At 50.8% G+C, this 136,580-nt stretch overlaps 9 protein-coding genes across 27 annotated transcripts in view; 4 read left to right on the top strand and 5 right to left on the bottom strand.

Annotated features, from left to right (window-relative positions):
- Window positions 1–12,420, bottom strand: part of NYAP1 (neuronal tyrosine phosphorylated phosphoinositide-3-kinase adaptor 1) — a 13,293-nt gene extending 873 nt beyond the window's left edge. Inside the window, exons 1-7 of one of the 7 annotated variants that reach the window (XM_084761971.1) lie at window positions 12,105–12,175; window positions 9,845–9,996; window positions 7,793–8,148; window positions 4,424–5,944; window positions 3,307–3,516; window positions 2,501–2,610; window positions 1–185 (exon numbers count right to left, since the gene is read on the bottom strand). The exon at window positions 1–185 is cut by the window's left edge and continues 873 nt beyond it. In XM_084761971.1, the coding sequence (XP_084618097.1) occupies window positions 1–185; window positions 2,501–2,610; window positions 3,307–3,516; window positions 4,424–5,944; window positions 7,793–8,148; window positions 9,845–9,912 (2,450 nt within the window). In that variant the 5' untranslated portion in view covers window positions 9,913–9,996; window positions 12,105–12,175. The other 6 variants (XM_084761972.1, XM_084761969.1, XM_084761973.1 and 3 more) reach the window with 6 other exon arrangements.
- Window positions 12,421–16,383: 3,963 nt separating this feature from the next.
- On the top strand, window positions 16,384–30,503 carry LOC311586111 (TSC22 domain family protein 4). Of its 2 annotated transcripts, XM_084761987.1 has the most exons (6): window positions 16,384–17,045; window positions 17,374–17,432; window positions 17,508–18,531; window positions 22,253–22,413; window positions 29,394–29,442; window positions 29,797–30,503. In XM_084761987.1, the coding sequence occupies exons 3-6, from the start codon at window positions 17,788–17,790 to the stop codon at window positions 30,004–30,006; spliced, it is 1,164 nt and encodes a 387-aa protein (XP_084618113.1). In that variant the 5' UTR covers window positions 16,384–17,045; window positions 17,374–17,432; window positions 17,508–17,787; the 3' UTR covers window positions 30,007–30,503. The 2 variants fall into 2 exon arrangements, with proteins under 2 accessions (XP_084618113.1, XP_084618112.1); XM_084761986.1 differs by lacking the exon at window positions 17,374–17,432.
- A 76-nt stretch (window positions 30,504–30,579) lies between these two features.
- SPACDR (sperm acrosome developmental regulator) lies at window positions 30,580–38,744 on the top strand. 2 transcript variants are annotated; one of them, XM_084761992.1, is made up of 3 exons: window positions 30,580–30,706; window positions 33,967–34,302; window positions 38,285–38,744. In XM_084761992.1, the coding sequence occupies exons 1-3, from the start codon at window positions 30,659–30,661 to the stop codon at window positions 38,525–38,527; spliced, it is 627 nt and encodes a 208-aa protein (XP_084618118.1). In that variant the 5' UTR covers window positions 30,580–30,658; the 3' UTR covers window positions 38,528–38,744. The 2 variants fall into 2 exon arrangements, with proteins under 2 accessions (XP_084618118.1, XP_084618117.1); XM_084761991.1 differs by lacking the exon at window positions 30,580–30,706 and adding an exon at window positions 32,443–33,289.
- A 10,987-nt stretch (window positions 38,745–49,731) lies between these two features.
- PPP1R35 (protein phosphatase 1 regulatory subunit 35) lies at window positions 49,732–51,358 on the top strand. 3 transcript variants are annotated; one of them, XM_084761299.1, is made up of 4 exons: window positions 49,732–50,150; window positions 50,556–50,793; window positions 50,871–51,010; window positions 51,109–51,358. In XM_084761299.1, the coding sequence occupies exons 1-4, from the start codon at window positions 50,085–50,087 to the stop codon at window positions 51,280–51,282; spliced, it is 618 nt and encodes a 205-aa protein (XP_084617425.1). In that variant the 5' UTR covers window positions 49,732–50,084; the 3' UTR covers window positions 51,283–51,358. The 3 variants fall into 3 exon arrangements, with proteins under 3 accessions (XP_084617425.1, XP_084617424.1, XP_084617426.1); XM_084761298.1 differs by lacking the exon at window positions 49,732–50,150 and adding an exon at window positions 50,158–50,468; XM_084761300.1 differs by lacking the exons at window positions 49,732–50,150; window positions 50,871–51,010 and adding an exon at window positions 50,158–50,468.
- Window positions 51,359–53,755: 2,397 nt separating this feature from the next.
- MEPCE (methylphosphate capping enzyme) lies at window positions 53,756–58,149 on the bottom strand. Of its 2 annotated transcripts, XM_084761284.1 has the most exons (4): window positions 56,411–58,149; window positions 55,058–55,276; window positions 54,473–54,599; window positions 53,756–54,360 (listed from the first exon to the last, which is right to left on the bottom strand). In XM_084761284.1, the coding sequence occupies exons 1-4, from the start codon at window positions 58,004–58,006 to the stop codon at window positions 54,308–54,310; spliced, it is 1,995 nt and encodes a 664-aa protein (XP_084617410.1). In that variant the 5' UTR covers window positions 58,007–58,149; the 3' UTR covers window positions 53,756–54,307. The 2 variants fall into 2 exon arrangements, 1 of the variants encoding a protein (XP_084617410.1); XR_014775339.1 differs by lacking the exons at window positions 53,756–54,360; window positions 54,473–54,599 and adding an exon at window positions 55,373–55,477 and having other exon boundaries at window positions 55,057–55,276.
- A 672-nt stretch (window positions 58,150–58,821) lies between these two features.
- ZCWPW1 (zinc finger CW-type and PWWP domain containing 1) lies at window positions 58,822–85,146 on the top strand. Of its 2 annotated transcripts, none has more exons than XM_084761286.1 (17): window positions 58,822–59,969; window positions 63,257–63,311; window positions 64,472–64,710; window positions 65,968–66,046; window positions 67,580–67,670; window positions 68,055–68,209; window positions 68,976–69,095; window positions 76,500–76,616; window positions 77,156–77,276; window positions 77,912–77,987; window positions 78,369–78,473; window positions 79,982–80,065; window positions 80,519–80,585; window positions 80,883–80,977; window positions 81,921–81,981; window positions 82,399–82,533; window positions 84,755–85,146. In XM_084761286.1, exons 2-17 carry the CDS (start codon window positions 63,284–63,286, stop codon window positions 85,027–85,029), a joined length of 1,848 nt encoding a protein of 615 aa, XP_084617412.1. In that variant the 5' UTR covers window positions 58,822–59,969; window positions 63,257–63,283; the 3' UTR covers window positions 85,030–85,146. The 2 variants fall into 2 exon arrangements, with proteins under 2 accessions (XP_084617412.1, XP_084617411.1); XM_084761285.1 differs by having other exon boundaries at window positions 68,973–69,095.
- A 396-nt stretch (window positions 85,147–85,542) lies between these two features.
- LOC311585760 (paired immunoglobulin-like type 2 receptor alpha) lies at window positions 85,543–102,492 on the bottom strand. 2 transcript variants are annotated; one of them, XM_084761296.1, is made up of 8 exons: window positions 102,073–102,492; window positions 101,381–101,773; window positions 97,502–97,577; window positions 94,284–94,474; window positions 88,461–88,491; window positions 86,243–86,289; window positions 86,028–86,059; window positions 85,543–85,867 (listed from the first exon to the last, which is right to left on the bottom strand). In XM_084761296.1, exons 1-8 carry the CDS (start codon window positions 102,119–102,121, stop codon window positions 85,742–85,744), a joined length of 945 nt encoding a protein of 314 aa, XP_084617422.1. In that variant the 5' UTR covers window positions 102,122–102,492; the 3' UTR covers window positions 85,543–85,741. The 2 variants fall into 2 exon arrangements, with proteins under 2 accessions (XP_084617422.1, XP_084617423.1); XM_084761297.1 differs by lacking the exon at window positions 97,502–97,577 and having other exon boundaries at window positions 94,284–94,481; window positions 102,073–102,489.
- A 4,840-nt stretch (window positions 102,493–107,332) lies between these two features.
- LOC311585763 (paired immunoglobulin-like type 2 receptor beta-2) lies at window positions 107,333–111,682 on the bottom strand. 2 transcript variants are annotated; one of them, XM_084761306.1, is made up of 4 exons: window positions 111,465–111,682; window positions 110,779–111,165; window positions 108,178–108,367; window positions 107,333–107,809 (listed from the first exon to the last, which is right to left on the bottom strand). In XM_084761306.1, the coding sequence occupies exons 1-4, from the start codon at window positions 111,511–111,513 to the stop codon at window positions 107,797–107,799; spliced, it is 639 nt and encodes a 212-aa protein (XP_084617432.1). In that variant the 5' UTR covers window positions 111,514–111,682; the 3' UTR covers window positions 107,333–107,796. The 2 variants fall into 2 exon arrangements, with proteins under 2 accessions (XP_084617432.1, XP_084617433.1); XM_084761307.1 differs by having other exon boundaries at window positions 108,178–108,364; window positions 111,465–111,677.
- A 4,302-nt stretch (window positions 111,683–115,984) lies between these two features.
- On the bottom strand, window positions 115,985–121,165 carry LOC311585762 (paired immunoglobulin-like type 2 receptor beta-2). 5 transcript variants are annotated; one of them, XM_084761303.1, is made up of 5 exons: window positions 120,695–121,165; window positions 120,004–120,396; window positions 117,513–117,702; window positions 117,114–117,144; window positions 115,985–116,601 (listed from the first exon to the last, which is right to left on the bottom strand). In XM_084761303.1, exons 1-4 carry the CDS (start codon window positions 120,741–120,743, stop codon window positions 117,132–117,134), a joined length of 645 nt encoding a protein of 214 aa, XP_084617429.1. In that variant the 5' UTR covers window positions 120,744–121,165; the 3' UTR covers window positions 115,985–116,601; window positions 117,114–117,131. The 5 variants fall into 5 exon arrangements, with proteins under 5 accessions (XP_084617429.1, XP_084617427.1, XP_084617431.1 ...); XM_084761301.1 differs by having other exon boundaries at window positions 115,985–116,557; XM_084761302.1 differs by having other exon boundaries at window positions 116,564–116,655.
- Window positions 121,166–136,580: the final 15,415 nt, after the last annotated feature.

The raw sequence follows: 136,580 nt of genomic DNA, 5'->3' as shown, positions 1-136,580 counted from the left end.
TCAGGGCCCCGTCGCCAGCTTGGGAGGATAGGCATGCTCTCTTGCTTGCAGAGCCCCCGGTCTGGACGGTGGCGCGCCTTGATCTCCTTGCACACGCAGCGTTTGCGCTCGATCACCTCTAGCAGTTTGCCGTCGCGCTCCCGGGCCGGCTGGGGCGGCAGGGGTAGAGGCAGCACAGGGTGGGTCTGTGCCAGGAACCCCAGAAAGAGAAAAATATATATGGGATAAAGAAAGTCAAGGGCCTTGTGGCCAAACCAAAGACCTCCCGCGGAAGCAAACCTTCCCGCCGGGCCCTGCAGCTGGTCTTCTCCCGGGCTGTGGCTACCATGGGGACAGGTTTTCAGTTTGAGCACCCTTTCCCCCAGTGATGTGTTCTGGCCTTAGAATAGACTTGCCTGGCCCTGAGGAAAAAGCGCTTAAAAAAAAAAAAGTCGTCTTCAGGGCGTGATCCCAGCACTGGGGAGGCTGAGTCAGGGAGATTTCAGTGTGCTGGAGGCTAGCCTGTTCTACCTGAGTTCCAGGCCAGTAAGGGCTATATATATATATAATGAGACTGATTCAAGAAAAAGGGAAAAAACAAACAAAAAACAAAACAAAACAACAACCACCAGGGGGTGGTGGCACGTGGTTTTGATTCCAGAGGCAGAGTCAGGTGGATCTCTGAGATCTAGGGCAGCCAGCCTTGTCTACAGAGTCAGTTCCGGAACAGAGGCTGTCCTGAAACCCTCTTCCAAAACTCAAAAACAAAAACCAAAACCGACCACCCAATCAACAGAAAGAGAGAGAGAGGGAGGGGGGGAGAGAGAGAGAGAGGGAGGGGGGGAGAGAGAGAGAGAGCGAGAGAGCGAGAGAGCGAGAGAGAGAGAGAGAGAGAGAGAGAGAGAGAGAGAGAGAGAGAGAGAGAGCCTAAACTAAAAGCTAGTTTTTCCAGACCAGACATGTATTTTTCAAATTTGTCTTTGAAGGGGGTCTTTTATCTAAAGACTCGCTACCACCCAGGATCCTGCTTCTGTAACCATGGAACCAGGTAGCCATGGCAACTGTCTCTTACCCTCCTTGCCCTTAGCTCCTATTCCTCCCAGGCTGTGAGGGCCCCACTGGCTAGACCCCAGCCCGACTTTCTTTTTCTTTTCTTTTCTTTTTTCTTCTTTCTGTTCACCTTTCTATTTATTTACTAAAAAAATTTTTTTGTTGTTGTTGTTTTGTTTTTCAAGACAGGGTTTCTCTGCGTAGCCCTGGCTGTCCCGAACTCGCTTTATACACCAGGCTGTCCTCGAACTCATAGCAATCCACCTGCCTCTGCCTCCCAAGTGCTGGGATTACAGGCCCATGCCACTGTGCCCTGCCCACTTTCTTTGTAAGGTTTTTCATTTATTTGTGTATGTGTCTGCATGAGCATGTGCTGTATGTATAGACTTGGAGGCCAGAAGAGGACATCAAACCCCTTGGAGCTAGTTACAGGCGACTGTGAACTACAACACGTGGGTGCTGAGAACTGGACTGTGGTTCTCTGCAAGAGGACATGCTTTTAATGGTTCGGCCAGCTCTCTGTCTCCTTTCTTTTTTCTTTCTTTCCTTCTTTCTTTCTTTCTTTTTTTCCCCCCAAGACAGGGTTTCTCTGTGTACCCTTGGCTGTCCTGGACTCACTCTGTAGACCAGGCTGGCCTTGAACTCACAGTGATCCACCTGCCTCTGCCTCCTGAGTGCTGAGATTAAAGGCACGCGCCACCATGCCCGGCTTCCTTTCTTTCTTTTCTTTTTTGAGACAGGCTGGGCTGGAACTCAGTATTTAGTGCAGGGAGAATAGCTTTGAACTTTCAATCCTCCTGCCTCCACCTCCTCCCAAGGAGAGTTTACAGGTATGTGCCCTAACCCCTTTCTTACCCTATTTACTAATTCATTTATTTTGTTTTTTTAATTTTAGTTTTTTGCAGGACAAGGTTTCTCTGTGTATCCCTGGCTGTCCTGGAACTCACCTTGTAGACCAGGCTGGCCTCGAACTCACAGAGATCCTCCTGCCTCTACCTCCCGAGTGCTGGGATTAAAGGTGTGCGCCACCACTGCCTGGCTACTATTCTGGTTTTTAATTTCGTATTTTGGTTTTTGGTTGGTTGGTGGGATTTGGTTTTTAAGGACAGGGTTTCTCTGTGTAGCCTTGGCTGTTCTTAACTCACTTTGTAGACCAGGCTAGCCTCAAACTCAGAGATCCACCTGCCTCTGCCTCCTGAGTGCTGGGATTAAAGGCGTGCGTCACCACACCCGGCTAGTGCATGTGCCACTGTGCCCTGGCTAATTTAGTATTTTAGGACAGGTTTGTTTGTTTTTTTAAATGTAGACCAAGCTGGTCTCCAAATCTAGAAAATTCCTTTCACCTTCCCCCGGTCACTAAATTGCAGGAGTTGAGCCAGTATATCTGTCTTTCCTTGCCTTTCTTTCCATTCCCAAGCCTTCTTTTCTATTTGCTCCTTTAAAGATAAAAAAAAAAAAGACCAGATCTCACCTGGCTCAGGACATCTCTGGGCTGGCTGCAAGGGCGAGGGGTATGTAGCGCAGCCTGACGGACTCCAGAGGTGGAGGCAGAGCGGCCGAGGCGGTACCCTCCTGTGAAATCTATGTCCGAAAACCAAGGATGAGAAGCGAGACCCACAGATGTCCCTTCCCTCACCTCCCTGAAGAGGCCATAGGCCAAACTGTCCCCTGCCTCATCAAAAGTGAGGAGATGGAGATAGTGTCAAGATACAGAGTTCTAGCCGGGTGTGGTGGCGCACGCCTTTAATTCCAGCACTTGGGAGGCAGAGGTAGGTGGATCACTGTGAGTTCGAGGCCAGCCTGGTCTACAAAGTGACTCTAGGACAGTGAAGGCTACACAGAGAAATCCTGTTTCCAAAAAGACAAAACAAAAAACAAAAACAAAAAGATTCAGAGTTCTAGGCTAAGGATATAGCTCAGTAGTACAGCAATCACTTGCCTAGAATCCCTCAGTGAGGGGCTAGGGTGTGGCTCAGTGGTAGAGCACCTGCCTAGAATCCCCCAGTGAGGGGCTGGGGTGTGGCTCAGTGGTAGAGCCCCTGCCTAGAATCCCCCAGTGAGGGGCTGGGGGTGTAGCCCAGCAGTAGAGTACCTGCCTAGAATCCCCCAATGAGGGGTTGGGGGTGTAGCCCAGCAGTAGAGTACCTGCCTGGCATGTGGGAACTTCTGGGTCCCACTCAAAGTACAAGAGATATTTTTCAAAGGTAGACACGGAATTGATGGTAAGTTTCCAGACCCACCCATCTCTCTATATAGAATACAAGGGCAAGGTGTCACCTCCATTCCGGTGGCAGGCTGGGAAAGTCTGGCAAGGGACTGGCAGCGCTGTGCGGCTCCCTCCTCGTTCATGGTGGATCCTGGCCAGTAGACCCTCTGCCCCCTGGCTCCTCACAGGAATCCCTGATGCCACAGGACCCCTGTCTTCATGCTCTACTTTGCCTGAACCTTCCGTACTGCCATTCCAGGCCCGGGCACCATCCTCTTCTGCTAGGATAACAAAAGCAAAAACCAAAGAAAGCTGAGTGTCCACAGGCGGGAGGGGCCTTTCTACCCCACCCCCACCCCCACCCCCGAAACACAGTGCAGCATGGAAAAATCACAACAGGGACAGGAAAGGCTTTACCTCTCACTCCCCCAAGACACACACACACACACACACACACACAAGCACCCTAGACCCAGCCCTGCCACCTCACTTTCTACCCATTGTTACCATCTCTGGGGCTCAGAATCATATATATTATGTGTGTGTTATGTTCAGAAAATCCTTTTGGGGCTTTCTCGACCTAGCTTAAAAACATCTCCAAGTCTAGATAGGGTTAGAACGAACACTCTAGAAACCAGGGGTGCTGTCTCTCTGTAGGGAGAGAACACCAACTCCTGATCCCAGAAAGGGGGTAGGGGGGGGCTGTTGAGTGTATAGAGTTGGGGGAAGGGCAGCGTGTGAACTAAGCCCATCTCTGAGAGCAGGCCTGGCAGAGCATTGCGTTGCCTGGCAACGGTAGGGGCCTCCCTCTCCTCTCACTCCTGTCTGGATGGGTTGCCATGGAAATGGCTGGGAGGCAGCTGTGTTTAGCTCCTAGTGTGCACACACTCACAAACACACACACACACCCTTGCAGCCCGAGGAAGGGAGGGGCGGAGGGTGGAGCAGGGAAGAGGCTGGATCCTACCCCAGCCCCCCCCCCCCCCATCCCAGACCTTCCTACCTTTTCCTGAACACATTCATTCTGCTCCTCATCCCCATCTTTCTCAGTCTCCCAGAGAACTTCCCAGGTCAGGACAATAGGCCTGTAGAGTCTAAATACCTCCCCTTAAATATTTACTCCCTAACCCCCAAACCATTAGCAACACCCCCACACCCGGTCCCGTCCCCCCCCCCCCCCCCACTCACTGTCTGGTTCCTTTGCTTTCCTCCCTCCGTAAAGGACCTTCCTCTGCAGAGCCCAGCCTGACCCAAACGTGCCGCCCATCTCTTCTTCCTCTTCTGGTGTCCCTGCACTGGTGATAACATGGGCACAGGAGATGCTGGCAAAGGCACCTCCATCAGTGGCTTGTTCTTGCAGTTGGATCTTGACCATGGGGGATGGTGCCCCCATTCCACAGCCCTTACTCAGCACACTCCCAGCCTTGAGACTGTCATAGGCGGGGGGTCTCTTGAGCCCAGCTGCTGTGGCTGGGTAGGTCCAGAGAGGGGTCAGGGGACCTGCGGTTGGATCAGGAAGGCTGTGGGGGGAGGCCAGGCAGCTGCGGTGGTGGAGGACCCCAGCTGCTGAGCCCATAGCCCCGCTATGGGGGCCAGATTTCCCTGGTACAGGGGGCCTCGAACTGGCGCACAGCATTCCATGAAGAACTGAAATCTCCTCCGTCTTTGGCTCCCCAACACCCAGAGGTGGACCAGCTGGCAGGACTGAGTGTGTGGTCACTTTTACCGCAGAATACACCATAGTGTACGACACGGCCTTGTCCTTGGGGGGACCGGGGAGCAAGGCAGCTGAGGCAGGGTGTGCTGCCGGTACCCCTGCCGCCTTGGGGCAGATCATGCTGTGAGAGTTGGGGAGCTCCCGCTCCCCCCGGGTCTGGCCTGAGCCCTGGGGTGGCAAAGGTGTTGAGTGGCTCCGAGCTCGGCCTGATGGTCCCAGCAATAGCAGGTTGGCAGCAGGAGGCGGAGGCGGCAGGGGAGGCGTCTCGCGCTCTCGTGCAGGCACTTGGGGAGCTGGGGTGGAACCGGCTGGCTCCTTGGAGTGGCAGAGGACCGGAAGCCTTGAGCCCCCATCGCCAGGGGCCCGTGAAGCAGACTTGGCTTGAGGGAAGGCCAGGAGTGGAGGCCGGTGCTGAAGGAGGTTGGGAAAGGGCGGGGGGATTTCACACGGAGTGGTCTTGGTGGGTGTCCCATCCCTCCGGCTCGGGAGGGCTGAAGCTGGGCGCCGGTGGGGGTGAGGGTGGGGGTGGAGTTGGAGGCCATGAGGCTGTTGTGGAAGGGAGGGTGCCATCAATGGAGGAGGCCCATTACCCCTGCCATCTCCTGCCTCTTCAGGCAAAGGGTACTTCATCTCTTCATAAATAGCCTCGCTGTCCTCAGAGTCCGAATCCGCACCAGCTGGAGGGGTTGGGCCGCCACTTCCAACAGGAGGTCCTGTTAGGCCTCCTCCACTTCGTCCTCCTCCACGAAAGACATCCCCCACCATCTCAATGTATACGGGCTCTTCTTCCTGGGCACCTGTGTCCAGGTCTCCAGCTATCCGAGAAGCCCTACTGAGGCGTTGTAGGGGAAGCTTCCCCCCTCGAGGAGATGGGGCTGGTGCACAAGATTCATCGAACGACACAGACAACTGGGTGTTGGGGCTTCGCCTGGGCTTTTGTGGTGGAACCTTCCGGCTAGACTCCCGGCACTCTGGGGTGGGCTTCTGAGAACCTAAGTCAGGTAGGAAGAAGAAAAGAAACGCAGCTTATTGAATAGAGAGCATCTAACATCTCAGGTAAGTGCTCTACCACTGAGCCACACCTCAGCCCCTCCCTGGGGTATTCTAGGCAGGTGCTCTACCACTGAACCACACCCCAGCCCCTCACTGGGGGATTCTAGGCAGGTGCTCTACCACTGAGACACACCTCAGCCCCTCACTGGGGGATTCTAGGCAGGTGCTCTACCACTGAGCCACACCTCAGCCCCTCACTGGGAGTTTCTAGGCAAGTACTCTACCACTGAGACACACCCCAGCCCCTCACTGGGGGATTCTAGGCAGGTGCTCTACCACTGAGCCATACCCCAGCCCCTCACTGGGGGATTCTAGTCAGGTGCTCTACCACTGAGCCACACCCCAGCCCCTCACTGGGGGATTCTAGGCAGGTGCTCTACCACTGAGCCACACCCCAGCCCCTCACTGGGAGTTTCTAGGCAGGGGCTCTACCACTGAGCCACACCCCAGCCCCTCACTGGGGGATTCTAGGCAGGGGCTCTACCACTGAGCCACACCCCAGCCCCTCACTGGGGGATTCTAGGCAGGTGCTCTACCACTGAGCCACACCCCAGCCCCTCACTGGGGGATTCTAGGCAGGTGCCCTACCACTGAGCCACACCCCAGCCCCTCACTGGGGGATTCTAGGCAGGTGCCCTACCACTGAGCCACACCCCAGCCCCTCACTGGGGGATTCTAGGCAGGTGCTTTACCACAGAGCCACACCCCAGCCCCTCACTGGGGGATTCTAGGCAGGTGCTTTACCACAGAGCCATGTCCCAGCCCCTCACTGGGGGATTCTAGGCAGGTGCTCTACCTTTGGAACACATTCCCAGCTTTTATTTTTTTCTGATTGGTTTTTTTCTCTTTTAAGGTAGGGCCTCTAAGTTGCCCAGGCTGGCTTTGAATTCATTCTACAGTAAAGGGAGAGATTGACCTCTTGACCACCTTCAAGGACATATTTGTCTATTCACCTTTTCCACAACCTTCCACTCAGAACCCGGTAAAGTTCTTTTCTACAAGGCAGTCCCCAGTCTTTTACTTTTCTTTCTGTCTTTTTTTTGTCTTCCTTCCTTCCTTTCTTTCTCTTTTGTTTGTTTGAGACAGGGTCTCACTTTGTAGCCTTAGCTAGCCTGGAACTCCATATGTAGTCCAGGCTAGCCTTGAACTCACAGAGATCCTCCTGTCTCTACCCCCTTAGTGTTGGGATTAAAGGCATGCACCACCACGGCTGGGTTTTGTTGGTTTGCTTTTTGTCTTTTTTTGTTGTTCTGTTTGTTGGTTTTTCGAGACGGGGTTTCTGTGTGTAGCCCTGGTTGTCCTGGACTCGCTTTGTAGACCAGACTGGCCTCGAACTCACAGCAATCCACCTGCCTCTACCTCCCAAGTACTGGGATTAAAGGCGTGTGCCACCACGCCCAGCCTTTTGTTTTTTAATTCAGGGTGGGTTTTTTTTTTTGGGGGGGGGGTCTGTTTTTGTTCTTTTGAGATTGGATCTCACCTCATACCACAGCCCATAATCTTAAGATTCCTTCCTCAACTCCTACCAACGCCAGCATCTGCAGCCCCGCCCCACCTTTGTGTCCTTTCCTAAGAGCTGTTTTTTAGGGGGTGTCTCCTGCCCTTGAATGGTTCATCTGAGGTCCATCTAAAAGAACACCCCCCATTCCTTTGGAAAATGGAACCTTCCACTTCCATGGCTCTTGGCTGAATGAACCCTCCTAGAGGGGCTCCCCCTAGCCTGGAATGGATCCTGCCAGCTGCCAGCTTCCTCTGAAGAGAGATGGGTAACAGGATGATTATCTCACCTGCTTTCTTACTTGGCGGTGTCTCTGGCCCGGATCCTGCCATGCTGAGCTTGGTGCTAGGATGTCTCCGGGGCTTAGCTGGGGGTCTCCGGGTGCTACTGTCCTCGGTGAGACCTCCCCCACCTCCTGCAGGCCCACCCCCTACACTGTCCATGCTGCCCACCGAATGGCAGGAGAGAGAGCGTGGGGCCATGGCGCTACGGCAGGGGTGGGGGGTATGTTCCTGGGACGCAGGCATCGTCATGAAGCCCATCCTGAGGGACCGTCGGAGCGAGGCAATATCCCGCACTCGAACCCCAGGCCCTGGGACAGCCCCAGGCCCCACTGGGCCTGTCGGGGCTGCTTCCTTACTGGAGCTAGGGAAAGAAGACAGGTTGGAACAGAAGTTAAGACGTCAAGCCCCTAATTTGCCTTCCTCCATCTCAAGAGGACATGGCCTTTTCTTTCTTTCTTTTTTTCTTTCTTTTTTTTAGACAGGGTCTCTCTGTGTAGCCTTGACTATCCTGGACTTGCTTTGTAGACCAGGGTGGCCTCGAACTCACAGCGACCCTCCTGCCTCTGCCTCCCAAGTGCTGGGAATTAAAGGCGTCCACCACCACGCCAGGCCTGAGATGGCCTTTTGAAGAGTAGAACAAGTCTGTTTCCCAAGTCAGGAGGACAGGAACCTAGGGTAGGGATATCTGAAGGACTATGATCCAGGGCACGGATCTTTTCAGGCAGATTCTTAGGAAAAGCCAGGCAATGGCAGGGATAGCATACGGCGTCCGAAATGAAGTGTGTGTATATATAAGACAGTGTGTCCCTGGTGCTGACGGACCACCTAACTAGTACATGGCCTGTTATGTGGAGAGAGATGTGATCCAGGCAACAGCCACCTGACAGACAAGCAGACACACCTGCCATTGGGCTCTTTTTCACATGGTGGTCCACACCTGGCCTCCTCTTCATGCTAAGCTACTACGGCCTCTGTCACACCACAGGCCTCCTCTTCCAGAGGCAGGGTGTGATGCCTGAATCACCAGGACAGCCTCCCTGGGAGAGAGCGCTCTCTCTCTCTCTCTCTCTCTCTCTCTCTCTCTCTCTCTCTGCTGCCCTCTCTCTGTCAGCCTCCTCCTCAGCTCTATTCCCTTTCTCTGTCCCCTAGTTCTCTTCTGGGTGAGTGAGGGGAGGGGGGAGAGCTGCTGCGGGGTGGGCTCTCATTAAGGCCCTGTCTACTAACCCTTCATTAGGGGGAGATCGCTGTAACGATCGCTCTGATTAATCTAATTAGCAACAAGAATTAAACTCTACAGTTGCAAGTCGGGAGAAGGGAGCTGGGAGGCGGTCTGACTCAGGCTCCGAGAGGGGCTGGGTAGTCAAAGGGAAAGGAGGAGGAGGAGGAGGAGGAATCTGAGAGAGGACAGGCCTGAGTTCTGGGGAGGTCAGGAGAAAGGGTTGGTGGGAATGCAAGAGTGAGGGGTAGTCCCCCTGGCTCCACCTGGCTCTTCCGCAGTACTTAGACTGTGAATACACACACACACACACACACACACACACACACACACACACACACACACACACGTCATTTAGTCCCTCACTTCCTCCAAAAGAGACGACCGAGGAAGGGACTGCAGGAGCCCCTCTTTGAGGTCCCCCCCCCTACAAATGACCATCTCCCCAGACCCTGGGAGGAAGGTGGGGCCTGCCCTTTCCAAGGTCAGGTGACAGGGGAAAACCAACAGCCAGTCTCAAAACAACAGGAAAGAGAGCCGGCAAGGGATGACTTGGGCCCTCAGGTTTGGGGGACGAGCTAATAAGGGGTTCCAAAGCTGGAAGTCATCCCCTTGGCCATACCCTCCCTGCCCCCCCCCCATCCCCCAGGAAGCCAGGACCAAGGCTGGGACCAAGCATGTGCACTTGCAGCCATTCCACGCTAAGTAGAAAATCTTGAGGGGGAAAAAAAAACACCTCCCATTGTTGACTAGGCTGATGGGCCCCAGGTGGGGCTGTGGCTAAGCAGAAGAGGCAGGCCTAGGTGCAACAGGGTGGGACAGTCTAGGGCCCCAGCCTTACCTCCTTTTGGCCTCTCCTTCTTTGTGCTGTCTCCACTCCAGCTTGGTTTTTCGGTAGAGAAGGTTCATGTCGTGGGGCAAAAGGTGGGGGCTGAGGGGCCCTGCTTAATGCCACCAGGCCCGGGGGGCGGCCCTCCCTGGGTCCCGGATCCACTTGATAAGAAGGAATGGGGTGATGAGTAGAAAAAAGGAAGATATGGTTCGGGGAGGGATGAATGGAAGAGAAAAAAGGGGCAGAGACGTGATTTGGGTCTTCAGAAGAGGAAAACACAGGCACAGAATATCCAACACAGCCTATGGGACCCCCTCCCAGACAAACAGACAGACATAGAAGTGTGTGTGTGTGTGTGTATGTGTGTGTGTACAGTCACACACCCTGACAAAGGTGTCTGGAGCCCCCACAGACACTCGAGAGACCAGGTTGACACAGATCCCCATTCTTTATAAATATCCCCTGAACCATCACAGACAGACAGACCTCACAAACACACAGCAACTCCGGAGGCACACATCACATTTAGACACGCCACCAGGCCACAGACTTAACATCTACAAACAGGGACAGACATTAGAGGGGCACCAGGTAAACACAAACCCGGGAACGGCAAATACACAGACATAAACACCCACCGACACACCCACCGATACACACACACAGACCTCTAGCACACAAATCTGCTATGGAATTGGCCACACCTACAGACAAGTTGTGCACAGGGCCTACTTGCGTACATTACACCCAGCTAGGGAAAGAGGGGGGGGGGGTGTAGTTAGGCTTGCTATGCTCTCTTGGGTCCTGAGGCTGAGTGGGGGGTTCACCAAGACAGGGCGGGGACGCTAGAGGAAGGATGGTGATACTTAATTGGACAACTACAATCCCACCCTTCCGTCTACCTTCACTCCCTGAAGTCCTCGATTTTCCAGTCCTGGGCCTGGACCTCCGGTCCACCTCTATCCGAGCTCCCTGGTCCCTCAGCAATGGTTTGTGCCTCCCTGCTCTCGCTGACGGCCCAAATCAAATCTACCTTCTTTCTCCTCCAGGATTTGGGAGAACCCCCCGGCTTCCCCCTACTAGTCCCGCCCCTGAATCCCACCCTGGCGGGGGCGGGGGGTCTCCAGCCTGGCCCCATAGCAACCTTCTGGGCTGCGGCCTCCATACCTGCCGCTTTTGCGTCCCTTCCCCCAAACACACACACACACTCTCCCTTTCGCCTTCAGCCTCACGTCTCCTCCCTGGAGCCCCTCCTCACAGCCGTCCTCCTCCTTCCTCAGTTTGTTCCAAACCTGGCCTGCCTCGTCCGTTCCCCCCCCCCCCAACACCTCCCCTTTTCCATCCAAGGGCCCCAGGTTCCCGGGGCACCCCCCCCCTTCCCTTGTCCTGCTACCCTGGGTGTCTCCGCCTCTCGCCCCGCCAATCCTCCCTGCCCCTAGTCCCCCCATCACCACCTCCCCACATGAAGCCTCCCCAGTTTCTACATCACCGTACCTGGCCTGCCGGGCGCCGGCCCCCCCATGCCGGGCTCCGCCCGGAGCAGGAGGAGGGAGGAGGAGAGACAGAGAGAGACCGGGGGAGCCGAACTGGGCCCTGCCGCAGAGACAGCCCCGCCTCCGGGTCCGCCCCCAGACCCGCCCCCGGCCCCAAACCCACCCTTCCACACCCTCCAAGGACAGAGCGGGAACGGCGGTGCGGCGCTGCACCAGCAGGTTGGGGTGGAGGGTGCAGGGCCCGCGGAGCGTACAGGGGAGCTTGAGAGGAAGGTCTTAGGGTGCGGGAGTCCAGCTCCCCAGCTTTCGGGCGTCTGGTCCTCGCTGACCCGCGCCCCTTACTCAGCCGGGCGGTGCTGGGTTTGGGTCTCTCAAGCCTATAGCGGAGCGGAGCAGGGTGCTCAGCAGCGCCCCCCAGCGGGAATCTGGAGGTCGCACCCACCCGTGAACCCCGTGCGCCTTAGCGCTCCCGGGTGGGAGGCTGCGGCAGCGGCCCCTGGGTGCTGCCAAGCGGTGAGGCGGGCAGAAGGACCCCGAGTCGCCAGCCCGGAGGTCAGCGCATCTGCTCAGCAAGGGGCGTGCTCCTTTGGCCGAGTCCCCGCCGTGCCCCGACTCCGCTACCCCGCCCTAGGTGCGGGGAGGGCACGAGAATTGGCTGGCATGGTGCTGGGCCTCCTCCCCTTGCAGCCTCCCAGGCGCCCGGACCTTGTTCCACCGTGTGGGGCTCAAAGTCTTCCGCACGTCCGCCCCCGCGGTCCAAGTCATCCCCTACTAACCTTTGACTCCCTGGGCGCCGCCCGCCAGGATCTGGGCACACCAGGTCGACCTCTATGGGAGACCACCCTGGGCACCGCCGGGGAGTGGTTAGGGATGTGACCCCTCCCCTCCCTTGACCTTTTCTCATCAGCCCGTTGACAAATTCCTTGCTTGGATTAGCTTTGACACATAGCTCTGTGGTTGGGTAAATTAGCGTCCAGAAGTCCTTGGCTGCACCCTACCCGGACTGAAAAATAAGATCCCTGCAAAATATGCACATCCTAATCTCTGGTATTTGTGCATGCTTTCCAATGCGGCAAAATCTTTGCAGGTGTGCTGTGTGGCCTCCAGCAAATCTCAACTGCTTGTCCTGAGCCATGCCTCGTTTTCCATCCCTGCCTCTGTTAACCTTACTGGAGAGAGACCTGGCTCGCTGTGGCACACACGTGTGCTCCCAGCATTCCTCAGGTGGATGCTGGAAGATCTTCAGTTCAAGGTCAGCCTCAGCTGCACAAGCTCTACGTCAACGTGGCAATAAACAAAGACCTTATGAAGAAAGAGGAGTTGTAAGCACTTTATAAGCTTCATATAGGGATCCGGTCTGGAGTAGTGAGGGTATGAGGGAGCTTGTGTCCTGGGCTTCAGGACCTGGCTACTATGGCTAATGTAAGACAGACAAGGCAGGCAAGAGTGTACGGATAATTTCCTTTTCTTGTTTTTTTTTTTTTTTTTTTTCAAGACAGGGTCTCTGTATAGCTTTCTGGCTGTCCTGGACTCATTTTGTAGACCAGGCTGGCCTCGAACTCAAAGAGATCCACCTGCCTCCGCCTCTATAGAGTGTGTGTGCCACCAAGCCCTGTCGGAGTGTGGACGAATTTTTAACAAAAAGATAAAGAATAAATAGACTGGCTTGGGTAGGGGTAATTGCTCTTTTTTATTTCTTTCCCCCCAAGTCAGGTTTTTCTCTGTGTAGCCTTGGCTGTCCTGGACGTGCCTTGTAGACCAAGCTGACCTCAAACTCACAGAGATCCGCCTGCCTCTGCCTCCCTGAGTGCTGGGACTAAAGCACTCCCAGCTTGTTGTTTTGTTTTTACAAGACAGGGTTTTTCTTTTTAGCCTTGGCTGTTCTTGACTTTGTAGACCAGACTGTCCTCAAGCTCACAAAGATCCACCTGCCTCTGCTTCCTGAGTACTGGGATTAAAGGTGTGCGCCACCACACCTGCCTAGGATTGGAATTCTTGCACTAAGAGGTAGTGGCAGAAGAATCAGGAGTTCACTTGGCTATCAGCTTGGTAAAGATTTATCTTTAAAAAAAAAAAAGAATTTGCACATACAGATAGACACTCATATACATAAAATAAATAAACAATAGATAGCCTGGCACAGGGGCGTACACCTTTAATCCCAGCACTTGGGAGGCAGAGGCAGGTGGATCTCTGTGAGTTCGAGGCAAGCCTGGTCTACAAAGCAAGTTCAGGACAGCCAAGGCTAACACAGAGAAACCCTGTCTCGAAGAAAAAAAAAAGAAAGAAAGAAAGAAAGAAAAGAAAAGAAAAAGAAAAACCAAAACAACCAACAAAACAAAGAAATAAATAATATTTTATTTTTTTTAGGTGTGGGACACCATGCCCAGCTGAACTTTAAGCTGGGCATGGTGGCAAATGCCTTTAATCCCAGCACTTGGGAGGCAAAGACAGGTAGGCAGATTGCTGTGAGTTCGAGGCCAGCTTGGTCTACAAAGTGAGTCCAGGACACCCAAGGCTACACAGAGAAACCCTGTCTCTAAAAACCAAAATAAATAAATAAATAAATAAATAAAGTTACCTGAGCTAAAGCAAGAAGTCTAGATATTCCCATATAAGCCTAAAATCTGCCTTAGATTTAACTGAATGCTTCCGAGCCTCAGTTTCCTTCATTGAATCTATCTTCATTCCATCTTTCTTCCCTGTGACATAATGGAAAGCTTAAAAAAAATCTGGAGGCCAGGCATGGTAGCACACGCCTTTAATCCCAGCACTCGGGAGGCAGAGGCAGGCGGATCTCTGTGAGTTCAAGGCCAGCCTGGCCTACAAAGTAAGTCCAAGCCAACCAAGGCTACACAGAGAAAGCCTGTCTTAAAAAAGAAATGGGAACTGGGTGTGGTGGTGCATGCTTTTAATCCCAGCGCTTAAGAGACAGAGGCACGTGGATCCCTGTGAGTTCGAGGGCAGCCTGGTCTACAGAGCAAGTCCAGCCAGGGATACACATAGAGAAACCCTGTCCTGAAAAATCAAAACCAAACAAACAAACGAAACCAAAAAAAAAAAAACTTTATTAGCTGGGTGTGGTGGCACATGCCTTTAATCCCAGCACTCGGGAAGCAGAGGCTGGCGGATCGCTGTGAGTTCGAGGCCAGCCTCGTCTACAAAGTGAGTCCAGGACAGCCAAGGCTACACAGAGAGACCCTGTCTTGGAAAAAACAAAACAAAACAAAAATAGAAATGGGGGTGGAGGGGTGGGCAAGAGTCTTATGTAGCCCAGGCTAGCCTCTTATTCCCTCTGGACAAAGAATAAAGTGCTAGGATTTCAGGTGTGTAACACTACGTGTAGTTTAGACACTAGAAATGGAGTCCAAGGCTTCACTTATATGAGGCAAGCTACACTCCCAGCCCAGCCAATTGCTCTAATTTCCTTTTTCCCCCCTCCTGTCTGTCTTTCTGTTGCTTCTGAAAGGATCTCAGGTAGCTGAGGCTGGCTTTGAACTCCCCATCCTTGTGCTTCTGTGCTACCTCGAAAGGTCTGGGATTCTAAGCGTGCACATGGACTGCCACGCCCAGCTGGGACTTTTTTTTAAAATACACGGAAGAATTGTTTGAGGAAAATTAATTAGCCCTCTCTCCTTCCAAAGCCATGAGTGACAGCAGATGCTGCCTTTACATCCTTCTTCCTTGGCTCCAAGACTCCTGCTCAGCATGTCAGCTTTGGGTGCCAAGAAAGAAAAAAATGGCAGTTGGGAGTTCATTTTTTTTCTTGCCAGGCCCAGAGGAGACCCTTTATGTGTGTGAGCATTCTTCTTCACAATGATCAAGGCAGAGGTGGGAATTGGTTGGGAAGGGGGTTGACGCCTGTGGCCAGCTAGGATCGGTTGTCAGGGGCACCACCTATCCGGTGGTTGTGTGGACATACGTTTGTGTCCAAACACTGCAGAGAAAGAGGTGAGCAAGCTGACCTTCAGGTCCACCTGTGTGCTTACACGAGGGACTGATAAGGACGCAGATGATGAGTAGCAATACCTATTCTGGGCTGAGGAGATGGCTCAGCAGGTGTAAAAGCCCTTGCTACATAAACACAAGACCCGAGTTCAAATTTTCGGCACCCACATAGAAAGCGAGGTGCTGTGGAAGATAGAGAAAGGGGGATTACTGAAGCTATCCATTCAGTGGGAGACCCTGAGTCGGGTACCCAGTGTGGTCCTCTAGCTAACAAACGCACAGGAGTGTGCAGCTGCACACACACATGCGCATGCGCGCGCGCACACACACGTGTGTGCACGAGCGGGTCTGTCCTACCACCAACAGCCTTTTAGGATATTCTGCCTCTCCAGTTTCTCATCTAAAAAAAAAAGGGGGGGGGGGAAATACCATATTAGTGATTTGATTTCAAACACAGGAGCAGATGAGACACGGTGGCTTAGTGGGTAAAGGCCCTTGCTACCAAACCATCCTGGGGCCCACATCGTGAAAAGAGAGAATCGACTCCTCCAAGTTGACCTCCAGAAACACACACACACACACACACACACACACCACGGCGAGCGTGTGTAATAAAATTCAAATACTGAGCAAAATCCGAGAAAAGGCATCGGAAGGAAGAAACATGATTGGGTAGAGCTGATAATTGTAACAAGTCCATGATGGCGAGAGTGGGCGTTCATTATCCCGTTTCCTCTACTTTGGGGCATGTTTGAAAATTTTTCATAATCACTCGTTTTTGAAAAGGAACGGAGACGGGGGGGGGGCGGGGGGGGGAGGAGTTTCTCGTGAAGGTTACGGTGAAAACCTTAAACAGAGACGCTGTGACAAATCACAGCCACTGAGTAACATTTACTAGGTATTTACGAACAGCCAGGTACCCAGAACATGTCTGGCACGTTCCCTGCGACTCCTTTGGAGAGCCCGCAGCCCACAGGCAGCAAAAGCCTACAAGGGAATCCCTGGCCTTTCCGCAGGCTCCTCCTCTTTTTCTCCACCCTCCACGCCCCTCCCTCTGAGGAAGAGCCGGCTGGGACTTGGCAGGTGTAGGGTTAAAGCCGTCACTTTGGGCAGCAGCAGCAGCCGCGGCGGCAGCAGCAGAAGCGGCAGCAGCAACTGTAGGCTGCGGCTGCGGCTGTGGCAAGCTTGGCTCCCCGCCAGCTGGCAGGGAGCCTCAGGAGGGAGGAGGGAGGAGGGAGGAGGGAGGAGGAAGAGGGGAAGGAGGAGGAGAGGAGCAGTGAGCAGGCCCGAGAAGGCAGGACTTCCTGGTGTGGGGGTTGTCAACAGCCCAGAAAGAGAGAGACAGAGACCGAGACAGAGACGGAGCGGAGCTGAGGATCCCCGAGATACATCCAGTGGGGCCACGTGGGAGGAGCTTTGAGCAAGAAAGCCACTCTAGGGACCTGGAGCCAGCGGGGGGCTGAGACGCCCCCTCCCACAGCAACAGGGAAGACCGGTGGAGTATTGACTCAGGCCGCGCCTGGGTTCCACCGTGGAAGCCCCCCCTTTTTTCTCTCTCTCCTCTCAACTGCAAACTTTCCACCGAGATGCCTGGCAGAGTGAGATGCGGACGCCCGAGAGCACTGGGTAGCCCTTGATTGTCGCCCGCTGTGGCCTGCACTAACCAGGGCCCGGGAGGCCCTAAGATTAAAAAAAAAGAAGGACGTCTTTAGATCTTCAGTCCCTAGGTCCTCTCTCCTTCTCAGCTCCGTGGCCGAGGCCCGAGAGAGGTAGGTAGGACTCCCGGGTTGGGCGGGGCGCTTGGCTTGGCGGGCAGTGCATAACCAGCGATGGGGGAGCTGGGTGGGGGTGGGGTGGGCTTGAGGCCCAGCAGAGGCCGCTGGGTGGCCCTTTCAGGGCAGGAGCAGGTTCACCCCTTTGCCCCTGGCCCTGGAGAGCCGTGTTGGGGACGACTTTGGATCTCAAGCAAGAATGTCCAACTTTGGGTCCCAGCTACTTCTTCCTGTTCTGGGTGCTCTGAGTTCTGTCCTCTGCGCTCCGGGTCTGTCATCTCTACTTATCTCCGGGCCTCAAGTGGCTTTCTTTTTCTTCCCCAAGTTGGCTCCCCCGAGAGGAAGCCCCGGAGGTGGTTTGGCCCCTGCTTTTCTTTTGCTCACGTACACACACACACACACACACACACACACACACACACACACACACACACTCACTCTGTCTCTTTCTTTTTTCAGTTTGCAAGCTCAGCTCTGGGGTTTCGGCAGCGACAGCAGCAGGAAAAACCTGCCTCTGCCCCCCCCCTCCTCCCGCCACCTCCCCTCCCCTGCACTCCAGTCACTAACCAGGCACCCCCAGTTTCCCACAAGGCCCTCTTGCCATGTCGGACCCAGACATCCCCAGGGGCCCCGATGTCCCTGCCATGTGGCCCCCTTGTTCCAGAGGTGCCTGAGCCCTTTCTCCAGGAGCCCAGACCCTCCCCCCCCAACCTGAGCCCAGTCCGGAGCCCCAGAGACCATGAGTGGTGGTAAGAAAAAAAGTAGTTTTCAGATCACCAGCGTCACCACGGACTATGAGGGCCCAGGAAGCCCAGGGGCTTCGGATTCCCCTACCCCACCGGCTCTCTCTGGGCCCCCGCCCCGCCTCCCCAATGGGGAGCCCAACCCTGATCCAGGGGGCAGGGGCACCCCTCGGAATGGCTCCCCGCCACCTGGAGCCCCTGCCTCCCGTTTCCGGGTGGTGAAGCTGCCCCAAGGCTTGGGAGAGCCTTATCGTAGAGGTCGGTGGACGTGTGTGGATGTTTACGAGAGAGACCTGGAACCCCCAAGCTTCGGCCGGCTCCTGGAGGGAATTCGAGGGGCCTCAGGAGGCACCGGAGGCAGATCATTGGATTCTAGATTGGAGTTGGCTAGCTTGGGCATAAGCACCCCCATCCCACAGCCAGGCCTGTCTCAGGGCCCCACGTCTTGGCTCCGCCCGCCCCCCACTTCTCCTGGACCACAGGCCCGCTCCTTCACAGGGGGGCTGGGCCAGCTGGCAGGATCTGGCAAGGCCAACGTGGAGACACCCCCGCTGTCAGCCTCTCCTCCCCAGACGCGCCCCCCAGGGCCTGGGACTGGAGATAGTGTTCAGCCCCTGCCTGCTCTGAGGGTCGAAGTGGAGTCTGGGGGTTCAGCAGCCGGAACCCCTCCACTGTCACGGAGGAGAGATGGAGCGGTTCGGCTGAGGATGGAGTTGGTGGCTCCAGAGGACACAGGGAAGGTAAGAGATGGGCTCGCGGGTCAGGGAGACCGGGGGGGGGGGGGGGGGGGGGCGGGGGCGGGGGGGCGGGGCAAGAGCTACACTGACTTCCGTCCTGTCCTCCCACCTCTTCTGTCACCTCCCGTCTATTGGAAAGGGCATAAAGTCTCTTTTCCTTTTCAGCAATTGTACACTGAGATCCTTACTTTTTCTCTCCCAGCCTTTCTTTTATTCTGCATCCATCCTTTCCTTCCCTCCCTCCCTCCCTTCTGTGTTCTTTTTCTTTTCTTTCTCTGCGGCCTTTACGTTGTTGTCCTTGGCCTTGAGTGTTTCCATAAAGCCAGTGGCATATGTGGCCTGCCCACTTCAGCCTTTACCTCCTCTGGCTCCAGGTGATGAGGGTGGAGGCTCCAGCTGGGTGGCTGGCTAGGCCCTTGAGGGGAGGAGCTGGCAGGGTTTTGGGGCAGCCATAAAAGGTAGGCATTCATCTGTGTCTTTATTCTTCCCAATGGCTTACCAGCCCAGCCCCAATTTTCTACCCAATTGCAAACCCGTTTCTCTGAGGAATTGGGGTGAGGGGCCTCATCTCACCCTTAATTATCTTGGGAGTGTCAGGTGGGGTGACCTCACCATCTATGGAATGGGAGGTGGAGAAGCTGGAGGGAAGGAGTTAAATCCTCCGTGCTTTCTGCTTCCTGTCTCCAAAAGAGGAAGCTACCCACAAGTCTGGGCTGGGGGCAGGATGCCTGGGTCCCTGGTGTGTGTGTGTGTGTGTGTGTGTGTGTGTGTATGTGTGTGTGTGTGTATGTGTGTGTGTGTGTATGTGTGTGTGTGTGTGTGTGTGTGTGTATGTGTGTGTGTGTGTATGTGTGTGTGTGTGTATGTGTGTGTGTGTGTGTGTGTGTGTGTGTGTGTGTAGGAGGTTGGGGAGGTTGGGTGGGTACTTAGCGATGGGAGAGTTGGATGTTTCTGCTGTGGAGAAAATAACACCTTGGCTGCCAGGAGAAAGCTGGGAGTGTGAGGGATGAGCGCTCTGTCCCTCTCTGGCCATGGGCTCAAACCACAGTGTAAAAATATCTTGAGACCCAGCCCTGTTAGAACTGGTCAGGACCAACACCAGCTCTCTCCCACCCTTTCCTGGCCTTCAGCTCCCCATTTTGTGATTGACGTTTCCCACCTTTCTGAAGGTTTGTTTTGTTTTGTTTTGTTAAATTTATTTAGTCTCCTGGCCCCTTAATCCCTAGACTTCTCCCAGGGCAAGTTTGTTAGTGACTCTTTGCTCTACTTTGGGTTTTGTTTTGTTTTTTTTTTTTTAAACATTTATTTATGTGAGGATGTGTGCGTGGGCCTTGGTGTGCTTATGTGGAGCTCAGAGGACAATTTGGGAGTCAGTTCGGTCCTTCCGCCATGTGAGAGCAAACTCAGGTTGTCAAACGTGGCGGCAAGCCCCTCAGCCGCCTTGCTTGGCCCTCTTTACACTGAGCACAGCTTGAGCCTCTCTTAGGTTTGTAGCCCCTGTCTCTCTCTCCCCACGGTGTCCCCAGCCCAGCCCCCCTTCCTTCCTCCCAGTCTGCCCTGATCATTTCCTGTGTGCTTGTAACTGTCACTCTTCTCCACCCCCCACCCCACACACAAGAGTTTTGACTCTCTCATTCCGACCCATGGTCTCAAAAGGAGCTCAGGAGGTTGGAGGAGGAGGAGGAGGAAGACAAGGGGGTGGGTGATACCTGTGACCCTCTTTCCTGTGTTCTGTCCCTGTAACCACCGTCTGCTCTCTGTTGGCTTTCCTGAGGTGGGGCCTCTCAGGGGCCTTCCCAGAGGCTTCTAGTCCAGTTCCACTCACCTCCGCCCTTTTACCGCTGCCCCCAGCTGCTGCCTGTGGGGTTACGTAGGTCCCCACTACTACCCGGGTTCCACCTCTCCCCCCATAAAGCCCCCACCTCCTCCCACCAGAGACAGAGGAGGGAGGGAGGGAGGGAGGGAGAGAGAGAGAGAGAGAGAGAGAGAGAGAGAGAGAGAGAGAGAGAGAGAGAGAGAGAGAGCGCCTTTGAACTTTATCCCAGATCCTGAGAAGTTTTGAGAGCCACCATCAGGGTAGGGGTCGCTGGAGGACGCAGCCTCTGAGGATTCATTCAGTCTGCGGATAGGCACGAAACAAACTCACCTTTCAGCAGGGGAGACACCAAGAGTACTTTACTTTCTTTCTTTTTCTTTTCTTTTTTCTTTTCTTTTTTTTTTTTTTGATTTTTTTTTTTTTTTGAGACAAGGTCTCTCTGTGTAGCCCTGGCTTGTCCTGGACTCACTTTGTAGACCAGGCTGGCCTCGAACTCACAGCGATCCGCCTGCCTCTGCCTCCCGAGTGCTGGGGATTAAAGGCGTGCACCACCACGGCCCAGCCTTAATTTCAAATCATATTAGATGCTGTAAAAACGAAACTGCTCAGTGGATTCGTAATGGAAGGGAAATGTCCCTGTAAGGAAATGACATTTGAGTGCCTTTAAGAAGGTATACAAGTGGGGCGGGTATAGAGGCCAGGAGGACGGCAAGTTCAAGGCCAGCCTGGCCTACTTAGCAAGTTCTGGGTCAGCGTTACAAAGTGAGATCTTGTCTCGGAAAGGAAGGTTGGGGAGGGAGGGAGGGAGGGAGGGAGGGAGGGAGGGAGGGAGAGATGGACTCTAGGAATGTAGCTCGGTGACCACAGACCTTCCCTAAGCATGCACAGAGTGCTCTGGGTTTGATTCCTAGTTTCTCATCAAGTGAGAGTGGGTGTGTGTGCTGTAACTCCAGCCTTTGGGATATGGAGATGAGAAAACCACAAACTAAGTAGTTCAAGGTCATCCTCAGCTACATAGCCAGTTTTAGGTCAGCCTGCTTACCAGGAGACCTTACTCCAAAAAAGATACTCACTGCTGGGGCCTCTAATCCCAGCAGACAAAGGCAGAGGCAGGTGGCTCTCTGGGCCTTCAGGGCCAACCAGGTCTACAGATTGAGTTCTAGACAGTCAGGGCTGCACACAGAGAAACCCTGTCTTGATACAGAGTACAATATCCTTTAATTGGGAGTCCTGGCTGAGGGTAGGAATGGGTGTCATAGCCGGGCGGTGGTGGCGCACGCCTTTAATCCCAGCACTCTGGAGGCAGGGGCAAGGTGGATCGCTGTGAGTTCAAGGCCAGCCTGCTCTACAGAGTTGAGTTTCAGGACAACCAGGGCTACACACAGAAACCCTGTCCAAATAAATAAATAAATAAATAAATAAATAAATAAATAAAAGAATGGGTGTCCTTTGCTACCTCATGTCTTACCATAACATCCCTAGTGCCTGTTTATTGTTTCTAGCAAGTGTGGAAGAGGGGGAGCTGTAGAAGAGAGAGACAGCCTCCCCCCACCTTCTTTCTCTCATACTGGTGAGCTGCATTCCTAATGCCTCTCTCCCCCATTATCTGCCTTTCTGCTTTTGTTTTTTTTTTTTTTGAGCCAGGGTTTCTCTGTGTAGCCTTGGCTGTCCTGGACTCCCTTTGTAGACCAGGCTGGCCTTGAACTCACAGAGATCCGCCTGCCTCTGCCTCCCGAGTGCTGGGGATTAAAGGCGTGCGCCACCACCGCCCGGCTTGACAATTTATTTCTTACTGCAGTAGTGGGGATGGAACCTGTTTTCTGTGCTAAGCAAGCACTCTGCCCGCTGAGCTGTGTCCCCCAACCAACCCTCCCCCTAAATTGACGGTTCCCACTCTTCTGCCTCCAGGTGCCGCCGATCGACTCCCGTCCCAACTCCCCAGCCCTCTACTTCGACGCCAGCCTGGTGCACAAGTCTCCAGATCCCTTTGGAGCCGCAGCAGCCCAGAGCCTCAGCCTGGCACGTTCCATGCTGGCCATCAGTGGTCACCTGGACAGTGACGACGACAGGTAGGTGGGCTCTTTCCTCCGTGTAGTGGGAGACGGTTAGGGTGGCACCTAGTGCCATACCTGCCTGGTAGAGACCCTTCACCCTACATGAACTTGGAGCGGGACCCCAGAAACAGACTCAGCAGGGTGAAGCATTTGGGACCCACTCCCTTTTTGGGGGAGAGCTGGGTGGGACTCCCTAGCTCTGGACCGTTAGAAGGGAGTCATTGTTGTCAGATTCCTGAGCTCTTGCAGGCCTAGAGGTCATTTGCCAGCCTTAGGAAGGAAACCCATTGGCACGTGCACTGGAGACAAGAATAGAAGAAGATGGAGGGGGTGGGGGTGGGGCCGGGAACAGCTGGGGGTGTGGCTCAGTGGGTAGAGCACGTGCCTAGCGTGCCCAAGGCCTTGGGTTCAGTCTCCGGTGCTCTACCAACCCTCTCAGAAAAAAATAAAAATAGGATGAATAGGTCGTTGGTGCTTTCCCATCTACATTGCCCTTCTGCCCCTGTCACCAAGGGGAAAAGGATGCTCTAGGATTGTAACATGACATCCTTGGAATCCACACTAACTACTTTAAGGCCCAAGAATTTTTAGCCAAGATAGCATTGCCTGCCTGGTGTGGTTGGTGGCGTACACTCTATGTGGATCTGGAATCCCTGTGGTGGGAGAAGGAGGCTATGTCAAGTTCAAGGCCAACCTGGGCTGTCTAGGGAGATCTTGTCTCAGAAGAGGTGGAGGGGCTGGGTGTGACAGCTCAAGCCTGAGTTCCCAGCATTTGGAAGGCTGGGTTAAGAGGATGGCCTTGAGCTGGCATGGGTGGTGCACGCCTGTAATCCTAACAGTCCTGTAATCCTAATACAGTGGAGGAGGTGTTCTAGACCAGCCTCATCTACCAGGCAGATCTCTGTGAGTTCGAGGCCAGCCTGGTCTACAAAGTGAGTCCAGGACAGCCAAGGCTACACAGAGAAACCCTGTCTAGAAAAACTTAAAAAAAAAAAGATCACTATGGGTTTGACACCAGCCTGGAGCTGGGTGTGGTGGCGGACGCCTTTAATCCCAGCATTTGGAAGGCAGAGGGAAGCAGTTCTCTGAGTTTGAGGCCAGTTTGGTCTACAATGAGTTCCAGGGACACGAGGGCTGCTGTCTAAACAAAACAAAACAACAAAACAAAACAAAATAAACACATATACAAACCAGTTTGGGCTACATAGTGAATTCCGGAGCCACCTGAAAACAAAACAAAATAATAGTGTATGCTGTAGCCTAGGTGTGTAGCTTAGTTGGTAGAGACCTGTCCTAGCATTTGGGTTTTGTTGTTGTTGGTTTTTGTCTTGTTTTGTTGGTTCTTCGAGACAAGGTTTCTCTGTGTAGCCTAGTGTTCGTGAAGCCCTGGGTTCCCAGCACTTGCATGGACCGGGTTGGTAGTACGTGGTTCATAATCCCAACACTTGGAGGCAGGAGGATCAAAAGTTCAAGGCCATCCTCAACTATATAACAGCGCTAGCGGCTAGCCTAGGCTATATGAGACCACGTCTCTAAAAGGAAGGAGTTGATCTAAACTTAAAATTGATGTAAAGAAAGGATGTGACCAACAGACCTTGGAGGAAGCTGGACTCCAAAGACCTCCCGGCAGCAACTACCTGGCAGTAAAGGGGTGACACAGAAGGGCAGGTCTACTGGCTTGCGGGGAGTGTAATGAGACAGTGGGGGACCCATAAAGGAAAGGAGACGGGGTGGCCGGGAATATGTGAACTGGAGGACAAGGGGCTGGTACTGGGCAGGGCAGGGTAAGACAGGGTAGCTCATGAAAACTGCCTTCCAGCTGGCTGCCTGGGATGTGTGAGGTGTGAGGTCAGCCAGGGCCAGAGTCACCTGCCCCCATCTGATGCTATTCTCAGCCCCTCCACCCTTCCCATTTGGGAAGGTCCCTGGCAAAGAGGGCTTCATGTCCTTCCCTCTACCCCTTTCTCAGCCCAGGCTCAGGGTTGTGCGCTTATGCTCCCTCCCTCCCTCCCTCCCTCCCTCCCTCCCTCCCTCCCCCTCCCTCCCTCTCTCTCTCTCTCTCTCTCTCTCTAAGGGTCTGACCTGTTAAGCCTCCTTAGCACCGTTCTTTGGGCTGGTCCCCTCCTCCCCGTCTCTGTCCCACCCCCTCTGCACACCCTAGTCTGACCGGTTGCTCCCAGCCTCCACTTTAGTCTCCCCAGCCTTCAAGGCTGTGGGGCTCTGGCCCAACCCAGCCCCTTGCGCCTCACCCTGCTGGGCCAGCGGGTTTGGGTTGGGCCATCCATAAACCCCCTAGGAATGGGGTGGGTAGACCCCACCTCACCTATCTGATGCGTCTCCTGGAGCTAGAAGACCAAGGTTCCAAGTGACATGAAAGTTTTCCTTTTGAAAGGGAAAAATGGGTTGTGGTACTGGGGTACCAAATTTGAGCTGGGGGGGGGGTACCTTACCAGTCCTTGGATCAGGAATGGGAAAGTGGGGCCCCTGGTGAATTCAGACTATGTTGGAAGGTCTGTGATCCTGTACAGGGTGCGAGATATTTACTTAGGATGACTGAGAGGGTGGGCACCTAGCTAGTGGTTCAGGGTCTTATAGGAAATAAATCCCAAAGGCTTTAGGGAGAAAAGCTACATTATTTTAATGTTTTCCTCTGGGTTCGTGCTTGCTTTTGTTGTTGTTGTTGTTGTTGTTGCTGTCTACCACTGGGCTACATACCAAAGCCCCAGCCCTACCCTTTTTTCTTCCTGCTTTTGTTTTCAGCTTTTAGACAGGGTCTCACTTTAAGCTGCGCAGGCTAGTCTCGAACTAGGATCCTCTCACCCCAGCCTCCTGAGAAGCTGAGATGGCGGCAGGCGTGCCCACCAGGCTCTTGCCGCTGCTTTTGCATGCCTGCATTCGTGTGGTCCTTTTGTGTGAGTGTGCATGTGTGTGTGTGTGTGGGGGGGGGTGCACATAGGACAATTTTGGTTATTGTACCTTAGGAGCTATCTGCCCTGTGTGTGTGTGTGTGTTGTTTTTTTGAGACGGTCTCTCTGTGTTCGCCTTGGCTGTCCTGGTCTCGCTTTATAGACCAGGGTAGCCTCGAACTCACAGCGATCCACCTGCCTTTGCCTCCCCAGTGCTGGGACTAAAGGCGTGCACCACCATGCCCAGCTCTCCTGTTTTGTTTTGTTTTTTAATCTTTGGTTTTTGGGGATCAAACTTGGGTTCTTATGTTTGTAGCATAAGCCCTTTACCCACTGAGCTATCTCCCCAGGCTGTGCTAAGTTAAAACTTTTTCATTTATCTGGGAATGTGCGTGTATACATACACATTAGCATGTGTGCCGTGTTGTAGAGTAGAGGTCAAAGGTCAGAGGACAGTTTCTGTGTGGGAGTCTGTTTTCTCCCTTCTACCATGTAGGGCCTGGTGATCCAACTCAGCTTTGCGCTCAATGGGGAGTGCCTTTCTTTTACACACTGAGCCATATGGACGGCCTCTTCACACACTTCTCCTAGCGAAACTGTAAGAGCAATCCCATGATTCCTCACTTTCCAGATGAAAATAATGAAACTCAAAAGGAAAGGGTTTTAAGAAACCTGTCTGAGGTCACTCAGCCAGTCAGTGAACCTGGGTCTTAGTATAAAGCCTCTGCGCGCGCCTCTCTCTCTCTCTCTCTCTCTCTCTCTCTCTCCTGTTGGAATGTGTGCCTTCCAAGAGAAAAGGAGGTGGCAATGGTCCTTTTAGGAGGTCTTTTTTGCTAAGACAGAGGCAGGGACAACTCAATAACTGGGGAAAGGAGCCAGCCCCTCCTCCTCCCTGGCCCAGCCCACCCCCAAAGGCACCGCAGAATCAAGTCTGGGAGAGGGTATAGATGGGATTGCTGGATGCCACTTCCTTGGCCTCAGGCCCAGCCTCTGAGGGCTCCTAGAACATGCAGGGAGCTAAGCTGGCCGATAGCCCCAAATCTTCACCGATGTCTTGTGTGCTCTGATTTTCTTTTCTTTTTCTTCCTGCTCCCCACTCACCCCCACTCAGTGTTTCTCTGTACCCTTGACTGTCCTGGACTAGCTTTCACAGTGAGCGACCCACCTGCCTCTGCCTTCCAAGTGCTGGGATTACAGGCGTGTGCCACCGTGCCCGGCTCGTGTCCTCTGATTTGACCTTCCGAGGCAAAAACCAGTCTATTTTTGTTTGTTTGTACGTTTTGTTTTGTTTTTTCGAGACAGGGTTTCTCTGTGTAGCCTTGACTGTCCTAGACTTGCTTTTGTAGACCAGGCTGGCCTCGAACTCACAGCGATCTGCCTGCCTCTGCCTCCCAAGTGCTGGGATTAAAGGCGTGTACCACCACGCCCGGCACAAAGACCAGTCTTAAGAGGCGCCCTCACTCCTGGACAAGAGGAGTCTGTCCATGTCTTGACCCCAACCCCCCTTCCACCCCCCCTACTGAACAACCCCAAGGGATACCGTGTGCATTTGAAGCCTTGGCCAGGCCTATGTTGGAAGTTGTGGAATTTTCAGGACGATGGCAAAAGTGTCTTTGGGAAAAGGGGTATGCAATCTCGTTTATCCAAAGTTGCATTGGGGCTGGTGGCGCCTGCCATTCCTGTTCCGAGCCTTGCCCAAGAATTCCGGTGTAGCCCTTCCCGGGGCTAATCAAAGGGAAAAGGCTTGGCTTGCCAGAGACCTCATCCCTTCAAGTGTTAAGGCTCGAATGGCACAGGGGAAGTGCTTTCAAAATCTCCTGAGCTGGACAAACAGGAGATAACAATCAATCAGCCAACAAATGTTGGTGGTTGTATTATTCCTTTATTTCTGGCAAGAGTGGAGGATTTAACTTGGCATCTCTGCCCAAGTGTCCGCCAAGCGGGGCCAACACTTCTATTCTGGTACATCTGTCCATCTTTGGTGTCTCTGTGTCCTGGAAGGAGGGTGCTGTGTTTTCTGTACCCTACTCCCTCCCAGGTACTGTGTATTGAAGTATCTTGAAAAACAAACTTGACACTGGCTGGTTGCCTTACCCCCTCTGTCCCTCAGCCTCTCTCTCCTCTCTGTTGTGTGTCTCTGTCTGTCTGTCTGTCTGTCTCTCTGTGTTTGCATACTTATGTGTGTTCAAGTGCAATGTGGCAGGCTTGTGGAGGTCAGAGGACAGCTTGGGGAAGACTGCTCTTGGCTTCCACAATGTAGGCTCTGGGAACGGAACTCATGGCAAGAGCCACCGAGCCCACTAACCCTTCCGCCCCCCACCTCCATCCTTAAGGACCCAGCCTTCGGAGGCTCCGCGCGTCCAGCTCTTCCTAGCCTGGTCACCCCCTTGGTTGTTCTACCTGTCAGCAAACCTCCTGCACTTCGAGCTTGGCCAGGAAATGGAAAATTCCCAGCTCCCTTCCTGACGCCAGGGCCTCCAGCAAGGGTCACCTTGGACTGAGTATAGATGCCCCTGTAGGAAAGCAGGTTGGAGCTGACAGCCAGTGTGGGGACAGATTAGAAAAGAAAGAGCCAGCAATATATGAATGGAGCAAAGTTGGCACCCTGATTCTGGGAGGACACTGGGGGGGGTGGGGGCTGTCCCAGGGGAAGCCGAAGGAGGCTTAGGTAACTGAAAGGAGAGCCTGCCTCCCCAGCTCACATAGTCAAGGAGGAGACATTGGAGGCTGGAGCAGGGCAAGGAGACCCTTGAAAGTCCTGGGTTGACCAGAGGGGCTTGAGCAAGAACCAGACTCTATCTATCCTGGTGCCAATCAGGAGACAGAGCCCTGGGGCATTAGAGCCGGGCCTGAGTTGCCCTCTGGTGGCCACTGAACAAACTGCAGTCGGGCCTGCCCTTTGACTACGGACTGAAGGCTGTCGTCTCTGTATCTAGTGTTTCATGTCTAGTCTCAGCTTTTTTTGTTTTTGTTTTGCCTTTTCTTAAGTCCTGACTCTCACCACAAGATCTCCACGCCCAGGTCTCAGATCTCATACAGGCTGCCTTTGATTTACAGGGTTTTTAGCATAGGTGGGGAAGGGGGTGGGTGGCGGCGGTGGCGGTGACGTTTCCGTTGCTATGGTAACCATTCCTAATTCTCCCCTTCACTGAAAAAAAAAGTGGGGTCCCCTTGGTCCCAGGTTGCAAGAGCTGCCCAATATGTATACATTTCTTTCCACCCAGTTCCTCTTGTCTGTCCCCTTTCTTAAAGTTGAGGGAGGTTCACGTTTAATCCAGACAGGGCGGAAAGGAAGGCACAGGTGGGGGGCAGGCCTCCTAGGGTCTCACCTTCACGCCCCTCCTCATGCTAGCCCTCCTGCCCCATGCGCCCCTCCCCTGCCCCCTCCCACCAGCTGACTTCACCTCCCCTTCCCCTCCAATCTGGGAGTGGTGCCAGGGTGAGAAGGGGACACTGGGACAGACCATGTGTGTCTGGGAATTCCCGCCCACTGGGGAGCCAAGGGAGGGGGTCCCCCCGTGTCCCCAAGGAACCAATAGCAGCTGCGCCTTGCCTTGAGGGGGAGGGCAGGGTGTATATCTCTGAGGCCAGCACTTGGTAGGTCCTGTCTCCTCTGCCTGCCTGGCATCTGCAGAACTCTACTCTGCCAGGGGGGCTCTGAGCCCCCCCAGGCACTCCGTCTGACACGGTTCCTTTGGTTGGGCGTGGATACCGATGACCTTCACCTCAGGGATGTCCCAGCCGGGGGTCTCTGTGAAGTCCTTGGTATCGTCTTATGAGACTCGAGTGGTAGGGATGGCGCCAGGGGCACCCCGAAAAAGGGTCTGCGCGTCTTCCCCATGTTCCCCACGGGGGTCATCCCCCATCCGAGGGGCATCGGGACCGCCTTCCCACCAGGGCCTGGGGGGGCCTGGGCAGCGACCTTCATCCCGCCGGGGGATAGACAAAAGCCTTCTCCCTCTGATCCTCTACTGTCACAGGTACTTGGGGGTGGGGTGAGGTGCTTTTAAAGACAAGCAGCCCCTGGAAGGCAGCAGCGTAGCTGACTTGGGGGTTCCTCCTCAACTGTACCTCCCCATGTTTCTCCAGTGGTTCCGGAAGCTTGGTTGGCATTGACAACAAGATTGAACAAGCCATGGTAAGAGAAGATATTTTGGTCCCAGGAGGCCCCTTAAGCAGTCCCTCTGTGTCTGTCTCTCTGCTCCCATTACTTGGAAAGCCAAACTCTGGTTGCTTGTCACCTGCCATCTCTACCTGGTCCTTTGGCTTCCCTTAACCTCTGCCCCATCCCTGACTGTGAGCCCCGTCTCCCCTCTCTCATCTCCCTGCCTCTCTTCTCCTTTATCCTCAGCCCCCCTCCTTTGGGCAATGGGGCATGGAGCTCTCAAGGCACCTGGGTTAGGAGATAACAGTTGGGGGGTGGCCTGGCGGGGGAGGGGAGGGGGGAGGGAGGAGGAGGGGGGCTGATGGTTTGTTTGTTCCTGGGGTCCAGGACTTGGTGAAGTCCCACCTCATGTTTGCCGTGCGAGAAGAGGTAGAGGTGCTGAAGGAGCAGATCCGAGACCTGGCAGAACGGAACGCTGCCTTGGAGCAGGAAAATGGATTGCTGCGAGCCCTGGCCAGCCCGGAGCAGCTGGCCCAGCTGCCATCCTCGGGCCTCCCTCGGCTCGGGCCCTCTGCACCCAATGGGCCTTCCATCTGAGCCTCCTTTCCCTCACAATGTGCCTTTGGGGGGCTGCCACCGGCTGCTGGGCCTTGTGCCAGCGGTCTGCCCCTCTTCTTCCTATGTAGCTTTAATGCCCACACTCAACCACAAAACCCAGGGATGGGAGTTAAAGGCCCAGTATTGGCCTGTCCCTTCCCGCCTGGTCTCCCCAGAGTCCCCAGGCCTTGCCAGATGAGAAAGAACCTAAGAGGGGGTGCTTATCTAGAGCCCCTTATCCATGAAAGAGTCCAGCCCCACCTCCTTCCCTAGGTTACCAGTGTTCTGGGGAGCCCCCGCCCCCCAGCAGTAGATGGCCTAGAAAGGTTTGGAGGTTCCCTGGCAGGCCTCAGCCCTGGTCCACCTTCTTCTTCCAAGTGCCCCCTCTCCTCTGCCTAGGGGAGGGGGTGGATGGACAGTATCTTCAACTTCTGGGATTCAGGTTATTGTTAAAATAATAATTATAATTAAAAAAAAAAATTCTGAAGAAACTTGAATATAGAGGTTGGTGTGGTGTTGCTGTGTCGAGTTATATAGGTGCCCTGCCCCCAACACACACACACACACACACACACACACACACACACACACACACACACACACACACGCTTCCCTGAAGATCCCAGGTCCACAGTGGAGAAGGTGGCTGAAAATGGTCCTCGTCCCTGGAAAGGCCTGGCAGGCTGGCCTAAGGAAAGAGGTAGGGGGGCGGTGCCTACCCACGTGCTGGTGGTTGGCGGTGTGAGTTGGGGGGGGGCAGGGATAACAATGAAGTCTTTGGTGAGTACGAGGATCCACCCTCCTCAGCTTCCCAGTGTGTCCCCTCTTGTGGGTTGGATCCTGGTGTCTGCTTGGAGGAAGGGCAGGCAGCCCTGAATGGGCCCCTTGTCTTAGGCTGGGTGTGGGCCAGGCTCTTTGGGCACATGGTGCCCTCGCCAGGCCTGGCAGGCTGCCTTGGCTTCCACCCCACCCCCGGCTGGATGAGGACTAGGCCCAGAGGGTGAGCAAGCTCCTCCCTGACAGCCTGGGCTTCTCTCCCAGACCGACCGAGGCCACCAAGGAGAAGGTCCCCATCTAGTGGGAGGAAAGGTAGCAGCAGTTCGAGCCTTGAGAGAGAATATCTTGTCTCTGGGGATCAGAAACTCTAGAGCAGACTGGACTCTGCATCTTTTTTTGGGAGGCCAGGGTGTGGTGGTTAAAACAGGGTGTCATAAAACTCAGTCTGGCTTCAAACTTACTATATGGTTGTGAGTGACCTTGAACGCCTGACCCGTGTGCCGGGATTACAGGTGTTGCTCACCATGCTGAGCTTTGCCCCTTGTTCGTCGTTGTTGGTGTGTGTGTTCACTATGTGCCACAGCACACATATGGAGACCAGAGGATAAACTTGGGTGTCAGTCTTCACCTTTGACCTTGTTGAGACGGGGTTTATCTCATCGTTCATTGCTAGCTGTCCTGCCTCTATGCCTGCCACCCATTTGGAGCACTGGTATTGCACACACGTGTGCTGTGTTGTATCTGTAGGTTCTTGGGGGCCAGCCTCAGATCATTAGGCTTGTACAATCAGCCTGGCCCACTTAGTCCTCACATTCCGTCCTTTGGATAATAAGGTGTCATCTAGTCCATGATGGCCCTGAACTCACTATGTAGCCAAGGCTGGCTTTGATTTGTGTCTGTGCGGACATGCGTGTGAGTGTATGTGCACAATGCTTGTGGAGGCTAGAACTTATTGGATGTCTTCTTCCCTCACTTTCCACAGTTTTGGGGGGTTTTGTTTCGTTTTTTCGAGACAGGGTCTCTCTGTGTAGCCCTGGCAAGCTGGCCTCGAACTCACAGCGATCCACTTGCCTCTGCCTCTCGAGTGCTGGGATTAAAGGCGTGCACTTTTTTTTTTTTTTAAAGAGAGGGTTTCTCATTGTAGCCCTGGCTTGTCCAGGAACTCGCTCTGTAGACCAGGCTGGCCTTGAACTCAGAGATCTGCCTACCTCTGCCTCCTAAATGCCAGGATTAAAAGCATATGCCGGGATTAAAGGCATGGGCCACCATGCCCAGCCCACAGTATTTTTTGAGACAGGCTCTCTCATGGGCCTAGCGCTAACTGATTGACCTAGACGGGCTAGCCAGCAAGCCCCAGGGACCCCCACTAGTATTACAGACATGCTCCACCAGAGGGCGCTAGGGACCCAAACTCAGGCCCTCACCCTCGTATGGCAACTGCCACTGAAGGAGACATCTCCCTAACCCTCTGAGGCTAGCTTTTAACCTCTAATCCTCCTGCCTCATCTCCCAAGCAATGGGACTCTGGGACTACACCACTATGCCTGGTTCAAGTCCAGCTTATTACATTTTTACTTTATGCGTATGGGTGTTTTGCCTGCATGTATATCTGTGCCGTGTGGCCGCACTATACCTGAGAGCTGGGAAGAAGGCGCTGGATCCCCTGGAACAGGAGTTATAGATGATTGTAAGCTACCATGTGGGCGCTGGAGTTCGGAAGAGCAGCCAGCGCTCTCAACGTCTGAGCCATCTCTCCAGCCCCTTCAAATCCACTTTGTATGAATCTTGCATTCCCTCCCTGTAACACTTACCTTGAAGTACTGTTCTAACAATTTACCTAGCCGGGCGGTGGTGGCGCACGCCTTTAATCCCAGCAGTCGGGAGGCAGAGGCAGGAGGATCGCTGTGAGTTCGAGGCCAGCCTGGTCTACAAAGCAAGTCTGGGACAGCCAAGGCTACACAGAGAAACCCTGTCTCAAAACAACAACAACAAAACAGAAAACAACAAAACCAATTTACGGAGCGAAATCTGCAGAGAACGCCTGACGTATCTGGGCTTTTGATCAGTGGCTATTTCTTTCGTTATTCTGGGTCTTGGGCTGGAAGGGACTAGGCCATCAATGATTGGCTCTGAAGGCCCTGGAAGGGCCCTGGGGTGGGGGTTGGGGCCAGACGGCTCTCACAATGATCTAGAACACTCCCTCACTCTAAGTTCTCACCCACTTTGACTCCTCTCCCTGTCTCAGGGAGGGGAGGATGGGCCTGGCATGAGTCACTTGGGAGGGGGCCAGGCATACCCCTTTTGGATTTCTTACTTTGTCCTTAGATACTGTGCTTGAAGCTCCTTAGTACCCGGAAGTCCTCTCCAGTGGTGGCCACTGGCCCCATAGCCTTTTCCCTTCTGTGGCCTTGCACCATACATTGGACTTGTGTTGTCTAGAGAGATGACCATGGTCGGGAGGTTCTTGAAGTGGGTTAGTCGAATTTGGCAAAAGATGACCAGCTGGGTGAGTTTCACAGCCACAAGATGGCTGGGAATTCTGGCCGGGAGAGGGGGGAATTCTGGGTCGCGCTATCTGGGCTATAGCAACGCCAGCCTCCCCACCATGCCCTTCCTTCTTTGGTCTCTTGTGGCTAAATAAGACAGGGCAGGAAGTGAGGGTGTAAGATGGCGGGGGTGAGGGTGGGGGTTGGAAAGGATGGTGGGGAAAGTCACCCCTAGTTTCACTGTCTTTACTTCATGGTCTCCCCTCCATGTCTCCTTTTCTTTTTTCTTTTCTTTTCTTTTTTTTTTTTTTTTTTTGAGACAGGGTCTCTCTGTGTTAGCCTTGGCTGTCCTGGTTTTGCTTTGTAGACCAGGCTGGCCTCGAACTCACAGGTATCCGCCTGGCTCTGCCTCCCGAGTGCTGGGATTAAAGGCGTGCACCACCACCACCCAGCCTGTGTCTCGTTTCTATTATTATTATTATTATTATTATTATTATTATTATTATTATTACTGCTGCTGCTGCTGCTGCTGCTGCTGTTACTACTACTACTACATTTAGGGGAACATACATGTCAGCTTTGGGGAATTGGTTTTCTCCATCCATCACAGAAGCCAAGGCCTCAGGTTGTTGGGCCTACCTGCCAAGGGCTGTCACCCGCTAAGTTTATCTACCCTGCCCTGTGTCTTATTTCTTAGGTCCTGTTCTGGAAGTGTAAAGCCAAGCAAAGCGTGTTGGAGGCCAGGAAGCATCCGTTGAAGGGAGCAGAGAAGGCACCCTCGGACTTTGACACCATAAAGTTGGTCAAGACCCACAAAGAGCCCAAGGCCTCTGACGTGGATGTGTGCCCAGGGGTCCTCGAGCCCTACGGGTTGGCCACAGTCAAGGAAAGACCTGCTGTGCACAGTCGTGAGAGGAGTTGTGAGAGGCAGGAGAGTCGCTCCCTGACAGGGCTGTCCCAGACCATAGCCAACTCAGTTTCGAAGTTGATGTTGTCAGTGCTGCAGTCCGGCTGGCGATTATGTACGTGGAAGGTGGGTAGCATTCTTCTCCTATCCCGCAGCTCTCCTTCCTCCCTCCGTCCTTCCTCCATCACTTTTTTTTTTTTTTGAGACAGGCTCTTGTATCGCTCAGTCTTGCCTTGCCTTGAACTTGCTATGTGGAGAAGGATAACTGCGAATTCCTATTTAAATTAGTTCTAATTAAAAAAAAAAATGTGGGCTGGAGAGATGGCTCAGTGGTTAGAGGTCCTGAGCTCAATTCCCAGCAACCACATGGTGGCTCACAACCATCTGTAATGTGATTTGATGCTCTCTTCTGCAGATAAAGCACTCATACACAATAAATAAAATAAATAAATCTTTTTTTAAAAATGTTATTTATGAGCCTGGGGGTGGTGGTGGCGGCGGCGGCGGCGGCGGCGGCACACGGTAGGCGGGATGTCTGGATTGGAGGCCAGCCTGGTCTGCAGAGTGACCAGAGAAACCCTGTCTCGAAACATACTCCCCCTCCCTCCAAAAAAGTTATATGTATATGGGTACCCCCTGTTTGTCCCTATGTGCACTACATGCGTGTAGTTGTCCAGAAGAGGCCATAAAAGATTGCCAGAATCCCGGAACCTGGAGTGACAGGCACTGTGAGCTGCCTGACAGCTGTGGGTGCTGGGTCCTGCAAGAATAGCAAATGTTTTTAACTGCTAAGCCATCTTTCCAGCCCCAAGATTTGTATTCTGTTTATTTTATTTTATTTTTGGTTCTCTTTTTGAGACAGGTTTTCCAACATGTTTTCTGGCTGGCATGGGTCTCTATATAGATCAAGCTGGCCTTGAACTCACAGAGATCTTTTTTTTTTTTTGCTTTTTCGAGACAGGGTTTCTCTGTGTAGCCTTGGCCATGGCCATCCTGGACTCACTTTGTAGACCAGGCTGGCCTCGAACTCGCCGCGATCCGCCTGCCTCTGCCTCCTGAGTGCTGGGATTAAAGGCGTGCGCCACCACGCCCGGCTTTTTTTTTTTTTTAAGATTTATTTATTTATTATTTATACAGTATTTGGCCTACATGTGAACCAGAAGAGGGGCACCAGATCTCATTATAGATGGTTGTGAGCCACCCTGTGGTCCCTGGGAATCGAACTCAGGACCTCTGGAAGAACAGCCAGTGCCCTTAACCTCTGAGCCATCTCTTCAGCCCCACCACAGAGATCTTCTTACTTCTGCCTCCCAAGTGCTAGGATTAAAAGCATGTACCACTATACCCTAACCCTCAAATTCCTTTCCTTTCCTTTTAAAAACTCTCCCTCTCTGCTCATGTGTGTCTGAGTACAGTCATGCCTGTGCTGCAGCATGCTTGTGGGGTTCAGAGGACGGCCTTGGGTGTCAGTCTTTTCCAATTATTATTTTTATTTTGTTTTTGTTTTTCGAGACAGGGTCTCTCTATGTGTAGCCTTGGCTGTCCTGGACTCACTTTGTAGACCAGGCTGGCCTCGAACTCACAGCGATCCACCTGCCTCTGCCTCCCGAGTGCTGGAATTAAAAGCGTGCGCCACCACGCCCGGCACGGTATCCAGCTTTTTTTTTTTTTTTTTTTGTAGTGGTGGTGGTTTCCAGACAAGGTCTCTGAGTAGCCTTGGCTATCCTGGAGTTCACTCTGTAGACCAGACTAGCCTTAAACTCAGCGTTCTGCCTGCCCCTCCCTCCCAAGGGCTCAGCAGGTTTTGACAATCTAAACTTAGGTCTTCATGCTTGCACGGCAAACGCTTTACCAACTGAGCCGTCGTTCCTAGCCTCGGACCCCTCATCGGCCTGCCTCCATCCCCTCAGTGCTGGCATCACTGGCATTTGCAGTGCCTCTTCTATGGTGAGCAGGGTGTACCAGACCAGGGAGGCCAGAGTCAGGGCAACAGGCCGTGCTGGTCTTAGCTACCGAAGGGAGTGGTGTTGCAGGTAGAGAGGACTTGGGTACCCAGGGTGGGGGAATCCCATGAAGAACTGGGCATGGAGCAGGAAGTGGAAGAAGGGCAGGGGTGGGGTGTGGTGTGGTGGGGTGGGGTGGGGTGTGTGTGTTAGGTAAGAATGTAGGGAGAAGCTGGGTAGAGGGGGCAGGGGTGGGGGAGTTGTCTATGTTTTTGGGAGAGAATGCAGTGGGTCCTTCATATAGTACTCTGTCTGCATGTGCACCTGCTCACCAGAAGAGGGCACCAGATCTCACTGTAGATGGTTGTGCACCACCACGTGGTTGCTGGGAATTGAACTCAGGACCTCTGGAAGAGCAGACAGTGCTCCTAACCTCTGAGCCATCTCTCCAGCCCATGCAGTGGTTCTTGAACTGAGGACTTGTGCAAGCCAAGATGGATGGCTAGGTTGTAGAATTTGAATTTAACCCTAAGAACGACAAGAGACTTGAAGGCTTGGAGTTTTTTTGTTGTTGTTATTGTTTTGTTTTGTTTTGTTTTTGGAGACAAGGTTTCTCTGTGTGAGTCTGAGGCCAGCCTGTTCCAGGCCAGCCAAGACTACATAGACCCTGTCTCAAAAACAAAGCAAAAACCCTAGGAACATCTAAATAAAGTCAGTGGATCTATGCATATCAATATCATGATTTTTTATTTCTGAGCTGGGGTCTCATGTAACCTAGACTGGCCTTCAACTTACTATGAAGCAGAGGCTTGCCTTACCTTAAACTCTCTCTCTTTTAAAAAAATTATTATTATTATTTTTTCGAGACAGGGTTTCTCTGTTTAGCCTTGGCTATCTTGGACTGGCTTTGTAGATCAGGTAGGCTAGCCTCAATGTCACAAATAGCTACCTGCCCCTGACTCCCAAGTGCTGGGATTATGCCCATCTTGATCTTGAACTCTTGATTCCCCGTGGTCTACCTCCCAAATTCCAGGGTTATAGGCATGCACCATCAGTCCAGCTACAACAGGGTTTTTTGTTAAACCATTTATGGGGCTGGAGAGATGACTCAGGTAAGGGCACTGACTGCTAATCCAGAGGACCAGGGGTTCAAATCCTAGTACCCACGTGGCAGCTCACAACTGTCTGTAACCCCAAGATCTGACACTCTTACATAGAAGACATATGTGCAGGCAAAACACCAATGCACATAAAATAAAGGTCAGTAAACTTTAAAAACCACTTATTTAAGCTGGCACGTGAGTTTTCATAATTTTGACATTTTCATACACGTGTAGCATAGCAACTTGCTCAGATACGCTGCCACACTACTCTCACACTGGTGGTCTAGCTCTTGTTGCTGCTGTAGTTGTTGTTCTGTGTGTGTGTGTGTGTGTGTGTGCGCGCGCGCGCATGTATGTGCATGTAAGAATGTAGGATCATGTGTCCCCCTGTATGTGTGCAGTATAGTAAGGGCTCACAGCTGGAATCCCAGCATTTGGGGAATGGAGGCAGGAGGACTCTGCTTCACGTTTGGGGCCAGCCTGGGCTCCTATAGTGAATTCCAGGCCAGTGTGGATTAACAGGATGAGACTTTGTCTCAAAAAGCAAACAAAACAGAAAGGGGGAAAAAAAGGATGAAGGAAGAGAAGAGAAGGGAGGATGGAGAAGAGAGAGTAAGAAAAGAAAAGAAAGATGCTGAACTCTCAGCACTCAGACGGAGGCTGGAGTGTGAGTTCAAAGCCAGCTTGGGCTCCGTGAGACCCGGTTCCACCCCTAGCACCACCGTGGTGAAGGAGGTAGAGGCAGGAGGATCGGGAATTTAAGGTCACCCCTGACTACCTAGCAATCTCAAGTCTGGACTGGAGTACGTGAGCTCCTACTTCTAGATGAAAAGAAAAAAGGGAGGGAGGGAGGAGAAAGCAAACAAAAGAAAGACGGAACATTGGGGCAAACGCGAGGGCAGAAAGGACCATCACCAAATACAAGCTGAACGGACTTCCTGGAGGAGGCGGTGCCTGAGCTAATCTGAGAGAGGAGGTAAAAAGGGAGCTGAAGACTCTGCTGTTTATTTGCCCGGCCCCATCTATCCTCCCCTGACATCCCCGCGTCTCTTTCTCTTACAGTCTTCTATGAGTTCTGCCCCAGCTGCTTCCCGTACGAGGACCGGGTCGTCCCTGAAGACGCCAGAGGCCGAGATGCTGCGGGAACTGTACCTGGTGCTCTGGGTCATCCGCAAACAACTGAGAGAGCTGGCCCGCAGGCAGGAGCGCCGCAGAAGGCACCGCATACGCGCCCACGTGTCCCGCGTCTCCCGCCACACTCAGCCGGTGCTGGGCCTCAAACAGGATGCCCGAAGTCCCCTCTAGGCAGGGGGAGCCCCAGATCCTTAAGCAAGCCCCCACCTCACTTTTAAAGGAAGGTTCACAGGAAAAGGTGCAACGGCCATTAGGCCAGAGCTGCTGGTGAGATGTTTGGCCATACCAAGACGGGCCTGGGGTGGAACGTACTCCCCTTCGCTGTGTTTGTTCCATTTGTAAAGAAAAATTATCTAAAAATTGAGAAATAAATATCGGATGTTTCTGAGTAGATGTAGCCTGTCTCCATGAATGAGAAAGGCAGTTAGGGGAGTTGGCTGGTGTGTGTGTGTGTGTGTGTGTGTGTGTGTGTGTGTGTGTGTGTGTGTGTGTGGAGAGAGAGAGAGGGAGAGAGGGAAGAAAGACACATGGAGCGAAGGGGGGCGATTATGTATGAGAGTAACCCCTAGGTGGACAGGTCTTGTCCTTATATCTCCACACCCTCCTAGGAACCATCGAATAGCTTTTGACTGCTCTGGCTGGCCAGTAACCATAGCAACAGCATCCATTCATGGAGCACCAGCTATGCCCACTAGGGGCAGACCTGGCTTCTCTCCCTAGCAATTGGCTTACCCAAGGCCCCCCAGCTAAGGATATCTGTTCTGTGTATGTGTGTGTGTGTGTGTGTGCGCGTGCGTGCGTGTGCAGATGTGCGCACACCCATATGTGGGGGTGAGGCGCAGAAGCAGAAAAGGGTATTGGGTCCCCTCGAGCTGGAGTTACAGGTATGAGTGGGCCATCCATTGTGGGTGCTGGTAGTCCTCCAGTCCTCTGCCAGTACAGCAAGGGCTTTAACTGTTGAGTGATGAGTCCAGCCCTTTTGTCTTTTGAGACTGTCATTTAGTTCAGTCTGGCCTCCAACTCTTTATGTTAGGATGCTAGACAGAATTCTATCAACTGAGCTACGTCCGCAGCTGCCACTCTTTGTTTTTATTGCCTTTTTTTTTTTGAGACAGGGTTTCTCTGTGTAATAACCCTGGAACTCGCTCTGTAGACCAGGCTGATCTCAAACTCACAGAGATCCTTCTGCCTCTGCCTCCTGAGTGCTGGGATTAAAGGCGTGCGCCACCACCGCCCAGCTTCTATTACATTGTTAATGACTTATTTTGTTTGCATTGTATGTATGTGCGTTGAGAAGGAGTGTGTGCGCCACAGTGTGCACCTGACTGAATGGTAACTTGCAGAAGTCGGTTCTCTCTTTCCATCATGTAGGCCACGGGGACCGGATTCAGGTCATGGGGGTTCGTGGCAGGTACTATGACCTAGCATCACGTAGCCCAGGCTGCACTCAAACTCGACACGCAGCCTCTGTCTCTTACGGGCTGTGCTGACAAGAGTGTGAGATCATCCCGGGCTTGGAAGCTGAGCTTCTGAAGATGCCCATTTGGGGCTGCATGAGATAGAAATGGGGCCGCATGGGAAGAAAAGTCGGTCCCACTGCCTGGACCCTACTTGAGAGGATGGAGCTTTTTCCAGCATTTTCTGGAAGTCACATGGGCTCTGAGCAAGGCTGGGGAAGGAAATGGGTCAGAGTGGGCTGAGGAGGCCTCGTAGGAGCTGTGACTCGTTAGCTGAGATGGGGGGGCTGTCCTGTGGAGGGGGTGCATAGTGATCGGGAGGGAGGTTGTGTGACGCCACAAGAGAGGCCATCCTGGGAGTCCCGATTCTGGTCCTGCCCCCCACTGTTTGCCCTCTCAGATGAACAGGTAGCTCCCCAAGGAAATGCAGATTAGAAACATTTGGGGACTTGAGACTTCTCAGGGCTGGGGCGGGTGGCAGCCGTGCTTGAAGCTTACAGGGCAGCATGTCCCTTGGTTGGAAGAGAAGAGAGGAGAAGGGAAAAGAGGAGGAGACAGAAGGGCTGGCAGCTCTTCTGGATGGTGACCCCGGATGTCACAGGCTGGGGCTTCAGCTCAGTTGGTAGAGTCCTTACCTAGCATGCACAGAGCCCTGGGTTCAATCCCCAGGACTGCACAAACCAGGCAAGGGAGCACATTCCTGCAATCCCAGCACTTAGGGAGGTAGAGGTGGGAAAGTCAGCAGTTCAAGGTCATTCCCAGCTATCAAGAACAGGACTCAGAGTTTGAATGCCCAGCCTCAGCGTGCAATGCCAGGCACAGTGGTCAGTCAGTCTAGCAGAATGGAACACCAGGTTCATCAAGAGACCCTGTTTCGCACACACAAAAAAGGCCAGTGAGATGGCTCAGCAGGTAAAGGCATCTTCCATTGAGCCTGCCAACCTAAATAATTCCTGCATCCCACATGGTTGGAGGAAATGGCTCCCACAACACAAGCTGTCCTCTGACTTCCATATGTACAGCTAACACACACACACACACACACACACACACGAGTGTAAAAACTTTAATATGGAGAGCATTAACTGTGGGCAGGAACATGTCATCCCCCGGCCTTCAGACACAAGAACACACACCTGTACCCACACGGAGAAATTACTTAAGTTGCACTTTGTGCCCTGACAGCAAGGGAGCAGCAAAGAGCAGCAGGCGGGGATAGTTTGATAGAGTCAATTTACTAGAGAGCACAGGTTCGCCCAATGGTTCTCAACCTGTGGGTTGCGACCCCCGGGGGTTAAAACAACCCTTTCCTAGGGGGTCGCCTGAGACCATCAGAAAACCCAGATATTTATATTACGATTTCCTATCAGTACCAAAATTATGAAGAAGCAATAAAAATACTTTTGTGGTGGTGTCGGGGGTTCACCACAGCATATGAGGAACCGTATTAAAGGGTTTAATTGCGTTAGGAAGGCTGAGAACCGTCGCTCTCTACCACTATACATGGGAGCCACTGTGCCATACTCCCCTCCATGCCCCACGCCCGCCAACATGTGTACATGCATGTGTATGTTAAGGAACATGTGCCAGTAGTCAATCTCTGGAGTCATTCTCAGCCATTCTGCACGTTGGTTGTTTTTTTCTGGACAGGGTTTCTCTCCCACACCTGGGGCTGGCTAATTTTCGTAGGCCGTCTGTCTGTCAAGGGATCCACCTTCCTCTGCTTCCCCAGCACGAGGATTGCTAATGTCTGTCTGTCACCACACCCAGGTTGTCATGTGGGTACTGGGTGTTGAACTGGAAGACTAGTCTGTGCTTTTGACGACTGAGCCATCTCTCCAGCTCTGCATTTTCTTAAAGACAGAGTCTCACGGGCCGGACACAGTGGCGCACGCCTTTAATCCCAGCTCTTGGGAGGCAGAGGCTGGCAGATCGCTGTGAGTTCGAGGCCAGCCTGGTCTACAAAGTGAGTCTAGGACAGCCAGGGCTACACAGAGAGACCCTGTCTCGAAAAACTTTTTTTAAAAAGTCACTATGTAGCTCGGGCTAGCCTTGAACTCTCAATCCTTTTACCTCAGCCTCCTTAGTGGTGAGATTATGGAGATTATACACTTGGTGATCCATTTACATTTTATTATGAGACCGGATCTCATTAAGTTGCTCAGGTTGGCTTGGAACTTACTTAGTAGCCCAGGTTGGCCTCGAACTCACTATGTAAGCAAGGATGACCTTGAACACCATCCTGACCCTGTAACGAGTCCACACATTTGCTTAAAGTGGTGTTGGGGGAATCAAACCCAGGGCTTTGTGTGTGTTAGGACAAGCTGAAGATGGACAGACCCTGGCCCCTCCACTCTTGAGACTTGAGACCCCTCAGTGCAGAAGAGTCCTTTTCTAAGACATGGTGGGCTGATGCTGGATCTCACACAGAGTACTGGTCCAAACCCTAGGTCCCCCTCAAGCACCACAGCGAGCTGGGGTTTGGTTGGCAACACACCCCTGTCATTTCAGCTATTCCAGAGGCTGAGGCAAGGGGCTCAAAAACCAGAAAGAGGGGGCAAGGGAGAGAGCCAGAGTTTCAGTCTACAGAGAGGGTCCAACAGGGCCAATCAGGCAGGTCCAGGCAGCCACTGGTAAATAGCCTTGCAGGTAACTGCAAGAACTGGGCCTGGGCCAGAGGCCGTGGGCTAATGGAAAAGATACCAACCTCATTTGTCCTTCAGCATCAGGAGTGGGAGGCAGACGAAGGCAGGCGCATTCAGGTGGCACGCAGCCATGGGAGCCTTCTGCGCATCCTACCTGGCTCCTTCCGCTTGTCCTGTCTGAGCTTGGCGGGGCAGGGGCGGGCAGGCTTGTGAGAGGAGAAGGGGGTGGGGATAGACGGATCTGGGGTGGAGAACTTGCTTTGTCTCCGTCAACCCAGTTGGCCTCCATTCTGACCCATCCTGGAAGCTTCCAGTTAAAAGTCCTAGAGAAAGGGAGAGTGTGTTGGGTCTCCTGATGTAGAAAGAGACGGTACTCCCCTACCTTTCTCCCCACATTTTCTCCTCCCCGGCTGCTTTCCCCACCCCCCACCCCATCCCCTTGGTGCCTTGGCTGTCCTGGAACTCACTCTGTAGACAGATCTTGAACTTAGAGATCCATTTGCCCGTGCATCCCACACGCTGCGATTAAAGGCGTGCGCCATCACCACCCTCCTGGCACTTAAACTTTAATGAAAATTTTATGTGTGTTTTTGAGACCAGGTCTCTGGTAGTCCAGGCTGGTTTTGAACTCCCTATGTGGCTGAGGATGGTCTTGAACTCCCTATCCTGGCCTCCATTTCTGAAGTGCTGGGATTAAAGACACATGCCACCATGCCTGCCTTTTAAACGCTGTACTGGGAACTGGGTGGTGGCGGTGGTGCAGCTTTTAATCCCAGCACTCAGGAGGCAGAGGCAGGAGGAGCTCTGAGTTCGAGGCCAGCCTGGTCTACAAAGGACAACCAAGGCTACACAGAGAAACCTTGTCTTGGAAAAAAAAAAGAAAGAAAAAAAGAACCAACCAACCAACCAAAAGAGCCATGCTGGGGACCAAAGCCAAGACTTTATGCATACTACCCAAGTACTTTATCAACAGAGCTACCCTCAGCAGCTCCCCGATCCTGCTGCTCAGACATGATCCCCCTATGTATCCCAGGCTGGATGCAAGCTCAGCAGTCCTCTTCAGTGTTCCAACTTCTGGGACTCCAGGTGTGCATCACTACACTTAAACATTTCAAATCCGCCACCTCCATTTCTTCCTTAAGATTTCCCGTAGTTTTTATAAAACAGTGTCTTTTTCTCTTAACTCATTTCTTTTTCTTTCTTTGTGTGTGTGTGTATAACAGGTTTTTCGAGACAGGGTTTCTCTGTGTAGCCTTCACTGTCCTGGACTCACTTTGTAGACAAGCAGGCTAGCCTCGAACTCACAGCGATCCGCCTGCCTCTGCCTCCTAAATGCTGGGATTAAAGGTGTGCACCACCACCGCCCGGCTCTAAGCTTACTTCTTTTTTCTTTTCTTCTTCTTCTTTTTTTTACTGGTTTTTCAAGACAGGGTCTCTCTGTGTAGCCTTGACTGTCCTGGACTCGCTTTGTAGACCAGGCTGGCCTCGAACTCACACTGATCCACCTGCCTCTGCCTCCCGAGTGCTGGGATTAAAGGCGTGCACCACCACGCCCAGCTCTAAGCTTATTTCTTAACCCAGCTATCACACATTGTATGTGTTTAAAGATAAGCTTCATATCACAATCTCGAGCTGTTTTAGTCTGTTCCTGACCCCTCTATGTTATTTTGTCTTACTCCAAGCAAACATCCCGGCACGTCGTAGCTTTCCTCCGCTCCAGCTCCTCTCTTCCGACCTTCCTTGGCCCATGGCTGAATCCTCTGCTTCCTCTCCTAACTCCGCCTCCCCTGGCTGACAGGAAGTCCAGCCCTACTCTCTCCCCTGCTCTGTTGATTGGCTATAAGCTGCTTAATTGACATAACAGGGGGACAACTGGGGAGCAGAGTTTACACAATCTTTAGACAGGAAATCGGAATTTAAACTACACAATACCTTGTGTTTACATCCATTCACCACCTCTCTGCTTAACCAGGTATGTCTAACCTTTGGACACTGTGACATGTTGTCATCTACAAATGTGGCGAGCCACATTCACGGCTATCTTGGAATGCACCTGGCATGTGGACTGCTGGTTGGACATGTTTTCGAGCTTAAACCTTTCAGTGGCTTTCTGTCATTTGCCGGGAGGGGGCCCGGGGCGTGGGGCGGAAGCAAATTTTAAAAGTATCTTTGTCGGGGCTGGAGAGATGGCTCAGTGGTTAAGAGCACTGGCTGCTCTTCCAGAGGTCCTGACTGCAATTCCCAGCAACCACATGGTGGCTCACAACCATCTATAATGTGATCTGGCGCCCTCTTCTGGCCTGTGGGTGTACATGCAGCTAGAGCACTCATATATAACCATCTATAATGAAATCTGCTGCCCTCTTCTGGCCTGCTGGTTCACATGCAGTACAGAATACTGTATGTAAAAACAAATAAATAAAGAAATCTTTAAAAAGAATATCTTTGTCTTAGACATCCTGTCTAGCCAAGTATGGTGGCCAGTGCTTGCCATTTCTACATTTGAGAGGCTCGACTAGGAAGATTGTAAGTTCAAGGCCATGCTGGGCTATGTAGTTAAGTTTAACACCAGTCTGGGGTACACAGTAGGACCCTGAGCCGGGCGTGGTGGCGCACGCCTTTAATCCCAGCACTTGGGAGGCAAAGGCAGGAGGATCGCTGTGAGTTCGAGGCCAGCCTGGGCTACAAAGTGAGTCCAGGACAGCCAAGGCTAACACAGAGAGACCCTGTCTCGAAAAAAAAAAAACGAAAAACAAACAAACAAAAAAAAACCAAAAAAAAAACCAAAAAAAACACAGTAGGACCCTGTCTCATTTTTTTAAAAAAAAATTAAATTGCCAGATGGTAGTGGTGCATGTCTTTAATCCCAGCACTTGGGAGACAAAGGCAGGCGGATCGCTGTGAGTTCGAGGTCAGCCTGGTCTACAGAGTGAGTTCCAGGATAGCTAGAGCTAAAACAAACAAACTAACAAAACAAAACCCAGTTTTGAAAGACCAATGGCCGGGCGTGGTGGCACATGCCTGTAATCCCAGCACTCGGGAGGCAGAGGCAGGTGGATCACTGTGAGTTCGAGGCCAGCCTGGTCTACAAAGTGAGTCCAGGACCGCCAAGGCTACACAGAGAAACCCTGTCTCGAAAAAAAAAAAAAAAGACCAATGAGTAAATAAATAAATAAATAAATCCAATCAATCAATCAATCAATCAATCAATCTTGGGCTAGAGAGATGGGTCAACAGTGAAGAACATTGTCAGCTCTTGCAGAGGACCCAGGTTAGTTCCCAGAACTTGCATGGCTGCTCACAACCAGTTGTAACTCTGGCTCCAGGGGATCTGACACCATTTTTTTTTTTTTTTTTTTTTGTCTCAGATCACCAGGCACACACCTAGTGTACCTCTTGGCATGGCAGTCATAGAAACAAAATAAAAACAAATAAACTCTCTTAAAATATCAAAGCCTTCCTCTCAGACCTGGGTGCTCCTTCTTCTTCACGGACTCTCTCTCCCACCCCACCTGCCTGATCTAGTGATCACGAGAGACCCCACCTCAGAGCTTTAGTTTTTCATGGTACGTAACATATCTGAAATTAAATTTTCCAGACTCAAAATGGAGTTACTCATGTCAGCTCTAACCAAGGAAAAAGAAGACAGACACCAGTTCCATTCCTCCCTAGAATTCATGTTTCAAAACAAAAACCAGGGGCTGGAGAGATGGCTCAGTGGTTGAGAGCACTGATTGCTCTTCCAAAGGACCCGGGTTCAATTCCCAGCACCCATATGGCAGCTCACAACTGTCTGTAACTCCAAGATCTGACACCCTCACACATACATACATACATACATATAGGCAAAATACCAATGCACATAAAATAAATAAATAACACAAAACAGCAGCAGCAGCAACAACAACAAGCCAGGAGTGGGTAACATGTGACTGTAATACCACTGCAGGGATGACGGGGACAGCACCATCCTTGGGTCTTGCTATAGGCAGCCTAGCTCAGTTGGTGAGTTGCAGGACACTAAGAGACCCTGTCCAAACAAACAAACAAACAAACAAACAATGAATGGTACCTCCTGGAGAATGACCCCCAGGGCTGTCTCTGATACACACACACACACACACACACACACACACCAACCTGTGTGTCCCCTGATGATAGTTGTCACAAGAGACCTGTCAGAACTACAAGTTTGGGATGGCAGATAAAGGCGCTTGTCACCAAGGCTCACAAGTGGGGTTTGATCTACCTATACACACACACACACACACACTATATATATATATATATATATATATATATATATATATATATATATATATATATATATATCCTTTTTCTCTCTCACACAGAGATCTGCTTGCCTCTGCCTCTCCAAGTGCTGGGATTACAGGCGTGTCCCACTTCACTCAGCTAGTTCACTTGGGATGCAGAGGCAGGTGGATCTCTGAGTTTGAGGCCAGCCTGGTCTACAGAATGAGTTCCAGGACAGCCAAGGCTACACAGAGAAAGCCTATCTGGAAAAACCAAGACCAAAACCAACCAACAAATAAAAGACAAGGTCTCATGTATCCAGGTTGGCCTCAAACCTCCTATGTAGAAGTCGATGACTGTGAACTGATAATTCTGCTGCCTCTGCCTCTGGGGTGCTGAGATTACAGGGGTGCACTACACCACCTGGCTTTATGAGGTGCTGGGGGTGGAACCCAGAGCCTCATGCATACTAAGCACCCTGCGACAGAGCTCCCCACCTTTAAAGATTTATTATGTAATGTTTGCCTGCATGTGTGCCTGTCAGCCAGAAGAGGGCACCAGACCTCATTATAGATGGTTGTGAGTCACCATGTGGTTGCTGGGAATGGAACTCAGGACCTCTGGAAGAGCAGCCAGTGCTCTTAACCTCTGAGCCATCTCTCCAGCCCCCAGAGTCTCTCTTATAGCTCAGGCTAGCCTCCCTGACTGCGGTTACATGCATGATCACATCCTGCCTTCCCCCTGGGCCCATTCCATTCCAACACGTCCACAGACCGCAATAGCGTGGCATGCCTATGAGGTTATAACCTTGCTGGGGCCACAGTTCCTGTCCTATCTTTTTCCCCCATTGTACAAAGCTGGGGCTGGGGGTGGAGCCAGGGTCATCTTGGAAGGGATGTGTGCACTATCAGGTGGTAGGGTGGGGTGTCTGGGCAGACTGAGAACCCTCTCTTGGGAACACCCCTTCCTCCAAACCTATGAGGCCCCTTTGTCTGCCAGAATTCTTGGCGCCTCGCTCATCTGCTGCAGAAACAATAAACGGAGAACTGGCCAGGATGTTGCAAAGGGCATGCGTTCTGAGAGGGGAGGAGACGTCTGAGTGGTAAGGGACTGGGAGGGAAGGAAGACAAAGAGAGGACGCAACACAGACTCACCTCTGGGTGACAGATTTTTTTTTTCTATTGGGAAAGTGCTCTGTCCTGAGCTGCAACATGGCACCCTCCCCCTTACATTTTTTGACTCATTTATTTTGAGATGTGGGTGTGTGCTAGCTCATGCTATGACCTGCGTGTGTATGTCAGTCAGAGGACAACTTGCCTGAGCTGGTTTTCTCCTTCCACCGTGTGGTTCTCAGGGAACAAATTTAGGTTGCCAGGCTTGGCAGCAAGCGTCTTTGCCCACTGAGCTGTCCTGCCCGCCTCTCATTGAGTTTGCTTAAGAAAAAAAAGCAGAAACACACACCTGTCTATCTATGTATCACATCTGAGGTCTACAGCAGAGATGGCCTCTCTTTGCTGTAACCTCCCTACCTGATGTTTCCACCCCGGTATTTGAGAAATAACTTGATTTATGACATTCTTTGTTTGCTGTTAGTGTAAAAAACTTTATGCCACTGTTACCATATTGGCATGTGGTAGTCGGGGTGGGGTGGGGAACCTAACTCCGTTTCTTGTTTTGGTTTCAGAATAAAGTATCTTATTCCCTTTAAGATTAGAGCATTAGAGCTGTGTTTTGCCTTAATGGGAGAACCTTTTAGTCACAGACTTATTCAAATGTATACAACGTGTACCAGTCAGCCTGCCTTCACAATCATCAGCATTAGCTTCCTGTTTTCCTTTTAATGCATATGTGGTATATGCATGTGTGTGCACATGTGTGCAGGTACAGTTGCCGTGTGTGTGTGTGTGTGTGTGTGTGTGTGTGTGTGTGTGTAGAGGCCAGAAGTGAACATCAGGTGTCTTCCTCCACTACTGCCCACCGTATTTGTTAAGGCAGAGTCTCACTGTGAGCCTGGAACTCAATGTTTTGGCTAGGTTGGCTGGCCAGTGAGCCCCTGGGATGCACCAGTCTCCACCTTCAGCACTGGGGTTACTTGCTTTTAGATAGATGCCAGGAATCTAAACTCAGATTCCCCCCCCCCCGCCCCCTTTGAGACAGGGTTTCTCTGTGTAGCCCCGGCTGCCCTGGAACTTGCTCTGTAGACCAGGCTGGTCTTGAACTCCGAGCTCCCCGCCCCCCCCCCCGCCCCCCCCCCCCCCCGCCTCCCATGTGTTGGAATGGGAAGGTGCTCTCCACCGCTGCCTTGCTCCAAACTCAGATTCTAATGCTTGTGCTTGTAAGGACTTTACGGGCAAGCCGTCTCTAGCGTCGCTGTCCCCGCCCCCTCCAGTGTGGCAGGCTCTGGATTATGACATCCCTGTTTCTCTTGGGGCTACAGTGGGGCCTCTTACTGATGGTCCTCACGGAACCTCCTAGTTCCACACTTGCTTCTTCAGCCTCCCCAAGAGACTGAGCCTCCACAGAGCGCCCAGCTATGACCATCTGCATTCCCAGTGAAGACAAACAGCAGCTGGGAGGCTCTGCTATTTCTTGTGGAAGAACCACAGGACCTGGCAGCGTTGTAACTGGAGGCGCCTTTCTCCACCGCATAAGAGAATAAAATGTGACCACGTTTGTTTTTTGTTTTGAGACAGGGTCTCTCTGTGTAGCCTTGGCTGTCCTGGATTCGCTTTGTAGACCAGGCTGGCCTCAAATTCACAGAGATCTGCCTGCTTCTGCCTCCCAAGTGCTGGTGGGGGGTCGGGACCAGGATGTAGATTTTACTTAGTTTGTGTGTAAACGTGAATTAGAGAACAGCTTGTGAGAGTCAGGTCTCACTCTGGAACAGCTCCGATTGCCAGGCGTGGTGGCAATCGCCTTTAACCTCGGAGCCATCTTACCAGCCTCCAGGATGTGGACTTAAAGTTAAGGTAATATTCCGTAAAGTCCTACAGTATTTCCTACCCAAATACCAGAATGCAGGGATTTTGCAAAGGGGGTGCTTCCACGTACAAGGAAGTTTCTATCGGCGTTCAGACCTGACCAAAACCTTCAGGAACGCTGTGGGGGCACCTCGCAGGACGTCCACATGTGAAAGCAGTGACCTTTTTTTTTTTTTTCAGTGAAAGAGTCCTAACACTTAATCCCAGAACAAACGTAGAGAAGAGTCTGAAAGGCAAGGACGCCAAATTCGCGTTGGTGAGGGGGGGGGGGGTAGGGAAATAGTCTTGACGGGACTCCATAGAGCACCTAGGGTACCGTCGCTCTAAAGCCCCGCCTTCAGGGCGAAGTCAGCTAGTACGGGCGGAAGTGCGACGGAAGCTGGAGGGTGGAATGATAAGAATGACATCCAAGAGGACCAATGGAGTGGCGCGGCGGGATTGTTGTTGCTGTACACCGGTGGGTAAGGGCTAACGGTTTCCGGTAGCGGTAGCCCGGGAGGGTGGACCTAAAGAGACAACGCCGCGTCCCGAAATCCCGGACCCCTGCGGCAACTACGAGATGATGGGCTACGAGGCGTGCGAGTTGGAGTCCATGGAAGGCCAAGAGGCCGTGGAGGTCCCGGGGCCACCCCCGGAGCCGCGAGCCCCGGAGCCCCGAGCCCCAGAACCCGAACCGGGCTTAGACTTGAGCTTGAGCCCGAGCCCTCTGCCCGAGAGTCCGGAGCGGCGGGACGGCAGCCCGGGGCGGCGGGGCGGCCGCCGGAGGGGGCGGCAGGTGAGCGGCGTCAAGGCCCGGCCCCCCCTGCCCATCGAGCGCCCGGGAATCTAATCCGCCGCTCACCGTCCCGTCTTCTACATCCAGGTTCGTTTTCACCTGGCCCCGTCCTCTCCGTCCCGGTCCGAGCCGCTGGGCGACGATCCCGCGGCGTCGCATGAGCTGGAGACACCGGCCCTGCAGAGCAGCCTGGCTTTGAGTTTGGAGTTGCAGAACGCGCGCGCCGCTGTCGCCGGCGGCCAGTTTGACGCCTCCAAGGCGGTGGAGGAGCAGCTGAGAAAGTCGTTCCAGACCCGCTGTGTGCTGGAGGAGACCGTGGCGGAGGGTGAGGGGGGCAGGCGGCGCCGGCCCGGCGGTCCGGGGAAAGGGCGCCGCTCACACCCGCCTTCCCTGCGCTCGCAGGGTTGAACGTGCCGCGCTCTAAGCGGCTCTACCGAGACCTGGTGAGTCTGCAGGTGCCGGAGAAGCAGGTTCTGAACGCCGCGCTGAGGGAGAAGCTGGCGATGCTGCCGCCGCCGCAGCCCCGAGCCCCGCCCCCGAAGGTGAAGGAAGGGATCGGGGGACCTAAGTTTTACTTCTCCCCTGGGTTCTCTTCCTCCATCCCGAGTGTAACCTTGTCTTGGGCCTCACCTTCCCACAGGAGATGCTCGGGTCAGGGCCAGACATAACCATGCTGTGCAGTCCGGACTCCCTGTGTTACGAATCTCCGCACTTGACAGTGGAAGGACTGCCCCCGCTAAGGCTTCAAGCCCGGCCCCGCCCTTCAGAAGACACCTTCCTCATGCATCGGATGCTGAGGCGCTGGGAAGCCTAGCCCTCAAAACTCCTCTTACTGCTTTTTGTTAAAACTGTTCCCTCATAGAATAAAGTGGGTTGTTGTTTTTGCTAAATTACCGAATTCCTCTTCGGAGCTATGATGGTATTAAACTGCCCCTGGCTGGAAGCTGTAGGTAGAAATCTCCCCACCCACGCCCACCCACTATCCAAGTGCGGGGTCAGACCTTCCTCTCCACTTAAATCACCGCCTCTGTTTTGATCATAATTACAACTTGGGACTGATTCTTACACCAAGGCTCCATGCTTGTTTCAGCACTTGGGAGGCTGAGACAGAAGGTTCCTGTGTTAAAGGGCACTCTGGGCTACACAAATTACTTCTTTTAATGTATATACAAATCCCTGGCTTCAATCTCCAGGGTGTTCAAGCGTATACACAAATAGTCAGAGTGCTTTACATTCCACTTTGGGTGTGATAAGGAAGACTTGTGAACCTAAGTTAGGACATACTGTCTCAAAAACAACAAAAAAGCACTCCCCTCCCCCTGTATTTACAAGAACATTTTTGAATGTATCTGTCTTTCCACATCGCTCTGGTTGTCTCTGGACTCATGTAGACCTGGCTGGCCTTTAACTCAAGCGAGATTAAAGGCCTACACTTCGCCTAGCTATTTAAGTACTTCTGAAAAGTATCCAAATGTGGGCTTGTAAAACGTCTGTTCCAGTTTTTGTCTTGAATGAAGGCTTACTACCTGTGGACTAACCTAGGCCTACAGTGTTTTCAGCCTGTGACTTACTGCCTTTTTCCCTCCATTTGAGACAAGGTTTCTGTGTAGCCTTGGCCATCCTGGACTCGCTTTGTAGACCATGCTGGCCTCAAATTTAAGAGATCCACCTTCTTCTGCCTCCCTAGGGCTGGGATTAAAGCCTAAGGCTGGTGTAACACTGTTTAGTAAGCTCACCCTTTGTTTTTACTGAGCTCTGGACAGGCTGCTTCAATTCAGCTGTTCTGGTCCAAAAGCCTCCCTGTTGATTTATTATTCAACCTGGCTTTCTGCTTGGCCTTAACCTACTCCATCTACTAATCTCCTAGCTCCTTAGATCTAAGCCTCAACTCTCTCTCTCTGCAACCCATCTATTACCGTCCTGGTAAAACTGCCTCCTTCCCACTCTCAAGAGACACTTTCAAACATGGGGGCTTCCTTCTACAAACTTTACCTTCATTGCTTGGGATTAAAGCTGTGTACCTCCACACCTGGACCTAAGCTTTTCTTTACCTGATACTTGCTCTACAGCAGGCTGACCTTGAACTCAGATCTGTTTGCCTCTGTCTCCTGGTTTAACTAAAGGCAGCTGGATCACACAGACCTAGGTCTTTCAATGTCATCTCTTGCCAGGAACAGCCATGTTCTGAATGAAAATTCCTCTACATGGGCTTTAACCAGATGATTGCTTTAAAGCAGACATTCCTGGCTTCCTTTTATCTAACAGGAGAGTGCTCAGTGCTTAAGGTTCCAGACATCCTTGACAAACCAATCAAGACCTTCACTTTGTCAACTACCCAAACATCTTCCACCACGGGTCCTGGAGCAGGTTTGTGACTCTTGGCTATTAACCATGTCTAGTTTGGGCTGGAGAGATGGCTCAGCGGTTAAGAGCACTGACTGCTCTTCCAGAGGACCCGGGTTCAATTTCCAGCACCCACATGGCAGCTCACAACTGTAACTCCAAGATCTGACACCTTCACACATACAATACATGCAGGCAAAGCACCAATGCACTAAAAATAAATTATTTAAAAAACAAAACAAGTCTAGTTCATTTTACCTCCACTGCCAAGTCCTTTAAGTTAGGCAATTTGGACTCTAAGCTACCCACCAAAATTTGCATTAACCCCGCCCCCAGCAAGAAGGGTACTGTACAGTAAGGGTACAGTTCTATGTCGACCTTGATACATGCTAGTCATCAGAGAGGAAGGAACCTCAACTGAAAAAAATGCCTCTAAGATCAAGCTGGAGGTAAACCTGTAGGACATTTTTTTAATTAGTGGTTGATGGTGAGAGGCCCTGGCCTGGTGTGGGTGGGGCCATCCCTGAGCTAGTGGTCTGGGGCCTAGAAGAAAGGCTGAACATACACAAGCAATTCAGTAAGTCTTGTCCATGGCTTCTGCTTCCAGGTCCCTGCCTCCCTTGATGAGCTGAGATGTGAAAGCATAAGCTGAACAAACCTTTTCCCCGAGTTTCTTAGGTCATGGTGTTTCCTAACAATAGTAACTCTAAGACAGGTACTGGCTTCCAAAACACCGACCCCCAATCTCCACCCCTTGGAGACACTGAGTCACTTTGGAGCCCACCCAGGCCGGCCCCAAACCTTGAGACCTGTGTGTCTCTGCCTCCCAAGTGCTGGGATCAAAGGCCTCTGTGTCATCACACCGAGTAAAAACCACCCTTGAGACTCTAGGATGGGCTAAGGGACTACACAGTTCTACTTGGAAGTGCCACCAGGCTAGAAAGTTCCAGACAGGTGCCAGGGGCCACTGCCCTAGGTATCAAGTTTATTGTGCTGTTCTCACATCCCAAACCCAGCTCCCTCTCCCACAAGGGGACAGCAGGATTTTCACAGTAGCTGTGTCTCCTTACCAAACTTCCCCTCTAACACCCTTAGTCCATTCATGGTCCGTTTAAGTGCAGCTAGGAGCAGAGGCTGAGGAGAAGCGGGCATCTCCTTCTGAGCACAGGAGGAAGGGCCTGGAGACTCTGACATTCCCCTTCCCGCTGCGCGCGTGTGCGTGCCCCTAGGAGGACAGAGTCGGCAAACAGTCCATGCCATCCAGCCCAGCAGCTGGGGGAGGAAGCTGATGTAACTCCAGCGCAGCTGGGCTTGCTCAGGGCCAGAGGTGTCAGGAAGAGACACGGGGAAGCAACTTAGGAAAAGCTCTCTTTACAGATCCAAGAGAGGCAACTTTTTGGAGTTAGACAGGAAAGACCTTGGGATAATTCCCTCTTTCCCCAGGTCCTCAGGAGCAGCAAGGGCAGCCTCTTCACACCTTCTATTCAGAAGGCCACTTACTGGCTGGGGGATCGAGCCTTGTGGAACAAGTACACAGGACGCTGGAAGCCTGAAGGAAGAGCACACAGAGGCAGGTGGCTAGGACCTTGAGGTTCTCCACAGGGTCTCTACCCGCCCAGGCAGGACCACGCCTCCCAGCCTACAAAAGGAGCCATTCTTACCTCTGGAGGTGTTACTTGGTGTGGCCACAAGCTCATAGCTGGAGAAGCCCACTTCTGGGGATGTAAGGTAGGAACTGAACTGTTCTGGCTTCAGCTGGATTCGAAAGTAGTTCTTATAGATTGTTTCCTGGGGAAAAAAGGAGGGGTCATTTCTGCTTGCCACCTCTTCCCCTGGCCAATTATGACATCCTTTTCCCTCCTTGCTTAAGACAGTCCTCGCTGGGTACGCTGGTTCTTAGAAGGCTGAAGCAGGAGCATGTAGAGTTCAAGACCAGCCTATACCACAGGGCAGGTTCAGGCCAGGAGCGTAGGCAGTCTCAGAAAATAAAGGGCTGCCAGGTTGCTGCCAGCCCTCGGAAGGCAGAGGCGGGGGATCCCTGAGTGCTGGGCCAGCCTGGTCCAGAATTAGTTTCAGGACAGCTAAGGGTACATAGAGAAATGTTGTCTTAGACAACAAACAAAAGGGCTGGGGCTGGGGCTCACCGGTAGGGAGAATGCCTTCCTAGCCACGTGAGAGGTAGGGGGCTTCATCCTCATTAAAATCAAAAGATGGTTATTCCCTATCTCTACAGAAACCTGACTCACCGTGAGAGACTTTCTCCTGCAGTAGGAGGACCAGGGTTGGGGCTCCAGGACCAGAATGCCCCCAGGGCGCAGATGCCGGTAGATCCTGCGGAACATTCGCTTCAGCCCCTCATCCCCCCAGTTCAGGTGCACCCACTTGGTGAGGCTGAGGCAGAGCACCACATCATACTCAGGTCTCTGGGCATCCACCAGCTCATCTCGGTCCAGGACATAGTTACCCTGCGGGCCACAAGAGGGAAGGAGGTCAAAACGAGGGATGAGCAGCACCGCGGCCCCACAGCCACCTGCACACTGACACCAGGTCCTGCACACAACCTCACTTCAGCCCTTGGCGGCCTTCTTCTGAGGCTCCTCCGACAGCGCCTTCTTTCAGTGTCATGTTCTCTCGTCTCCCTTTCCTGCCTCTGCTTCCTCCTGGTGCTAAACCAAACAAACTTAAAAGGGAGCCCAGGCAGATTTAAGTTGAGCTAATTACCCACAGATAATGAGAAGACTGGAGGGTTCCCAGGACCCCGGCCTGTGGTTATCCTTACTCCCAACCAGGGACCTTACGTACAAGGGCAGAGACTCTCCATGCATGTCTCAGGTCTATTCTTTCCCCAAAGAAATGAGAAAACTTTAGGAAATTAAAAAGGTAAACTCATGATCACTCCTGGGAAGACATTTTTCCAGGCTAAGCCATGGGCAAACACTCCTTGGGACAACCTCCCAAATGCTTAGTGGAGGAAGCTGCTGCAGATGGGGACATAGCTGTCAGACCGGGCACTCTGTCCACTGCCCCTCCCTCCAGTCAGCATGGAAAAGACCAGCCTCGTTTATTGGGTTCCTGACTATAGTAACTTCCAACAGTCTGTGTTCTAGCTAAGGAAACCAAGGGCAGCTGATGCAAACAAGGGGCCCATCAAAGGCCCGGAGCCACACATATAGGAGTGTTGCTACCAGTTTCCCCTCCCTCAAAGAAAGCCAACCTCAGGAGATTTGAGGACAAGGTTCCATTGGACTGAGCAGCTGAGGTTACCCTCAAGGGAAGGCAGACTGTCTGGGTCCCAGGCCCTGCTGGAGGCAGGACAAGGCAACACCTATGATGGGGTATGAGATCCTTGTAGTCATGAGAAACGACCAGATGTTACACCTGAAGGTAGTGATCAGATCCCGCTTTCCAGGTTACAGGAGGAGAGACAACACCCAGTGGAGAGTCTCTGGCCAATCCAGACTGTTCTCCCCAGGAGCCGTTCTTGCATGGAGGAACAGATGCAGGGCTATCTCTAGGTCACGACCACCCCCCCAACACACATTCCTACTTAATCTCCTCTTCACACTTGGACCCTATTCCAAGTCTCTGGACTCTCTTACCGTGACGAAGACGACATTGTTGGGGAAGACAGATGTATCCGCTCCATCCAAGGGCACTTGGGGTGCAGCGATGGGACCCCGGCTGGCTGTCAGTGAGGCTGGGAAGCAGCTTCTTTTTCGGACAGTGGTAGTCCCTTCCTCCCCTTCTGTCCCTGGGTCACCCTCAGAAGTCTGAGCTTGGAGACGAAGCTCCTCGGACAGGTAGTGCCGGATGTTTTGGCGGGCAGAGTGGATGAGCCGTGGATCAATGTCCAGCCCCACCATCCGGGCTGGGCCCCACTTGCAGGCAATACTTAGGGTTAGGTGGCCAACATTGCAGCCCAGATCTAGGACGTCCCGGCCTTGAAACCACTCGGGTTTCAACACCCTAAGGCGCACGTCCTCGCAGGAAGGGTTGCGATAGCCGTAGTACTTGCAGTAATTCCCATACTGGAACTTTTGCTGCTGCTTTTTGAAGCCAGTTGCAGGTAGTGGGTGGTGGTGCCGGCCTCCCCCACTGCCTCTGCCCTTTTCCTTGGAACCCTGGCTTCCACCCCTAGCCCCTGCCTCCGACTTGCTGGAAGTCCTGCGACGTTTGCGATGTCGGGAGGAGGATGAGGGTGCAGAGGTAACTGAGGCGGCTGGAGGGGCAGAAAGGGAGCCTGAGGAACCCTGCAGGGCGGACGGTAGGGGAGACACAACTTCATCCCTGCAGTTGATGGCTGTGTTGAGTTCATAGGGCTGAGGGGCATCGAGGTTCTGGCCCCTGTGTTGTTGCTGCTGTGTAGCACCCTCCCCGTGGAGTGAGGGGGTGAGAGGGTCAGTGGGCAGCACGGCCTGACTGTCGTTCCCTCCAGACGCCTGCTGCTGCTGCTGCTGCTGCTGCTGGTGGTGCGGTCCCCGGTGTCTATGGCGCTTGCGACCAATCTTGAGTGGCGAGGCAAGCACTACATGGGCCTCATCAGTGCAAGTGTTGAGACTGAGCGGGTCAGTGATATCTTTGGGGATGAGGATCTCCACAGGGTCTCGCCCCTTGGCCGGAAGTGGGGATGACTTTGGGGTCTCCGCATTGAGCGCGCGACTCACTTCCTCATCCAGGAGGCTATTCAGGTTCAGTGGATCAAATATATTGCCCCCCAGAAGGAAATTGGAGGGTAACACAGAGTCGCAGTCCGAATTCACACGCCGGCGCCTCTTGAAGGCCGGATGTTTGAAGCCTCCACCGCTCCCTCCCCCCACGTTACAGCTATTTCTTCTTTTGCCCCCGCCACCCCCGGGGGGTCGGTGGGGCTGGTAGCCATTGCGAGGTCGTGGAGGGGCTGGGGGACCCAGGTCCGTTCCGCCCCCTCCCCGTCGCTCCTCCCCCACGTCCGCAGGAGCGGCGGCTCGCCCGTGGGGCTCCCCATGCGCCTGGGGGCCGCCCCCTCCGCTGGCTGTGGCCCCGGCCGAGTGTGCGCGTGGGCCCGGCCCGCGTTCCGTCCCGTCGCGCAGCTCCCCGGAGGCAGCCTCTCGGGGCGGTCGCACCTCGGGGCCGCCCCCTCCACCCGACTCATCTTTGAGCGGCGGCGGCGGGGCCGGCACCAGAAAGGGCTCCTTCTCCGCCGCCATCTCGATCATCTCCTCTCCCCGTTTAACTCCCCCTTCCCAAGCGAGGGTACTGAGAAGAGATCGAGGGGAAGCCCCCGGCAACCTTTCCTAGGACCACCTCGCTCCCCTCCCCTTCCCCGAGTGCGCGCGCAGCTCTGCCTCGCGCCCAAGCGCCGCCGCCACCCCCCCCTCCCACCTCCCTCCCGCGACACACCAAGCGCGCTCCACTCGCCCGCGAGACCAAAACAAGATGCCCGCGAGACCCGGACGAGCCCGAGGAACCAACTGCGCGTGCGCCGCCACCCTCTCCACCGCCGCCACTACCACACCGCGGCGAGCGCGCACGACGGGCGCGCGTTCCGCTCGCCCAGAAGCCGCGCATGCGCACCCCGCCACCGCCCGGGCTGCGCGCGCACCGGGAGTGCGAAGCAACTTAACGGCTCCGAGAGTTTAAAATACAGCCCCCCCTCCTTCCCTCTCCCCAGCAGCCTCACCCTGCCTCCCCGGGCCCCCAGCCTGAGACGCCCACCGCCCCACACGGACACCCGACTTTCCTTCGCCGCTACGTCCAAGCCCTACTGATATCCTTTGTCTCTGCCGTGCGATCCCACCCACCGTAGGCGGGGAACGGGAGCTGCTGGGAAAAGGTCTCCTTGACACCCGACCCTTGCTCCTGAGGAATGAGTCTCCTCGGTCTCCTCCCGGCTCTAAACCCAACAACCTCCCTGCCCCGCCTCCTGCCTCCTCCTCCCCCCCCCACCCATCCCCGCCCCTTCTAGAGAGCGCCTGCGCAAAACCCTTTTGGGCTTGCGCGGGTAGAAGGCGCGACACGTGCGGGAGATGGTGCTCCGCCCCCTCCGCCCTGGGGGCGGGGAGTGTGACGTCGCTTCCTTAGCTTAGATACGCGCAGCGTGCGTCTGCCCGATTCCAAGGGGTGTGCGTTCCCAGCGACGGGGACGGGCTCGTGAATTATTCATGAGCGATCGCTCTTTCCCGCTTCCCGCCCCCCGCCCCCCCCCTTTCCAACCCTCGCTTCCACCCATCTAATTAGAATTAGGATTTAGGAAGGGCCGGAGGGGAGAATGATAAAGGAGGCAAAGGAACCTTTCACACTGTCTCAGGAACTATTATCAGTAAGATGAAAGACATCATTTAAAATGTTCTCTGAATTGAAAACAAGCAAACAAAAGTACTAAAGCAACCGAGGTGGCTCAAGTTCCTCTTCCTGACCCTCCTCCTTCCACCGAAGGCGAACACCTAGAGAACCACGTCTTCCTCCTCTCCGCCCAACATCTGGACTCCGCCACAGTGCGGCGCCTGCGCGTCAGCCCCCAGCTTGTCGGGTGGCGTCGCTGTGAACGCCGGCGCCGTCGGCTAAACGTTGAAACATTTTGCAGCGCTCTCGCTGCAGTGTCGCCCCCCCCCCCCGCTAGACACACAAGCGAGTGTGGGTGGGAAAGGGTACCGAATCGCTTTGGGCCCTCCGGCCAATGGGACGCACAGAGTCGAAGCTGAGTCCCAAAAGTGGATGGCTGGCGGAGTTTCCCTGTCAACAGACGACTGTCAGAGAAGAGCACTCTAGAGGCAACAGTGGAGCTCAGGGTAGTCTCAAACAAAATATCAGGGCGTGAAGGAAACTAAAAGCCGCGGGGGTCATGGCACGAAAACAGGAAGGAGAAAGCGTTTTAACGAAGAGATAAAAAAAGAGAACGAAGTGCCCCAGGAGCTCCGCGATAGCAAGGATTATGGGACTTGTAGTTTCCTCAGGCTTTCGTTTTGGAAGATGGCGGGACGCTCCAGCTGCGCGTGCGCACGCGCGGCTTCCAGCTGCGCACGCGCGTCATTGCCGAGCGCACGCCGCTTGGGGGCGGAATTTGCCCGTGTCCTCGCGCCTTCTCTTGGTGGCGGGAAAAGTAGGTGGAGATGGAAGGGATGTGCGGAGTGGCTTCCACAGCTTAAGCTACGCGTCTGTAGGTCGTCGTCGCCCTAGAAGGTAGTTGGCTCTTACGCGGCTGCGGAGGAAAGCGTTAAGTGTGGTGAATCCTGATACCTGTTGGCTGAGGAGAAAATTTCTCCTCAGCGCCACAGACGACCCTAGCCCTTTCTCAGAATCCCTAGTCTTCAAAACGCTCCAACAAAAATAACCCAGTATCGTGGCGGGAAACGAGGACTTGAGGGGACAGCGAGGCTTGAGGGGGAGAGGCTTCCGTGGTGGCATCCGTGGTTGGGATTCTTGGCGCTATGAGGGGAGGCGTGGGTTATTTGCCTGGGTGAGATCTCGGACTTAAATGGCTGTCCTAGAGAGAATCGGTGAAGAAAGAGGAAAAGTAGACCACTTAAAGTTACTATTTTAACGGGGGGAGGGGGGCGTGTTTCTCTGTGGGGTTGAGACTTTACGGTAAGCAGAAAGGACGCGCCAGCTCTGTGAAGGCGTCGGGCATGTGGTCATTGAAGTGGGTACAACCCCGAGGGCCAGCCTGAGGTCCGAGTCAAGGTGGGGGAGAAGCTCGAGTGAAGAAATCCTAGAAATGACACCAGCGGTCGCGAAAGAAACTGTTTTGTTCACAAGTGACCACATCTTTGGGCTTTCCTATACCCCCTCCCACTCCTGCCCTAAGCCAATACTTTTATTTTTTTTTTTATTTTTTTTTATTTTTAGTTTTTCGAGACAGGGTTTCTCTGTGTAGCCTTGGCTGTCCCGGACTCGCTTTGTAGACCAGGCTGGCTTTAAATTCACAGAGATCCTCCTGCCTCTGTCTCCCGAGTGCTGGGATTAAAGGCGTGCGCCACCACCGCCCGGCCACGTTTTCCTTCTTTTACACGAATAAATTTAATTAGATTTTTCATTTTATTTGTTTTGTCTGAGAGTTATGTATGTGTACTATTTTGTGTACTTGATACCTGCCAAGGTCAGAAAAGGGAATCTGGGGCTGGAGAGATGGCTCAGAGGTTGGCTGCTCTTCCAGAGGTCCTGAGTCCAATTCCCAGCAACCACATGGTGGCTCATAACCATCTGTAATGAGATCTGGTGCCCTCTTCTGGTGTACAGGTGTACATGCAGACATAATACTGTTTAAATAAAAATAAATAAATCTTAAAAAAAAAAAAAAGGAAGAAAAGAAAAGAGAATCTGATCCTCTGAATTGGAGTTACAGATGGTTGTGAACCACCATGTGTGTGCTGGGAATTGAAACCCAGTTCTCTGCAAGAACAACAAATACTCTTACTTAACTGAGCTGAGCTGTCTCTTTTCTTTACCTGTGTGTGTGTGTGTGTGTGTGTGTGTGTGTGTAAGAAAGAGAGAAGAGGAGAGACAGAGATAGACAGAGACAGACAGACAGACAAGGTTGTACATTTGCAGCTCTGGCTGGCTTGGAATTCACACCATGATATTCTGGAACTCACAGAGATCTGCCCACCTCTGCCGTCCAAGTGCTGGGATTAGTGTGGGCCACCATATCCAGTCAGTAATTTTTGATTTGTTTGTTTGTTTGAAATAGAATATTTCTGGGTAGCCCTGGCTGTCCTGGAACTTGTTCTGTAGACCAGGCTGGCCTCAAACTCAGTCTCATTGTAATGCCTGCCTCTGCTTCCTGAGTGCTAGGATTTAAGGCATGTACCACCATGCCCAGCAGTAATTTTTTTTTCTTTTCACGACAGGGTTTTTTTGATGTGTAGCCCTGGCTGTCCTGGAACTTGCTTTGTAGCTCCCAGAATAGATGGTTGTGAGCCACCATGTGGTTGTTGGGAATTGAACTCATGACTTCTGGAAGAGCAGACAGTGCTCTTAGCCTCTGAGCCATCTCTCCAGCCCCATAATCTATAATTCTCTCTTGTTAGTTGAAGCTCCATAAACATATTAGTCTGGGAGATTTGTAAAGCTTTAAATAGGTTTTGAAGTAGTACGCTTAAGATTGCAATTTGTGGAGAGAATTCTTTTATGTACTTAAGCAGTTTAGTTTTTGAATGTGTGTGTTTGTTTGTGTGTGTGTGTGTGTGCGCACAAATACATCAGAGTACAGAGGCAAGCTTCATATACACACCCTGCATCTGCCTATATCTGTGCCTCAGAGACATTTTGATCAGTTCTTTGTATTTTCTGGAGCTAGTTTATGAATATATAACATGTTACGTAAGCATGCATTTTAAATAGCAAAACGTCACATCAAACTCATGGACTCTCACTCTGACTTTTCTGCTTTCCCAGGGGTTTTTCATGATCTGCTTTGGAGTCATGGAGTTGAGAGGAGAAATGTTTGTCCTATGTGGCCAAATTAATACTCATTTTCAGCCTCTTATTAAAATTTTTAGCTTCTACTCAAGACTATAAGAAAAAAAGAGCAAGTTATTTTAATTTTTTCCCCTCTAATTGCCACTTGCCTTTTTTTTATGTAGCATATGTATGTGGGGACCAGTATTGATGAATTAAGATGGAAAAATTGTGAAAATATGTTCCTTACTACAGAAAAGCAGTAACTGCTTCAGAACCACGTGCATGAATTATATGTTTGCACGTGTGCACATACATGAAAAGGAATGGGAAAAGGCCAAAGGATAATTTAGAAATACTGCCCGTTTAGCTTAATGTGGCCAGTCCATTTTGAATACATCTTGTGATCTAATGGAAGATACCTTTCACGTTGGAATCGGTCTCCCAGCTTCACCGTGACAATTAAAGCCCTCTTTAGCTCCTGGTGCTGAGCGCGCCCTACCACCACACCCCAGCACTGCCTATGCTTCCATCACTGCTGCTACAAGTCTAGGTATCCAAAATACTGTGGCCTGTGCCTCCGACCTGTAATCCCAGTTATTTTGGTGACAGAGGCAGGAGGATTACAAAGCTTGTCCTAGGTTACAGAGTGAGTTCAAGGACTACAAAAGAATTAAAGACCAGCCTTAGCAACCTATGGAGACCCTGGCTTAAATGGAAAAGGGCTGAGGATATAGCTCAGTGGTAAAGTGTTTGTCTGGCTAGTGTGTACAGAGGCCCAGGTTTAAATAAACCCCAGTACCACAAAAACATAAAGCCAAGGATTGTTGCTTGCTTCTCTTAAAGATTCATTTATTTATCAAGTATACAGTATTTTGCCTGCATACACCCCTGCATGCCAGAAGAGGGCCATCTCTTCTAAAGCAGCAAGTCTCTGTATGCCCAGGCACGAAATTAGTACTGATGTGACTATAGAAAGGGAATGAAGAAGGCAGAGGTATTGTCCAGGGAGAAGAGAAAGTTTAGATTATGTTTAACCAAAGTAATAACAATGTCTTTTTTTCTAACAGGCAAAGAAACTGTAGTTTCTGAACTGAATGATGGCCACGTTACAGAACAGCAAAGGTGAGCCAAGGGCGAGAGAGGGCCTTCCCTTCCCTTCTGTTCATCCTTTCCTTCAAAGGGGAATTTTGGTCGCATGTTTTCTGTTCACGTTGTTCAAATTACCATGCTGCCAGTTGCATCGAACAAAATGAACATGGCTTAGAAACAGTCCTGATTGGCGCTAGAGAGATGGCTTAGTGGTTAAGAGCATTTGCTGCTCTTACAGAGGCCTGGGGTTGGTTCCCAGCATCCACACCAGGTGGCTCACAACTTTCTGTACTCTAGTGCCAGGGTATTAGATGCCCCTTGGCCTCCGTGGCCACCTGCATGCACAGAGTTCACGCAGATTCACATGAGTAAAAAAAAAAAAAAAAAGACTAAATAGCCAGTCTGGTCTAGGACAGCCAAGGCTACAGAGAGAAACCCTGTCTCGGAAAAAACAAAACAAACAAACAAACAAAAAGACTAAGTAAATCTTAAAAAAGCAAAACTAAATAACAAACAAACGAACAAAAGCAGCCATGCTCAAAGAATTAGGAATTCACAGGGAGAAAAAAAATGCATTTAAAGTATTTATAATGTGAAGTTAAATATGCGGAGTGCCTCTAGAGAAGTACAGAGTGTTATATATGCTCAGAAGAAATAGATTATCACTTATACCTGGTGGGAGCAGTATAATTTTTAGAGAAGAGCTGGCATCCAACTAGGCCTTGGGAATTTTATTGTGCTTTGTTTACTTTGGAGCCATTCTTGTATGTATTTTGATCAGCTGAAAATAGATTTTTTAAAAAAAATGAAGATTAAGCCTTGAGTTATTTCTAAATGTTCAATAGTTTTTTTTAAAAAGCTTATTTTCGTGGAAGTTAAAATGAGCCTATTGAAGAAAAACCAATTCACACTTGAATAATTCACCTTCCTACATGCTTGCAGCAATCATTTTGAATTAGCGGTATCAAACCTAGAGTATGTTAGAACCAGCAAATCTTGTCAAATTACAAAATTCTCACTCCAAACTGCTTTAAAATAATCTTGGGGCTGGAGGAATGGAGTACGCGGGGAGAGCCTGAGAGACCTGGAGTTGTTAACAGCTCCTTCTGTCTAATTCCACCTGACTATGCCATGGGCAGTGCTCGACAGTCTCTGTTAGACACAGGGTTTCCTATGTCTTCAAATTTCTTCAGAACAAGAAAAGGGAGCAAAGAAAGCCTTTGCTCCTCCTACACAAAAATCACATAGCGGGAAACCTCAGCCGAACTCATGGAAGGAGGGCCCCCCGAGGACCGCTTCTCCAGAGGCAGAGGCCAAGCCCAGCCGGCTCAAAGTAAAGAAAGAGCAGAAGGCAGCCACTGAGAATGGTCCAAGCAAGAGCCAGGAGAAAAAGCCAAAGCCTCAAGACAAGCCAGCCGAGAAGAAAGGAAAGGTATGTGTTGCACTGATGGACCCCGGAGGACAGTCCCTCCAACTCTGCTTCTTGGATAAGACATAAACAGACTCTTTTTGTGTTGGGGACTGTGTGTGTATGTGTGCACGTTTGTGGGATGTTGCTGAGGTAGGCAAGCATCCTACTACTAAGCTAATACTTTGATTCCCAGGGTCTTGATTCCCTGACTGGCCTTGAACTCCCTGTGTAGACTAGGCTGGCCTCAAACTCACAGAGGCCTGCTAGTCTCTGCCTCCCAACTGCTGGGGTTAAAGGCATACACCGCCACACCCCTTTTTGTTTGTTTGTTTTTAATTGTGAAACAGGTGTTTCTCCATTTTTCATGCTGGTTGTGGAATAGCAGTCCTTTCACCGCAGCTTCCTCCCTGAGTAGGTGGGTTGCAGGCCTGTTCTGCAACTATTGTTCTCTTACTTTAAAAAAAAAAATGCTTTCGTTTTTGAGACAGAATCTTGTAGCAAAGGCTGGCTTGGATCTTGCTTTGTAGCGCCATGCTGGCCTGGAACTAATGCTAATTCTGTCTTAGCTTCACAAATGTTAAAATTAAGATATAAGCCATCATAACCCAGCTCTTTCGATATTTTATTCATTAAACATTTTTTTCTATTTTCTTCTGACAGAAGCTAATGTGCTCTTAGTTTTCTTTTTTTTAAATTAGATGAAGTCCCGTGTAGCCCAAGATGGTCATGAACTTGCCTCATAGCCAAGACTGGCCTTGAATTCCTGATTCCTCTCCCTCTGTCTGCCTAGTGTTGAGATTACAGATGTATGCCACCATGCCGCAATACCAAAGTGTGGTTGGTTTGTTTGTTTTTGTTATTGTTGTTGTTTGTTCTTTGAAACAGGGTTTCTCTGTGTAGCCTTGGCCATCCTGGACTCGCTTTGTAGACCAGGCTGGCCTCGAACTCACAGAGATCCACCTGCCTCTGCCTCCCGAGTGCTGGGATTAAAGGCGTGTGCCACCATACGCTGCTCAAATGTTTTGATGAAGCATTTGGCTAGAAATAATGGGAAAAAGTAGGATAAAGATGAGAGCAGAAGCAGACAGAGACTTTATAAACAGGGTCCTTTTGTTGCCTCCTTTAGCCCCAGAGGCTCTGGGGAATGTTTATGCACTCCTGTTGACTCAATACCGATGGTTTTGTTCATTTACAGCTTGTGTAAACAAGCCTACCCTGACTGGTCAAAGTGAGAAACTATGAGAAGACAGTTTTCTTCCCTTGTCCTTGTCTCTGCAGGAAAAACCAACCCTCACCAATGCAGAATTTGAAGAGATTTTCCAGATCGTGTTACAGAAGTCCCTGCAGGAGTGCTTAGGTATGGCCTCGCACATGGTCGGAGGAAAAGGCTTTCTAAGGCAGAGGGACTGTCATTTAAGGGGTGGTATAAGTCTGGCAGTGTCTTCCTCTCCCATCTCCTTGAGAAGATATTAAATATTTAGTCTCTTATCAAGGCCTGTAGCAAATCCATGTTAGAGAAAAGTGGAAGAAAAGACTTTTAGAAAAGTAGACGATACTGGCTCCAGAGTCAACGTAGCCTCACCTGAGTTTTTCCAAATGCAATTTTAATTTACTCATACATGCTTGCAGTCTACTTAGAAAAGATAGTTTTCCCAGATTTGGAGAATGTATTTTATGTCTGTATTTGTATGTGTATTTAAATTACACTTTATTTAGTGTGTGTGTGTGTGTGTGTGCGCGCACGCTATAGTTTATGTGTACAGTTTGTAGACATAGCTTCCCTCCTAGTGTGTGGCTCTTGGGGATTGAACTCAGGTTTTCAGGCTAGGTGGCAAGTGCCCCTACCTGCTGGGCCATCTCACTGGTCCAACTCTTACATTTTTCAATACTGCCTTGTTTCTTTTTATGGATTTGGTTTTATTACTGTTTATTTAGTGCATCTGTTTAAGTGCATGCTCAGGCTCATGTGTGTTTGTGGCAGTGTATGCAAGCACACATGCGTGCAGGTTCAGATTCGTGTGTCTGCTCATGTGGATTGAGGCCAGGAGTCAGCCCTAGTTGTCATTCCTCAGGCTCCACCTTGTTTTTTGAGTCAGTGTCACTCATTAGCCTGGGCCTTAACTAATTCCTCTAGTGTAGGCTGCTGGGAGTCTCAGGGACCTGCCTGTCCCAATCTCAGTGCTGGGAGGACACGTGCATGCCACCACACTTAATTTGTTTTGTTTTGATGGTACATGGGTTATAAGGATTGAACTCAGATCCTCATACTGACACTTTATTGACTGAGCTATTTCACTAGCCCTAGATTTGCTTTTTTAGAATAAAAAAGGGTTGTTATGGAGGCTCAGGAGCCTTTTCTATAAGATCATGTGACTAAGGAGACTGGTCTCATAGCTATTTGTAGATGTACTTCTTTTTTTTTTTCCTCTGAGACAGGGTAGCCTTGACTTTCTCTGTGTAGCCTTGACTATCCTGGACTTGCTTTGTACACCAGGCTGGCCTTGAACTCACAGAGATCCACCTGCTTCTGAACTTCTTTTCTTAAAGGGAGTTTGAGGAGCAAGTCCAGGACAGCCAAGGCTACACAGAGAAACCCTGTCTCGAAAAACCAAAATAATAATAATAAAAAAAGAAGGCAGAGGAAGAATATGATGAAAATAGTGCATATACACAATAGGTTTATTGCTTGGCTGCCCTGGAATGAGGCTGATCAATATGGAAAGGCTGGCAGAAAGATAGAGGTTTTAGTTTTTCCATAATTTTAATGATTTTAAGTTCTATCATATAACAATACCGTGGACTCTTCTAAACATAAGGGTAAGATATTTGTTTCTTCTCTGCCTGTAATACTTTATTTTGGAAGGGCTAGGGTCTGGTTTTAATTTTGCAGAGACTTCCTGTGTCCAAGGCATAATACCTACCAAATCAGACAAAGAACCAGGAATTTCTCCTTCTGCCACTGATAATGAAAACACCAATGGGTAAGTTCACTCCAGAGAGGCAGGTTGAACACAGGGTGGACATAACGTTAGTAAACGGTGACCTCTCTTTCTGTCTGTGTACAGCGTCATTCAGCTTACTTCTGTTGCGTTCTCTTAGCTCAGGAAAGATGCCTGTTTGAATTGGGAAGAAAACAGGCAAGGAGTTGGATAAAAGGACCTCAGGCAGCCTCAGGAGGCTTGGGATTTGTGTCTTTGGGGGCTTAAACCCAGTTCTAGTACATGCTAAGTATGTGCTGTACCACAGAGCTACATCTCCGAAATTAAGCCTAGAATTCCTGCTTTTAACTCCTGCGTTCTTTTTCGAAGGATTGGCATGGCAAGTGACCATCTGAAAACTTTTTTTAAAAACAATATCATTTTCAGAGAGAGTGTGATAATACATGATATTCCAAAGGCTGCACCTGCTCCAGAAGAGGAAGTGAACGCTGAGATAAGGTCATCCAAGCTAGGCCAGCCAGCTACTGAACCCTCTAAGAAGAAATTTAATAGAACCTCTTTAAGCAAAAGAAAGAAAGCTGGTAAGTATCACCACATGGCTTTAAAAAAGGATTGACTTTCTATTTATATGTATATGTATTTGTATGTGTGTGTGTGTGAATGTATACAATGTATGTGTGTGTACATATGAACGCTAAAAGGGGATGTTGGCTCCCCTGGAGCTGGAGTTACAGGTGGTTGTGAGCTGCCAAAAGTAGGCCCTGGGAGCCAAACTAGGGTCCTCTCTCTATTTCCTGAGTATCTTTTAAATTAAAAAAAAAAAGTTTTATTTATTTATTTTATGCATATGAGTGCTCCATTTGCATGTATACCTGCAGGCCATAAGAGGGCACCAGATCACACTGTAGGTGGTTGTGAGCCACCATGTGGTTGCTGAGAATTGAACTCAGGACCTTTGGAAGAGCAGATAGTGCTCTTAACCTCTGAGCCATCCCTCCAGCCCCCCTTTACATTTTTTTGCATGTTATTTATCATGTGTAGGGGGGACTAATGTAGGCATGCACATGCAATGGTATATGTGTGGAGGTCAGAGAACACTTTGTAGGAGTCATTTCTCTCCTTCCACTGTGGCTTCTTGGGATGGCCGCCAGCCAGCCCACCTCAGTCCTCCTTTGAAACCTGGTTCAAGTACTTATTCAAGAAATTAGAAAATGGGATGGTGGGCAGGCTAAGACTTTTCTGTTCCAGGCTTGGAACTTTCTGGTGATTCTTTTTCACTGGGTTCTATTACCTACAGACAAGTCTCATATCTCACCACACAATGTTTTTGTTTTATTTTCCCAGAAGATGAGAAACTGGAGGAAATCCAAGGTGGATGTGAGTCCAGTCTGAAAGACAGACAGAAGACAGTGATTCGGGATCATTCTCAGATCAGGGGCCAGCAGAAAGAAGAGGACAGTGGTTTTGGTGAGCTCAGCTGAGTATGGAGAAACTAAAATTCAAGAGGTAGGAGATACTCAGTGCTTAGGATGTTAAAGGAAACCACAGAGGCTAATTTATCTTGCACAATTGTTTCTTAGAAGATATGGAAAAGGGAAGAGACAGACAGACTTTATCTGTTTGGTTTTCTGTTCATACAATCCACACTCTGCACCTGGTATTTTAGATGGTGTCCAGGAAGGAAGCTAAGAAATGACGCAGAAGCTGATAGAACAGCTAGGAGAGGGTAGGGTAGTGGTGTCAGGCGAGGAGAGGGTCCGCAGTCACATCAGGCGCAGCCACAGAGAAGTCAGAGGATGAGTATTAGAAGTGTTCAAGCACAAAACATTTATCTGTCAGGCTCTTAGCGATGGCTGCTGTGTGGGTTGGTCAAGGTGACTGGCGGGCTGTGGTTGCTGATAGTTGGCACTATGATGGCTTGCCATGCAAGTGTGATGACCTGGGACAGACCCTTAGCACCCACACAATGGTGAGCTCCTGCAGTCCTAGTCCCAGAGAGCTGAGGCAGGAGAGTCCCCGTGGCTCACTGGCCAGACAGTCACGCCAAATCGGTCATGGGAGGTTCAGTGAGAGACCATCTCAAAACATTTGTCAAAGCCAGTGTTGACCTGTGGCCTCCACATGTACACGCACACACACGTACATACACAAATGCACACACTACCACCACCACCAGTAGTTTAGATGTGAAGTAGTAGATAAAAGGAAGTAAGGTATTGTTTTCTTTTTATACTTTCCTTTTTTTTTTTTTTTTTGAGAGTGTGTCTCATCTAGTTCAGGTTAGACTTGAACTCAACACGTAGTTGAGGATGACCTTAAACTCCTGATCCTCCTGCCTCCACCTCCCAAGGGCTGAGATTACAAGCATGTGCTGCCATGCTAGGTTTATAATTTTCTTGTCAAATGGAGAGGAATAAGGAGGTAGCTTAGTTTCCTAGCACGCACTAAGCCTTGGGTCTGCTGTTCAACACCACAACAATGAATTGTAGAAAAAAAATACATCAGTAATAGCATGGACAAGTAAGGGCAGAGCTCCAGATAGAAGGCAGACACTTGCACGTAGTTATATGCCAGAGGACATTTATCTATAGAAGAAGGGTGAGGAGATACGACTTGGAAGAGAGCCAGAGAATTTATTCTTCACCTGGAAAACGAACACCTTAGTCTTTAATGGAGTGAAGGTAAGAATAGATTAGATATAAATTCATTTCTTCCAGTTTTTTTTTTTGTGTGTGTGTGTGTATATTTTTGGTGTTTGAGATTGAGCCCAAGGTCTTATATCTGCTAATCATGCAGTCTGGTGCTGAATCACTTTACCCACTTATTCTTTTCATAGCAGTTATAAGTGCCTTATAGGATGTGCCAGATATAGGTGCAAGAATTGATGAACAAAGGCTGTGGAGGTGGAAGAGTGGGTAAAATGCTTCCCAGACAAGCATGAAGATCTGAGTTCAAATCCCTGGAGCTCATATAGACCTGGATGTAATAGCACACACATTATGTAAATGAAGGGTTCATACAGGGAGATAGGAGGTGGAGACATGAGAACCTCAGCTTAATAGCCTGGCATATACAGAAGGAAAAAAGGGAGAGACTCTCAAAGGAGGTAGAAGGCCTGGACCAACCCCGGAAGTTGTCCTCTGACCTCCACACACATGCTGTAGCATGCCTGCACTTACATATATATATGCCACAGCATGCATGTACCCACTTTAATACACAGAAGATGATAAAACAAAATAACAAAGAAAAAGAAATGCTGAGCTGTCCTGGGAATGGTGGCACATAACCTTTAATCCCAATACTTGAGAAGCAGAGGCGGGCTGAGCTCTGTGAGTTCACGGCCATCCCAGTAGAACAAGTTCCAAGACAGGCAAGGCTACACTGTCTGAAAAAAATAAAAAGAGATGAACCAATCTGATACCTCTTCATAGGAACTACAATTTAGTGTGTTAGATAGATAATAAATGCATCAACTGAAGATGACCTTGAGAAATTTAGTTATAAAAATAAATCACACAACATATCAGTCAACTTAAAAATAAAAATTAAGTAATAATTTGCAAGAAAACAGGCTCATTTCCATAAAAAACAAACCCAAAATAAAAATAATCATTAAAAATCCCCAGAAGCTGGGTGTTGTGCACACTTTTAATTTCAGCACTCAGGAGGTAGAAGCAGGTGGATCTCTGTGAGTTCAAAGCCAGCCTGGTCTATGCAGTGAGCTCCAGATCAGCCAAAGATACATGTAGAGACCATGCCTCAAAAATAAACAACAACCTAGAATGTAAGTATAAGAATCAGTGGGATAAGAATCCAGCTGGTGTCTGCTGATGTGTAAGTGTACGTAGTCTCATTTTTCTTTGTGTATGTATGTATATATACACGTTCATGTTGTATTTGCTCATGTGTGTGCTTTATACTATTTTAAAGTCGCAAGAACTAGGAAATGATTGGTAACTGGTAGAGTGAGAGAGAGGGAAGTATCAAAAGAGGTTGGCCTCCAGCATGATCGTTCATATGACTGAAGACGGAAATGGAGTAGTCAAAGAAGATGCTGTGGGAGAAGATTAAACATTTTTGTTTGGGTGCATTAAATTTTGAGACATGTATGAAATATATAAATAGAGAGCCAGGACTAGGAGAGAAGCTCAGTGGTGGAGCTTGTACACAGCATGTGCACAGCCCGGGATCAGCCTCAGCACCACTGAAATTAGTCAGTATGATACAGTATGAGAAGATGATGTAATACCATACAGCTGTAAAAGAGGAAAGTGGCACTTCATACAAAACAGAGGCCAAAAGTGTACAACTGTGTATTGTCAGGTACCTGTGGGATGGGAGAGCTGGGCTTAGGGGAGGGTGTGCTGAGAGGAGAGAACACCTTTGATTTGGGCTTTGGAACCCTGACTTTTTGACACTTGATGGAGGGAAAAAAGAACCGAGTAAAGGAAACTGAGAAGGAAACTCCAGGAAGATGAAGGGAGGCTAGCCTTTTAGGAACGGGCAGCGGACTGGAATGCTCTGAGTGTGTGCGGGGCGCATCAGTCCCCACTGTCATACAGCCACACACAGGGGGAGCATCAAACAGGTTTTTCCCTTCTCATCTTCTATTAGCTCTTTGAGAATGTGTAATAGGTTTTTATCATATTCACTTTTCCCTCACTCCTCGTAGATCCGCCCCCTTCCCTCTACACAGCCTTCTGTTCTGTCTCTTTTTAAATTGTCAAGTACAAAAAGCTGCCCACACTCTCTTTGGGCTTTCCACCAGAGTGTAGACAGCCTTCCAGGGGCCTCCTCCATCCCCAGCAGCAGCCGTCAGAGCTGCCGATGGCCCCTTGGGTAGGCGTGGAACTTGGGGTCCACCTCTTCCCTCCATGCTGCCGTTGTGTCTGGCTTGAGCTGGGAAAGGTCTTGTGCACGTTGTCAAAACGACTGAGTTCGTATGTGCCACTGTCCTTCAGTGTCTGGGAAGGACACACTGTTTGCTTGCAGGCATCCACAGCCTCTGGCTCTTACAGTCTTCTTGTTCCCTTTTGCACACTGAGCCCTTAGTCATCCAACAACTTTCTAGTGAAATTCCCATTTCTGCATCATTAGGATGATTCTTTCTACTCATTTCCCTATGAAATGACATTACTTTCACAACAAACTGTTTATTTTATTGATATGTTTTAGCTTTTGTTGCTCCCAACCTCTCTCCAACTCTTCAGTCTTGCTAGGTCACCACTATAAATACCAAACTATTAGGGGCAGTTGTATTGGGGTTTTTGTTTGTTTGTTTGTTTGGTTAGTTGTTGCTGTGTTTTATTTTAAAAGACAGGCTGGCCTTGAACTCACTATATTAGCTGAGCGGGACCTTGGACTCCTGATCCTCCTGCCTCCTAACTGCGGGGATGACAGGCAGTGCACCAAGTTAATGAGGTGCTCGTGATGGGATCCAGGGCTCCTTGTATGCTAGGCAAACACCCTACCAACTGTGCTTCCTCCCAGCCCCAGCAACTGCCATTTTTAATGACCACATCATGCCCAAGCAGTATTTTTGCTTTGTTTTAAATTTTATTTTATGTGTGTGGGTATTTTGCCTGCATGTATGTCCATGGACTGTGTGCACGCTTGCTGCCTGCAGCAACCAGAAGAGGTTAGCTCCCCTTGAATTGGAGTTACCAATTGTGAGCCTCCTGTGGATTCTGGGAATTTTACCCAGACCCTCTGAAAAAAACAAATGCTCTTAACCACTGAATATCTCTCTCCATCCTCCAGGATTTTGTTGTTAGATAAAATACTTAAGAAATGATCCATACATAGAATAAGATGTTTTAAAAGGACCCAAATGTAAGTCACCTTTCTCTGAATGATGATTCCGGTGGAATGAGGTTAGGAATGGGTAAGGTGTGTCCCTGCATTTGAACGTGTTTCAAGGTAAAACTTAACAGTGGGTAAAGTTTTAACAAAGCAAAACTTACCGGAGAAACATTGTTTGATGATATTAAATCTTTTTTTATGTAGTTTTGTGTGTGTGTGTGTGTGTGTGTGTGTGTGTGTGTGTGTGTAGGCTAGAGATCAACCTTAGGTGTTTTCCTCAATCATACTCCATCTTATATTCTGAGATAAGATTTCTCACTGCACCTGGGTGTCACTGATTCAGCTAGCCTGGCTGGCCAACAAATCCCAGGGATCCTGTCTTTGTCCTCCTAGCATTGGGATTAAAGGTGTACACTATTGTACCTGGACTTTACATGGATTCTGGAGATGCAGAGTCAGGCTCTCCTGCTTTTGTAGGGGATGGGGCATGCTGGCGGCTGGAAACCGAGATAGAGTGAGAGCTGTGGGACTCTTTCAGGAAGTGAGGAGGAGAGGACAGGGCATTTCTGTCATATGGCTCATAGGGTGTGTGCGCTTTCTGACATGACTGGAGGGGCCATGCAGCAGCGGGAGTAGGCGACCGAGGAGGTGTATGGAAAAGGGCCAAGAAACCAAAATGTGTTGCTCCTGATGCATTCCCGTGACATGGTGGCCTTCTGAACTGAAGACCAGAAGTGGAGAGGCAAGGACTGAGTAGGATGCAACCGTATTTACAAGGGAGACAAGAGGGCAAGATAGTGCCTAATGGCGTGCACCTCAGAGAAAGCGTTTCTGTAGCAGAGAGACGTGCAGTGGTGCAGGAGTAAAGCTACTGTTTGCCCTACTTTCTGCTTTGAGAGATGTGGGAGTGTGAGAAGGAACAGACTCCACTTAGAGAGCTGAGGTGGGCATTTTTTGGGGACAGTGTCATCCGTGGTCATCCAGGTATCAAAATGAAGACAGAGGGCTGTGGAGATGGCTTAGTTAGTAAAATGCTTGACAAACAAGCCTGAGAATCTGACCTTGAGCCTTCATTAAAGCACACGTGAGAAAAGGTAGGTGCAGTGATGTGTGCCTGCAGCTTTAGTGCTGAGGAAGCTCCAGGTTCAGAAAGATGCTGCCTTAAAAAATAAGGCGGAGGGGGCGCGTGAGGTGGCTGAGTGGTTTAAAGGGTTTAAAGGCTCCTGCAGAGGACCTGAGTTCAACTCCCAAGATCCAGGTCAGGTGTCTCACAAGTGACTTTACCTTCAGCTACAGAGGCTCCGATGCCCGTGTCTTCTTTCTCCATGAACACTGCACTCCATGCACCTGTTCTCTTATATACACATAATTAAAAATAAAAATAAGTCTTACCAGGCATGGTGCCACATGCTTTTAATATGGGCACTTGGGAGGCAGAACAGACAGATTCTGAGTTTGAAGCCAGCTAGCTACACAGTGAAATCTTGTCTCAACAAACAAACAAACAAACAAACAAATCTTTAAAAACCCATGTGCATGTGCATGCACACACATGAATGTGCACGCACACACCCCCCTCCCAAGTCACACATAAGATGGAACATAATAGAGGAAGGTGTGCTGGGTTTTAACCTCTGACCTGGCGAGGTACACATGTGAGCACACAAAAAGCGGAGTTCATAGAAGAGGTTGATGATGTGTGAATGGGGTTTCTCAAGCTTGAGAAGTTTCAAAGAACACATTTAGCAGTTTGATAGAAGTGGAAGTTTGAAAAGTAATGGATAAAAGGAAGTGATGTCCTTCGAGTGGGGCCCAAAGTAAACAGTTAAGAGGAAAATGCTGGACCCAGACCTGTGTCCTGAGAAGGAGAGTGGACGCAGGGCACTGGTCCTAAAGGATTCCACTTTGTCATTTTTTAAAGATTTATTTTTATTTTTAATTATATGTATGCATGTGTTTTGTATGTAGATTTGTGTACGTGAATACAGTGCCTTCTGAGGCCACATGAGGAAGTAGCATCCCTGGGTGTATTTGTGAGGTGCCCTGTGTGGGTGGCTGGCAACTGAACTCAATCCTTTTTAGAAGTAGTAAATCTTAAGATTTAAGAGTTCTGCTCTTAATCACGGAGACATCTCTCAGCCCTGCAAGCTTGAGCTTGTGATTTGATAGGAGAAAGACAAATCCATTGAGAGTGTGTGCACAAAAGATGCAGGGTAGTATCTAGGGAACACTAGTGCAGTGTCAGAGTCAGACCCAGAAAGACACAGACAAGACCCTCACTGGCCCTGGACGCACCAGGTAGGCTAGGCTGGCTAGCCACTGAAGCCCTAGGGATCCCCTGTCTCCTTTGTGCCAGGGTAACAAGCACCCATCACCATGCCCAGCAGTTTTTTAGGTGGGTGATGTGTGGGTCTAACTCAGTTCTCCTGTGTTCAAGGAAAGAAAGCAGTCTCCTAACCCCAAGAGATCTGTTCCTTTGTGATAGTGGGGATGACTCCTGGGGGCTTTGCAGAAGTTAAGAACGTATTCTACTGAGCACTGAGCTACTCTTACAGCCCTAAGCCAACCTTTGATGTGTTCTTTTTTTAATTCTTAATTTTCTGTATGTGTGTGTCAGAGTGTGGGTTTGTGCATGTGAGCAAATTGCCTATGGAGGCCGGAAGGGAGCATCAGATCCCCTGGGGCAGAAGTTAAGGCCCTGGTGAGCTGCCCCATGTGGTCGCTGGGCACTAAATCCTGGAGAAGCCCTGCGTGCTCTGAGCTGCGGAGCTAAGGCAACCTTTCTGTTTGATGCCAACCCAGGAAGCTTCACTTGTGCCCAGTAGAGAGAGATTAAGAAGTAAGGCTTGAGTTCTAAGATCAGCTCGGTCACCAACTTAGGTTGACCTTCAGCAGGTTGCTGTGCTCTGAGCCTTCACGCTGCCTTTTATAATTCAGAGACTTGACTGGCCAGTTTCTAAGCTCCGAGATGTGATTGAGGGGCCAGCGGGACATTGTAGTGGACTTAGTTGGCTTGAAGAAGGAAGAGCATGTTTTTGTCTCAGCCCGGTTTCCCTCCTGTCGCAGGCCACTGTGTTGTCTGGGTCCAGTGTTCCTCTCCAAAGTGTGAGAAGTGGAGGCGGCTTCGTGGAAACATCGATCCCGCAGTTCTCCCAGATAATTGGTCTTGTGACCAGAATCCAGGTAGAAAGGGGTGGGAATGTCTTTTTCTCTAGGGTTTTTTTTTTTTCTCCTCCTCTGTTTCTTTCCCCAGCATGTCTCTTTTCAGTTAAGTACAACTTAGTTGTAGCTGGCATTGAGGGGTCCTTGTGGGGACTGGGGAGGAAGGGTCCTCCTGGTCTGTGGAGACGAGTCTGGCATAAAGGGTGGGAGGAAGACACGGGGCGGACCGGGACCCTTTGTGTGTGCATTGAGTGAATTCCAATCATGTCAGCATCGCCTGATCTGTCAGTGCTGCCTGGGACATTAGTGTTGGCTTGTGGCTAGAGAGGGGTATTTGACATGCTGGGAAAGGCAACTGAGAGAGACCCAGTGAGCTTAGCATTCCTTCTAAGATTGTTTGAGACGGTTTGGGAGAGATTATAACCCAGCAGCATTTCCTCTGTGGGTTTCTGTTCCCCCCCACCCCCCAGCTGCAGCCTGTCCCCTTTGCCCTCTGTGTGGCCTGCGTCCTCGTCTCGGCCCTTGAGTCTCCTGCTTCTGTATCCCCTCTCTTTTGGCAGACCTGAATTATAATCGCTGTGACATTCCTGAGGAGACCTGGACAGGGTGTGAGAGTGATGTGGCCTATGCCTCCTATGTTCCAGGATCCATCATCTGGGCCAAGCAATATGGTTACCCATGGTAGGGCACCACGGCAGAAAGCATCTTTCCTGAATTTGGGGGTGGTAGAGCCATGCAGGGAGGAAAGGCTGTGGCAGTCATTTGTTGTACAGCTGGTACCTTCATTAGAACGAGCATTGTTGAGGGAAAAGATGGGGGCTGAGCTGGAAGGCTTAGGAAGACTAGGTTTCAGGGTGGAGGTGGGATTCTCTGGAAAAATGGGTCTGATGGTGCTGTGTGAGTGGGGGAGAAAGAGGGAGAAGGACCTAAGGCAATTTCTTGTTTTTTGCTTTGCTTTTGCAACAGTGCTGCCCTTTGAACTTGAAATCCTGCCTAAGCTTCCTAGTGCCTGGCTTGTAACGCACTTGCCACCAAGCCTTACAATCCAATGTTGAGATATGATAGGCATGCAAAGCAAAGGGAAGGATGAGCAGGCCAGCTTCTCTTCTGCAGATGTCCTCAGGTTTGCTAGGATGCCTGAGCTCTCTTGTATACTGCAGGTGTCATGGCAGTCATTTGGTAGTGAGCACCCGTGGGGACTAGCTGGTATAGCCTTCGATCTTCCACAAAACATCTTGCTCTTTTCCATGTGTGCATGACAGTGAGGCTGCGTTCTGATCATAACTCCTTCTCTCCCGCCCACCCCACTTCCCCAGGTGGCCAGGCATGGTAGAATCTGATCCCGACCTCGGGGAGTACTTCCTTTTTGCTTCTCATCGTGATTCCCTGCCGGTGAGTTTCCTGGTTCTGGCTCAAGTAGCAACACAGCCATCCTGACATGTTGAGAGTTAGAAACAGGTATAGCCAGAAGGTGAGGCGTAACTAGGGTGACAGCTATGGAGGTAAGGTAAATACTCACGTGGGAGATGAACTTGTAGGGAGATGCATTTGCGTCCTAGCAGAACAGTTTTGTTTCGTTCGGGACACGTTGCCTGGGACCCCTGAGGTCAGAGGAGAGGAGCAGTAGGGTGGACTGGGTAGGGGAGCCAGGGTTCAGGGGGTACACGAGCTCCAGCATCTTCCAGCGAATCCTCCTCTCTTTGTCTACCATTTCTGACAAGGGAAAAGCAGAGAGAAGGGCAGGAACACAAACAAGACCGTCTTTTATTACAGTCTAAGTACCATGTGACATTTTTTGGAGAAACGGTTTCTCGTGCGTGGATCCCGGCCAGCATGCTGAAGAATTTCCAGGAGCTGTCCCTGGAGCTAGCCAGGACGGTGAGCAAAGGGGGGTGCATCTGCTGCGGTACAGGGAACAGGTTTCTTTTTGTTTGTTTGTTTGTTTGATGTTTTCTGACAGAGGGTCTCAGATACCCCAGGCTGACCCAGGGCTTCTCAGTCTCAGCGCTGTGAGCGTCTCAGTCAGGTAACCCTTTGCTGTGGAGGGCTGTTCTGTACGCAGTTGTTAGCAGCACCCCTGGGCACTGCAGTGGCCTCGGCTTCTCCCAGGCCTTGCCCTCGTCTAGTTGTGACAACCAAACAATTGCCCCAAGCATGTCTTCTGGGAGGCTGAGAAGATGTGGTTAGCTAAATCGCACTTCCTCCCTATAATCATTTTGGGTTTAAGTAGCCTTAAAGTGAGCAGAGGTCCAACGAGATGGATTTTGGAATTATGGCCTTAGGAAAAGAAACATTTATTGTGCGCCTTCTCTTGAATCGAGCTGTGAGTCTTAAACTGCTGGGCTGAGAGGAACCTGTGAGAAGCTGAACAGTGGACTCACCTGAACTCTTGTCTTTCTTCTGCTCCCTGTAAGATTCATTGTGGAGAGAGCACCATAATGTCAGAGGTTTATTGGGAAGGAGGGTGCTGTTCCTGAGCCCCAAAAGAGTAAGAATAGAGTCAATACCAGGAACTGAAGCTCCTGTAGCTAAGATACTGTCTAAGTCTGTGCTGATTCACATCTATAATTCAGCACGTAGGAAGCTGAGGCAGGAGGATTGCTGTAAGTTTGAGGCCAACAGGCTATGAGTGCCAGGCCAGACCGAGCCACAGTGTATTATCCTGTCTCAAAACAAAACAAACAAACAAAGAAACAAACAAAAATGTCTGGGGGTAGTGGTATGTTGGGGGGGTCACATTTCTAATATTATTGATTAGTTTTTCTTTAAAAAGACTTATTTTGGCTGGGCGTGGTGGCGCACGCCTTTAATCCCAGCACTCAGGAGGCAGAGGCAGGCGGATCCCTGTGAGTTCGAGGCCAGCTTGGTCTACAAAGGGAGTCTTGGACAGCCAAGGCTGCACAGAGAAACCTTGTCTCAAAAAACCAAAAAAAAAAAAAAAAAAAAAAAAGATTTGTTTTATCCTTAATTGTAGGTACGGCCACGCGCTACAGAGACCCAAAGCTTCAGCTCCCCAAAGCTGGAGCTTAGATGGTAATGAGCTGCCTGATGTGCATGCTGAGAGCTGAACTTGGGGCCTCTGAAAGAGCAGTGCTTAACTGCTGAGCCATCTCTCTGGCTCCATATTAATGGAGTAAAAAAACCTACTAGTTATTTGAAAGTTTCCATATCGATTTTCTTTTTATTTTGGTTTTTCGAGACAAGGTCTCTCTGTGTAGCCTTGGCTGTCCTGGACTCATTTGTAGACCAGGCTGGCCTTGAACTCACAGCGATCCACCTGCCTCTGCCTCCCGAGTGCTGGGATTACAGGCGTGCGCCACCACGCCCGGCTCATATCGACTATGTTTAAAGGCATATTTATCATGGGCTTTAACCTTCTATTTTAGAAAAAAGGCAGGAACAAGGACTACAGTCAGAAACTGGAGGCAGCCATAACGATGGCTCAGGAGGCAGAGCGGATCAACATTCAGGTGGGAGCGTGCTCAGGCCGCATGCTGGTCCCATTCAGTCCACAGGAGACCCACACCTCCTGCTGCCTGCCCCAGTGCAGCTCTTAGCTCACCCTTCCCTTCCTGGCCAGGCTTCCCCGCCTAGCCCACTCCTCACCCTGCTTGTAGACAGTTGGTGTCTTCTCTCAGCCCAAGCACAGTTTTCACCCTCAAATTCCTCTGGAGAGAACAGGCAGGGGTTGGGTAGAGAATGACATGTGGATTGCTCTTTCCTAGTCACTTGTTTCATCATGAGTAAACTAGAAAAGAGATTATAATTCATCTCTGTTAAAAGTCCAGGTAGGGCTAAGGTGATGTTTCAAGTGAGAGTGATTTGGAAAATGAGTGCACATTTAGTCATAACTAGAATCTAGAAGACAGGGCAAAGCTACGCCTGGGAGGGCAGTGGCGACGCTGCTGTTCTTGGTCCCCCAGGAGCGGGTTAACTTGTTTGGTTTCTGGAGTCGATACTATGGAGCTGACATCAGTGGGGAAGGGAAAGGTAGGAGGAGACTGGGGGCCGGAGGGTGGGGAGCCCCTGGCCCGGAACCCAAGCCTGCACCATCTGCCCTGTTCCAGACTCTAGTGGGAGCTCTTGTGACTGTGACCCAGACAGGTGTGTGAGGAGAGGATGCGAGAGGGGGTGTGTGTGAGTAGTGATCAGTGGGAGCACGGTGGCGTGGGAGCTGTCGCCAGCACTCAGGAGGCAGGAGTCCCTGGAAGGTGCATTTCCTGAGATCAGCTCCAGTTCAACAAACGAGTCTTGGACACATAGTCTCTCTTCCTTTCCCTCTTCTAGATCTGAGGCTCAGTGAGTCCAACAGCCACGAGTCTTCTCTAGAGAAAGAAGAGAAGGACTCAGAGGAGGAGAAGGAGGAGAAAGAAGAGAAGAAAGTAAAGCTTCAAATACTGGCTTAGAGAAAGTTCTTGTGACTTTTCAGGATTCCTGTAGGGATGTGGTTGACATAGAGTCACAGTCACTGTGAACATGTACTTTCAGGATCCCCAGTTGGCTTTCCACTCCTTTCTCCCATGTGGAAACTTAAAATGTTACCCATTTTCTTAGCATCAATCTGAAACATGCACTTTCACTTTTTTCTTTTTTTGTCTTACACGCGTGCGCGCACACACATACACACACACACACAGTTGTTATATTTATTCACTTGGGGGGTGGGAACCTATGCCAGAGAACAAGTTGAGGGAGTAGCTCTCTCTTCTCACCGTGTGGATCCCTTCCTGAACTTAGGTTGTCAGGCTGGGAGCCGCTGAGCCACCTCACAGGCTCTAGGTCACCCCCAACCCGACCCCAGCTTCTCTGTATGCATTCAGTCCTTGCACTGACTGATACTGAACAGGATGGACCGGAAGGTGACACATATTTCCTTCCTCCTGCTAGAGGACAGAGAAAGTGCATCCAGCTGCAGGCAAACCTGACATAAAGTTCAGAAGCCCACCCATTGCTCTCCAGCGCCCCCTCTACTAACAAGAGAGTATGTGTGCTGTTGCACGTGTGTGCTGGTGAAGGAATGTCCAGGTGTGCACACATGCGTGTGCAAATGCATGTGGAGGCCAGAGGTCATTCTTCAGGTGCCATCCAACTTGGAGTTTGTCCATCCACATAGGCTGGCTGACAACCCCCAAGGATGCACCTGTTTCCAAGTCCGTCGTGCTGGGATCACAAGTGTGTCCCATCACTCCCAGATTTTTATGTGGGTTCTGGAGATTGAACTCAGCTCCTTATGTGTACATGGGAATCATGTGACTAAGCTGCCTCCCTGGTGTTTAGAAAGTTGTGTGATTTAGTTTGTCTTTTTCTCTTCTTTCCCTATTGAAGGACCCAACTTTGCCTAGACCCAAGCCGACTAAAATACAGACCAAAAAAACCAAGGCAAGAGGTAAGTATGACAGCCAGGCAGGGGCTAGTCCTGCAGGTAGGGAGGGCAGGAGCAGAGAGTAAGTGTTGGCAGGCGCTGCGCTGGAACAATCTCATTTCTAGGACCTGAGAGAACAGGCCAGGCTGATGCCAGGGAGGAAGTCACAGCACCTTGGTCTTGTTCTTGTTCCCAGAGTCCCAGGTTAAAGGTGTAGGGCTCCGCTGGTCCCCAAGGCTGATTCCTTGGAGAACCATAGGAAGGAGAAGGCCCTGGGGCAGCAATGCCAAGATGGCTGGGATTGGAAGCCACTGAGGGAACCTGCTAGACTGAGACTGAGCCGGAGATGTGCAACAAGGTGGAAGCTAAAGGTGTGGCAACCATCTGCCTTGCTCAGCAGTCAACAGCGTTTCCTCCTGCCTGGGGGCTGCGGTTATACAGGTCCAGCGGGAGGACGAGGCCGGACTTCAAAAAGGAAGCCTGCGAAGATGTCTCCCAGCAGCGAATCCACAGTGCCTCCTGTGCCCGTGCTGAGAGGGAAGGAAGAAGAGGGGAACTCAGACCTGGACCATCCAGGTCAGCCTGAGAGCTGTGAAGGAGGCCCTTGTCTGCACCTCCCTGCCCGGGTCACTTCTGAACAAATGTACAGCTCCTCATGGTCTGTGTTGGGGTAGGAGGGCCCGTGCCATGCATGAGTTCTAGGCTAGTACCAAAAAGAAGGAGACAGAGGAGAAGAGAGAGGACGGCTGAAATTCTGAATGAAAAACCTGTCTCAGTTTGAACCTGGAACATACTTGATAAACCTGACTGTGGCTAGTTATGGTATGGAAGGCCTTTAATCCCAGCACTCAAGAGGCGGAGGCAGGCAGCTCTCTGAGCTTTAGGGCAGCCTGGTTTACATAATGAGTCTAGGCTAGCCAGGGCTATCCAGGGAGAGCCTGTCTCAAAATACCTAAGTAAACACACAGACTTAACTGTCACTGACTTGATGAAATCTAAAGATAATCCAAATGGTAGAGAGTTAATTGATACAGCCATGGCAGGCTACATAGATGCTTGATGCTTCCATGATATTCCCCCCAAGTGTGTCAGTGGTTCCATGACTAGATAGTGGGCATTTTACACACGTTTTGTTTGTATGTGTGTGCATGCCGTGGTGCAGATGCGGAGGTCAGAAGACAACTTTTGGGAGTCAGTCCTCTCCTTTTACCATGGGGGCTCCCCCCACTGAGGCATCTCACTGACTTGTTTTTGAGACAGGGTCTCACTGTGTAGCCTTGGCTGACCTGGACTGTCATTGTAGACCAGGCTGGCCTTGAGCTCACAGAGATCCACCTGCCTCTGCCTTCTAAGCGCTGGGATTGAAGGCGTGCGCCACCACGCCTGGCTTGAGAATTTCATACAGTGTATTTTGATCCTGCTCATCCCCTCAGCTTCTCCTATATCTACCCTCCTCCCCCGCCCCTCCCTAACCACCCAAACTTGGGTTCCCTCCCTCCCCTCCCCTCATCAAGTCCAGTTTGTTTTGCCCAGACAGTCTCAGGTGTAGGTACCAGCCTGGTGTGCAGTTGACCTTCCAGGGGTCAATCAGATCATTAAAGAAAGCTGACTTTCCCTCTCCCAGCAGCTATTGGCTACATCACGCATTAGCCGCCCTTCCAGAGGACCCGGGCTCAGTCTCTGGCACCCAAATGTGGCTCACAGCCATCCACAAGTCTAGCTCCTTCTGACTCCCATGGGCACTGCACATACATGATGACTGTACATGCAGGCGAGGCAGCCATGTATTTAAGATAAAATCTTTTTTTAACTGTCAAGTGTTTCTCAGCTAGTGGTTTCATGGCCACCTTTCCCTCTCCATACTGGAATTTTGTCTGCCATGAACGTGCACGGAGCTTACTCATGCTGTCACAATCACTGTGAGTTCAGATGTGCACCCCCCCCACTGTGTCCAGAAAGTACTGTTTCCACCACCTCTTGCTCTTATGCAATCTTTTTATCTCCCTCTTTCTCAAAGATCCTTGAGCCTTGGGTGGAGGGGTGTGGTAGGCCCCATTTAGGGCTGAGCATGCCATAGTCTCTTGCTCTCAGAATGTTGTTGGCCAGTTGAGAGATGCCACCTACTGCAAGGAGAAGCATCTCTGACAAGGGTTGAGGGGTGCACTCATCTGTGGGGACAGCAGAAAGTTACTGCAAGCTGTTCGAATACTATGTGCATTAACCAGAATAATAGTATTAGGTTTCCCCGTGTGGCCTAAGATTTGTCCACCCACAGGTTCTGCCAGGTATGGCTTCGTCTCATGGAATGGGCCTTAGGCCCCATCACTGGCCATATTTATTTATTTATTTTTAATACATATTTAAATTTTTGATGTGTATGGGTGTTTTGCTTGCATATGCCTCTGTGCACCACCTGTATGCCTGGTGGCCAGAAGAGGGTGTCAGATCTTCTGGAGCCTCAGTTACAGATAGATGGCTGTGGGCTACTATGAGGACATCGGGAAGTGAAAATCAGTCTTCTGTGAGAGCAGCAAGTGCTTTAACTCCTGAGCCATATTTCCAGCCCCTTTGACATTCCAGATACAAATGTGCTAAGGCTCAGAAGGTTTCAAATTTGCTCAAGACCCATGTTGATCACACAGTTGACACAAGGCTACAATCCAAGTGTGACCTGAAAGCCCACATTCCGTATTCGAATAAAGATTATCCCTTCAGATGTTTTCAACATAATCCAGAAATCTGGCTTTTAAAAAGTCAGGGTAGGCTGACTCTCAACATTGTCCCTTACTCCCTTTAGGCCCTAAGAAAAAATTTAAAGCTCCTGAAAGCAAGGCCTCAGCCACCAACTTATCTGAGGAGAAAGAAGTTAAACTTGTGTCCAGTCCACCAGCTCGGCCTGGGGCCCAGGCGCCCCCGACACAGGAGGCAGCGAGTTTCCCCCCTGAAGACGATGCTTCCAGTGACCTGGATTTGGAGCAACTCATGGAAGACATTGGAGAGCCAGCCGAGAGAGGGGAGTTGCAGCAGAGGGACAGCTCAGAGGAGTTCCTGGCGGCCCTCTTTGAGGAGTAGATGCTCCGGTCAGAGGCAGGGAAGGCTCTCAGCCTTCTCAAGCAGCCGTTAGATGGTGGGGCTGTGGGCCTGCTACGTGGTTCCTGTGCTAATAAAGCAAGTATCTGGGTCACTGCTCACCCGTGCTCCCTTTCCTGTCACTATGACCAACTGCCTTCTCTGGAGAGTATAGGAAGCTGGGGACAGTGGTGAGACCCAGAGCTGGGGGGCCCTCCAGAGAAGCATGCCTGGGCTGCAGTCCTGACTCCGCCACTGCCCAGGAGCTACATGGCCTTGGCCACCTGTTCCACATCTGACACCATCTGTCTAGGGTTTTTGCTGATGTCCAGTGCGGTGGTACACAGGAGCTAGTCACACTGTGTGGTGGTTATTACACTCACAGATGTGGGTACACATCACGTAGCCTGGCTGCTGGTGTTTGGGGCACCCCCTGCCTTGGGCCGCTAGAGAAAAAGTGCTAAAGGAGGGGTCTTAGAGGCCAGAAGTCACAGCCACAGCACTTTTCACCTCAGATTCACCTAGGTAAATCCTGTGGGTCTTTTTTATTTTTTGTGCGAAAGGCCTAGGAAGTTTGAAGAGGGAGCTGGGAGTTGCTCAGTTTCTCTGAGGCCAGACTGTGATGTGTGGGTGTGTCTGGCTGTGGGTTGTCAGTGGAGCTGGGAATCTTCCCACTAGAAGCAAAGGCGACTCCAAGATCGCCACTCAGACCCACTCATTTGGCCTTTATGATGGAGTAGACAGTCTCTTCCTTGGGGTTCCCGTGGACAGGCGGGCAGGGAGCCGTTCCTGGTGAGGTTGGGCTTGAGAGGGCGATGGAGGCATACAGGATGCTGTTATCCTGGGGGAGAAAGGAGGGCAGATGGCACCAGTCCAGTTGTGCCTACCACAAAGCCGCAAGTGCAGCGTGAGTGTCCCGCCCACACCGCAGGCCTCTGCCCTCCCACCTCCGTCTTCAGCCTCCCTCGGACTTTCTTCAGGCCCGAGTCTGAATTGCTTACCGTGGGGTTCTCCTTGGCTTCCGTTTGTTGCCCTAGAGAAAAAGGAACATGGTGTGCTGAAGTCAGGCAGTGTGGCAGGGAGGTGAGGACCTCGGTTACATGGCAGGGGCAGGGGGAAGGTGGAAAGGGGGAAATGCTGAGGGAACGCTTATGGAAGTGTGCAGTCTTGGGAGAAGGCAGAGCCAATGTGGAAACAGGAAGCTGGCAGGATTTACCTTTCTGCGCAACTGTCTCATGGTTCTCGGTGCTTGCGGGTAGTTCCCTGCATAGGATCAAGATGGGCAATGTATTAGACAAGAAAGAATTAAGACGTTAGGTGCCAGGGTGGCTCAGTTAGTAAACTCCTTGTCATACCTAAGCATGAAGACCCTAGTTCACATTCCCGCGCCCACATACAGCTGCATGGCGGAGAAGCACAGTGAGGCCGGTGGATCCCTGGAGTTCCCTGGTAAACCAGCGAGCTCCAGAGTCACCGAGAGACCCTGCCTCAAAAGATGAAGCAGAGGGCCGGAGAGATGGTTCAGTGGGCAGAGCGCCTGCTTCACAAACCCGGAGACCCACATTTCGACCCTCGGGACCCGTGTGGAAAACTGCAGGGTACAGTGTGCCGTGAGAGTGGAGAGAGGTGGGTCCCTGCAGCTCGTGGTCTGGCCAGCCTGGCCAAAGTGATGAGCTTCAGGTCAGTGAGGGACCCTGCCTCAAAATAAATAAGGCTGGGGAGAGACTGAGGGGAGTCACAGCACACACCTCTGGCCTACACACACACACACACACACACACACACACACACACACACACACCAAAAAAAAGAAAATGCAGGAACACAAAATAGGATGGATATCTGCTGAGGAAGACATGATATTGATCTCTGACCTTTACAACACATGCGCACACGTGTGTGTATTTGGACACACATGGACACATACCCACACAGGAACATGTAATAACACACACAGAACTGGGCACGGTGGTGTATGTTTGTAACCTCAGGGCTCAGGTGGTGGAGGCAGGAGGACTCCGATGCTCACTGGCCAACCTGTCTGGGCTCGTTGGTGAGTTCCAGACCAGTGCAAGATCCCGTCCTTACAACTACCACAACCACAACAACAACAAAACCAAGCAGGGTCTAGGGAAATGGCTTAGAGGGTAAAGGTCTTGCCATCAAGACGGACAAGAAGGAAAGAGCCAGCTTTCTGAAGTTGTCCTTTGTCTTCCACATGTGTGCCATGTCAAACTCATAACCATCCCCCCACATATCTGCATGCACACAAACAAAAATGAAATAAAAGTAATTATTTTAAAAAGTGGATGGCACCTGAGAACACGAACACACACGCACACACGCACACACGCACATACGCACACACACACACACACGCACAAAGCTTCTCTGGAAGAGGAATGTGATGCTCTTGGTGAGATGCCCCGGCCGAAGTCTCTTAGCACTGGTTGAAAGTGACTCATTCTAGGAAATCTAGGAAGGAAAAGAAGCTAGAAACAGGAAGAACCAACTTTGTCTCTCACCACCGTGGTCAAAACTCGAAGGCAAAAGAGTTTCAGATCTCCTGGGAAAGGGCTCAGGCTAGGTTCTCAGAAGAAGAGACCTGAGATGAGACTGGAGGAGCAGCTGGCCAAACGGATTAGCAGGGAGAGGAAGGAAGGGAGCTGGGCCCGCAGTGTGGCTAGTGGGGTGTGTGCGCATCACGTGCACATCTGGAGAACCTTACCAACCAGGTGTGGTGCAATGCCTGTCACCCCAACACTTAGGGGGTGGAGGCAAAAGAATCAGACATTCAAGGTCATCCTTGGCTGCGTAGTGAGTGCGAGGCCAGCCTGGGCTATATGTGACCTTTTCTCAGAAAAAGTGGGGTTAGAGGAGGAAGGCCCAAGACAGGCGATGTATAATGAAGAAAAGACAAGGCAAAGGAGAAAGGGGAGAGAGGTTGCAAGGCGAAGAGGAGAAACAGACAAGAGCTGTGGAGGATCTAGAACAAAGGACTCCTTGGGAGAGTAGGGCTCACTGACCAGGGAGAGAGACAGAGAGACGAAAAGGAAAGGATGGGACGGCTGGATGAATGCAGGCCCATGTTCAAGGCTGAGAAGAAACCAGGACACGGAGAGGGAAGCTTAGAAAACGGAGGAGAGAAGGAGAAAGGCCCCATGAGGCGTTGGGGGTGGGGTAGGAGCTTTTCTGGGAGACCCTGCTGCACCCCTTGCCAGTGTGGGAAGCTGGTGGAGGTGAAGAGCCTGCTGGCCGCCACAGAGGCTGAAGGAGGAAGCAGACAGGATGAGTCAGGGGCGGGGTGATGGGAAGAACCCTGTGTATGGTTGGTTCTCCTTTTATTATTTTAGTGTTGTCTGAAGAGGCTGGAGAGATGGCGCAGTGGGTAAGAGCATCGGCTGCTCTCGCAGAGGACTCCGGCTGGTGCTCACCTGGCTGGAGTTTCCGCTTTAGTCCTCTGGGCTGTGGGGGGAAGAAAGAGGGTCAGTGACATCGGAGCTGATCTGTCATCACACCTCTCAGCTGTTCGCTACGCTATGTTCAGACCACCTTCAGAGGATGGGTTGCGGGGAGCAAAGAAATTGCCCCATCCCACTTCCCATCCCCCCGCCCCCACCCCCCCACTGCGCCTCCAGTGGAGAGCCTGGATACCTCTGCCTGGCTATTGACTTACACTACATCCCCTCCCCAAAAATCTCTGCCAGGTCACAACCCCCCCCCCCACCCCCATCTCCTTTCCTCACCTTGCCGTGAGTTCTCTCTCGCCCCATACCCACTTTATACTCTGCACTCACCCACTTTTCTTGTAGCGCCCTTAGAAACTGCTTCTTTCTGGATTATATTTCAATTTACTGGTCTGTTTGTCTTGGTGCGTACTATGCTGTTTTAATTACTGTAGCTTTTAGGGTTTTTTGTTTGTTTGTTTGTTTGTTTGCCATTTATTTATTATACGGTAGGGGGTGGGCTATAGTTTGTGTGGAGATCAGAGGACAACTTGAATGAGTTGATTCTCTCTTTCCACCATGTGCCTCCCAGGGAATTTATCTCAGGTGATCAGGCTCAGAGACTGACACCGTTACCCTCTGAGCGCAGCTGTAGCTTTCAAGGTTTTTGCTTTTTAAGAAATTTAAATTATGTGCACCTGTGTGGGGGTACATGCACATGAAAGCAAATGCCTGCAGGATACAGCAGAGGGCTTCAGATACCCCTAAAGCCTGCTTGGTGTGGGTGCTGGGAACGGACCTCTGGTCCTCTCTGCAAGAGCAGCCAGTGCTCTAACTGCTGAGCCACCCTGTCCGCCCCCTTGCAGCTTTTGATAAATCCTGAGATCAGGCAGTGAGAGTTCTCCATTATGGGCCATTTTCTTCTTGTTTTATGTCATTTTGTCTTGTTTTGTTTGCTTTTGAGAATGCATGCAAATTGGAGGTGAATTGTTTTTGCAAAACTGCCATTGTAGTTTCGATAGAATTATGTTGAGTCCACTGGTTATTGTTATAAAATAGACACTTTAAAAAAATTACACCTGTGGTCCTTCCGGGGTGACATTCAGTGGGCAGTTCGGGGAGACACGGACCTTCCACGTTAGACCATGGCGAAGTTCATCCGCAACTTTGCAGAGAAGGCTCCGGCGCTGGCAACCGCTGCCGTGACTTACTCAAAGCCTCGATTGGCCACATGTTGGCAGTACGCCAAGGTTGAGCTGGTTCCCCCAGCCCCTGCTGAAATCCCTACAGCTATTCAGAACATGAAAAAAAATAATCGAGGGGCTGGAGAGATGGCTCAGTGGTTAAGAGCACTGCCTGCTCTTCCAAAGGACCCGGGTTCAATTCCCAGCACCTGCATGGCAGCTCACAACTGTCTTTGACTCCAAGATCTGACACCTTCACACCAGCACACATAAATTAAATAAAATATTTAAAAAATAATAATCGAAAGTGCTAAAACTGGTAGCTTCAACAGTTAAGGAAGCTGTGCTGGATGTTGGTGGCCTCTGAGGTGTGGATGTGGTTTTATGTCGGAGAGATCATAGGCAAACGTGGCATTGTCGGCTATGATGTCTGAAGACGAATTTTTAACATCTGATTTTGAGTTCTTACTTAGGTGTTCTTGGGCCGTGTGTAATGAGACTGCTATCCCAATAAAGTACTAGCCGTGAAAAAAAAAATTACACCTGTATTTATATCTATCATATGAATGTTCTGCCTGCTTATATGTCTGTTTGCCACATGTGTGCCTGGTCCTTGTCGCAGTTGGAGGAGGGGATCAGACCCCCTGGATCAGGAGTTACAGGCAGCGTCGAGCCATTGTAGGGGTGCTGGGAATTGAACTCAGGTCCTCTGCGAGAGCAGCCAGTGCTCTTAACTGCTGAGCCATCTCTCCAGCCCCTTAGGAGAGACATCTTAACTAATTTTTCCATTTAATGACTGAGATGTTTCCTGTATCACCTTTCTCTTTCTTTTCCTTCAACAATGTCACCCACTGTGTTTTGGAGAACAAGTCACCCGGGCCCCTTAGTTCAGCCTCTTCCAAAGGGTTTTACTGTAATGTTTTAGTTTTAAAGATTTGTTTTTTAACTTGGGTGTATGGATGTGTGTGATCATGTGAGCGTGTGTGCCACACGTGTTCCCATGCCCAAGGAGGCCAGAACCCCTGAAGCTAGATTTACAGACGGCCTCATATGGGTGCTGGGGGTGCTGGGAACTGAACCTGGGTCCTCTGCAAGAGTAGCAAGTGTCCTTGAGTGCTGAGCCACCTCTGTGTTCTTTCTTTCTTTCTTTCTTTTTTTGAGATAGGGTTTCTTTGAGTAGCCTTGACTATCCTGGGCTTGATCTGTACACCAGGCTGGTCCCGAACTCACAGCGATCCTCCTGCCTCTGCCTTCCAAGTGCTGGGATTAAAGGCGTGCGCCACCACCGCCCGGCCTCTATGTTCTTTCTTTTGACTTAAAATACAAGTTTTGGTCTGTCTTTTGAGGACAGCTCCGTCAGATCCACACAGGCACCTCAAATATAATATAGCTCCAACTCGGTTGGCTAGCTGGCCTCTGCAGAGGTCTGAATGAAAAAAAAAAAATCTTCCCCACAGGCTCTCCTATTTCAACACTTGGCCCTGGTAGGGGTCGGGGGTGGGGGTTAGGGAACATTTAGGGGGTGCAGGCTTCTGGAAGAGGTATGTGTCACTGGGTATAGGTTCTGAGAACTCACTGCCTCACCTCACTTCCACATTTCTGTCTTCTGTGTACGGTTCAGGAAAGCATATGACTGCTCAGTGCCTGCTTCGGCAGCCCCACCATTGCTAGCCTTCCTTCTGTAACCGTAAGCCAAAACCAACTCTTTCTTCCACAAGTTACTTTTTGTTGTTGTTGTTGTTTTGTTTTGGTTTGGTTTTGGTTTTGTTTCTTGTTTTTTGGCTTTTTGTTTGTTTTGTTTTTCGAGACAGTGTGTTTCTCTGTGTACCTTTGTTGTCCTAGACTCACTTTGTAGACCAGGCTGGCCTTGAACTCACAGCCATCTGCCTGCCTCTGCTTCCCGCGAGCTGGGATTAAAGGCCTGTGCCGCAGCACCCGGCCTCCACAAGTTATTATTATTATTCAGTGAAAAAGTAACCACCATTACACAACCTCAAACAGGCTTCCTCCTCTTGGCAGCCCTTATATGGCTTGGTGGTTTCGTCAGAGTGTTTTTCAACAACCCCGAGACTCGTTCCTGTTCTCTGGTTGGGGCCCCAACAATCCTGAGAGCCTCCTTAGAGTCTAACAATGGATGGAGTCTTTGTTTGGTTCAGGTCTCCCGAACCCAAGGATGACCTTGAGTTGCCCGCAGCGTCCACACACTGGGGTTACTGACACCTGCTACCACACGGGGCTAATCACAAGCTTCCGCCTGGAGCTTTTCCTAGCTCTGGCCTTGCCTCTCCGTGTGCGCAGCTGCACTGGGTTACACGGACACAGACTGGCCCACCTCCAGCCTGGTCTCCACACCGTAAGAACGTCAGGAGAGAATCCAGCCGCTGCTCCCGCCATAACACCAGCGGCAGCCCAACACCTGCGGTGGCCCTGCCCTTCTCACAGAGTGACCACCCAGCTGTGACTCTCCACCTGACAGGATCTCTCACCTGGGAGGTGAGAGCGCTGGAAGAGGGCATGGGTGGCCACACATCCTGCTGCTTCCTGGCTCGGTTCCTGGCTCCTTCTTGATGCAGGCTCGCGCAGTCGAACCTCGCCCCCATCCCCAGAAAGTTACAAAGAAACCCCCACTTTCCTCTTTAGAACCCCTGCCAGGATGTTGGGGCCTAAACTGTTCTTAGAACCAGGAGTAGCATGCTGTTATCTACGTTTCTGTCTGTCGATGGCATTGATAACTTTTAAAATAAACTCCTTCCTTCCCAGTAATCTGTCTCAGTGAACCCCGCCCCCATTTTTTAATTTTTAAAATATTTATTTATTTATTTATTTTGAGATGGGGTCTCTCTGTGTAGCCTTGCCTGTTCTGGACTTACTTTGTTGACCAGGCTGGCCTCGAACTCACAAAGAGATCTACCTGCCTCTGCCTCCCAAGTGCTGGGATTACAGGCATGCACCACTGTGCCCAGCAACTCAGTGACCCTCTGGAACCCCCATCTGAGACCTTGTATGCCCACTGATCCCATTATAGTTGAGGTGGCTGCTTCATTTTGCTTCTGGTGTCAGAGGCTTTGGGATCTGACTGACAAAGTCCCCTTCTGTCATCTCCTGCTTGCTTTACCAGAACCACACTACCCAAGAGTCCTTGAGTGGGTTTCCTATTTCTGGAAGGCCAGAGAGTGTCCTCTACATGGCTCCTCGCATTTTCCTGGGTATATTTTGGAAGGAAAGGGGGGGGGGTTAATATAAATTCTCATATAGTTCAGGCTGGCTTTGAACTCGCTGTGGTCATTAAGGCCGCCCTTGACTCAAAATCCTCCTGCCTCCACCTCCCAAGTGCAGTGACATCAGGTGTGGACCATCACTGGCTGTCCTTATTTTTATTTTAAAATTTTGTTACATTTATTTACTGTATTTTTCGGACCATAAGATGCACTTCCCGCCCCCAAAAGTGTGTGTGTGGGAATTACGGTGCACTTTGTGGTCTGATTGCTGTTTTTATGTTTTTCTTGTTTTACTGCTCCAAAAACTGGGTGCGTCTAGTGCTCCGAAAAATATGGTATTTATCATGTGTGTGAGTGTACACACACCATTTCGTGTGTGTGTGTGTGTGTGTGTGTGTGTGTGTGTGTGTCAGAGGACAACATGCAGGAATCTGTTCTTTTCTTTCCCCATCTTGCTCTGACCTCCTGAGCCATGTCATTGCTTCTGGCTGTCTTGGACACTCTGTTTTTTTTCTTCCGTTGAGAGTCCTTCTAACTACCTGTCTCTCCTCTGACCATGGCCCTTTCCAAAACGAACACTCAGCTCTTGCGACACCTCCTCCCTCGTCACCACGGGGTTCCTGGGAAACTAGACTTCATGCTTCATCTCATTTGCGGTCCTCCAGTTTCCAAGTCAGACTTTTGGGAATCGAGCTAACACAGCTGAGCTGAGGCAGCCTCCTGCCACGCCGCCCCTGCCCCTCCCTCCCCCACAGGCCCTTTCTCCTCTCCTCTGTGAGCCAGTGGGGACAGGCTGAGTGACTAAGGCAACAGAGAAGAGCAGAGATGTGACTGGACTGTGGGGCTCACAAACTTGACCCTGCAAAAGCCCCACTTAGAGCAGATTCCCAGGGGGCACAGCAGTGCACACCTGCAGCCAGCGAAACCAAAACAACACCAGCAAAAGGACCCCAGTTACTCTAAGCGCAAGCTTCAGAGCCTGGCTCTGGTCTTGAGAGGAGGCCATCACGGATCTGCACTGGGGAGAGAGGAAGAGAGGAGGGCAGAAGCCAACCTTCACCATCACTCCTCAGGAGCCGGTCACCTTATTATTATTATTATTTTTTTAAAGATAGGGTCACTCACTGTGACCGGGGGCTCACCAGTTAGGCTCACCAGTTAGGCTAGTATGGCTAACCATCAAGCCTTACGGATCATCCTGTTGCTGCCTCCACAGCACTGGGGTGACATGGGTTATGGGGACAGAACTCAGATCCTCGTGCTTGCTGGCAAGCGCTTTACTGACCGAGCCATTTCCTGAGCCCTAGGATCTGCCCTGGAAACAATCACCTTTGATGACTCTAGTGTAGATTGCACTGTGGAAACAACACCCAGGACGTGTGATGGCGATACAGCCTTGGACCACTTACCTTTCCTTCTCTTCCACCTGAGGAACACTATCAATGCCAAAACCCCAGCCACGAGTACGACGACAGCAGCCATCACCACGCCTATTGTGGTTTTCAGATCCAAGGGCCCGGGATCGTTTGTGTTTTCTGTGTCCTCCATGCCGTTACTGGTGGGTGTCGAAGATGTAGAGATGAGGCCTGGAGAGGTGGTGCTGGAGGCTGGGATGAGATAGAGGAAGTCAGCATGGAACTTTCCTGGCAGGAGTGAAGCTGTCCCAACGGTGCCTCTGCGGCAGTCTGCCCATCAGACCACTGAAGCAGTGGACTCCAAGGAACTGAAATCACCCAAGGAATCTCAGGCTAGGAGAAGGAAAAAGCTGGAGCCTGGAGCCAGTCAGAGAAAGAATTGATTTCCCAGAAAGTGGGTTCACACAGCTCAGACAACCCCCCTCAGATCAACTTGCAGGAGAGACTGGAGACAGACAGCCATGGCTCACTGGTGGGCAGGGCCACACGGGGTAGAGGGGACCAGGCCCTATTTGTAGGTCTTGCCTTCTATTGAAACCTAAACTTCATGTCAGGATCTGTCAAAATCCCAAATGTGGGCGAGGCAGGGGGTGGTCACTGGGGCTTCCTTGTTCCTCTTCCTGATCTGGCCATGTTAAGCAAATCTCTTCCCCTCTGCTTGTCACTGTGACCTGTTCCTTGAATTGTCCCACTGAGGTCAGATGGCCAAGGCTGGCTTGTTAGAGCTGCCAGGGCCCAGGCTGTATCCCTACATTCAAGTAGCAAGTGGACCCTTCTTGGCTCGCCGAGGATATGGGTATCTTGTCTCCTTTGGAGGATGCGGGATGGGGAAGAGTTCTCCGCCGCTCACACAGGAGGAAGGGAACAAGTGCGGAGGCTATGGTGACTCATGACTTCTCCAGACCTTCATGTCATCCCTTACAAAGAGCAGTCTCTAGGTCACACACACCAAGAACAACCTTTTCCTAAGAACAGTTCTTGTTTGAACAGAAGTACCCGCAAGGGTAGGCAACGTTGTTCTTAAAGACATGGGCTATTAAATGAAAATCTTGGTGCCAGGCGTGGCTTCCAGAGAGGCCCTCAATACAACACCACAAATAGATGGTTAAGAACCCATTGCTGAAGACACTCCTCACTTTTGATGTAGGTGTGATCAAAATAAATTGTACAAATGTATGAAATATTTAAATAATAAAAATTACTAAAATCTTCTTGCCATTTATTCTATTTGTATTTTATTTCTGTGTGTAGTATGTGTCTGTGTTTGTATACTCAACTACACTCACGCATGTGCACAAGCGCGCGCACACACACACACACACACACACACACTGGAGATGTGCACTTGAATATGCATATGGAGGCTGGAGAGGCTTCCGGTGTCCTCTTCCTGCATTCCCCACCTATTCCTCAGAGGCAGGGTCTCTCCATGAAACAGAGGCTTAAGTGTCAGCTAGGCTGAACACCAACAAATTCCCAACAATCCTCCTGCCTCTGCCTCCTTGGAACGGCTGTTACAAGCATGTGCAGGGTCACCAGCTTCCTACATGGGTACTGGGATTTGAGCCAGCGTCTTGACCACTCTTAACTTTTTTTTTTCCTTAAAGACTCGCTGCTGGTGGCTGGAGAGATGGCTCAGGGGTTAAGAGCACTGGCTGCTCTTCCAGAGACCCTGAGTTCAGTTCCCAGCAACCACATGGTGGCTCACAGCCATCTATAATGTGGTCTGACGCTCTCTTCTGGCCTGCAGGTGTACATGCAGGCAGAGCACTGTATACATAATAATAAATAAATAAGTCTTTAAAAAAAAGGGGGGCTCACTGCTGGACTTCAGGTGGGGTGCTGAGAGTGGTATGGAAGAGTGAGGGGATGGAAGGACCCAGAGGGTCCAGGAACCCCACAAAGAGACCATCAAGCCTGGGGGATCTTGACCCAGGGGGTGCCTGCACAAACTGTTGCACCAACCAAGGACAATGCACCCACTAAACCTAGGCCCCCTATTCAGATCTAGCCAATGGACAGCTCATTCTCCACAGTTGTGGGGAGAGCGGGAACTGCCTCTGATATAAACTCTGGTCCGCTCCAACTCCCCACTCCCTTGGTGTGGAGGCTCAGTGGCACACAGAGGAAGGGGGAAGCAGGCTATCTGGATGTGAGACCTGATACGCTGTGGCCATATGGTGGGGGAGGAGGTCCCATTCTGTCAAAGGTCTAGGGGAGGGGAACAGGGCAGAAGAGGGAGGGAGGGCGTGAACAGGAAGATACAAAGGTGGGGATAACATTCAGGGTGTAATCTGAATAAATTATAATGAATTAAAAAAAAAAAAAAGGACAAAGTCCGTGTAGCCTACAGTGACATTGAACCTGCTGTGTAGCCAAAATGACCTTGAACTCTGGATCTCTTTGCCCCTACCTCTGAAGAACTGGGATTACAGTTGTGTACCACTCAAAAAATCACTTTTAAGATGAGTGTGGAGCACACCTTTTATCCCAGCACTCAAGAGGAAGAGGCAGACAGACCTTTTATGAGTTCAAGGCAGGTTTAGTCTATATAACAAGTTCTAAGGCAGCTAGGGCTACACAGGGAGACCCTGTCTCAAGGGAAAAATCATTATTATTGGTATAAATATATATATAATATAAAATAATATCATCTGAGCTATGCAATCTACAATTCACTAGCTTAGAGCACATTCATTTTGTGGCCACTATTATTCAGTTCCAATTTTTCGAGACAGGGTTTCTCTGTGTAGCCTTGGCTGTCCTGGAACTCACTTTGTACACCAGGCTGGCCTCAGACTCACAGAGATCCACCTGCCTCTGTCTCCCCAAGTGCTGCGATTAAAGGCCTTTGCTGCCGCTGCCACCACCACCACCTGGCCCAGATCTTTTTTTCAATAAAGAATTTCCTGTGTTGTCCTAGTGGGTTTTAACAGGGAATATATAGGAAATTATGTATGTGTGTATTATACAGACATATGTACACGCACACACACACACACACACACACACACTATCTTCTTTCCCAGAATGATCCAAAACAACAAAATAGAAAACATAGTTGTTGAAAGAATATTGTTTGAGTAACGACTGAGACAGAAACATCACATCAGCCATTGACACAGATAATGTTAGAATCACTAAGAAAGTGTGGTCCTGAGAGGAGAAGAGGCAGGTCAGCAACTGAGGAGATGGCTCAGTCCAAAAAGTACTTGCCTTGTGTTCTGGTGGTTGTTGTTGTTGTTGTTGTTGTTGTTGTTGTTGTTGTTGTTGGCAATTTGACACGAGCTGGCATTACATGGGAAGAGAAACCACAAATGAGAGGATACCTCCACCAGATCGCCCATGGGCAAGTCTCTGTAGGACGTTTTCTTTATTCGTGATTGATGTGGGAGGGCCCAGCTCACTGTGGGCAGTGCCACACAGTGCCATCTCTAGGCAGGTGGTCCTGGATGCTATAATAAACGCAGGCTGAGCAAGCCATGAAAAGCAAGCCGGTGAGCAGCACTGCTCCAAGCCCTCTGCTTCCGTTCCTGCCTCCAGGCTCCTGCCTGGAGTTCCTGCCTCCAGGCTCCTGCCTGGAGTTCCTGCCTCCAGGTTCCTGCCTGGAGTTCCTGCCTCCAGGTTCCTGCCTGGAGTTCCTGCCCTGACTTCCCTTATGATGGGATGGGATTGGGATGCTTAAGACAAATAAAGCTCTTTCTCCCCAAGTTCTTTGGTCATGGTGTTTTGCACAGCAGCAGAAACGCAAACTAGGACACCTCTGAAGTACAAAGGCCTGAGTGCCTTCGCCAGGAACCTGTGCTGTGCCACCATGGACCTGTAATGCCAGCACGGCAGAGGTGAAGATAGGCAGATGGCTAGGGCTCACTGCCGGCTGGCCTAACCCAAGAAAGACACCCCCTTCCGAAAAAAAGAAAGAAAGAAAAGGAATTAACCTGTCCAGGGAAAAGTTTCTAAGGTTATCCGGCCTCCACATGTATGTTCTATGCCCACACAAATACATACAGTTGTAAACACACTGACATACACTCGCGCGCGCGCGCGCGCACACACACACATCAAAAACATTACTACAAATAACGAACTAGGCTTAGTAAATAAGAGTATCTACCATGACAGTCTGACAATGTTTGACCCCTCAGAACCCACATAGACCTGGTGAGCGTCTGTGATCCCAGCACTCCAAGTCACAGTGAGACAGGAAGGCAGAGACTGGAGATTCCTAGGGAAGCCACTTTAGATGCCGTAGTGAGGCAGAGACCACAGGAGACCCTGCCTCAAAGCAAGGTGGATTGAGAGAACCCACCCCCTAACGTCCTCTGACCACCACGCGTGCATCCTGACACGCGCATGTCTGTACGCACACGAACAGCAACAATAGGTACAATTAAAGGTGAAGACACGTTGGAACAGATGGGACAGACAGGCCAGAAACACATGGTGTCCTCCAAGAGCATTTAAAACCAGGCCTGGGTCTGCACCAGGGCCTCTGTGAATACTTTAGGGCTGTTAGCTTAGTGTTTTTGTGGGACTCCTAACAGTGGGAGCAGGTGTTTCTCTGCCTCTCTCTGCCTCTCTGCCTCTCTGTCTCTCTGTCTCTCTCTCTGTCTCTGTCTCTGTCTCTCTATCTAACCTGTTCTTTTCTTCCTGTTGGGTTGCCTTGTCCTGACTAGATAGAAAGGCTTTTGCCTTATCTTATTGCAACTTGTTTTGCCCGTTTGGCTGTCATCTCTTGGAGGCCAGTTCCTTTCTGAAGAGGAAACAGAGGGTGAGTGGATCTCGGGGAGAGGGGAGGTGCAAGGGTGTGTGTGTGTGTGTGTGTGTGTGTGTGTGTGTGTGAGAGAGAGAGAGAGAGAGAGAGAGCGCTGGGAGGAAAGGAGGAAGGGGAAATTGTGGTTGGGATGTTTTTATATGAGAGAAGAATCTATTTTTAATAATAATTAAAAAAGAGATCTACCACCAGGGGTCTTTTTGCTTAGCTATGAAAGAGGAAAAATTGCAAAAAAGTACTATTTAATTTGGCTACAAAAACAAAATTAATAAGCCAATCGCAGGATTCTTCCCAATACTTGTTGTAAATCTTTCTCCAGTTGTGACGCATCTTTGCACTAAATGTGGGCACTTTGGTTGGATAAAAACATTTCTTTTGGGGTCCGTGGATGTAGCTCAGTTGGTAAAGTGCTTGTCTGGCACACACAAAGGCCTGGTCCAATCTCAAACACTGCACACACTGTGAGGGTGACACTTATTTGTGATCCCAGCACTTGGGAAGTGGAGGCAGAAGGATCAGGAGTTCGAGGTCACCCTCAGCTAAAGAGCATGTTTGAGGCCAGGGTGGGCTACATGAGACTGTCTTAAAAAAATAAGGAATGAGAATAAAAATTCCTTTCTATTATTAGTTTTAATATTAAAAAATGATGGTCTGGAATATTCAGTTAATGAATTAAATAAAAAAAAATACTGGTGAAAGAAGACACAGTGGAGGTGAGACATAACTCAATGGCAGAGCCTGTGGCCCTGGGGACAAGAAGAAAAACATCGTATGTCTGACTGAAACAGGGAAAGACACAGCTGCCTTAACTTGATTGTTGTACCAAGCACCTGCTAGATTGTCTCAAAGGCCAGGAGAAATTAAGAAAGGAGGAAGAGGGAGCGGGCTGGGGAGAACAGAAATTCAGAAAATGCCATTTAGGGAACGCTGTAGGAGGCACAGGAAACACAGACATAAGGCTGCCTGACCGGTTCTGCTGTGGAGTTTCTCCTGAGCCAGCACAGGGGTCAAGATGGATAAGTAGTTTGCCAAAGGATGGTGGGTGGGTTCTGACGTGGAAGGGACAAGCCGCTTGTCACTGGCACTGCTGAGAACTGGCAGTGTAATTAGTGACAGTTGGTTATTATTTGACAATTAATTTTATATAATTTATTTTCTAAAAAATTATTTTTATTACATTTTTTATACACACATATTTGTACATGAATGTGTGTGTGTGTGTGTGTGTGTGTGTGTGTGTGTGTGTGTGTGTGTGTGTGTGTGTGTGTATGTGTGTGTGAAGGCCGGAGGCTAACCTTGGGTGTTCCTCAGACATCATACACCTTAATTTGTAAGACAGGCCACGTGAGCATCTGTAACCCCCAACGCTGTGGGAGATGGAGACAGAAGGATCAATGGGGCTTCATAGCCTATTTCTAGCCCAGAACAGTGAGCTCCAGGTTCCCCCAAGGGGATAAGGTGGGTCTTACTAAAGGAGGACCCCAAACGTCCACCTCTGACTTCTACAAGCACGAAATGGGGCATTTGTAACACACACACACACACACACACACACACACACACACACACACACACATACACACGCATAATGCACATACCTACACGCTTACACCATATATACATGCTCCACAATATCAAGACAGACTGGAGGTAAGCAATGGGGTGAACTCAAGCATTAGCCATGCGTCTACTGGCTGAGAGAGGCCTGGAGATAAAGGTCCCTTTCAAGGCCGGTGCGTCACCAGCATGACCTTGGGCAAGGGTTGAGCTTGGCTGGCCTCCGTGTCTCCTCTGTATAAAGACCATGAGAGTGGCCAGCAGTGGTGACTGACAGGTGGCTGGGGTAATGCGCACAGAGTGACTAGGCTGGGCCTGTGTGCAACCTGCAGTTCCAGGGGGACCAGAAGGCACCTAGTGTGGAAGTCACAAGATATGGTGTAGATCCTAGATCTAATTGAAACACTGACACAAGACCAAGGGAAGGCTGCTTCGCCCTAGAGAGGCCAGATACACATGGGTTTCTAGCAACAAGGGCGGCTGTGGGCAGGGTGGTAGTGCCAGTTTGGAGAAGGAAGCAGGAAATTGGCCCATCTGGGAAGGGCTGAGGCCCAAGAGCGGAGTGCTAGGATCTGAGGACAATGAGAGGGCAGCTCAGAGAAAGCTGCAAAAGGTTGTAGATGATTCTGGGGAGGAGGAAAGGTAAAGTTGGCAGAGCTCTGGGGAGGGGACAGAACACATGAGAAGCGTAGGCTCTCTAATGACGTCTACGGTATAAGGAAGCCAGGGGCCACCAAAGCCTGGCCTGGGATTTGCTCACCAGTGGACACCTTGAGTTGGGTGCTCTTAAGAGACTGCCACTTCTTCATGCCTTCTGTCGTTTGCAGGTAAACTCGGCACCAGTACGTGGCCTGGTCGTTCTCCTTCAAGTTCAGGATTCTGAGGGACCCGGATGTCTGACCCTGTGTCCAGTTCAGGACGAGCCTGTCCTTGAAATGCTCATGTATGAAAGGCGGGGTGGAGTTGTAGATAAATTCCCCATGGAAGTGCTTCCATCTCCAGGTTATCCTCATCTGCGGATTCTCTGCCAACTTCCAGGAGAAAGGGAAGGAGAAGGAGAAGGGGATCTCGATGGAGCCGCCCTGGACACCAGACAGCTTTGCTGGTTGGATGACCCGATAATCATTTTCTCTGTTGTGTCCTGCTGAGTTCCCTGCGAAGGATGGGGAGACTCTGAGGCCACTGCAGGGGACGCAAAGGACAACCCAGAGCTTCCTGGGCCTTCACCCACAGGCAGGTGTGGGACACAGGGCAGGGCTGTCCCCATGGCAATTGGTACAGGACACACAGGGGAGGGTTGGGTTGGCTCTCTCTGAGGGATGAGCTCTCTCTTGGGCAGAGAGGCCTGGCTGGCTCCTCTCCCTGACACCTGTCCACATGACAGCCACTCTTCCCAGCCCTGCTGGCCCCTCCTGTGCTTAAGTCCCTGCTAGTGAGGTGCCCACCACTCACCAGCTTGCAGACAGGCTACAGGCAGCAGCAGAAGCAGGATCCAAGCCATGGCCCAATTTCCTCGGGGAAATGAGACCAGCAGAGCCGTCAAGCAAGAGAGGAAGCCCTGTTGAGGGACACTGGGGTGCTCACGACTCCAGAGAGAGTCATGGCAAAGTGACACCCATCCCCAGACCTTCTCCTGTGGAGGACTGAGTGGGGGCAGGACCTCTCCGTCTCCTCCCCTCTGTGCCAGCAACTTCCTTCATTGATCTGGCTTCTTCTTTTCCCATGGTGCAGAAGATCCACCCTTGTGGTCACAGACAAGATGGCCATGCCCCTGAGCCCAGCCCCCACTGATGGCTCAGAGATGCGGCTTTGACCTGCACATGCCAGACTCTCCACTACCTTGACCTTCCGTGTTTCCTATATGCCTGGGAATCTCTGTGTCCTTTCCTCTCTATGTCCTCCCCTTCTCCCCTCCTCCCCTCCCCCCTCCTTCCCCCCTCCCTCCTCCCCTCCTCCCCTCCTTCCCTCCTCCCCTCCTCCCCTCCTCCCCTCCTCCCCTCTTCCCTTCCCCCCAGGCTGATTCTCACCATGTCTCCCACCATGCTGGTTGTCTGAAACTCTCTGATAATCTCATGGGAAGAAGTGGTCAGTTTCTATCCACTTCAGACAAGGTGAGGAAGGTGGTGATGATGAAACCCATTCAGTCCCCAGCCCTTGCACAGTGTCCCCGCAACCCCGCCCCACCCCACCCCCAATCTGCTCTTTGTCCTTTTCTTGCCCGGCAGGGACTCTTCACAGTGTGCCCAGGCAGAAGCAAGGCTTAGTGAACTGTTAGTGTCTCTCTTTCCTCCAACAATGTCCAGGGTAGGGTCTCTGGTGCTGGATGCGGAATCCTCCAGTTCACCTCCTCTCTTGGGTCCCCAGAGCTGATGGCTCAGGCAAGTGATCAGGACTGAAAGAAGAAAGTAGGGGAGGGACCCCAGGATTCCTTCTCTAGAGACTGGCTGTGCTGCAGCTAAGGAGGAAAATTTAAACAATTTTCCTACAGCCAGGGCTGTAAAAGAGTCTTCTACCTGTGATTATATGGTGAGGGGGGAAGGTCCCCTTCTGTCACAGACCTAGGAGAGGGGAATAGGGAGGGACGAGGGAATGGGAAGATACAAGTAAGGGGATAACAATTGTGTTGTAATCTGAATAAATTAGTTAAATTTAAAAAGAAGAAGAAGAAGAAGAAGAAGAAGAAGAAGAAGAAGAAGAAGAAGAAGAAAAAGAAGAGGAAGAAGAAGAAGAAGAAGAAGAAGAAGAAGAAGAAGAAGAGGAAGAAGAGGCTTCTAGCCCAAAACTGTGGGTGTGGGGTGATGGTGGTGGTGGTGCTCTTTGATCTGCAGATAGGCGTCTTTGCTGAGAGCTCCAGTAAGCTACAGTATGCCTGCTTGCTGAGAGGGCTGATGGGGAGCCCTGAGTCTGTTAGTTTATTTGTGAAGCTACAGGGAAATAAGGAAGAAGAGAGAGAGATAGAAAATAAGCCACTCACACACACACACAGATTCAGGAGAAAAGGTGGGTGAATTAGGCATCTTAACTTTAACCAGATGAAGTCAAGCATCTTCCTTTCAGTGCTGTCTATCGTTGGTTATCGTCCTCATACTTCTGAGAAAAGGGAATTACCTCATAGGAAAAAAAAAAGGGCATTCAATCACAAAAACATGTGAATTCTAAAATACACCAGGTTATATGCTTTAAAAATAAACATTGCTTATCTATGTATCCATTGCATAAGTTCATAGTGAGTTCTGAGTGACAAAGGTTGACAAGGGCTAAAGGTGAGCAGGGTCTAAAAGTTACTAGAATATGTGTCTTTTTAATGAGGACTGACCTGGCTCCATGTTTCCCACCTATCTCCTAGTTCGTATTGAGTTTAGGACAACAATTTTATCTGTCTTTCATTCTAAGAAACAAAGGAAATTTAAAATGACAGCACATAATGCCGTTGCTGATGAGGCCTAAGGAATTATAACAGAACATTTTGTATATTTGGACATTAAGGTTTGTATTTAATTTAGATTTTTCTACGTAGCCTCATCCTATTTTGGGCTCATTGGAAGTTTAAGCCAACTTGCCTATATTAATGGTGTATACCAGGATTGGTGGTGCCATGTGGGAGAGAAGGTTTCTCTCAGGCCACACATCTGCTTCAAGGTTGTCCCCTAGGGAGGCATCTGGAGGTCCCCAAAGGTTTTTCTTGCAGCCACAAACTTTCTAAAACTGTTTTAGGAGATCCAAAACAATTTAACTTTTAAAATGGCTTGAATCAAATCAGGAACTCTATAATCAGAGAGTAATTCATCTGAACAGCGGTCCACCTTCAAAAAGATCTCACTGGAAGTTTGTTCAGTCAGAGCTGGTCGATACTCAGAAAGCGATGGTTCACACCAAGGCCAGATGTTAGAGAGATGCAGCAGTGCACAACTGATGGGGCTGTCAGAGGCTGGAAGTAATTCTGGGGTGCATCATGGTACAGACCTGGCAAAATCCCAGAGCCCTTCCAGCAAGCTGACATGTCTACTGAACTCCTTAAACAGAATGGCTCAGAGGCCAGAAGCAGTTCTGGGGTGCATCACGGTACAGACCTTGCAAAATACCAGATCGCCTCCTAGAAAGCCCACGTGCCCAATGAGCTCTTTAACAGAAGGGCTCTTGGCAGTGAACCCTCTCAGCCTGTCCCTGCTGCCAAATCTCCAACCTCCTTGGGCTTCTTGGCCAGTGACTCCAAAGCACCTCCAGTTTCTCGAGGAACCCTTCTGCCTACCTCACCCCCAACCATAACACATCCTCAGAAGAGGATGCCAAGGATCAGAGAAGACCTGGCTTTCCACAAAGCTCCTGAGTGACTTCCTTCAGTTTCAGTCCCCCCAGAACCTTCTTTAGACTACGGGCCCAAAAAGTGCCAGGGCATCTGAGTGTCACTCACGACCGACTGCCTGGGGCAGCTCTGAGAGTGGACACAGCTGGCCCGTGATGTGGGTGGAGATGTGAGAGCGGGGGCAGAGGCTGTGGTGGTGGTTTCAGGGCTGATTCTGTAGGAGGGTCATCATACCCTTTTCCATTACGGGGTACCATCAGCACTCTGAAAGGCAGGAAGACATGATTGTACCAGAGGAAGTGACGTCATTCTCCCTGAATGACACGCCCAGGGGCGTCTTCCCATTTCCTTATATTTCCGGGCATCGCTTGCCTTGTTCATGCTTCCCTGCAGGTGTCTATACAGCCTGACCTCTCATGTCTGCTCTCTCTGCCTTCCTCACAGTCCCCATTGTCCTTAGATCCCTTGACCTGAGCCAGACACAAACTCTCATGGCCTCATAGCCAGCTGCACACGGACACTCTTTTGTATCCATAGTACTCTCGGAGACACCGGGGCACAGACCCTTTGGGTTGAGTTTGCCCCATATGGACAGTCAGTTAGGAGAGGGGCCAGGGCCTATTGGACTTGTCAGAAAGTGCTTGTACGTTTTGGATGAGGGTTCACGTAGGCCAGTCTGGGCCTTGAACTTGTTATATAGCCAAGGATGACACTGACAAGCATGACAGTCCGCTCTGGGCCTCCCAAGTGCTGGGATGACAGGTGTTCATCTTCACGTTCCTTTAACTCGTGTTGGACAGAGAACCTAGGGTTCTGTGCATGCCTGGCGCGTGTGCACTCTACCAGATGAACCACGTCTCTACCTCCAGGTTTCCTCTGGTCTCACTGTACTGTTTGGGGTCTACAGCTAAAGGTCACCAGATTGTAAGTCTCTCAATGAGTGGCTGACCTCAGTAGGCCTGGCATATATGAGCTACTGAACCCTAGCATTTTTACATAACAGGCTCTGGTAGGTTCTACAGGAGGATCCCAGCTGCTCCTTGTGCTCAGCCTCACTGCTGCCACCTGCTGGCTGCTCAGTGTCAAGTCGTAGTGTCAAGTCCTGGACCCGGTTGAATCCCCATGGGGATCCTGTTCTGGGGTGTGATTTCTGTCTGAGATGCTGTGGTCAGTCTCCTGGACTGTCAATCCTGAGCCTCATGTCGTGGTGACCCCCTCCCGAACCATAAAATTATTTTGTTGCTAATTCACAGCTGTAATTTTGCTATTGTTATGAATAAAAATATAATATCTGATATGTAATCCATTGGTGTTTGCCTGTGTCCCAGCAGGCTCTTTGTGAGAAGGTGACATGCAGACTATCAAATGTCAAGATAGACTGGACTCGGTAACTAAATCTTCTCCTAGGAGAGACCCTGGAGCCACAATAAGAACATGGCAGAAATAAGAAAGCCAGGGCATAGACTTAGACTTGTCAGGAAAGAAAGGCCAACATGGCGACCAAGTTGTCTGGAGTCTGTCACCTGAGGCAGAGCATAGAGTGGACCCAGGTGTGGGTGAGATGGCGGTGTCCAGGGAGTGAGGGAGACAGGAAGCAGGAATCTCAGCCAGAGCATCTCAACATGGTCCATGGTCCTTCCTGTCTCCCCATGACTGTGTCCTGGATACATTCTGGCTCTGTCTAAGAGGTCTCTATGGTGGCAGGGAGTCAAGAGAACTCTGGGATTGATTTCTGGGAGGAAGACATTTATTAAAGAGTGTTATGAACTCCATGAACAGACAGAGAGCAGCACAGTCAGGCTCTCAGGACCAGAGACACACAGGGTGACGTGGGTTCCAAAGAGAGGAAATCAGCGCCCACATGGCAGAAGTGGGGGCCCTCTTCTTCCTTTCCTTCTTCCTCTTCTTCTTCCTCCTCCTCATTCTTCTTCTTCTTTTTAAAAATGTTTTTTATTTTATTTTATTTTATTTTGAGACAGGGCTTCATTGTGGTATCCTGAGTGCCCTGAACTCACGTTTAGACCAGGATGGCTTGGAACTCACATTGATCCACCAGAATCTGTCTCCCATGTGCTGGGATTAAGAGGGTGGTCCACCATGCCTGGCTGGGTGGGGGTTGGGGCCTCATCTTTATGTCTATGGAAACAGGGATTGTTCACAGCCCAGTCCTGCAGCCATGTGCTCTGATTCCCAGGCAGGAGGCAGGGAAGGGGGTGGGATGCAGGGTGTGTGGACACCAATCCTTCCTTTGATGTCACCTCACCTCCCTGGTGAGAGATCCTGGCACCTGGAGGTTTGTTAGCTAGAGAAAAACAGACATTGTGTCACCAGGTACCTGTGGGTGACCTGAGAGGGAGAGGACAGTTTTCCACAGTCAGTTTTCTCCTCATATATTTTGGTCTGCAGGAAACAAAACCAGGTCACTGGGCTTAGCAGCAGGCTCCTTTTCCCACTAAGCTGTCTCACTGGCCCCAAACAATTTGCATGTTAATATGTAATTTAAAATACACAACTTAAAATAAAGTCAGAAAAGCATTATGACTATGGTGTATCACCTAGAGCAACCTACCTTGTTTTTAACATGGCCTCTCATTGCCTGGAACTCAGCAGTTAGGCCAGAGTAGCTGGGCAGCCAGCCCCACGGCTCTGACTGTGTCCTGCTTGTCCAGGGCTGGGATTACACATTCCTGCCACATCTCTGGCTTATACTGTGGGTGCTAAGGATCAAACTCAGGTCCTTTTGCCTGTGTGCAATGCTTTTCTGACTAGATCATCTCTCTGGCTCCCTTGCATTGGGTCTAATACTAACCCTCCCATCCAGCCCCTCAGCTGCTCCTGGGAGGACAGGTGCTCACTTGGCTGGGGTTGAGGCTTTAGTCAGCTGGCCTGTAGGGGAAGAAACAGTGTCAGTGTGACAGCCATGCTCACCCTCCATGCTGCCTCTTAGCTGCTTTCTGTCTTAAGACAACATTAGGAGCCCAAGACAGGGACCATCTCTGCAGCAGCCAGTCTGGGACGGATCTGAGTGTCAAAGGAACCTGAGGCCAGTCCTCAGCTGTCCTGCTCAGCACAGCACGTCATAGGAAGTGTCACCTGCTCCATGGACCCATGTCCATGCCCTGCCTCCCTTTGCTTCCTTCTCTCTGCCTTCCCCTCCTGTCACTTCCCTGCACAAGCCTGGCCTTCTCCATCTCCCACAGTGAGAACACTACCAGTGGGGAAGGTCAGGTGAGAGCCAGTCCTGGACCACTGACCTTTTCTTCCACCAGAGGAAGAACATCAATACGTAGACAGGGGTTACGAGCACAGCTGTGGCCACCGCCACCCCGACCATGGCTCCCAGGTTCGCAAGCGATGCACTCCTCTGCCATTCTGTGTCCTTGATCCCAGCTGTGGTCTCTGCAGAGGTGACCACAGAGGGGCTCCTCATGGTGGTGCTGCCTGCTGTGGAGAGAGGAGAAGTGAGCAGATCCTCCCTGGGTGAGGGAAGGAAGGGGTAATGTCACATCTTGTCCCCTATGTGGGATGTAGGAGGGGGCGGGGACAGCTGTCAGATGTTCCCTCAGACAGCAGCACAAGTGCTCAAGGCTGAGGCTCCAGGAGAGCAAGCTCAGATGCAGCTCTCACAATGTCTCCTTATCTTCGCATCGTCATTTCATCACAGATAACCAAGCCGTAAAATTACAGTTGTATTTGTCATGCATGCATGCAGAGATGTTTCAGTTCATACAATGTTTGCTGCTCAAACTTTAGAACATAAGATTGGTTCCCAGCATCCATATGAAGACCTGGGTGAAGTGCATATGGCTTTAGTCTTAGCCCTACAGGCAGAGGCAGGTGGAGCTCTGTGAGTTCAAGGCCTACTGTGTACACTGAGTCCACACCTAACAGGGTTGAGTCGTCACTATAATCCCAGGTTGAGCAGTTGGAGACAGAAAAAGTAGCCTGGGCTCACCAGTCACACAACCAAGCCTCCTTGGCGTACCTGAAGCCAGGGAGAGACCCTGACTCAAAAAATAACACGCATGACACCAGGGGTTTTACTCTTGCCTCCTCAGGCATATGAACAAAGGAACGCACATATACACAATGATAAACACTCACACACACACACAAAGTAGCACTGACACATATATGCCCATACACAGACCTAATACAGAAGCCTTTATAACATAAAATATATAATATTAGCCATGAGTGTACAACTCAGTGCAGGGCAGGGTACAATCATTTCATCCACAGATATGAGTGCTAGCTCGCAAGCATGCCACAAGGCTGTGTAGCAACCTGACACACTTGTGGCTGCCATGTGTGTGCCACACACGTCAGGCTCAATCCGCCACCTTGTGTCTCTTGTACTCTCTCTGACTTTGTTTCTGTCCCCCTCCCTGTGTGTGGGGTGCCCCTACCCTCTTTGTCCTTCCTACTGTCTGCCTGTCCTTCTGTCTGTCCTTCTGAATTCTGTCTGTCTCCCTCCCATTTTGTACAATCATCTCTCTCAATGCTCACTCAGAACTATATCTTCTGTCCCTCTCTCCCTTGTCCTTCTCACAACAATTTTTTTGTACCGCACCTGTTGTGTGGCATGTACCTTCTATATCATAATAATCACTATAACTAATTTTCAGAACTTTTACTCATTGGAAACTCTGGAACCATGAAACAGCTCCTTTCTCTCCCTTGCCTGAGCCCTGGCCTCTGCTCTGTGACATTACGTCAGGTCAACATGGCAGCTGTAGACTGTGCTATGGGCATCCCATCATAGGCTGACTTCATACAGTCAAGAGCCACTGCTGAGCGTGGTGGCACATGCCTCTAATGTCTGCACTCAGGAGGCAGAGTCAGGCAGCTTTCTGTGAGCTCAAGGCCAGCCTGGTCCACACAATGAGGTGCAGGATGCGAGGGATGTATAGTGAGAGCCTGTCTTCTAAAACCACCAACCAACCAACCACCCAACCAGCCACCCACCCACCCAACCACCCACCCACCCACCCACCCACCCACCCAACCAGCCACCCAACCAGCCACCCAACCAGCCACCCACCCACCCAACCACCCAACCAACCAACCACCCACCCAACCACCCACTAAGAAGATCACAGATGAACATCATAATCAACAATGAAGCACATCATGTCCCCAGCTCCTGTAGGGCCATGTGCTGGAGGCAGCAGTCACAGCCACACAGGGACTAGGCTGGCTTGTTGTACCTCTAGTGCGTGAGTCTCCAGTTACTCCTGCATCTGAGGAGCTGCAGGATCAGAAGACAGAGCAGTGAGATTATGAAAACAGGGACATTGTTACTCAAGAGTGGGGAGGGTTGTGGGGGAGCAGGGAGGGCAAGGAAGGAGAGGGGGGAGTTGGGAAACGGAGCAGAGACAAGAGGGTGAGTAGGAGAGGTGAGGCATCCATCCTGCTAGTTGGATGAGGAAATTAGGACTGTGGTGACAGGTGGAAGTTTAGAGCTGGATGAGAGGACACCAAGACCATTCACAGGGACCAACTGGAGCCCTGACACAGGACCCAGGAAGGCAGTTACATCCTGGAGTAGTGAATCCCCCTTGAGGTCTTGGGGAGGCCTGCAGTGTTAGTGCGGAACAGGAAGTGCATGAACTAGGGTATGAGGTGTTGAGTCCTAGAGAGTCGGGTGTGATTCTGCCTGAGCAAAGAATGACAGACAAGGACACAGGTGCCACCAAAGGCTTGTCACAGGTCCAAGGGACAGATGCTGTTGGTAGAGGCATGGAGGGAGCCAAGGAAAAGGAATATGAAACAGAGCTCAGAGTTGTGAACTTGAGGTGACAGCTAGGGGACAAGAGAGATACAGGCATGAAAGCCTGAGGCAGGAGGCTCACCAGGAAAGATGATGAGTTGGGTCCCTTTAATTGACTGCCACATCTTCATGCCTTCTGTTGTTTCCAGAAATACTCGGCACCTGTACGTGGCCTGGTCGTTCTCCTTCAAGTTCAGGATTCTGAGGGCCCCGGATGTCTGACCCGGTGTCCAGTTCAGGACGAGCCTGTCCTTGAAATGCTCGTGTATGAAAGGCGGGGTGGAGTTGTAGATAAATTCCCCATGGAAGTGCTTCCATCTCCAGGTTATCCTCATCCGCTGATCCTCTGCCAACGTCCAGGGGAAGGAGAAGGAGAAAGGGATCTCGATGGAGCCGCCCTGGACACCAGACAGGTTTGCTGGTTGTTTGACCCAATAGTCATTTTCTCTGTTGTGTCCTGCTGAGTTCCCTGGGAAGGATGGGGAGACTCTGAGGCCACTGCAAGGGACGCAAAGGACAACCCAGAGCTTCCTGGGCCTTCACCCACAGGCAGGTGTGGGACACAGGGCAGCACTGTCCCCATGGCAATTGGTACTGGACACACAGGGGAGAGTTGGGTTGGCTCTCTCTGAGGGATGAGCTCTCTCTTGGGCAGAGAGGCCTGGCTGGCTCCTCTCCCTGACACCTGTCCACATGACAGCCACTCTTCCCAGCCCTGCTGGCCCCTCCTGTGCTTAAGTCCCTGCTAGTGAGGTGCCCTCCACTCACCAGCTTGCAGACAGGCTACAGGCAGCAGCAGAAGCAGGATCCAAGCCATGGCCCAATTTCCTCAGGGAAATGAGACCAGCAGAGCCGTCAAGCAAGAGAGGAAGCCCTGTTGAGGGACACTGGGGTGCTCACGACTCCAGAGAGAGTCATGGCAAAGTGACACCCATCCCCAGACCTTCTCCTGTAGAGGACTGAGTGTGGGCAGGACCTCTCCGTCTCCTCCCCTCTGTGCCAGCAACTTCCTTCATTGATCTGGCTTCTTCTTTTCCCATGGTGCAGAAGATCCACCCTAGTGGTCACAGACAAGATGGCCATGCCCCTGAGCCCAGCCCCCACTGATGGCTCAGAGATGCGGCTTTGACCTGCACATGCCAGACTCTCCACTACCTTGACCTTCCGTGTTTCCTATATGCCTGGGAATCTCTGTGTCCTTTCCTCTCTATGTTCTCCCCTCCCCCCTTCTCCCCTCCTCCCCTCCCCCCTCCTCCCCTCTTCCCTTCCCCCCAGGCTGATTCTCACCATGTCTCCCACCATGCTGGGTATCTGAGACTCTCTGATAATCTCATGGGAAGAAGTGGTCAGTTTCTATCCACTTCAGACAAGGTGAGGAAGGTGGTGATGCTGAAACCCATTCAGTCCCCAGCCCTTGCACAGTGTCCCCGCAACCCCGCCCCCACCCCACCCCACCCCCAATCTGCTCTTTGTCCTTTTCTTGCCCAGCAGGCAGGGACTCTTCACAGTGTGCCCAGGCAGAAGCAAGGCTTAGTGAACTGTTAGTGTCTCTCTTTCCTCCAACAATGTCCAGGGTAGGGTCTCTGGTGCTGGATGCGGAATCCTCCAGTTCACCTCCTCTCTTGGGTCCCCAGAGCTGATGGCTCAGGCAAGTGATCAGGACTGAAAGAAGAAAGTAGAGGAGGGACCCCAGGATTCCTTCTCTAGAGACTGGCTGTGCTGCAGCTAAGGAGGAAAATTTAAACAATTTTCCTACAGCCAGGGCTGTAAAAGAGTCTTCTAGCTGTGATTATATGGTGAGGGGGGAAGGTCCCCTTCTGTCACAGACCTAGGAGAGGGGAATAGGGAGGGACGAGGGAATGGGAAGATACAAGTAAGGGGATAACAATTGTGTTGTAATCTGAATAAATTAGTTAAATTTAAAAAAAGAAGAAGAAGAAGAAGAAGAAGAAGAAGAAGAAGAAGAAGAAAAAGAAGAAGAAGAAGAAGAAGAAGAAGAAGAAGAAGAAGAAGAAGAGGAAGAAGAGGCTTCTAGCCCAAAACTGTGGGTGTGGGGTGATGGTGGTGGTGGTGCTCTTTGATCTGCAGATAGGCATCTTTGCTGAGATCTCCAGTAAGCTACAGTATGCCTGCTTGCTGAGAGGGCTGATGGGGAGCCCTGAGTCTGTTAGTTTATTTGTGAAGCTACAGGGAAATAAGGAAGAAGAGAGAGAGATAGAAAATAAGCCACTCACACACACACACAGATTCAGGAGAAAAGGTGGGTGAATTAGGCATCTTAACTTTAACCAGATGAAGTCAAGCATCTTCCTTTCAGTGCTGTCTATCGTTGGTTATCGTCCTCATACTTCTGAGAAAAGGGAATTACCTCATAGGAAAAAAAAAAGGGCATTCAATCACAAAAACATGTGAATTCTAAAATACACCAGGTTATATGCTTTAAAAATAAACATTGCTTATCTATGTATCCATTGCATAAGTTCATAGTGAGTTCTGAGTGACAAAGGTTGACAAGGGCTAAAGGTGAGCAGGGTCTAAAAGTTACTAGAATATGTGTCTTTTTAATGAGGACTGACCTGGCTCCATGTTTCCCACCTATCTCCTAGTTCGTATTGAGTTTAGGACAACAATTTTATCTGTCTTTCATTCTAAGAAACAAAGGAAATTTAAAATGACAGCACATAATGCCGTTGCTGATGAGGCCTAAGGAATTATAACAGAACATTTTGTATATTTGGACATTAAGGTTTGTATTTAATTTAGATTTTTCTACGTAGCCTCATCCTATTTTGGGCTCATTGGAAGTTTAAGCCAACTTGCCTATATTAATGGTGTATACCAGGATTGGTGGTGCCATATGGGAGAGAAGGTTTCTCTCAGGCCACACATCTGCTTCAAGGTTGTCCCCTAGGGAGGCATCTGGAGGTCCCCAAAGGTTTTTCTTGCAGCCACAAACTTTCTAAAACTGTTTTAGGAGATCCAAAACAATTTAACTTTTAAAATGGCTTGAATCAAATCAGGAACTCTATAATCAGAGAGTAATTCATCTGAACAGCGGTCCACCTTCAAAAAGATCTCACTGGAAGTTTGTTCAGTCAGAGCTGGTCGATACTCAGAAAGCGATGGTTCACACCAAGGCCAGATGTTAGAGAGATGCAGCAGTGCACAACTGATGGGGCTGTCAGAGGCTGGAAGTAATTCTGGGGTGCATCATGGTACAGACCTGGCAAAATCCCAGAGCCCTTCCAGCAAGCTGACATGTCTACTGAACTCCTTAAACAGAATGGCTCAGAGGCCAGAAGCAGTTCTGGGGTGCATCACGGTACAGACCTTGCAAAATACCAGATCGCCTCCTAGAAAGCCCACGTGCCCAATGAGCTCTTTAACAGAAGGGCTCTTGGCAGTGAACCCTCTCAGCCTGGCCCTGCTGCCAAATCTCCAACCTCCTTGGGCTTCTTGGCCAGTGACTCCAAAGCACCTCCAGTTTCTCGAGGAACCCTTCTGCCTACCTCATCCCCAACCATAACACATCCTCAGAAGAGGATGCCAAGGGTCAGAGAAGACCTGGCTTTCCACAAAGCTCCTGAGTGACTTCCTTCAGTTTCAGTCCCACCAGAACCTTCTTTAGACTATGGGCCCAAAAAGTGCCAGGGCATCTGAGTGTCACTCACGCCCTACTGCCTGGGGCAGCTCTGAGAGTGGACACAGCCGGCCCATGATGTGGGTGGAGATGTGAGAGCGGGGGCAGAGCTGTGGTGGTGGTTTCAGGGCTGATTCTGTAGGAGGGTCATCATACCCTTTTCCATTACGGGGTACCATCAGTACTCTGAAAGGCAGGAAGACATGATTGTACCAGAGGAAGTGACGTCATTCTCCCTGAATGACACGCCCAGGGGCGTCTTCCCATTTCCTTATATTTCCGGGCATCGCTTGCCTTGTTCATGCTTCCCTGCAGGTGTCTATACAGCCTGACCTCTCATGTCTGCTCTCTCTGCCTTCCTCACAGTCCCCATTGTCCTTAGATCCCTAGACCTGAGCCAGACACAAACTCTCATGGCCTCATAGCCAGCTGCACACGGACACTCTTTTGTATCCATAGTGCTCTAGGAGACACCGGGGCACAGACCCTTTGGGTTGAGTTTGCCCCATATGGACAGTCAGTTAGGAGAGGGGCCAGGGCCTATTGGACTTGTCAGAAAGTGCTTGTACGTTTTGGATGAGGGTTCACGTAGGCCAGTCTGGGCCTTGAACTTGTTATATAGCCAAGGATGGCACTGACAAGCATGACAGTCCGCTCTGGGCCTCCCAAGTGCTGGGATGACAGGTGTTCATCTTCACGTTCCTTTAACTCGTGTTGGACAGAGAACCTAGGGTTCTGTGCATGCCTGGCGCGTGTGCACTCTACCAGATGAACCACGTCTCTACCTCCAGGTTTCCTCTGGTCTCACTGTACTGTTTGGGGTCTACAGCTAAAGGGCATCAGATTGTAAGTCTCTCAATGAGTGGCTGACCTCAGTAGGCCTGGCATATATGAGCTACTGAACCCTAGCATTTTTACAAAGCGGGCTCTGGTAGGTTCTACAGGATCCCAGCTGCTCCTTGTGCTCAGCCTCACTGCTGCCACCTGCTGGCTGCTCAGTGTCAAGTCGTAGTGTCAAGTCCTGGACCTGGTTGAATCCCCATGGGGATCCTGTTCTGGGGTGTGATTTCTGTCTGAGATGCTGTGGTCAGTCTCCTGGACTGTCAATCCTGAGCCTCATGTCGTGGTGACCCCCTCCCCAACCATAAAATTATTTTGTTGCTAATTCACAGCTGTAATTTTGCTACTGTTATGAATAAAAATATAATATCTGATATGTAATCCATTGGTGTTTGCCTGTGTCCCAGCAGGCTCTTTGTGAGAAGGTGACATGCAGACTATCAAATGTCAAGATAGACTGGACTCGGTAACTAAATCTTCTCCTAGGAGAGACCCTGGAGCCACAATAAGAACATGGCAGAAATAAGAAAGCCAGGGCATAGACTTAGACTTGTCAGGAAAGAAAGGCCAACATGGCGACCAAGTTGTCCTGAGTCTGTCACCTGAGGCAGAGCATAGAATGGACCCAGCTGTGGGTGAGATGGCGGTGTCCAGGGAGTGAGGGAGACAGGAAGCAGGAATCTCAGTCAGAGCATCTCAACATGATCCATGGTCCTTCCTGTCTCCCCATGACTGTGTCCTGGATACATTCTGGCTCTGTCTAAGAGGTCTCTATGGTGGAAGGGAGTCAAGAGAACTCTGGGATTGATTTCTGGGAGGAAGACATTTATTAAAGAGTGTTATGAACTCCATGAACAGACAGAGAGCAGCACAGTCAGGCTCTCAGGACCAGAGACACACAGGATGACGTGGGTTCCAAAGAGAGGAAATCAGCGCCCACATGGCAGAAGTGGGGGCCCTCTTCTTCCTTTCCTTCTTCCTCTTCTTCTTCCTCCTCCTCATTCTTCTTCTTCTTTTTAAAAATGTTTTTTATTTTAATTTTTTTTTTTTGAGACAGGGCTTCTCTGTGGTATCCTGACTGCCCTGAACTCACTTTTAGACCAGGATGGCTTGGAACTCACATTGATCCACCAGAATCTGTCTCCCATGTGCTGGGATTAAGAGCGTGGTCCACCGTGCCTGGCTGGGTGGGGGTTGGGGCCTCATCTTTATGTCTATGGAAACAGGGATTGTTCACAGCCCAATCCTGCAGCCATGTGCTCTGATTCCCAGGCAGGAGGCAGGGAAGGGGGGGAGGGTGCAGGGTGTGTGGACACCAATCCTTCCTTTGATGTCACCTCACCTCCCTGGTGAGAGATCCTGGCACCTGGAGGTTTGTTAGCTAGAGAAAAACAGACATTGTGTCACCAGGTACCTGTGGGTGACCTGAGAGGGAGAGGACAGTTTTCCACAGTCAGTTTTCTCCTCATATATTTTGGTCTGCAGGAAACAAAACCAGGTCACTGGGCTTGGCAGCAGGCTCCTTTTCCCACTAAGCTGTCTCACTGGCCCCAAACAATTTGCATATTAATATGTAATTTAAAATACATAACTTAAAATAAAGTCAGAAAAGCATTATGACCATGGTGTATCACCTAGAGCAACCTACCTTGTTTTTAAAGACGTGGCCTCTCATTGCCTGGAACTCAGCAGTTAGGCCAGAGTAGCTGGGCAGCCAGCCCCACGGCTCTGACTGTGTCCTGCTTGTCCAGGGCTGGGATTACACATTCCTGCCACATCTCTGGCTTATACTGTGGGTGCTAAGGATCAAACTCAGGTCCTTTTGCCTGTGTGCAATGCTTTTCTGACTAGATCATCTCTCTGGCTCCCTTGCATTGGGTCTCATACTAACCCTCCCATCCAGCCCCTCAGCTGTTTCTGGGAGGACAGGTGCTCACTTGGCTGGGGTTGAGGCTTTAGTCAGCTGGCCTGTAGGGGAAGAAACAGTGTCAGTGTGACAGCCATGCTGACCCTCCATGCTGCCTCTTACCTGCTTTCTGTCTTAAGACAACATTAGGAGCCCAAGACAGGGACCATCTCTGCAGCAGCCAGTCTGGGACGGATCTGAGTGTCAAAGGAACCTGAGGCCAATCCTCAGCTGTCCTGCTCAGCACAGCACGTCATAGGAAGTGTCACCTGCTCCGCTGACCCATGTCCATGCCCTGCCTCCCTTGGCTTCCTTCTCTCTGCCTTCCCCTCCTGTCACTTCCCTGCACAAGCCTGCCCTTCTCCATCTCCCACAGTGAGAACACTACCAGTGGGGAAGGTCAGGTGAGAGCCAGTCCTGGACCACTGACCTTTTCTTCCACCAGAGGAAGAACATCAATACGTAGACAGGGGTTATGAGCACAGCTGTGGCCACCGCCACCCCGACCATGGCTCCCAGGTTCGCAAGCGATGCACTCCTCTGGCATTCTGTGTCCTTGATCCCAGCTGTGGTCTCTGCAGAGGTGACCACAGAGGGGCTCCTCATGGTGGTGCTGCCTGCTGGGGAGAGAGGAGAAGTGAGCAGATCCTCCCTGGGTGAGGGAAGGAAGGGGTAGTGTCACATCTTGTCCCCTATGTGGGATGTAGGAGGTGGGGGGACAGCTGTCAGATGTTCCCTCAGACAGCAGCACAAGTGCTCAAGGCTGAGGCTCCAGGAGAGCGAGCTCAGATGCAACTCTCACAATGTCTCCTTATCTTCGCAGCGTCATTTCATCACAGATAACCAAGCCGTAGAAATACAGTTGTATTTGTCATGGATGCATGTGACACATGCAGAGATGTTTCAGTTCATACAGTGTTGGTTGCTCAGACTTTAGAACACAAGATTGGTCCTAGAATCCATATGAATACCTGGGTGAAGTGCATATGGCTTTAGTCTTAGCCCCACAGGCAGAGGCAGGTGGAGCTCTGTGAGTTCAAGGCCTACTGTGTACACTGAGTCCACACCTAACAGGGTTGAGTCGTCACTATAATCCCAGGTTGAGCAGTTGGAGACAGAAAAAGTAGCCTGGGCTCACCAGTCATACAACCAAGCCTCCTTGGCGTACCTGAAGCCAGGGAGAGACCCTGACTCAAAAAATAACACGCATGACACCAGGGGTTTTACTCCTGCCTCCTCAGGCATATGAACAAAGGAACGCACATATACACAATGATAAACACTCACACACACACACACAAAGTTGCACTGACACATATATGCCCACACACAGACCTAATACAGAAGCCTTTATAACATAAAATATATAATATTAGCCATGAGTGTACAGCTCAGTGCAGGGCAGGGTACAATCATTTCATCCACAGATGTGAGTGCTAGCTCGCAAGCATGCCACAAGGCTGTGTAGCAACCTGACACACTTGTGGCTGCCATGTGTGTGCCACACACGTCAGGCTCTATCCGCCACCTTGTCTCTCTTGTACTCTCTCTGACTTTGTTTCTGTCCCCCTCCCTGTGTGTGGGGTGCCCCTACCCCCTTTGTCCTTCCTACTGTCTGCCTGTCCTTCTGTCTGTCCTTCTGAATTCTATCTGTCTCCCTCCCATTTTGTACAATCATCTCTCTCAATGCTCACTCAGAACTATATCTTCTGTCCCTCTCTCCCTTGTCCTTCTCACAACAATTTTTTTGTACCGCACCTGTTGCATGGCATGTACCCTCTATATCATAATAATCACTATAACTAATTTTCAGAACTTTTACTCGTTGGAAACTCTGGAACCATGAAACAGCTCCTTTCTCTCCCTTGCCTGAGCCCTGGCCACTGCTCTGTGACATTACGTCAGGTCAACATGGCAGCTGTAGACTGTGCTGTGGGCATCCCATCATAGGCTGACTTCATACAGTCAAGAGCCACTGCTGAGCGTGGTGGCACATGCCTCTAATGTCTGCACTCAGGAGGCAGAGTCAGGCAGCTTTCTGTGAGCTCAGGGCCAGCCTGGTCCACACAATGAGGTGCAGGAAGCCAGGGATGTATAGTGAGAGCCTGTCTTCTACCCAACCAGCCACCCAACCAGCCAACCACCCAACCACCCAACCACCCAACCAACCAACCACCCACTAAGAAGATCACAGATGAACATCATAATCAACAATGAAGCACATCATGTCCCCAGCTCCTGTAGGGCCATGTGCTGGAGGCAGCAGTCACAGCCACATAGGGACTAGGCTGGCTTGTTGTGCCTCTAGTGCATGAGTCTCCAGTTACTCCTGCATCAGAGGAGCTGCAGGATCAGACGACAGAGCAGTGACATCATGAAAACAGGGACATTGTTACTGAAGAGCGGGGAGGGTTGTGGGGGAGAAGGGAGGGCAAGGAAGGAGAGGGGGGAGTTGGGAAACGGAGCAGAGACAAGAGGGTGGATAGGAGAGGGGAGGCATCCATCCTGCTAGTTGGATGAGGAAATTAGGACTGTGGTGACAGGTGGAAGTTTACAGCTGGATGACAGGACACCAAGACCATTCACAGGGACCAACTGGAGCCCTGACACAGGACCCAGGAGGGCAGTTACATCCTGGAGAAGTGAATCCCCCTTGAGGTCTTGGGGAGGCCTGCAGTGTTAGTGTGGAACAGGAAGTGAGTGAACTAGGGTGTGGAGTGTTGACTCCCAGAGAGTCGGGTGTGATTCTGCCTGAGCAGAGAATGACAGACAAGGGCACAGGTGGCAGCAAAGGCTTGTCACAGGTCCAAGGGACAGATGCTGTTGGTAGAGGCATGGACGGAACCAAGGGTTGTGAGCCTGAGGTGACATCTAGGGGACAAGGGAGCTACAGGCATCAAAGCCTGAGGCAGGATGCTCACTGGGAAAGATGGTGAGTTGGGTCCCTTTAAACGACTGAACCATCTTCATGCCTTCTGTCGTTTTCAGGTAAACTCGGCAGAAGTACGTGGCCTGGTCGTTCTCCTTCAAGTTCAGGATTCTGAGGGCCCCGGATGTCTGACCCGGTGTCCAGTTCAGGACGAGCCTGTCCTTGAAATTCTTGTGTATGAAAGGCGGGGTGGAGTTGTAGATAAATTCCCCATGGAAGTGCTTCCATCTCCAGGTTATCCTCATCTGCGGATTCTCTGCCAGCTTCCAGGAGAAAGGGAAGGAGAAGGAGAAGGGGATCTCGATGGAGCCGCCCTGGACACCAGACAGGTTTGCTGGTTGGATGACCCGATAATCATTTTCTCTGTTGTGTCCTGCTGAGTTCCCTGCGAAGGATGGGGAGACTCTGAGGCCACTGCAGGGGACGCAAAGGACAACCCAGAGCTTCCTGGGCCTTCACCCACAGGCAGGTGTGGGACACAGGGCAATTGTCCCCATGGCAATTGGTACAGGACACACAGGGGAGAGTTGGGTTGGCTCTCTCTGAGGGATGAGCTCTCTCTTGGGCAGAGAGGCCTGGCTGGCTCCTCTCCCTGACACCTGTGTACATGGCATCCCACTCTTCCCAGCCCCGCTGGCCCCTCCTGTGCTTAAGTCCCTGCTAGTGAGGTGCCCACCACTCACCAGCTTGCAGACAGGCTACAGGCAGCAGCAGAAGCAGGATCCAAGCCATGGCCCAATTTCCTCGGGGAAATGAGACCAGCAGAGCCGTCAAGCAAGAGAGGAAGCCCTGTTGAGGGACACTGGGGTGCTCACGACTCCGGAGAGAGTCATGGCAAAGTGACACCCATCCCCAGACCTTCTCCTGTGGAGGATTGAGTGGGGGCAGGACTTCCTCATCTCCACTTCCTTGTGGCTATCAACTTCCTTTATTAATCTGGCTTCCTTTGTTGCAGAAGATCCTCCTTTGTGGTCACTGACATGCGTGTTGTGCCCCTAAATGCAGCAACCATTTTTTTTTGGCTGGGACATATGGCCTTGGCCTGGGCACCCTGAGCTCTTCTTTCTTCCTTCTTGCTCTTCTGTCTTGCCCAGGCCTTCATACATACCATGCTGTCCACCTCGTGTCCCTCCTTGTTTCTGCCTCCCCTCCCCGCTCTCTCACTCCTTCCCCTATCTTGCTGGTTCTCCTTCTGTCTCACCCCCCCCACCCCCCTCATCTCAAGGAAGAGGCTTCCTGGACGAGCACATGCCCTTTCTGGGAGAGAAGAGCTGAGTCAGGTCTCTAACCAGCTGAGCCCCATCCATGCTCAGCTCAGAGATGCTGATGGGGGTGATGCAGGAGTGGATGCTCCTCAGCCCCCGAGTCTAGAACTAGGCCTCTTTTCTGCCTAGCCACCTTTCTGCTCTTCAGTGACCCCCCTCATAGTCCTCAGGTGGAACCAAAGCTTGGTGGACCCCCACCACCCTGGCCTGTTCCCTACTGTTGAGTTCACAATGTCCCTAGGCTTCTTAGCTTCCTAGATGACAGTCATGTCACTTAGACTGTGATTCTGAAGTTTTTCCTGTCTCTGTAAGAGCCTTCATGCCCTCCCACCTACAGAGGAAGCCCTAGCACAGGCCATGAAGCATCAAATGGCAGGTCTGAGAGGACTCTACTCTCACTAAGTCCTTGGAGGCTTCAGTTCAGCACAGAGGCCTCAGCATGGCTGCAATGCACCACTCAGTCTCAACTGAAAGAGCAGGGCTATGTGATACCTTCCATGACCCTCTAGACATGACTTCCTCTGCCTGTGGCCATTCCAGATCCTTCTTTGGACAAAGAAGGCTAAAAGCAGCAATATGTCACCCATGACATAGTTTCTGGAGCATCTCTGACAGTGGACACAGATAGACTATGACTAGGGTGGAGATGTGAGAGGTGGGGCAAGGGTGTGGTGGTCTCAGGGTGGGTTCTGTTAAGAGGGTCAACCTACCCTTTCCCATGACAAGATGCCATCACCTTGCTTAAGCACAGGATGACATGATTATACCAAAGGATGTGGCAATAGTCTTTCTGGGTGAGCAATGCAGAAGCAACTTCCTATTTTCTCAGATTTCCTGGCATTCACTGCCTTATCCGTGCTTCCCTGCTAGTGGTTATGCAGCCTACCCTCTCTCATGCCTGCTTTCTCTGCCTTCCTCACAGTCCCCATGGTCCTCAGACCCTTGACCCTAGGGAGGCTCTGAACTCCCCCAGCTTCTCTCTAGGCTCTGCATGTTCTGCTGACAATTTTGTCCTATGTACTGCAAACAACATTTTTTAGATGGATATCTCAAATCAGTCAGGCTATGTAGCAGAGGATGATCAAGGACACCCAATTTCCTCATGTGCTGGAAGTGCTAACATACACCTCCACACCCAGCTTATGGGATGCCAGGGATCCGGCCCACATCTTCACGAACCCTGTCACCAGAGACTGAAGGAGTAAATAATGGACAAAGAAAAGGGGGAATAGTAAACTTGGGGTACCAGGAAAAACCACTGGTTTTGGCTAGTTTGGCTTGCTTTTAGTAGTTTTAAAAATCACAAACTTTGGAGGTCGTGCTGGCAAGCACTGTGTTCTTGATCTTGCATCAGCTTTGATTTGCCAGTGACACAACTGACGCCACCTTATAGCTTAAAACAGCTGTCCAGGGAAAGGTACCTTTTGCCATGTTCTCCTCTGGCAAAGGATGCCTGTTGTCTCTTAGTAACTACAGTGTCTAGAGGCAGCTGGACAGTGAGGCTGAAAGACCCCAGTGATGAGACTCACTCATCAGAACCTTTTCTCCACGTTCACCTCACCTAGCAACAGCCATGCTCCCAGTGATCTCAGCAGCTAGGGTGCTGTTTCCCATCAGCATCCCTGAAGTGGTCACACAAGCAGGATGCCATGATGGTGGGTCTAGCCAGTCATTCCAAGGAGTGTCCCTCAGGTCCGTGCAGGAGGTAGCCAGGCACAGGGACTCAGATGCTCTTGGGACTTGCTAGGTCAGTTTCCAACAGGAGACTGGCCCTTTGCCAGACTGTTAAAAGGAGAGAAAGGTCGAAGGGGCCCACAGCAAAGACTTACATAGAATCGATGTTCTCAAAGTTTGATGCTTCACCCCTGTCTACACGCCCTTAGGGAGGGCCGAGTCTCTCACTTGTCTCAGAGAAACAGGGTGGTTCTACTGACTTTGGGCTGGAGCCTGGCTACCTGTTTAGGAATTTAGGTTGTCTTGCCTGAGCTGGGCAGTTAAAACAATAATAATCATGGTGATGATGATGATGATGATGATGGTGACGATGATGGTGATGATGATGATGACAATCATGATGGTGATGATGGTGATGGTGATGATGGTGATGATGATGACGATGACGATGATGAAGATGATGATGAAGATGAAGATGACGATGATGGTGATGGTGATGATGGTGATGACGATGATGATGGTGATGATGATGGTGATGATGATGGTGGTGGTGACGATGATGGTGGTGATGATGACGATGATGGTGATGATGATGGTGATGATGATGATGGTGGTGATGATGATGGTGATGGTGATGGTGATGATGATGGTGATGATGGTGGTGGTGATGATGATGGTGGTGGTGGTGATGATGATGGTGGTGGTGGTGATGATGATGGTGATGATGATGATGGTGATGATGATGATGGTGGTGAAGTACTAGAAGAAGGGGAGTGTGGTGGTGCATGTCTGTAATTACAGCAGCTGGGAGAGATAGGAAGATATGGTATTCAAGGCCATCTTTGGCTACAGCTTGTGTTAAAGGCCAGCCTGGGTGACCTGTTGTTTTTAAATTATCAATATTATCAGTGTGCCCGGCTAGCAATCAATCAAGACACAGACACTTGTTACATTTTAAAACAGCCTCTGTTAACCTGGGGTAGGGCAGATATCAATCCTCTAAACTACCTCCCATAGTGGGGCAGGCATGAAATCCCTGCCTCAATCCTACGCATCTGTTTCTAATAACTTCTCTCAAGCTACCTCCCATCCATAATCCCATATACTTGCTAATGTTCTTCATCTGGGCTGGATTCTCTATCCACAGAGACCATGTGCTTCTCCTCCAGCTAACCCATGGCGACCCTCTTTCTCCTCTCTTGGGACCCTCCTGTCTCTCTTCTGATCTTTCTTCCTCCCAGGATTCTGTCTCTCTAAGCCTGGGAACCTTAGCTACACCTGTCCTGCCCAGGTGAATGCCTTTAATTAATCAAGAGGTGGGCCACAGAGATAGCAAGCAGTAATTAGCATCAAAATACATCAGACCCTCCCCCGACAGTGACCCTGAGAACCTGTCTCAGAAAAACAAAATAGAAGTACTTTGTATTTTTAAAAAGTACTGGAGGCCAGGTGATGGGTGTGAGCTGTCTGTCAGAGTTCACAGTTGTTCAGAGGGAAGGAAGTTGAAGGTGATATATAGGGAGGTGGTTTCTTGGAGATTTGTGTGTGTGTGTGTGTGTGTGTGTGTGTGTGTGTGTGTGTGTGTGAGAGAGAGGGGGGGTGGGGAGAGAGAGAGAGAGAGAGAGAGAGAGAGAGAGAGAGAGAGAGAAGAGAGAGAGAGAGATTCTGAGTCGTTGACTTGTGAACTCCTTCACTAGGGTACCAGTGGAAGTCGGAGGTCTTCCTCCTGCAAGCATGTGTCACTCTGGGAACCTTTGGGATGCAGTGGACAGTCTCTTCTTGGGGGCTCCTGTAGACAAGGAGACAGAGGCGGTCCTGGGACAGTTGGGCTGGCGAGGATGAGGAGGGTGTTGATGGTGCTGTTGTCCTCGGGGAGACAAATGGCCCCTGCAGGGCTCTCATAAAGCAGTGGCGATGGCTTACCTGCCTCCATACTTCTGGCACCTTCTCCAACCTTCCTTTACTTCCAACAGGCCTGCATCTGGGAGCACTGTATCTTGGTGTTTTATGTGGGGTCTATCCTGAGGGAGATGGTGCACCGGACGGACGGATAGATGTACTGGAGGTTTCATCAGTGGGGTTATGTGCTGGATAAAGGGCTCACAGGGCCTGCAGTATGGGCTGTCCCTTGTGGCGCCTACGCCACTGTGGTACCGAGTCAAGGTCGAGGGACTGCGGGTTTAACACACAATAAAACAGCGGATCCTTTGTGCTAAGAGAGCGGTGGCGGCCTTTATTCAGCGTCCAAAGAGCCTTTTTATAGGCAGCAAAGCAAGCATGCCACTCGCAGGTGAAATCCCTCAGGAGGTGATTGCGCACACACACACACACACACACACACACACACACACACACACACACACACACGAGGGAAAGTCCCAAGGGAGGGAGGGGTGCGTTCTCAGAGCGGTAACCATGACTAGCTGACCATCAGAAGCACAGACACGGAAGCTGCTAAAAACAGGACGTGCAACAGCAAGACAGGCAGGCAGCCCAGTCGGGCCTGGTTCCCACAGTTCCTAGGAAGCTTCTGGTATTAGATCATTTATGGAAGAAATAAAGGGGTGAGGGGAGTCAGCCCTGTTCTCTGGCCCCACTACAGTGAAAAGACCAGTCGTAGAGGAGAATGAGATGGTCCGAGTGATGCTGACACTGTGAGCAGGGTAGTAGTGCCACGGTGGAACTCAAAGAGGGAGAAGCTGCAAGTGCAGTGCAGTTGGGTCTGAGGGCAGAGTGAGGGGCAGCTGAGACTTGGGGGTGATTGTAGGGAAGAGAAAAGATAAGGTCAGACACCTGGGGAAAGGCAGAGGCAGGGGAGAGGAACACGCAACAAGGGTCAGAGTATGGAGCCCGCAGTGGCTTCCAGGGACCAAGAAAGCCAGGGCCATCAATGCCTGAGCTGAGCGCCCTGGGCTCCCTATAGATGATGAATTTTGTCCCCTCGAATGACTACCACTTTTTCATGCCTCCTCTCCACGTGTTCAGATGAACTTGGCAGACGTGCATCATCTGGTCCTTTGCCTGCAAGTTCAAGGTTATGAGGAAGACAGATGTCTGACCTTGTGTCCAGTTCAGGACGAGCCTGCCCTTGAAATGCTCGTGTATGAAAGGCGGGGTGGAGTTGTAGATAAATTCCCCACAGAAGTGCTTCCATCTCCAGGTTATCCTCATCTGCGGATTCTCTGCCAACTTCCAGGAGAAGGAGAAGGAGAAGGAGAAGGGGATCTCGATGGAGCCGCCCTGGACACCAGACAGGTTTGCTGGTTGGATGATCCCAAAGTCAGTTTCTCTGCTGTGTCCTGCTGAGTTCCCTGCGAAGGATGGGGAGACTCTGAGGCCACTGCAGGGGATGGAAAGGACAACCCAGATCATCATGGGCCTTCACCCACAGGCAGGTGTGGGACACAGAGCAGGACTGTCCCCATCTCCCCTGGTGGGACAGGACACACAGGGGAGGGTTGGGTTGGCTCTCTCTGAGGGATGAGTTCTCTTTTGGGGCAGAGAGGCCTGGCTGGCTCCTCTCCCTGACACCTGTGCACATGACAGCCACTCCTCCCAGCCCCGCTGGCCCCTCCTGTGCTTAAGTCCCTGCTAGTGAGGTGCCCACCACTCACCAGCTTGCAGACAGGCTACAGGCAGCAGCAGAAGCAGGATCCAAGCCATGGCCAGAGTCCCTCCAGGGAATGAGACCAGCAGAGCCGTAATGAAGGAGAGGAAGCCCTGTGGCAGGACACTCGCTCATGAATCAGAAAAGGTTCAGGGGAAAGTGAACCAATACCCAGAGCCTCCTGAGGATCACTGAGGGAGGGTGGTGGGACCTCCCTGTCCCCATTGCCTTGTTGCCAGCCACGCCCCCTATCTGTTGGATTCCTCTTCTTCCATATTGCAGACAGACAAAATAGATACACCTGTCTCTTAGCCCAGCCCCCACCTTCTGCTGGGAGACACTGTCCTGATCCTGGCTGGCTGGTCCTCCCCTCTCTCACTTTGATCATCTGCCTTGTCTCGTCCTTCACAGGTCCTGTGCTGTCCCCTTCACTCCTCCGGATGGTGCTCTGTGGCTTAGCAGCACTCGGGCCCTGGTCTCCTTCCAGCCAGCCCTGTCTTTTGAGCAAGCTAATTTCTTTCACAGATGCCGAATCCGCTTAAGAGCGGCTCCACCGGGTCCTTTGTGCCGCTGGCCCCTGTTCAGCAGAGGTTGGTGGAATCTCAGTCTGGGCACCTTCGTCCCCTTTCACCATAACTTCGCCAACAGATCTAATGTCTTGTGCTTTTGGGGACATGGCCACAGTCAGTCTGTGGTTAGAGTGACTCCCTCGGTGGGGCCTTTGAAAAATCTCAGGCGACAGGAAGAAAGGAGAGGGTCCCACTGTTCTAAAGAGATCCCTTCCGCCCCACCCCATCCTGATTAGGGCCTTCTCCCTGGACCTTCTGGCCAAGCTCTCAGATTTGATTTGGTTTTCATATGCCATAGGTTGCTGTCATTGTTAGCAGTCTTCTGGCCACTTCCTGTGCATGGTGGCCCCTTGAGGCTGGAGCTGAGACCCTGAGAACAATGCCCTAGACAGTGATTTCAGGTCTAAAGGTAACTGTTGATTTGAGGTCGCACAACCGCTTCAGTCTCATAGCTCTTGTAGGCTAGTCCCTGGTTGGGGGGTTTGGGGGGGGGGCTTTAGACCAAGGAAGAAAGACCAATTCAGAGTGAGGCATAGGCTTCTCAGGATGTGGCAGTTATGAATCTAGACTGCCAGGAGGGCTATGCTGGGGTACAGATACCCACAGTTAGGGACAAGCTGCAGGGGGACAGGCAGCAGCAATAGGGGAGGTAAGAGAGACTTGGGACAGCCCCAAGCAGGGTTGTCAAGGGAGTGAGGCTGAGGGTGGCAGAGGCTGAACTAGGGGAGGCAGGCTTGGGGTGACTGGAGGCAGAAGGCGTCTGTGGAGGATTCTTTGGTGGGCCTAGATGCTGGTCTTCCCAGAGGTGAGTAGTTGGGAAAAGGAACAACCAGTGACAGCTTCTGGATAGTGGCTGGGGAGAGTCCAGACTACCCATGCCAGCAGAGGGCAGTGCTATGAGTTCCAGGTCACCTTGGAGCCTGCTTTGAAGCTCTCCCCTTGCCAGTGTGCTGGGAGCAATCGCAGGCTGCATTGGCAAAAGCAAGCACGTGAGAGCTTCCTGGAGGCAGCCCACTGGTTCTCGCATGGCTGATGGAAGGGTGTATCCCTGGTTTAGGCAAAGTCCCAAGGATTTTGCCTCAGGACTGCTTAGTGTTGCCGTACTGCCTTTCCATGCCTGTCTCATATGTCTGGCATGGTAGAGACCCTCACTGTCTGTAGCATAATCATATCCCCCCATAGGTGCTACTCTCTCTGTTGGGCAGATAAGATGACCTTATAATTCCTGATAATGGCTTCTAATTGATTCGAATAACTTTAAATCCTCTGGCAACATAGCAAAAACTGCTAGGAGCCTCCATGTGAATTACGCCAAGAGGGAAAACAAGATTGAAGTAAATTAATAATCAAAGAAATACATTCATTTTAAGTTTAGTCCCAAGGATAAGGCCCACGTGTACCCGATGATAAGAAAAACCGTATGAACATAGACGCAAAGAATAAGTGGTTATCTATACAAGACAAGACAGACACCTGTTCCTTAGAAAAACCTTGACATAAAAAACTCTTGCTTTGCAAACATAACGTACATTTGAAATAAGAAAAATAAAATAAAACCACTGCTTTAAACTTATTATCTAGTTAGGTATTAGGATCAATAGTCCTACTTTCACTTCCTTTTTATGCAACAATTGATTTTTTTTTTTTTTTTTTGAAACAGGGTTTCTCTGTGTAGTCTTGGCTGTCCTGGGCTCATTTTATAGACCAGGCTGGCCTTGAACTCACAGCAATCCGCCTGCCTCTGCCTCCCAAGTGCTGGGATTAAAGGTGTGCGCCACCACACCTAGCTTATGCAACAATTGAATCTATTTTTGAATGAGGTAGTTTTTTCCCCATACATAGAGAATCTATGTATTAGATCATATAAAAACCCAAGACAGAATTAAACAGTTGTTGAAGCCATCTGTTTCATCCAAAAATGTCTGTCTGTTTATATGTCTAATTGTCTGTATTTATTGTCTGTCTGTCTGTATATTTATATCTGCATGTTTGTGTATATGTGGATGAGTGACGTCTTTGGGAGCTCCCTTGTTTTATCTATTGGTTGTGTGTGTGCCTCTGTGTGTGAGGTTCGTAAAAATCTGCTCGCTTTGTCTGCCAAATGTGTTTTTGCATGCTTTTCAGTTGAGTGAATTTAGCAGCAGTCCGGTGTGTTTTAAGTGTTTTATCAGCCTTCTTACTGAGGTCTCTAGCTTCCAACAAGCCACTGCTAAGCCATCAAGGCAAAAGGACGAAGGGTCTTCCTTTTACAGCCCCTCAGCACTGATTAGGAACCCCTGTTGTTAAATAACAAAGGTTCTCAGCTAGAGAGCTGTTGTGGCCGCAGGGAAGCCAGAAGGCCTGAATAGCTACCCCTCTTTTCCTTAAGAGTTAAAGTGTAAATAGCAAGGCTGCCAGTCTGAAAGATGAAGAATTAACATATCTAAACCTTTGGCAGACACTGAGAGTGGCCTCAGTCTACCCTGTGTGCTGGAGCTGGCCTCTGGGTTTCTTGCGCCAAGGCCCTGGGGTCGGGGACCATCTGATCCCTCAGCAGGGGGGTCAGTTGCCACCTGGTAGAGACAAGACCACTAAGAGAGGTTCTGGGGACGCATGCAGAAGGCAGCCTCTGCCCACCAGGAATGCGCCGGCTCAGGTTTCTCCTGCCTCTCTGCCCTCTGCAGGTTCCTCAGCATCTCAGGCTCTCGTTAAGGGTAAGGAAGCCTAAGCTGGCCAGTCTGCACACCTGCTCAGTCTCCTGGCTTGCAAACTCTATGGGCCTCAGGCTTCCTTACCCTCCTTATGCACCTCACAAGCAAGAAAGCGTCTCATGTAGTCAAGCTATGTGGTTCGCCATGCCAGAGTGACCCAGGGGTCCTTACGTCTCTCGGGGCTCTCTCACTCGTTTTATCTCCTCTGCAAGATGGTGCAGGGGCCCAGGGTGCTTGACTCATGCCGAGGAGCCCAGATCCTGCATAGAACAGGTTGAGGTGGATTCAATCCCTATCTCTGCCTGCTCCTAAGTAGCCAGTGGGGAGTTGCTGGATGAGCAACTATGGGGGTCCGGAAGAGGGCTTCCCATGCCTTCTCCCTTCTCTGCTTCTGAGGAGAGTACCAGGGCTCCACCCCAGCCTCACAGGGAGTCCACCATGAGGGGGCCCGGATCAGACAACAGTGGTTGAAGCCCTTTAGCAGGCCCACTCACAGTTCAGGACAGTCCACTCTAGCCTGGGCCTCAGTCCTCATGCCTTCTGGCTCTGACCTCTGAAGGGATTGCGTCTGCCTTTGGCCTTCCTAAAGAAGCAAAGCCTGAAGTCCCAAACAGAAGGATCACTTTAATGGCATTATTAAAGACGCCATCTGGGAGGTTAGAAATGTGTGCAAAACAGGATATAACGGGACCTTTGTCATATCCCTCCACTCACACTCGTGTGTCCATACACGCACGTACCCTAACCACATCCTAGCTAAACACGGTTTGATGACACATATCAGAGACATAAAAGTAAAACAAGATTCATGAATCTAGACCTAGTGCCCATGATGAAGACACCAAGCAGCAGGGTATCCCAAAGGCCTGTAAGGGACCATGGGTGCCTGTCATTGAACTTCTGAGCCTTTTTCCAGGGTCCTGTGTTCCAGACAGCTGGTGGAAGGAAAGATGTGTAATGAAGTTTCTCTCACACCCAAGTATATAGTCCGTTCTTGAAGGAGGTGAAGCGGCCGTGTGCAGAGGCCAAGTGGGAAAGCTGAGGAGACAGGACAGGCATGGGGGTGAGGGGTTGGAGAATGTGGGGGGTGGGGGGGACTGAGGGGGCTTGGTGTGGGTCATCAGTAGGGAGAGGGATGCACTGAAGCTGGTCAGAATGAACTACAGCCTCCTATAGAGCTGCTGAGAAGGGTGGCAGGGCTGAGGGGAGGGATGGGGATGGTGGAGAGAGGCCAGTGGCCAGGGATGCTCTTGGTGGGCTATTGGTGGGGAAGAGGGTGAAGGGGAGGGAGGAGGGGAGGGAAGCGGGAGAGGGGAAGGGAGAGGGGAGGGGGAATGAAGGAGAGTCATATGGTACTCCAGCACCCTGGCCAGCTGTGGACCCCTGGTACCCTGCTCTAGAACCCTCACCTAAGCCTGTGTCTGTGTCTCGCTGTTGGCTTACTGAACCACCTGTGACACAGAAGCCAGAGAGAGTCAGGGGCCGAAGGCAGCTAACCAAGTGGTGTTGGGATGGGGATGCTCCTGGGCCCGTTCTCACCAATGCCTCCGCTGCCGCCATGGGAGACGCAGTATAAAGAGAAAGCCCAACAGGAGGAAGCCCGAAGTTCCCACGATCCCAGCCAGGGCTGCTTAATGAATAGAGGCTGGAGGCGGTGCAGAGAGTCCTAGACATAGAGGAAAGGTATCAGATTCACCTCCTCGCTGCCCCCCCACCCCCGTGTTAAGGTCCTCTCTGTCTCCCTCCTTTCCTCAGACACACCTGGGCCTGAGCTATGCAGGTCTCCACAGGCAACACCGACACCATGAGGAAAGGTAACAAATTCACAGCAGAAAGTAGTGTTGGCCAGGGAGCTCCTTGCTTTGGATTGTTCCAGGGTCAGAGTGAGAGAGATGCTGTTGGGGGTTTCCAACTGTGGGCGTGGCTGGCAGGAAGCCATGTCTGAGGACTAAGTCCTGGATGTAACACAGCCAGTCTGGTCTCTCCGGCATTGACAAACCCTTCCCATGTCACTGTTACCAGTGAGGATGGGAGCTTGGTGGCTTCCCTCTGGACTTGCACCCACACCTCAGGGCTCCCTGAGGAATGAAGACAGGAAGGTCAATGGCCGCCACCGTGTCTCCACACTGTCCACACCCCCATTGGCTCTGCATTTCTCTGGCCTCCCCACTCACCTGCAGAAACACAGAGGCCCAGCAGAGATGAGAATAAGACCAGGGGAAAGCTGGTGGGTTCCTGTTTTCATGGCTGAAGGTTGTCATGTCGTCAGCAGTCAAGAGCCACTGCGGTGGCTTCCCACAACCTAGCCTTATGTCCTTTCTGCAGGCCCTCATAGTAGTGAACTCAGAGTAATGGATTTCCTGCCCCCCCCCACCCCCCCTCCACCCCTTAAAGTTACATTACCAAGATTTGCTTGGTACTTCCTAGACCTGCAGTGGTGGGGAAGGCCACAGGGGTGGCTGGGATCAGTCATCTCTCTGCCTCAGAGAGAGGACGGTGCATGGCTCCTGCAGCCATCCGGCCCTACCGAGCTGAGTGGCAGGGAATGGAGGAACTGGAGAATGCAAGACACTGCCATCAGGAAGGCGGCTGGGGAGGCACCCAGGAGCCAGCCTGAGCGAGCCAGCATGCTGCAAGGGATGCTCTCACTGTTCCATACCAGTATTCCCTGGTGTGGGTCTGCAGCTCACCATCCCACCCCAGTTCCCATCCCACGTCCACCCGGAAACCCGAAGGTCGACTTCACATGCCCTTTGCTGAGCTCTGATCCTTGGCACCTGACTTCGAGCTGCTTGGGTCTGACGCGTGGTCACCCGAAGGCTTCCTGCTCATCTGTCTCCTCCATCTTGTTGACTCCCCGTTCTGACCAACTGACTTCTCCCCACCACCCCTACCACCATCTGTCTACCCACTTACATCCTCATCTGCTGGGAAGAGCAAAATAGCCAGTTAGCTAGCTCGCTGCTCAACATCAAGCCTTGGTTTCCCTGCAGCAGCCTCGGTAACCCCCATAAGAACACAGGTCATCCCTTCGCTTACCTGTCTGTCCCTTTTTCCCTCGGAGCCAAAGCCTTGAGGTCTCTCTGTGACCTGCCTTGTCCCCTCCTTACCTCTCCCCACCTGCTTTGTGTCAGCGTGCCGTGTGTTGAAGTGGAAGGTCCCAAGGACAGATTGGCCCTCTCCCATGAATTTTGTCATGGAGGCAGTAAGCGGCCCCACCAAATTGGGGCTTCCACAAGCATTGCTTTAGACCACTGTCCTGCATAAGGTCACTTACAGAACGTCACAAATGGACCATGATGCCGTGGCATATGTGATGACAGGTGACCCTGTCCCGGGATCAGAACATTTGTGCTGAAAACCTGAATCTTGGGTCTGTACCAGAACCCAGGCTGTTATCTGAGAACTGGTTTGTTTCTTTTTTTCCTTGCCTCTCCAGGCATATAAGCTAGCCCTCATAGGTGCCTTCCAGAGTGGCCTCCAGGCCTTTACCCCCACAGTTCCCAGCCTGGCCAGCACTCTCTTTAAATTTTATTTAATTATTTTTTATTTTTAATTTGTTCACTTTACACCCCAACTGTAGCCCCTTCCCTCATCACCTCCCGATCGCACCCTCCCTCCCTCCCTCATCCCCTCTCCCTCCCTCCCCTACTCCTCAGAAAGGGGAGCCCTCCTCCCTTAACATCTGACCTCAGCCTATCAAGTCTCATCTGGACTGCCTGTATCCTCTTCCTCTGTGGCCAGGTAAGGCTACCCTGACAGAGGGAAGTGATGAACGAGTGAGCACCAGAGTCCATGTCAGAAGTAGTCCCTGCTCTCCATATTGTGGGACCCACAAGGAGACTTGTGCTGCCCATCTACTGCATCTGAGCAGAGGGTCTAGGTCCTCACCATGCATGGTCCTTGGTTGATGCATCAGGCTCTGTATCACTCCCCTCCTCTGCCCGGATTCGTTGGCTCCATCGGTCTCCTTGTGGAGCAGCAGTCTCTTGATCCTTTGATCGCCTCTGAGGCCCAGAGGACATTCCTGACAGAGACCCGCTTTCACCAGTTAACAGTGACAAAGCTGACTCACCTTGGAGAGGCCAGGCTGTGCAGGCCGCCTCCCAAAGAACATCTGTTAAGACTAAGTGACTGAAACTTGAGAGGCTGTTGAAAGTCTGGAATGGTTTAAGCCCAGAACTAAATTATCTTGTGCCATCTTTAGCCACCGAGTGGCCACTTCCTGCCCTTTTCTGTACCTGACCTTTGATTACCACTAGGTGGATCAAACATAATGCTAGCTTGCCAACCAACCAAAACGGTTAAACTACCGTCAGATTGCCTCTGAGGTCTAGTAACAGAGACTTCCCTCTTTGCTTACCTCTACTGTTGACCTACTGTTTCCACCAACATATGTTTGAAGTATCTTGATTTGAGCTTCTTTGTTCTGTTACTATAAAGATTTCATAAACCTGCTTCCGTGTCAGAACATGGAATTTGGGGCAACCTTAACCTGCATTCCTAGGCCATGACCACTTTGGCTCTGGGATAAACTACCCCTCATCTTTGAGGTGAGAATTGGCTTTTTCTTTCTTTCTCTTTCTTTCTTTCTTTCTTTCTTTCTTTCTTTCTTTCTTTCTTTCTTTCTTTCTCAGCAATCCCTGGGGCACCGAGGAGCCGCTGACTTCAATCACCCCGGTGCCCGGTGTGGAGGACTCCATCTTCCCACCTGCTGTGATCCTGCCTATTTCCAAGAGCTGGTGGCTGTGTTAGGGTGAACTTGAATGGCTGTCACAGCTGTCAGGCCACCAGCAGCCAGGGTCTCTGCAGCTGTGGGGGGTTGGGCTGACTCCAATCCCAAAGGAGAAGTTCTTTCAGCTTTAGTCAGCACCATTTGCCAACGTGTAGAGGACAAGCAAGAATGCAGCTGAGAAGTCTGGAAAGGGGCCTTGAAGCATGAGGAACTTTGTTTGAATCCTCAGAGACCATGGAAAGGCCAGACTTGGTAGCTGCTGTGTGTGTGATCCCTTTATTTCTGTGGCAAAATGAAAGGTGGAAATAAGAGAGTCCCTAGAATCTTGCAGGCCAGCTAGCTTGGAGCTTAGGGTGGACAGAGGTATGGTCTTTGTTTATTTATTTTTTCTTTCTTTCTTTTAAAGATTTATTTAGTATTAATACAGTATTCTGCCTGCATGTACACCTGCAGGCCAGAAGAGGGCACCAGCTCATATTACAGATGGTCATGAGCCACCATGTGGTTGCTGGGAATTGAACTCAGGACCTTTGGAAGAATGGCCAGTCCTCTGAACCTCTGAGCCATCTCTCCAGGCCCCTCCCCCAGGTATGGTCTCTGAGATGCAGGATGGACCTGGATCATCAGTCGAAGTTGGCTCCCCAAGCCAGTTCTGTTATGAGAAACACCATTTCCCTTCCTGCAGTTTCTTTTTTTTTTTCTCCTTTATTAATTTATTCTTGTTACATCTCAATGGTTATCCCATCCCTTGTATCCTCCCATTCTTCCCTCTCTCCCGATTTCCCCTTATTCCCCTCCCCTATGACTGTTCCTGAGGGGGATTACCTCCCCCTCTATATGATCATAGGGTATCAAGTCTCTTCTTGGTAACCTGCTGTCCTTCCTCTGATTGCCACCAGGTCTCCTCGTCCAGGGGACATGGTCAAAGGAAAATTAAGGGCAGTTTTTTGTTTTTTGTTTTTGTTTGTTTTGTTTTGTTTTTCGAGATAGGGTTTCTCTGTGTAGCCTTGGCTGTCCTGGACTTGCTCTGTAGACCAGGCTGGCCTCGAACTCACAGCGATCCGGCTGCCTCTGCCTCCCAAGTGCTGGGATTACAGGCATGTGCCACCACGCCCGACTCCTTCCTGCAGTTTCTAATGATGTGACTCAGCCTTGAGTCACATCATTAGAAACTAATGAAACTACTCCTTCAACTAAATTCCGCTTAATTCTTTACCACATCAATGCCTTACCCCAGTCTTTCCTGTACCGGTAACAAATAGGAAAACAACTAACACAGCCTGCCAAGAAAGCAGTGTTTAGTTAGAGGATTAAGTCTGTTAGTGTAGCTGGGACACTTGTACAAGCTTGTGGCTTGTACCCTCAGTAAAGGTTAGTGTGTGTCCTTTGTTTGACACCTTCCTTGAAGCTTCTCTCTAGGACCCTGGGGTAGAGGGTTAGTTTTGTTGTTACGTTATGTGTGTGTGTGTGTGTGTGTGTGTGTGTGTGTGTGTGGTTTGTGAACACCTCCTTGTGGAAATAACCAGTTCTTCCATTGGGTGCCCTTATTCTGTCTACTGGCTAATGCAGACAGAAAACCAGGCAGTGATTCTAACAAGACTCAGTTCCTGAGGTCCAAACACAGGGTTCCGCATGGCCTGATCCATTAAAATCCTTAATATTGGGGTTCAGCTGATAAAGGCACTTGCTACCAAGGCTAATGACTTGAGTTCAATCACATGGTAGAAGGAAAGAAATCATTCTTATAAGGTGTCCTCTGACGTCTGTATTGTATGAGGATGCACCAGAAAGTAAAGGCTGAAATGCCCCTCCATTAAGGAAGGTTTCTATTGTGGATAAGATGTGAAGGCTACAGTTATGTTTTAAGTTTAAATTACTGCACTTAAGAGACCTATAAAGCAAGACAGGTAGTGGTGACACACGTCTTTAATCCCAGCACTTGGGAGGCAGAGGCAGGAGGATCTCTGTTAGAGGCCAGCCTGGTTTCCAGAGTGAGTTCCATGACAGCCAAGGCTACACAGAGAAAGCC

The sequence above is a fragment of the Acomys minous genome (genome assembly GCF_964271855.1).
Source record: "Acomys minous genome assembly, chromosome: 16".
In the NCBI taxonomy this organism is placed as follows: Eukaryota; Metazoa; Chordata; class Mammalia; order Rodentia; family Muridae; genus Acomys; species Acomys minous.
This window is presented reverse-complemented; position numbering and strand designations above follow the sequence as displayed.

Coding starts and splice junctions, on each gene's coding strand:
- LOC311586111 (XM_084761986.1), top strand. CDS start 17,788: ATGAGTGGTGGTAAGAAAAAAAGTAGTTTTCAGATCACCAGCGTCACC. Junction 18,532..22,252: donor CTCCAGAGGACACAGGGAAG/GTAAGAGATGGG, acceptor TTCTGCCTCCAG/GTGCCGCCGATCGACTCCCG. Junction 29,443..29,796: donor ACAAGATTGAACAAGCCATG/GTAAGAGAAGAT, acceptor CCTGGGGTCCAG/GACTTGGTGAAGTCCCACCT.
- SPACDR (XM_084761991.1), top strand. CDS start 33,227: ATGACCATGGTCGGGAGGTTCTTGAAGTGGGTTAGTCGAATTTGGCAA. Junction 33,290..33,966: donor GGCAAAAGATGACCAGCTGG/GTGAGTTTCACA, acceptor CTTATTTCTTAG/GTCCTGTTCTGGAAGTGTAA. Junction 34,303..38,284: donor GGCGATTATGTACGTGGAAG/GTGGGTAGCATT, acceptor TTTCTCTTACAG/TCTTCTATGAGTTCTGCCCC.
- PPP1R35 (XM_084761298.1), top strand. CDS start 50,253: ATGATGGGCTACGAGGCGTGCGAGTTGGAGTCCATGGAAGGCCAAGAG. Junction 50,794..50,870: donor GGAGGAGACCGTGGCGGAGG/GTGAGGGGGGCA, acceptor CTGCGCTCGCAG/GGTTGAACGTGCCGCGCTCT. Junction 51,011..51,108: donor CCCGAGCCCCGCCCCCGAAG/GTGAAGGAAGGG, acceptor ACCTTCCCACAG/GAGATGCTCGGGTCAGGGCC.
- MEPCE (XM_084761284.1), bottom strand. CDS start 58,006: ATGATCGAGATGGCGGCGGAGAAGGAGCCCTTTCTGGTGCCGGCCCCG. Junction 54,600..55,057: donor GCAGGAGAAAGTCTCTCACG/GTGAGTCAGGTT, acceptor TTTTTTCCCCAG/GAAACAATCTATAAGAACTA. Junction 54,361..54,472: donor ACCAAGTAACACCTCCAGAG/GTAAGAATGGCT, acceptor CTCTTCCTTCAG/GCTTCCAGCGTCCTGTGTAC.
- ZCWPW1 (XM_084761285.1), top strand. CDS start 63,284: ATGATGGCCACGTTACAGAACAGCAAAG. Junction 76,617..77,155: donor GTCTTGTGACCAGAATCCAG/GTAGAAAGGGGT, acceptor CTCTTTTGGCAG/ACCTGAATTATAATCGCTGT. Junction 77,988..78,368: donor CTCATCGTGATTCCCTGCCG/GTGAGTTTCCTG, acceptor CTTTTATTACAG/TCTAAGTACCATGTGACATT.
- LOC311585760 (XM_084761296.1), bottom strand. CDS start 102,121: ATGGCTTGGATCCTGCTTCTGCTGCTGCCTGTAGCCTGTCTGCAAGCT. Junction 101,774..102,072: donor TGTAGCCTGTCTGCAAGCTG/GTGAGTGGTGGG, acceptor CATCCTTCGCAG/GGAACTCAGCAGGACACAAC. Junction 97,578..101,380: donor CCAACTCAAGGTGTCCACTG/GTGAGCAAATCC, acceptor ATGTAATGCCAG/CTCGTGTCAAATTGCCAACA.
- LOC311585763 (XM_084761306.1), bottom strand. CDS start 111,513: ATGGCTTGGATCCTGCTTCTGCTGCTGCCTGTAGCCTGTCTGCAAGCT. Junction 111,166..111,464: donor TGTAGCCTGTCTGCAAGCTG/GTGAGTGGAGGG, acceptor CATCCTTCCCAG/GGAACTCAGCAGGACACAAC. Junction 108,368..110,778: donor CCAACTCATCATCTTTCCTG/GTGAGCCTCCTG, acceptor CTCTCTCCACAG/CAGGCAGCACCACCATGAGG.
- LOC311585762 (XM_084761303.1), bottom strand. CDS start 120,743: ATGGCTTGGATCCTGCTTCTGCTGCTGCCTGTAGCCTGTCTGCAAGCT. Junction 120,397..120,694: donor TGTAGCCTGTCTGCAAGCTG/GTGAGTGGTGGG, acceptor CATCCTTCGCAG/GGAACTCAGCAGGACACAAC. Junction 117,703..120,003: donor CCAACTCACCATCTTTCCCA/GTGAGCATCCTG, acceptor CTCTCTCCCCAG/CAGGCAGCACCACCATGAGG.